The sequence below is a fragment of the Bufo bufo genome, chromosome 2 (genome assembly GCF_905171765.1).
Source record: "Bufo bufo chromosome 2, aBufBuf1.1, whole genome shotgun sequence".
Taxonomy (NCBI): Eukaryota; Metazoa; Chordata; class Amphibia; order Anura; family Bufonidae; genus Bufo; species Bufo bufo.
In genome coordinates, this window is record NC_053390.1 from 779,257,799 (window position 1) to 779,401,977 (window position 144,179).

At 43.8% G+C, this 144,179-nt stretch overlaps 1 protein-coding gene and 1 long non-coding RNA gene across 4 annotated transcripts; one reads left to right on the plus strand and one right to left on the minus strand.

The window, feature by feature from the left end:
- Positions 1–15,590: 15,590 nt before the first annotated feature.
- Positions 15,591–16,773, plus strand: LOC120991818. Its single transcript, XR_005776826.1, has 2 exons — positions 15,591–16,526; positions 16,573–16,773. It is a non-coding gene; the product is annotated as an uncharacterized LOC120991818 (long non-coding RNA).
- Positions 16,774–22,911: 6,138 nt separating this feature from the next.
- On the minus strand, positions 22,912–105,931 carry LOC120990374 (sp110 nuclear body protein-like). Of its 3 annotated transcripts, XM_040419141.1 has the most exons (24): positions 105,777–105,931; positions 85,026–85,177; positions 84,112–84,265; positions 82,835–83,004; positions 80,500–80,653; positions 69,548–69,670; positions 66,090–66,259; positions 65,339–65,489; positions 62,151–62,195; positions 60,676–60,711; positions 60,499–60,534; positions 57,309–57,368; positions 52,843–52,902; positions 51,424–51,459; positions 47,327–47,386; positions 46,659–46,706; positions 44,965–45,024; positions 44,385–44,498; positions 42,751–42,858; positions 39,772–39,879; positions 34,419–34,532; positions 25,936–26,078; positions 23,826–23,862; positions 22,912–23,725 (listed from the first exon to the last, which is right to left on the minus strand). In XM_040419141.1, exons 2-24 carry the CDS (start codon positions 85,146–85,148, stop codon positions 23,649–23,651), a joined length of 2,187 nt encoding a protein of 728 aa, XP_040275075.1. In that variant the 5' UTR covers positions 85,149–85,177; positions 105,777–105,931; the 3' UTR covers positions 22,912–23,648. The 3 variants fall into 3 exon arrangements, with proteins under 3 accessions (XP_040275075.1, XP_040275077.1, XP_040275076.1); XM_040419143.1 differs by lacking the exon at positions 60,499–60,534; XM_040419142.1 differs by lacking the exon at positions 60,499–60,534 and having other exon boundaries at positions 60,676–60,723.
- Between the last annotated feature and the right edge of the window lie 38,248 nt (positions 105,932–144,179).

Below are 144,179 nucleotides of genomic sequence, written 5' to 3' on the forward strand. Positions count from 1 at the left end.
TTAAAAAGGTTCGCCATCACTGGTCTAGGGGATCTCAACTTCGAGTCAGTATTGATATACCTGGGTGACATAGTAGTGTTTGGGGCCTCCTTTAAAGATCACCTCCAGAAGCTGGGACAGGTCCTAGGACCATGGGCTCAAGATCAAGCCCAAGAAGTGCCAACTGTTTAGACAGCAGAGTATTTAGGACATGTAGTCACCCCGGAGGGGGTAAAACCGCCCCCCAGCAAGGTGAAAGCCGTCCAGAAGTGGCCCCAGCCGAGTACACTGCGAGAGGTGTGGGCGTTCGTGGGACTAGCCGGCTACTACAGGAGGTTTATACCTAAATTTGCTCATTTAGTGGGCCCGTTAAATAAGTAATTGAGGGACACTGCGGGAGGCCCGAAGAATCGTCCCATCGACTGGGGTGTCCGGCAACAAGAGGCATTTGAGACAGTGAAGGAGGCGTTGACCAGTGCCCCGATTCTGGCTTATGCGCAGTTCGACACCCCATTACTGCTGTACACTGACGGAAGTCTACATGGTCTGGGGGCCGTGTTATCCCAAGTCCAGGATGGACGTGAAAGAGTCATTGCCTATGCCAGCCGGTCTCTGAAGGAGAACTATAGCTCCTTTAAATTGGAACTACTGGTCCCAGTGTGGGCCATAACTGAAAGGTTTGCGGAGTACCTGACAGGTGCAGAGGTGACCGTGATGACGGACAACAATCAGTTAGCACATATGGAGAATGCCAAGCTCGGTGCGCTTGAGCAGAGGCGGATGGCTCGCCTTTCTAAATATCCAATATCGCATCAAGTACCGGTCAGGAAGGGAGAACGGCAACGCTGATGCACTCTCCCGAGTCCCTGTAAGGGTGCCGATGAGGAGCTAGTGGATACTTAAACTCCTGACCTTGGTCGATTACCCATGTTCCAGCATGTGGCACATTCAAGTGGGGTGGCGTCCGGGATGTCCATGGTGTTGGGAAAGACGATGGATGATTGGGAGAAAGTCCAGAATGGCTGCCCAGACCTGTGAAAAGTGAAACAATGGGTCCAGACAAAGATCTGGCCTCGACCAGAAGAGCTGGCCCGTTTCACTCCAGAGGGCAAAAAGTTGTTAAGGCAGTGGGATCCCGGAGGCAGTGGATCCCTCCGCGGCTGCCGAATCAGCAGCTCAGATGTCTGCCAAGATGGTCGCCGCACTCAAACCCGCTCCCGTGGAAGACTGCCATGTCATCCAGACACTGGAAGTTTCTGCACCACCAAGTGCCCCATCGCCAGCGACAGACGTCCCAGCCCAGAAGCAAGCCACGACCCCTGCAGAGTCGACTTCAGCTTCGGAGACAGCCGCGACTACGCTACTTACTACAGAGACTGCCGCTGAGCACCAGCAGGAGGCACCGGAACCGGCCACCCGGCCGCAACATCAGGTGGAAGCAATCCCGCTTCCTGAGCCCGTAGCTGCCCCTGCACCATGCCCGGTGGTCCCCAACACTACTACTAGGCCCAGAGAAGCCCCGCTCCGCACACCCGCTGGCGCTGTGCAGGCGGCAGGAATTTCCACTCCGCCGCTTAGGAAAGACAGCCCCAGAAGACAAGCCACCTTAATCCCGAGGTCCCATTTGAAGTAACTGGTCACGCCCAAAGCCAATGGGAGTATAGGACCGCAGTGGAAGACTGGGTTAAGCAGGTCCTGGATGACCCCCGACCCGGCCATCCCAAATTCGTCCGGCGCATCGGAACGGTCCTATGGTTCTCTGTGGAGAGAATGGTCGGATTTCTGCAGGACAATCATAGTGGGGAGGAATTGTTTGTGGGCCGCCGCTCTGCTAAGCGGACCTACCTGCCTCAGGCCCGACACAACCTGTATGTGGGCGACCAGGTGGAATATACCCCAATGTGGTCCATTCAAAGTCCGTTTGCCGCAGGAGTCACCCTTTTGGCCAAACCATTATCCCCTGCATTTACCCCTGAGACCTGGCAGGAGGACCCAGGCTCTGCAGGGAGGGTCAGATGTTTAAATGAGACCCCGGATGGCAAGTTACAGTTCAGGGAACAAGCACAACCTGAGCCAAAGCCACTCATCCCTGACCTGGCTGCACCCCCAACACTACGGGTGGGCCATACATCCTGCCCTGGAAGCTCCCACAGGCACCCCCAGTTTGCCTTCCAGAGCCTCTCCAGCCAGAGGTTTTGCCCACCTCTGCACCGGCTAGGGATTCCGGCTTGCAGCATGTTGCAGCTGCATTCTCTTCTAAGTTAACTGCTCAGTCAGTACCTAAAAGTACCACAAGAGGGCAGTGGCGCACCACTACAGCTGCTAAGATGAGCTACTAAAGGCAAGAGCGCCCCTGATGAGCTTCAGTAGCTCCAGCAGTGATGAGGACCTCCAGGTCCTTCTCTAAATGTATTTTCAGCTTAAAATAAAGACTACTGGGAGCCACAACATGGACTACACTTGATGGGTGAAGATCTGTTGGCCATTTGTTCTGTGTGTTGCCCTTGTTTGTTCTTCACCAGGATGGACATGGTTTGTGAGGACTCCACCTATCTTCAATAACTGTTTATACCAAGTTTTGGACATTGTTTTACCTCCTTTCTCAGGTTACTTCAGAGCCTCATGGAACTATGGTTCTCATCATGTTGCTGTGTGATATGTGTTTTATCTAACACTAGCAGAAGGACCCGGCTTTGCACGGGTATATTTCATTTTATGTTTCCGTGTGTCGTAAAAAGATAGACAGTTTCCCCCATAACAGTGACCTCTACAGTATCCGCCCCTTTAACAATGACCTCCACAGTGGCTGCCCCTTTAACAGTGACCTCCACAGTGCCCACCCCTTTAACAGTGACCGCCCCTTTAGCATTGACCTTCATAGTGGCCGCCCCTTTAACCTCTTAAGGACACATGACATACCGGTACGGCATGTTGTCCTGGTACTTAAGGACACAGCCGTGTGACCCTAGACCCCCCAGGGGTGCTGCTGCTTGCCCCCCTGCCCCCCCCCAAACTTTTTTGGGGCGCAGGCAGTTTTGTTTTTTTGTGCGTACGCTGACTGTGGTCGGCACTCTTAGCTTCCGGCCACTTTTAGCGCATCGCACACCCCACCGCTGATCAACTTCGGACGGTTGATCAGCAGTTTTTAATTTTTTTTAAACTTTTTAAACTCCCTGGATCAACGACCCATCTCTAGTAGCTATAGCCTGTAATATTATTACGCTCCAGAAATACATCCAGACCCCTCTTGAATTCCTTTATTGTACTCACCATCACCACCTCCTCAGGCAGAGAGTTCCATAGTCTCACTGCTCTTACCGTATAGAATCCTCTTCTATGTTTGTGTACAAACCTTCTTTCCTCCAGACGCAGAGGATGTCCCCTCGTCACAGTCACAGTCCTGGGGATAAATAGATGATGGGAGAGATCTCTGTGATGACCCCTGATATATTTATAGATAGTAATTAGATCTCCCCTCAGTCGTCTTTTTTCTAAAGTGAATAACCCTAATTTTGATAATCTTTCAGGGTATTGTAGTTGCCCCATTCCAGTTATTACTTTAGTTGCCCTCCTCTGGACCCTCTCCAGCTCTGCTATGTCTGCCTTGTTCACAGGAGCCCAGAACTGTACACAGTATTCCATGTGTGGTCTGACTAATGATTTGTAAAGTGGTAGGACTATGTTCTTATCACGGGCATCTATGCCCCTTCTGATGCAACCCATTATCCTATTGGCCTTGGCAGCAGCTGCCTGACACTGGTTTTTGCAGCTTAGTTTGCTGTTTATTAAAATTCCTAGATCCTTTTCCATGTCAGTGACAGTGTTACCGAGTGTTTTACCATTTAGTATGTACGGGTGACTTGCATTATTCCTTCCCATGTGCATAACTTTACATTTGTCAGTGTTAAACCTCATCTTCCACTTATCTGCCCAAGCCTCCAATCTATCCAGATCCCTCTGTAGTAGTATACTGTCCTCTTCAGTAGAGATGGCCCGAATAGTTCGCCGGCGAATAGTTCCCGGCGAACATAGCTTGTTCGCGTTCGCCACGGTAGGCGAACATAAGCGATGTTCTGTCCGCCCCCTATACATCATCATTGAGTAAACTTTGACCCTGTACCTCACAGTCAGCAGACACATTCCAGCCAATCAGCAGCAGACCCTCCCTCCCACCCCCCGGACAGCATCCATTTTAGATTAATTCGGAATCTGCATTCTCAGTGAGAGGAGGGACAGTGCTGCTGCTGCTGATTCAATAGGGAAAGCGTTAGCTAGGGCAGTGTTCTGTGTCCACAGACTCATCTGCTGTAAGGACAGCATCCTGACAGCATCCCAAAAAGCCCTTTTCAGGGCTGGTACATCAGTCTGCTTTTTTTTATTTATATATATACATATATTGCAGTTGCCTGCCCGTGTGTGAGAGGAGGGACAGTGCTGCTTGCTGCTGCTGATTCAATAGGGAAAGCGTTAACTAGGGCAGTGTTCTGTGTCCACAGACTCATCTGCTGTAAGGACAGCGTCCTGATAGCATCCCAAAAAGCCCTTTTCAGGGCTGGTACATTATTCTGCTTTTTTTATTTTATTTTATATATACATATATTGCAGTTGCCTGCATGTGTGTGAGAGGCTGCAGGCTCAGTCACAGACAGTACTGTGTGCACACCATTCATACAGGGTGTGACAGAAAATACCTCGCAGATAAAAAAAATTATATTTAATATTTTTCTGTGATCTAATCCCATTTGCAAGCCCGTGTGTGTCAGGCCCACACAGACTGTATTGTGGCCACTGGCTAGTGGCTAGACCTCCACTTATACCGTTACAGGGTGTCATTTACTCACAAATACCTTGCAGATAAAAAGAAATTCTATTTAATAGGGATTAAACTGATGAGAAGAGAGAACTACAGAAAATATCACTCATATCCGGTGGGTTCAGTAAATTGCACGGCGCAGACGCAGTGACCGTGGCGTGGATTCAAACAAAGGGGAGGGAGCTAGCATTTTTTTAACCATCTCCCCGTTCGAAAAATATATTTAATAAATTGACCCCAGATTGGGGACGTAACAGGGATTAAACTGATGAGAAGAGAGAACTACAGAAAATACCACTCATATCGGGTGGGGCAGTAAATTGCACGGCACAGACGCAGTGACCGTGGATTCAAACAAAGGGGAGGGAGCCAGCGTTTTTTTTTTAACCATCTCCCCGTTCGAAAAATCTATTCAATTCACCTTTCGGGGACCCTTGGTGTTGTACGTGGCTGGGTGGAGGAAGAAACCTTCAAATGACATCAACGGGACATGGCTAGCTTGGTATCCAACCTTGAACAAATGGGGAGTTTGCGGTTGGGCAAATGAACTGTTTGCGGTTGTTTGCGGTGCATTAAAAGGGGAGTTTGGTCTGTCAATGTCTGTGAAGCGGGCGTAACCCTTACACTACCTGATTGATACAACATCATACCTGATCGTATACACACACTGGATGTTTTAAACCACGTTGTTCAAAAAAAAAAATTGGATTGTTAGGTGATTTATGCCCTTTATGGATTAAAATCCAACTCTGCGTCAACTACATAATTTTCCATGGGAGTTTTGCCATGGATCCCCCTCCGGCATGCCACAGTCCAGGTGTTAGTCCCCTTGAAACAACTTTCCATCACTACTGTGGCTAGAAAGAGTCCCTGTGGGTTTTAAAATTCGCCTGCCTATTGAAGTCTATGGCGGTTCGCCCGTTCGCGAACATTTGCAGAAATTCGCGTTCGCGAACGGAAAATTTTATGTTCGCGACATCACTACTCTTCAGTGGTAATTACTTTACACAGTTTAGTGTCATCTGCGAAAATTGATATTTTACTGTGCAAGCCTTCTACAAGATCATTAATAAATATATTGAAGAGAATAGGGCCCAATACAGACCCCTGAGGTACTCCACTAGTGACAGTGACCCAATCTGAGTGTGTACCGTTAATAACCACCCTCTGTTTTCTATCATTGAGCCAGTTACTTACCCACATACAGACGTTTTCTCCCAGTCCGAGCATTCTCATTTTATATACTAACCTTTTATGTGGTACAGTGTCAAATGCTTTGGAGAAGTCCAGATATACGACATCCATTGATTCGCCGCTGTCAAGTCTAGAACTTACCTCCTCATAGAAACTGATTAAATTAGTTTGGCATGACCGATCCCTCACGAAGCCATGCTGATATGGCGTTATTTGCTTATTTTCCTTGAGGTGCTTCAAGATAGCATCTCTCAGAAAACCTTCAAACTGTTTACCCACAACGGATGTTAAACTTACCGGCCTATAGTTTCCAGGCTCTGTTTTTGGAAACTTTTTGAATATTGGCATGACATTTGCCATGCACCAATCCTGTGTGACATTCCCTGTCAGTTTAGAGTCCGCAAATATCAGACATAAGGGTCTGGCTATGACATTACTTGATTCCCTTAAGATACGGGGGTGTATGCCATTTGGTCCTGGCGATTTGTCTATTTTAATCATTTTAAGTCGCTGATGTACTTCTTCCTGGGTCAGACAGGACTTCATCTGCTTTATACACCAATCAATGATTGTCTTTTAAAATACATTTAAAATTTTTATTTCCTTTACTTTTACAGCTCACAACAACATGATTAAAAAAATTTTAAAAAAAGTGCAGCGGGAGCAGCGCGAAAGAATGCAGAAGTTCAGGGCGCTGCAGATGAGAAAGATAAGGGTGATGAAGCTCCAATTATCCCACCAGCTCACCCTAATGGAGGAGGCAAACCAAAAGGCCCTTGATGAACTGCTCCAAGAGCAGAAAAGAATAAAAAGTTTACCATAATTTTGTTCATTTTTTTTGGGCTTCTGTTATTTATGTCAATTAATATTTTTCTTTATTTAAAAATTGTTTTATTAAACTTTATTGTTCTATAAAATTTGTTGTGTTTTGTTTTATTGTAACCAATGGGGTTACAGTACGGACAATTTAGTCTGGGCCAAAGTAATAATTCATTATCATTACATACAGCAGCCGTCGTTACATGGAAACAGGGTAATAGACATGGCACCGCTTATGTCGCACCACTTATTCACTATGACTATTTTCTTGTGCCGGTGGTCATGTGTGCGCCACAATTCAAACCGAATACTGCGGACTGTGGCGCTCTTAGCAGCACGCGTGACGGGACCAGGTCCAATCATAGACCTTGTACAACATGCATACATGTAATCCAAAACTATTAAAATACAAGTATTAGTAATTAATGTGATCATGTCAACAAAATAAAAAAATAATTATGGCTATAAATGGAAAATATTTGATTTTAGGTTACCGTTATAACATTACATGGTATTTAAATTGTATGTGAGTGGGGTATGAGCAATGGGGTATTGGCCAATGGCCATCTGAGGAGAGGTGTACCTGTGTAGTGAAGTGGCGGTACAGTATGGGGTGTACAGCTGGTTTGCCTCTACGTGGTGCACCCTGGGTTATGGTAAAAGAACCAGCGAATACTGAAATACTGGAGGTCAATCATTACTTCTCATAAACTGTGTGTGAGTGAGGAGGTGGGGGGGGACGTGAAGGATTTAAGGGGGGAGGGGAGGTTGGTGTGGGTTTTATAGCGTGGGATATACAGTGTGTAGCACGTAAATAGAGGTGCTATGTGCATATGAGAGATATTTGTCTGCTATCCATACATACATGTTACAGACATTGTAGTGTGATGTAACCACTATAATTTGCGCCATAATCATTTACCGCTTCACACCCAATGACGTAGCTATACTTCATCCAGCAGAATAATTAAACATGGATCAATCCTTATGCGGACACCATGGCCACCTGCTTTGTGTGGCTGCATACACCCACGGCTAATGTCCGTGACAGTCAGTAATACCGATGGTGGATATTTAACCCATAAGATGTAGTGGTCACTTGTTAACTATAACCATACAAGCAATATGAATCTTTTAGCAATAGTGTTGGATTCGAAATGCGACTAATATAATTGCATTGCAATCCCAGCTTTGGAGATTTTTCTATAGGTGGTATTGGTAGAATTAACTAATAAAACAAATATAGTACTGTATGTCAGAATAGTGCATTATAAAAGTTGGATTCGCAATGTGGTTAATAATAACAAATATCGCATTGTGATTACAAATTAGCACTGCTAGATTCAATATTAGTTAAGTTCGTTAATTCTAGAAAGCTGACCCATTCAATTAGAGACCCAGCAGCAGCCTCAAGTTGAAATCGCAATGCGATTAATATAACTTGAATTAATCGCATTGTGTTTAATTCACTATGCGATAATATTACTTTGCTTTTTTTTTATAAATAGAATTATAATACTTGATTATTATAATGATTCTATTTATTTTAAAAAAAAAAAGCTAAGTAATATAATTGCATAGCGAATTAAACACAGCCGTCTTTATAGTCAACCTTCCTATTTGATTGCTAGAATTAGCAAAGTTGACGAATATGGAGCTAAAACAAAGATGGAGAATATTTAGTTAACTTTGTTTTAAGGAATATGACGAATACATTCGTCATATTCGTCATCTTCGCAAATTCTACCAAGCCAACCATAGTAAACCAGGTCTAAAGTTGAAATCGTAATGCGATTACTTCAAGTTATATTAATCGCATTGCGATTTCAACTTAGCACTGCTATATTCCATATTCGCTCGTTAACTTCGTTAATTCTAGGCTAGAATTAACAAATATGGAATATAGCAGTGCTAAGTTGAAATCGCAATGCGATTACTTAGTTATATTAATCGCACTGCAATTTCAATGTAATTCTCAAATCCGACAGTACATTTTAGTATGGAGGCGTTCCCATGGTGATGGGGACGCTCCATGAGCACGGAAGTCGGCAGAAGCGGCAACGGGCACTGACTGGAGCAGCCAGGAAGCCAGGAATCCTAAGGACAGGTAAGAACTACTTTTGGGAAGTGGGAAAGAAAAAAATATAACAACAAAAAAAAAATATATATATTCGAAATAGCGAATTTATAGCACTATATTCGAAATATTCGCGAATTAGCAAAGTGCCGATATTCGCTAAATAAATTCGCTATTTGAATATTTGCGCTCAACACTACTCCTCAGCTAGTCTGTCCCCACAAAGCAGAAGCTACAGAAAAGCGCAGAAGTATTCATTCCTGCCAACCATTGCTAAAACCTGCTGGGACCAGAGACCAAAGCTGTATACTGCTTGGATACAAGTTATCTTCAGTAAAGAAACGTTTGAACCTCATCTAAAGGTCTGGACATCATATCTGCTACAAAATTCCTCCATTACTCCTACTATCACTACACAAATTTATTGCAAGTGAGCCAGGAGTCCAGCCGTACCCAGGTAGGAGACACCGTTGACACTATTATCACCACCCTACAGAGACATTATAGGCCATTACACCACTCTGGCATTCCTAATCTGGGACGTGCGTTATAACACCTTGGAAGGGCCCTGGGATAGTACCCTGCATACGCTGCAATTGGCGTCATGAACAAATATAGACTATTATCCACCTGACCCGGCCACTGCATTAAAGTGGCGTCAGCGTTACCCCATATCCTGCTCATTGAACGACAACCTCTAGTGGGGTGGCATGTAAGATGGAGAAACCGTCAGCATTGTATAAATACTGATTCATTAGCACTGTCATTCTGCGTTTTGGCCACTAGATGCCGCTGTTGCATAACACAGCTAACGACATGCAAGTATTTAAATATTCAATTGTATGTAGGGTCTCAGCCCCTAGCCCACCTATTACGGTGCTTTGATGCCATGCGGCGGATCATGCTGGTGGTGGTGAGGTTGTTAGTGTTCACGCCCCTGCTCATTTTTGTATGGCACAATTCTTTTGTCGTCCACACTTTCCTCAAAACAGCGCCAGACTGTGGAACACCTACCCCATGGCAAGGAAGATTTCCGCAAGGGTGTGCTCCGGGGAACAGTTGCGGGCCTGTTTGGTGTGGCCCGCCTTCTCCATTTTGCCACCCCACTGCCTCTTCCAGCCTGTTGCGGTGCTGCTGATCCCTCCCCCTCTGTACTACTGTCCTTGCTTGGCTTGCCACCTTCCCAGGTTGGATCAGTGACTTCATCGTCCTCCACCTACTCTTCCACTTCCTCACTCTGCTCATCCTCCTGACTTGTTGACCTAACAACAACCTCAGTTAGTTATTGACAACTGTGTCTCATCATCAACCTCTTGTGACACTAATTGTCGTTGACTTATTGGAAACTGTGTATCATCTACCTCGTGAATCACTAATTGCCGTTCCCCACCATCATCTTCTTGCGACTGTGGATGCTCAAGTGTTTGGGAATCAGGGCACAAGATCTCATGTCCCTCTTCAAGCGGGCTTGTCGAGAGACCCAAATGAAGGAATGGCGCTGAAAAGAGCTCCTCGGAATATCCGCGTGTGGGATCACTTGTTTGGAAAGACTCTCCGTGGGGGGAGGAAGGAGGATCGGGGTGAGGATTGTGTTGACCAGACTCTTGGCTACTGAGACTGGACTTAGTGGAAGACAGGGTGGTGCTTAACCGACTGAAAGCATTATCTGCTGCAATCCAACTGACCACCTGGTTGCACTGGTCTGTCCTGCGCCGCCCTCCAAACTGAGACATGAAACTAGGTATCGTGGATGATTGTTTTTCTTGTGCTCTGGCAGCAGGCACAGTTTCAACGCGCCCAGGGTCACGGCCTTTGCATGCACCATCAGCATCATGGCCACTTCCCTGTCCCTTACCGCTAGCCTTTTTCATATTAAATGTTATATATGGTTGAAAGTATGTCACACATACAGTATCATAGTATTTGTAAGTGTATGTGCAAAAAAAATTCAAAAAAGGTATTTAGGATATGGAAACGTCACACAGGAGATATACCGCAGATGTCGCTGATGTCACCAGCGGCTAATAAAAAATTACAGGGAATGTCACAGGTATTTAGGATGTGGAAATGTTACACAGGAGATGTACCCCAGGTAATGTCACTGTCCGCAGCGGACACAGTCTATGGAAAAAGTACACTGGATGTCACAGATTTTTTATTTATTTTTTGTTCACGATAATGTAAACGGATCCGTTTTGACTTGCATTGAAAGTCAATGGGAGGCAGATCTGTTTTCAATTGCACCATATTGTGTCAGTGAAAACGGATCCGTTGCCATTGACTTACATTGTAAGTCAGGACGGATCCGTTTGGCTCCGCATAGTCAGGCTGAACGGAGGCAAACTAATGCATTCTGAACGGATCCTTATCCATTCAGAATGCATTGGGGCTAAACTGATCCGTTTTGGGCCGCTTGTGAGAGCCTTGAAACGGATCTCACAGGCGGACCCAGAAACGCCAGTGTGAAAGTAGCCTAACACTGAGCCGAACATGTGTCATCGGGTGCTATATAGCACCCGATGATGCGTTCCGGCCAGCCAATCACTGTTATGCCAGTAACCAACTTGGCTACGGCATTACAGTGAAGGGCAGTACTTATCTGCATGTTTATTGGCTGCGTAGAGGAGGAGACTCGAGCACATGCGGTATTCGGCCGAATACCACCATGTGCCGAGCATCGAGATGCTCGAGCTGATCTGGTGTTCGGCCAAGCATGCTCGATCAACACTAGTAGAAACCAATTTTCCCCAATCAGAATAACTCCCCGGATCAATGATCCATCTCTAGTAACTACAACCTGTAATATTACACTCCAGAAATACATCCAGGCCCCTCTTGAACTCTTTTAGTTAATTCACCATCACCACCTCCTCAGGCAGAGAGTTCCATAGTCTCACTGCTCTTACCGTAAAGAATTCCTCTTCTATGTTTGTGTACAAACCTTCTTTCCTCCAGACGCAGAGAGAGTAGTGGATGCATGGAATAGCCTTCCTGCAGAAGTGGTAGCTGCAAATACAGTAACCATATTAGATAGGGCCAGGGGCTATTCATAGTATTCAGTATATTTGGCAGACTAGAAGGGCCAAATGGTTCTTTTCTGCCAACACATTCTATGTTTCTATGTCCCCTCATCAAAGTCCTGGGTCCCCTGTACTGCTCCCTGATGTATTTATACATCAGTATTAGATCTCCCCTGTATTTTTTTACTTTATTTTTACCATCCATAGGGGATTTGAACATGCAATCATTAGATTCCTTCTACCATAGTCTGAGAAAATTGCTGTGTTCCTATTAAACCCTGCCACAGTCCAGGGCTTAAGGGGGTTTTCCGACAAAATTAAAAAATCTAGGGCAAGCCCTGCAATGGTCTAAAATAAAAAAGTAATCTTACAATATTTCTCCAACGCTGTTCTCTTCAGTATATGGCATGTGACTGCTGAGGCCTGTAGGTGCAGTTCCCACAACAAAAAATGCTTGTTATTGTGTCAAAAAGCTGGGAGATTTGCCCCTCTGCACTCTTCTCATAGTTCTAGTTAATGGGCTGGAAATGCCTAATGTGCTGAATATGCACATATAGGTCTATATGTAATGGGTAAGTTTTAATATAGCTAGTATGTATGTCAGTGTAACTACATACACAAAGTGGCAATCCAGTTAAACATTCTATGCAGTGAAAAACATGGTATGGAAAGTTTATAGCATATTATCCCCATATGTTTCTAAATAATATCAACAACAACGATAAGAATTTAGTATTCAGCCCTACCACTAGCAAAGAAAAGGTTGAATTCCTTGACTTGGAAATATGGATTAAGGAAGATCAGTTGCAATGTAATACGTTCTTCAAGCCAGTGGCCAAGAATAGCTTCATCAGGTTTGCCAGTTGCCACCTTCCACGGTGGCTGATCAATATACCCACTAGTCAGTTCCGCAGACTCAAGCGGAACTGTACGAATAACAGCAAATTTGATGAAGAGGCCACTGTCTTGAAACGGCAACTGTTGGATAGAGATTATCCAATCCAAGTTGTTAACAAATCATTGGCAAAAGTAAAGGAGATGGAAAGAGAACAATTCTTTATGGCAAGTGAGCCACAAGCACAGGATGAAACAATAAGGATTATTCTCCCATTTAGTTCCCAATATAGAGTGGTAGAAAGGAGTATCCGAAAACATTGGGGACATCTGCTGAATGATAGGATAATTGGGCCCCTTTTGAGCGATACACCAAAAATAACATATACAAGGGCCAATAATTTAGCAGATAAAGTAGCCCCAACTGTTAAAGTGAACAAGGACAATCAGAAACAAAACAGCTGGCTGACAATAAATGGGTTTTTTAAGTGTGGCAGGTGTGCGAATTGCAAAATAACAAGTTTCCCCAAAAAAACCACTGCAGTAGTGTCCACAGTAAACTCCTTTAGTCTAGAAATACAAGAGTGCTTAACCTGTGATTCAACTGATGTTATCTATGTATTGGAATGTGGATGTAGGAAACAGTACATAGGTAGGACAAAAAGAACACTCAAAAAGAGGGTAGCGGAACATGTGGCAAATATTAAAAAAGGCCTAGAGACACACTCCCTATCAAAGCACTTCAAAGTTCAACATAATTGTGACCCAACCAGCCTTAGATTTACAGCCATAGAAAGGGTCAAAAAACTATGGAGAGGGGGTAACCACATTGCCCACATGTCTAGGCAAGAATCCCGCAGAATCTTTGAATTTGACACCATTGTTCCCAGAGGTCTCAATGCCGAGATGGAGGTATTTGGGTTTCTGTGAATAATGGGGGGTCGTCCGGTGGGGATGGGAAATCGCAGTACGCTGACTATCAGCGCTGTGATCTCCCCTCCTCACTGGAAGGCTCCTCTGAAACACAATCAACAAATTTGGCAAGAAAACTATTAATCAATGTATGCCAAAAGAATACACATGGATAGGCTCCATTCTAATACCCTGCAAAGCATTAAAATAGTGAAATCGCACGTATGGCGCAGTTCACACTGAATGCGGTTTGGATGCGTTTTAGGTGCGATTTTCTTCAAAATGTCATTCTGACCGTTGAGTCTTCTCCATGAACCTGTTTTTATTGTTAATAAATATATGGAATGTTATTTATGGTTATAAACTTCATTTAACTATGTTTTAGAATAAGTCATAGTGTGCTGTGAATAGTGATACAATCAAGCAACAATGTGATCCATCCCACCTATTAGGTGAAGCCCAGAAAAGTGGGATTGTGGGAAATGCGAAAACCCACATATAAGGAGTGAGAATCCACTCACTCAGTTGGCCACTGAGGAAGGGGTGTATGACCCTGAAACGCGTCTGGCATAGACAGAGTGAGCGTGGATTCCGGAAAAGAACAAGCAAGCTCTTCACCTTAAAGATATTGGCATATGTGATTTCTCTCCAGCACAGTATCGGAGGTTAAGTCGCACACCAGGGACGTCAGCGCAGCGTCCAGCCGGCACCCTAGAGAACCAGGTCACGTGGGACGCCACGTCTTGGCCGAGTGCACAACGCAGGACGCGGTGAGTGTACGGCCGCCTGGGATATCAGCGCTGCACAGAGCCAGCCAGGAAGGGTTAGACCGGAGCATTGCAAGCGACAAAGAGACTGTAAGTACTGGAGTTCAGTCTCCAAATCTGCCACCTACCTCTGTATGTCCTAAACGGATAAAGGGACATTAGCACTATCACCGCACCAACAGGCCGGTATCAATTGCATTACCATTGACTTTATCCCTGCACCTGGGTGGAACAGAACTCTTATTGGGACAATTACCGTGTTATTATATCACATTGTCGGCAATCCCTAATCCATCTCTAGAGTTTGGTGTCAGGAATATTGTCAGTGAATATTGTCAGTGCATATTTATTTTATATATGTTTTAGTGATTTTTAGGGGATGTTCTTAATACTATTAATAAATATCTGTACTACATCTATCTAGTGATCCCTTTTGTGAGTGCCCCCTCAATTCTCTATATAATTCTTTATCCTTTGAGTCCTGAGGGTAGGACCAGAGGGTGAGCACCTACCCATACGTAGCGAGGGTGAGCCGCTGTACGTTATACGCTTTTTCCAGCATATTATCCCTGCATACAATAGTATAGAGCCCAAATTAATATACAGTGTACATTACTTGGAATATAGAGTATGGTACTAAAGTAATATATATTTGAGGTTGGAATATTGTAGTTGTTATTTATTATTAGAATAGGAATAATTTTTGATCAAGTGCTATATCGCGGATATCCTGTCCGTATATCTGTGTTTTGAATCCCACCCATAGGTAGAGTCCCAAAGAAGTCTGGCGCTTTTGCTTAACTCACCATTTATTGTTTCCTAAGCAATGACGATACGGATTCTTCTTCTTTTGATGAAGCTTTAAAGCGCTTTAAAAAGGCAAGGATTTTATTCCTCTTGGGATTATTTTTTGATGGATTTACCTAAGTTATAAAGAGGCGCCAGCCACTACATAACTTTGGCGGATCCTGCGCCGGTTCCAAATGTAAGACAGCTTCCTAGCCGTCTTACATCTAGACTTTTTTTATGCCTGAAACAGGTGTGGTAAATGAGATGGACCTACCGGCCCGTCCCCTTCCCTTGTAAGCCGTGTACCGGGATGGGCTCCCCAGGATACAGCGAAGTCACGAACGAGGAAAGCAACTCCGACACCCGCATTTGCAAAAACAGAATTTTAATAACACATGGTACTGAACACAACTGCTAAAAACATAAAATAAATTTACATACACCCAGCCCAAAGGCTGAGACCCCTGTGTCGCACAGCACGGCACCCTCTGATAGATGCCGGAGGAAATTTTGCGGTAATTTACCTACTGGCGGGCACAACAAAAACTGCCTCGCCGTACCCATTATTACTCTGAAGCAAACACAAACAATTGTTTGGGTGCTTATAATGGGCTAGCCTGCGGTGCAACACAGCAGTTTACAATCTTACCGTGCTCTATAGTATTCCCCCTTCCCATAACTAGTCTGGTGGCATGTGCCCGATTATTATTCCTGAGAAAAACGCTGAACTGGATGGAGTTCGTGGGGGTGTTCATCATCTCTCAAATGTGCAATGTCCCTTTAAGTAATGGAGTCCTTGTAGTAACAGTAGCAACACTTTAGGCCCGACACAAAGCAGAGACCCTAACTAGCTAACTACAGGCCTTGTCTCAGTCTCCAGGTGCCAACTCTGCAATGAGGTGCATGCACAATCTTACTGTCCCGGGTCTGCTCTTTAGCCGCTGATGACTCTGAACCGAACAACCAGTCTCTCCAGCAAACATGAGGTCCTGCAGGGTATGTGTAACACCCCACAAGGGGGCATTACCACTCTTTTTACCCCTTTGCTATCCTAATGGTGTATCCTGTGTCATCATGTGTAACTATTTTCAGGTCCTTCATAATGTGTATGTATTTCCTATACATTTCTGGCCGAGCTGTGTTAGACCGAATGGAACCCTCGTTCCATTCTATCCCCCTCTCTAGAGGGAGGAGTTTTAGTTAGGGAGAGGCAGTCTAGCCTTCCTCTCCTTGGTGAGAGGTCGAGTTCCAGCTTGTCCCCTGCTGGGGAGGGAAGCAGGCCTTGTCCTGCCTCGATAGGCCCTGCCTGTGAGTTCTAAATGGTTGCATGTACCCTCCTGGGTTTGCATTGCCTAAAACCAAGTTAAGAAAGCTTGAAGTCAGGAAGAAAGATGCCCTGAATAAAGATAAAGACAAAGATACAGAGCAAGATAAAGAATCAGACTACAGAAAGCCAAGTTGCAGCCTACAGCAGAAAAAGGAAAAGTTCCTATTTCATCCAGCCAGCATAGCAGAGCTGAGAGAGTTCAGATGTAGCAGAGCTGAAATTGTTTGACTGCCAAAAGTTAAGCCAAAGTCTGATGAGGACCCGGAAGATTATCTCTGATGCAAGTTTATTCCAGTAAAGTTACTGTTCAACTACATACAAGGTCTGGACTAAGTTCTTTCAATCATCCCCTTCATCAACTACCCTTTTCACTGCAGTGGATGACCACGTCTGGGATCCAAGGATATCTAGGTAGGAGCACCATGACATGTGCAACACCACCAAGGGACATTAGGCCACCCTTACACCACTCTGGTAATCCTACATCTGGGTATCAACCTCACTATACTTAAAAGGGGACTCCATGTCCTCGTTGCTTCAATGCAACTGGCTTTACGACAACTTGCTCCATCAGAGGGATATATATTATAAAAACCTCTTAAAGTGTAAGGGATACCCCAGACACTGGCAACCACCTGCTGCATATGCAGCTTGTTCCTCAGCTCTTATCAGCCTTCCTGGAAACAGTCCTCATTTCCCTGGACAGGATCTGGGTCTTTGACAACGATCAGCTTCACTCAGTTGCAGCTGTGGTCACTGAAGGGTCTTTTAACTCCCCGATCCATCAGATTCTCTGCTCACACATCATTCCTCAGTCTCAGCCCTGCTTCTAAGATGGCTGCTGTGTCTCCTTCCTAGAAAGTTCTCAAAACCCCACCTCCTTTGAATATTCAAATATCTGCAATCTGTTAGCTGTGTTTAAAAAACAGCGGCATCTTGTGGCTAAAACAGCAGAGTGTCAGTCCATAACAATTTAATTCACACAGTGTTCAAACAATGAGAGCCGTTTCCCATCTCACACCCTACCCATGCCACGCCCACTTTTTTTAGGCATGAGCAGGGAGAAGTCGTAGATTTTGGAGCAATATCCGTTGCGCCGCAATCTGCGCCTGAAATACGCCTAATATAGGTGTATTTAAGTATCATGTGTCTTTATTCCATGTCCAGAAAAAGCGCTTTTAGGCCTCATGCACATGACCGTTGTGTGTTTTGTGGTCCGCAAATCGCGGATCCGCAAAACACGGATGGCGTCCATGTGCATTCCGCAATTTGCGGAACGGCATGGACAGCCATTGATATAACTGCCTATTCTTATCCGCAAAACGCGGACAAGAATAGGACAGGTTATATTTTTTTTGCGTACCACTGAACGGAGCAACGGATGCGGACAGCACACAGAGTTCTGGCTGCATCTTTTGCGGCCCCATTGAAGTAAATGGGTCCGCATCTGAGCCACCAAAACTGCGGCTCGGATGCGGACCAAAACAACGGCCGTGTGCATGAGGACTTAGGCCCCTTGCAGACAAGCGTGTCCGGATGCGTTGCGTCTGCGATCAGGGAATATCGTGTGAGTAGGTACGCAATTGCAGTCAGTTTTGACTGCGATTACGTTCCGATGTTCAGTTTTTATCGCGCGGGTGCAATGTGTTTTGCACGCGCGTGATAAAAATTGACTGTTGTACCCAGACCCAAACCCGGACTTCTTCACTGATTGGGATCGGTGTTCTGTATATTTTATTAGTTTCCATTATAACATGGTTATAATTGAAAATAATAGCATTCTTTAATTCAGAATACTAAGTAAAAGGTCCATTGTGGGGTTAAAAAAATAAAAATTTAACTTTCGTCATCCACTTGATTGCGCAGCCGGGCTGGTCTTCTTTCTTCTTCTTCTTCTTCTTCTTGCAGGACCTGGTTGGAAAAGGACCTTCGGTGACGTCATCTTCATTCAGCAGGACCTGCGCTGACGTCACCGCGCTCACCATGTGGTGAGCACAATGACGTCACCGAAGGTCCTTTTCCAGCCAGGTCCTGCAAGAAGAAGAAAAAAGAAGACCAGCCCGGCTGCGTGATCAAGTGGATGAGGTGAGTTACATTTGTTTTTATTTTTAACCCCACAATGGACCTTTTAGGCTACTTTCACACTAGCGTTGTTTTAATCCGGCGTTCAATTCAGACACCGGAACTGCCCGCCGGATCCGGAAAAACGTGTGAAAACGTATTACATTTGAATCCTGATCAGGATTTGGATCACAATGAAAAAATGCATTGGAAAAAACGGATCCGCCATTTATGGACTTTAACTTTTTTTTTCACATTTTTCTGGTTTAACATGCAAAAGCTGGATCCGGTTTGACTGAACACACAGCGCCGGATCCGGCGTTAATGCAAGTCGATGGGAAAAAGACCGGATCCGGCGTTCAAAGTGTTCAGGATTTTTGGCCGGAGGTAAAAATACAACATGCTATGTTTTTCTGAAAAGCCTGATCAGTCAAAAAGACTGAACTGAAGACATCCTGATGCATCCTGAACGGATTACTCTCCATTCAGAATGCATTAGGATCAAACTGATCAGTTCTTTTCCGGATTTGAGCCCCTAGGACGGAACTCCGCACCGGAAAAGAAAAACGCTAGTGTGAAAGTACCCTTAGCATTCTGAATTGAAGAATGCTATTATTTTCCATTATAACCATTTTATAATGGAAAATAATAAAGTAAATGGGGTCCCGGGTAACTCATCCCTAGTCTACTTAGCAACCATGCGTAAAAATCGCATTGCATCCGCACTTGCTTGCGATTTTCACGCATCCCCATTCATTTCTATGGGGCCTGCGTTGTGTGAAAAACGCAGAATATAGAACATGTTGCAATTTTCACGCAACGCACAAGTGATGCGTGAAAATCACCGCTCATCTGAACAGCCCCATTGAAGTGAATGGGTCCGGATTCAGTGCGGGTGCAACGCGTTCACCTCATGCATTGCACCCGCGCTGAATTCTCGCCCGTGTGAAAGGGGCCTTAGTCTGCTGAAAAACAGCTCCTAAGTACCCAGCTGGGTTGGCTTTGCTGTTTCAAGTGCCCAAAGCAAACCAGACTAAAGAAGAGGGGAGTGCTGTTTAGTTCCTCATATCTTGGGAGATTGGTAGCAGTTAGAGATATGGGCCTGGTCTTGTTTATATCCACTACATTGAAAGATATAGCTATTAATAATAGAGTCAGGAAGGAATGCAGTGAAACCTGCTTTTACTTTCACTTTCAGCTACATTCACTGCCATCCAGCTGTATCTTCAGATGTAAATCGATTCTGGTATTGTTTAGAAGCCCAAAATATGAACAGTTAATGTAGCCCTCTCCTGGTCTTGTTTGAAAGCAGACATTCCAAGCTTCCAAACAATACCAGAATCATAGCATTATATTAATTACAAAGAAAGATACAGCTTTTAGAAATTGGAAGACCAGGCCCATCTGTCTAGCTGCTACCAATCCCAAGATCTGAGCAGCTAAATTGCCCTCCCCATTCTTTTGTCTGGTTTGCTTTGGGCACTTGAAACAGTAAAGCCAACCCAGCTGGGCACTTAGCATCTAAAGCTTTAAATGTATGCAGTCAGCATTATTGACAGTCAAAGACTGTGAATAAACAGAGAACTGCTGGCCATGGCGCCTGCTCTGCTCACTTATGAGCACCATATTTAAAACCTCTAATTCCCCCATATATGTACGGTGGCGGTACTCAAGGGGTTTAAATAAGGTTGTGCTTTGCGTATAACAAATCTGCTTTCGGCAATGCTCCATCTATGCAGGCGCACATGCAATGTTTTTCTGCTGTTTCCGAAAACCTTTACAGCAGGTTCGAGGAGTTGAAAATCTTGCAAAAAGCCCAGACTCCAAAAGCAGTGTTCGGTACTGAAGCGGACTTTGGATTTCTGTTTTAAAATGTTTTTAAAGTTGTAGAACTTATGGCCGAAGTTCTTCACCGAAGTCTTGCGCGACTTCGGACTTAAAGAAGTTGGCTTCACCGAAGCCCATACATTTTAATGTTGTACGGAGATAAGTCTCCGTACAGCATTCAAACGTATTTGGGGAACAAATCTACTTCGGATCATGGACTCAATCACCCCTTATTGTGAACCACATGTCCATTGAGCGCACGCTGTAACCACTAGTTTTATGAAATGACATGGCACACACTGATATGTGATTTATAAAATCTTATATTACAAGACAACTTCAATAGTTAAAAAAAAAAAACATATAAAACTTTGATTAGACTCAATCTGAACTACAGATAAACACAATTTAATGTAACGCCCAGCATGATAGTGATGTCTGAAGTCATGTAATGACTAGTGTTGAGCAAATGGGGTTCGGACTGCTCTATCTGAACCAGACTTGTTTTCAAACTTTGTTTATAATATGTGCTCTGTACCACAGTAAAATGTATAGGCTCCACTGAGGCCTTCTTCTTGCCACAAGTAACGCGAGGCATGCTTAGTCTCGTGCCTGTGACGTTACAGTTCGGTTCTGCGCATACATTAGGGTTTCAAAATCCAAAGCTGAACTCAGCTTCGTTAATAAGGCGCAAAACCAGGTTTTGGCTTCGGATTTTAAAACAGTAATGTATGCGCAGAACCGAACTCGAGGCGGCTCTTACATTAGGCCACTTAGGCCGCCGCCTAAGGCTTCGCGCTGGTGGGAGCCTCGCTCTGGCTCCCACCCGACACCGCCGCAAGTACGTGCGGCGGTGTCGGATGGGAGCGTCCCTAGGTCAAAACATTCCAGGCTTGAGCCAGTGCCCCGAATGCTATTCCCCACCCCCCTTGTACCTCTGTCCACTAATCTGCTAGGCTGCTGCGCCGCACGGTCCTGAATTCAGTCACTTGAAAGCGCAACCCAGTTTTGCAGTGCGTAATCCCGCGAGACCCGCGGGAGGTCACGGGTCTCGCGGGATTATGCGCCGCAGGATGGGGTTGCGCTCTCAAGTGACTGAAGTTGAACTCATGCTCGTGCAGCAGCTTAGCAGATCAGTGGACAAGTATAAGGTGGGGGGGAAATGTCATAATATGAAGAAGTGTGTGGGCAAATTTGTGAGGCAGTGTGGCGGACAAATTACTTAATGGGGGCAGTGTGGTGGACAATGGAGGCAGTGTGGGGGGCAAATTACTTAATGGGGGCAGTGTAGGGGGCAAATTACTTAATGGGGGGCAGTGCGGCAGACAAATTACTTAATGGGGGGCAGTATTACTAATGAGAGCATTCTAGAAGGGAATTACTATTGCTGGGACTATGAGGAGCACTATTACTATGGGGGCACTATTATTTCTTCAGGATAGTATTTGGGGGTATTGGGGGGGCACAGCAAGCAGCAGGAGAGCACTGTGGGGACTCCAGGTTAGGGGATTATGATAGAAAAGTGAGGACACTAAGATGTCTGTGTGTCACACTCTGCAGAGACAAGGCGACTGAGAGAAGTTGTCTGGACCGAATTGAGAAGATCTACATCCGAGGAGACGTCACCTGGGGGCCCTGGATGTGACAGGTATGTGCTGCTGTATGGCAGTGTGTGGGGGGAGGGTCGATTTAGAGAACTGGGCCAGGGTTAATGCAAAGTGTTAATATGCACTGTGAATATAAGCCCTGTACTGTGTTGTCACTGTGCATATTAACCCTTTACTGTGATGTCACTGCATATTAAAGTGGTACTCCGGGATAGGAAAATAAATCCCCTATCCAAAGGATAGGAGATAAGTGTCTGATCAGGGGGGTCTGGCCGTTGGGATCCCCCAGGATCTCCTGTAAGGTACTCCGGATCTCCTTGTGCCCAGAGCGGTGGTCAACACTCCCCCTCCATGTATCTATGGGAGAGCCGCAGATACAGCACTTGTGTATCTCAGAGTCTTCCAAAGAGATACATGCGGTGGTTGACACAGCTTATTTCTTGAGGACTAAGCCGGGGCGCCGTATGGCATCCCAACAATCTTCGTGGGGTCTCATGTTCGAGTTTCGCCTAAGGCCTCACAAAGTCTAGAGCCGCCTCTGCCGAACTGTAATGTCGCAGGCACGAAACTAAGCAAGTCTCACGTGACTTGTGGCTAGAAGAAGACCTCCATACATTTTACCTCGGTAAAGAGCGCATATTATAATCAAAGGCTTGAAATGAATCGGGTTCAGATAGAGCAGCCCGAACCCTATTCGCTCAACACTAGTAATGACCATATATCTATGTATTACATGTTAGACATCAAGCAGTTCTGTAGGGTCACCATAGCAGATACTTAAAGGTTTCAGCTGATAAATGATACAAAAACTTGCTACACCACTTCTCTTACACTATTTACAGTATATATACACACACACACACACACACACACACACACACACAATTCTTTATTCCAACACATAATGGAAAAAAATATATATAAAAAATCTAATCTTCCTTTTGCTACCGCTAGAGGGCAATCTGTATGCATGAAAATAAGCTGTATACAGACCACCCACTAGTAATGGTTACAGGAAGCTGACATTTTTTAAACTTTTGTGGGGAACAGCAAACTAGTGCTTTGCACTGGAGAAACAGTGCTATAAAGATTTATCAAGTATACTTGGAAATATTCCAGATGATTAATGCTGCAGTATATTATATTTAAAGGAACACTCCATTTATGTTAAGCCTTTAGGTCACTAAACACTGGCTATGGTGTTTATAACATCAAATCATATAATTTACTGCAACATCTGTATTGTGGGGTTGCTGAGAACCCATCATGAAGACCTTTGAGAAGTCTTGTCACTTCCACCTTATCACTGTGCATTCTGGATCATAGCAAATTCTATTATATGCAATCAATATTATACAGTACTGCAAATAGGGTAAATGTCCTATGTGTGCTTAGCCTTGTTACCAGCAGGTGGCAGCAGCATATTACGTCTGCATTAAATGATGCTTTATGGCGTACCTCCAGGCGTATAACACTTATCAGAAGATCTATTTGGTGTGGGCCCAAGGGTGTAGTTCTTGTGAGTGCAGAGGTAGAAGTCGCACCTGGACCCTAGAGATCTTCCAGTGACATAAGGTAGTTGTGTGGTCCCATAGGCTTTACAGCTCCTTGTTTGGAGATCTTTAGACAAGTGCTTGGAAGAGCTCCAGGGAACCTTTATTATTGTAGATGGTGACAATCCAATCCGATGAGCCACCGACTATGACAAATTCTGATTTATTCTTTCAATTACTTTTAAATTCCGTTCAGTTCAGAAGATAGGGTTAGAACTGAAGCAGTCAATGCAGATGTTCACTTACGTCCTCTGGTCCACTTGGCAGTTTTCAGGATTCCAGCCTGTTGAGCAAAGTGAGAAGGAAATGATTAGCTTATAAACCCGGCACAGAAACCTTGGAGATCCATCACAAAAGATGTACATGTTTCTCTAACACTTGGTTATATGGGTATTATGGCAATGTATGGGATGGGATTTATTGAAAGGCCAAAGATACCCTCGTCAGTGGACATCTGCATTGTCCCCACTGAAAGTGTTCATGTTATTGTACTTTATGCAGTGTATGCCTCATAAGCTTTGTACGGAGAGAATGGGTCCCTGGTTACTATTGCTAGGTATAGGCTGGTACCACCCCTTGCTTTGAAGGCAGTAAAGTCAATCTAATGTAGACAGCGAGTGTGTACAGAGAACAACTGTACAGGAAATTCTCTTATCCTGTGGATTTCAAAAAGCCTTAAAGTGCCAGCTTCAGGGAAAGAGTCACTGGATTATACAAAGTGTGGCGATTCTACAAATGGGAGTGCAAGTCACATACTTACCAACGTTTATATTTGTAAATTTGGGGCATCTAAACTACACCCCCCCGAATGGCCAAATCCATTAGCAACACCCATTTTCAGCCTGGGACAGCCCAAAATTTGCCGGGAATAGGGGTTTAGCTATAGGGGGTGCAGAGGTAGAAGTCACTACCGGGCCCAGGAGCCTGAGGGGGCCCAAAGATCCTTGTGCCGCACAAGAAGACACCGGTATTGTAGAAAGTGCATGCTGGTCAAGTTACACCTCTGGCTGGAGGGAAGGGGTTAAGTCAAAAATTTGGCATGGGGCAGTTTCAATTTTTGCCTCAGGCAGCACAAAGGCTATGTGCTTCCCTGCCCTAGGCCACAAAGCACTGAGGGAAGGGGGCCCAAGCAGCACTCTTGCACCAGGGCCCATGAGCCTTTAGCTACACCCCTGGCTGGGACCATCTCTGAAAATCAGAGACAGTCCCGGCAAATTTGGTAATTATGCTGTCAGAGAAGGTAAATGCCTGCTCCTTGGCTACAGACTTCTGATATAGTAAAATAATTAAATTTTGGATATACCTAGGTTGCAATAGTTGGTATAAAAGCTAAATGGCTACAGGGACGTCATGTATCTAGACAAAGGAATTCCTCCATTTTCATGGAGTATTCTAATTGTATCCAGATGTATCCTATGAGGATAAATACTTTAATCTGTTAAACCACATGTTTTTTTAGGTTGTAAGGGTGACATCCAGGGCTTTGCTAATAAAGAAGGGCATGTCTTCTCATTCTTTTACCCCCTAGCCTAAAATTTGAAGATTTGGAGCATTGCATACAACATGGTTAGATCTTTTGTTTAGGATTCATACAAAAATTCTACCATGGCACTTCCCTGCATGCGGTGGGATCTAATAAGCTTCAAGTTCCCCATCATACTAAAAGAACACCCTGATCACCTGCTTAGAGGCTGTGCTATTCTGAAGATATACCAATATAGTGAGAGTGAGAGGAGCAAGTTGCATCCCTTCGTCGAGCTAAAAAAGACTGAACATATTATAAGAAATAGACAACGCACTGCTTTTGTAAGCTGCACATGGTAACTGTAAAGACTGTGCTTGACGTATTCAGTGCCTGTGTAAACGATCTGCAAAACTGCCTTGGTAAAGTACAGTGAACGAACGTGTTGCACTAAAATCCTGCCCCTCTGCAGGATCCCTGCCTTGCACCTACAACACTAGTTACACCAAGGGCACCTCCTCTACCAACAGGCTTCAAAGTCTGAGAAGGTGCACCCTCCTATTACTGCACGGGCCAGGGTGCACCTGAGTGAAGACTGCCACCATGAGTACAACCACTCCCATCCTCTCCACTACCTCTGCAGCTTGATGCACATCTAGTAATTACTGTGCTTATTAATCTGAGTTCTTCATTATACACATCTGTTTCTGGCTTTTTAGCTCTGATTAGTGCAAGATATAAAACCCATGGCTCTCTGGAGCAAGGCTTGACACTCTGAGTGGGGAGTAGTACTTAATAGTAGAGCTAGTAGTAGATGTAAAAGCTTATTGGAATGGTACCACATATGGTTTGACAGCATTACATCAGCTTTTCTCATAACAAAACCTTGCTTACCTCCATTAAATCATCCAATTTGATCTTCTCACAATGAATACTTTTCTTCCAGTTTTTGCTTGCTTCTTTTCCTCCATATTTCTCAAAGGTTATTACAGAAAATCTCTTGCCTTCAGAACAAATGCACAGGCTATTTCTCGAGTCTACAAATACAAAACACTGGATGAATAAAATCCTACTATGTCCAGAGATGGGGCTGTCGTTACATAAATCCACAACAATGCAAGCGGGTTTGGTGAAATAAATATGAATTCTATAGTTTAAAGGAGATGTTAAAAAAAATAAAAAAAATAAAAAAATGTTAGAGAATTACACTCCAACATTGAAATTGCAGGGCCAAGAAGGAAAAGTTGTGGAATTATAGAAACCATGGGGTCGATGGTCATATAAATGATATGCAAATAACAAAAAAATGGAAACAAAATATTTAAAACATCTGGATTTATTCGGTATCGAGTAGGTGCACCAAGTGCAGAAATACACGCACTTACACGGCTTAGCATACCATCTATGAGGTTATTAATAATTGTCTGAGGAATGTTCTGCCCCGCTGAATGCACTTGGGCACACAAATCATCAAGACCCGGTGCTGGCAGCTCCCTTTGCAATTGCCAACCAATGACGTCCCAGATGTGTTTAATGGGAGACAAGACCTTAGATGCTGCAGGCCATGGAAGCACATTCAGGCTATGCAGTCTGCTCACAGTAGAATAAGCAATTTGTGGCCTGGCATTTTCCTGTTAAAAAACTCACTCTGGGACACACTGGAGAAATGGCTGTACCACTGGTTCCACAACCAACTCAATGTAATGCCAAGCTGTACCTGAAATGAATAAAGGTCTGTCTACAGTCCATTAAGCCACCACAAATCATAATCCCAGGAATAAGACCAATGTGACGTTCCCTTCATAAGGCCTCTTCATGGTGTAGCCCACTTGGTCTACAGACTAATATCTGGCTATCATGATTGCCTCTAAGACAAGAGTGGGACTCATTGCTAAACATGACAGACCACCATTTTAGCCTCCATTTCCGTCTTGCTGTGCACCATGATAGCCTTTGAGAGCAGTGGTGAGAAGTCAATGGAACACCTAGTAACATAGTATATAAGGCCGAAAAAAGACATTTGTCCATCCAGTTCGGCCTGTTATCCTGCAAGTTGATCCAGAGGAAGGAAAAAAAAAAAAAAAAAAAAAACTGGGGTAGAAGCAAATTTTCCCCACTTAAGGGGAAAAAAATTCCTTCCCGACTCAGGCAATCAGAATAATTCCCTGGATCAACGACCCCTCTCTACTAGCTATAGCCTGTAATATTATTACGCTCCAGAAATACATCCAGGCCCCTCTTGAATTCCTTTATTGTACTCACCATCACCACCTCCTCAGGCAGAGAGTTCCATAGTCTCACTGCTCTTACCGTAAAGAATCCTCTTCTATGTTTGTGTACAAACCTTCTTTCCTCCAGACGCAGAGGATGTCCCCTCGTCACAGTCACAGTCCTGGGGATAAATAGATGATGGGATAGATCTCTGTACTGACCCCTGATATATTTATACATAGTAATTAGATCTCCCCTCAGTCGTCTTTTTTTCTAAAGTGAATAACCCTAATTTTGATAATCTTTCAGAGTACTGTAGTCCCCCCATTCCAGTTATTACTTTAGTGGCCCTCCTCTGAACCCTCTCCAGCTCTGCTATGCCTGCCTTGTTCACAGGAGCCCAGAACTGTACACAGTACTCCATGTGTGGTCTGACTAGTGATTTGTAAAGTGGCAGGACTATGTTCTCATCACGGGCATCTATGCCCCTTTTGATGCAACCCATTATCTTATTGGCCTTGGCAGCAGCTGCCTGACACTGGTTTCTACAGCTTAGTTTTCTGTTCACTAAAATTCCTAGATCCTTTTCCATGTCAATGTTACCCAGTGTTTTACCATTTAGTATGTACGGGTGACTTGCATTATTCCTTCCCATGTGTATAACCTTACATTTGTCAGTGTTAAACCTCATCTGCCAGTTCTCTGCCCAAGCCTGCAATCTATCCAGATCCATCTGTAGCTGTATAGTGTCCTCTTCAGTGTTAATTACTTTACACAGTTTAGTGCCATCTTCAAAAATTTATATTTTACTGTGCAAGCCTTCTACAAGATCATTAATAAATATATTGGAGAATAGGGCCCAATACTGACCCCTGAGGTACCCCACTAATGACAGTGACCCAATCTGAGTGTGTACCGTTAATAACCACCCTCTGTTTTCTATCATTGAGCCAGTTACTTACCCACATACAGACATTTTCTCCCAGTCCGAGCATTCTCATTTTACATACTAACCTTTTATGTGGTACAGTGTCAAATGCTTTGGAAAAAGTCCAGATATACGACATCCATTGATTCGCCGCTGTCAAGTCTAGAACTTACCTCCTCATAGAAACGGATTAAATTAGTTTGACATGACCGATCCCTCATGAAGCCATGCTGATATGGAGTTATTTGCTTATTTTCCTTGAGGTACTCCAAGATAGCATCTCTTAGAAAACCTTCAAATAGTTTACCCACAAAAGATGTTAAACTTACCGGCCTATAGTTTCCGAGCTCTGTTTTTTGGACCCTTTTTGAATATTAAATTCCTATGTTGACCGGGTATACTTGTTCCTTAAAATATAACTTTTACTAGATATGCCATAAAATATTTAAAGAGTTAAAAAACACCAAACGACAGTGAGCAGATGGACTGAACCACTACCAACACATCCAACTTAGTTATATACCGTCTAGTTGCCTAGGGATAGAACAAAGATAATATAGAGTACTACCGCCTCCAGACGTGTAGATTGCAGATGGATGTACGTCGTGTACTAGAAAAGGTATCCTTCAACGCAGTGGCCAAGGATATGGAGGACGGGTGCTTGGTTGCACATATGATAGGCAGCAACAACTAGTGACCCTAATAAAAGTTCCCTCAGTTATACTAAGGAGGGGGACTAGTCCATTTAACTGCCTAGCAGACACAGAGCACCCGCCCCGACAGTTGCGACCCCATACGGAACCTGTCCCTAGTAAGGGGCCTATGCTTGCCCTTTACTGAATCCCTACATGTCACGTTTCGTCCTTATCATAGGACTCATCAGGGGAATATAGTAGTGAAGTTCAACTGACAAACACAAGAGACAAACAACCATAATAACTACCAGTACTCCATTCTTAACAGGGTTCAGTCAATGAACACCACACACCTAGTGCCCATTAAGCAACCTCTTACTTACTAATGAAGTAACACATCAACTCCTTATTCATAGGAGGTACAGTCTGACAGTGGTCCTGCTGTGTTCAGATGCAGGGAAGTGTCCCATGCATCATGCCGCCTTACCGTTGTTGTAGCCGAGTGGGGAAAGTGCAGGCCTGCGTCTCATCCCTTTTCAAATGTGCCTCGCTCTTGAGCCCCTCCCCTACTTCCTGTAGTGTGTCTGTGGAACGCTCGGCGTGCGTTCCACAGACCAGAAGTCGGGGATCACGTGATCCTGGGGCCGTGGGTCACATGGCATCGCCTGACTACAGCGTCCCCAGTTGCTAGATACGCACAGGGTCGTCGTTTCATGCCTGCCTCCTCAAACAGATTGAGGGGATTCAACTTGAGGAAGACTGTATATTGTGGAGTATAGATGTTGAGGCCCTATACTCCTCAATCCCACATGAGTACGGCTTACAAGCTGTGGCATACTTTCTCTCCTCGCGAGGACGACAATTTGATGCCCACAATAACTTTATCTTTCAGCTGTTGGAATTTTCATTGAGAAGGAATTATTTCCTATTCAACGGCAGAATTTACCACCAGCTCAGGGGCACAGCGATGCGGAGCACATGTGCCCCATCGTACACTAATGTGTTCCTGGGCTGGTGGGAAAACACACTGGTCTTTGGTGATGATACCCCAAGGGAAGTAAACCAGATCCTGATGTGGGCTCGGTTTATAGACGACGTGTTTGTTGTTTGGAAAGGTGAACCAGAGTCATTAAGTGCATGGGCACACAGTTTAAAACAGGAATAACATAGGCCTAAGATTCACCTCTGAAAGCATCACCACACAATTGTTCTTTTTAGATATCTGTATCCTTAAAAAAAAAAAAAAAAAATAATAATAAAAAAGTCGAATGGCACATTAGAAACATCGATATTTCGTAAACCAACATCCACAAACTCCCTGCTACGGTGGGAGAGTAGCCACCCTTTCCCACTGCGTAAAGGCACCCCACGTGGTCAATACTTAAGATTGCGACGGAACTGCTCTCAACATTCTGACATTTTGGAAAAGTCGGCAGACCTGAGAGCCAGATTCCTTGAGCAGGGTTACCCCCTCAGTACACTTAAACCAGCGTTTCAAGCGGCTAAGGCTCGGGACCGCACATCTTTACTTAACCCTAAAAGTTCAACTGCGGTAGGGGCCCCCGAAGGAGAAACGGGAGATCTGTCTCATCAGTACATATGATGAGGCCTCCACAAGTGTGAGGGAAGTGATCCACAAGTTCTGGCATGCTTTGAGAATGGATTCAGATATCAGAGAGGCGATTAAAGAGCATCCGAGCATCACCTATAGAAGGGGACAGAGTGTGCGGGACCAACTGGTCAAAAGACTTTTGTGGCAGCACCAAAGCCAGGTACATGGCTGGACAGGAGGGTGCGTGGCAACTTTACATGTTCAGGATGTGTGGCATGTAAATACATGCAATGTAGTAAAACATTTGTGAGCAACAATACGGGGAGAAAATACGAGATCAAGGATTTCATTAACTGTAGATCCAAAGGGGTCATTTACAAAATAACTTGTTCATGTGGCAAAGAATATATTGGGAATACCATATGGGAGTTTAGGCGGAGAGTAGGGGAGCATCTGGGTGATGTAGCAAACTCAAGGGACACTGTGGTCGCACGGCATGTGAAGAATGACCATGAGGGGAGGCCTGAGTGCCTTTCATTCATGGGCATAGAGTTGATTAAAAAACCAATGAGAGGAGGCAATTGGGATCAGAAAATCCTCCAATGTGAGGTCAAGTGGATTTACTATCTTAGGACTATACAGCCTAACTGACTGAATGAGCAGCAGAATTTCAGCTGCTTTATCTAAGGCAGGTTTCAGTGACCATCGCCCGTTTAAAATTGTCCCAGATAATAACAATAAAATATTTCTCCCCCCTACTCCTCAAAACTTCCTCTGCCCCCAATAGGTGGTTCCTGCAATTGATCGATCTGGTGTGCAACGACGATAGTTTGGTCGCACGCGGAGTGGTTATAGATGATTGTTTAAACTAATTTCTGGTATCCCAAAAACATCATGGAGATACAAATTTGAATTTCCCCCAGTAAGAATTATTGATAGATGTGGTGATGTTAATAGCTCAGTGAGTGAAATCCAGGTGACCGTGTCCCTTTAAATATCAGAAATAAAGGTCTGGCTATGACATTACTTAATTCTCTTAGGATACAGGGGTGTATGCCATCTGGTCCTGGCGATTTGTCTATTTTAATCTTTTTAAGACGCCGCTGTACTTCTTACTCTGGGTCAGACAGGACACTTTTAATGGGGAATTAACTTTTACATTCTGCATTTCATCTGACAGTTTCTTCAGTGAAATTGGACATCTGGCTTGAAGCCCAGTATTCTACAAACTCCTTCTGATTGAGATGGAACGTCCAATTTAACTTGTAGTATAGAATAGACTACTAAGCACTATTCTTCTAATTAGATGATCTGTCTGTGCAGATGATCATCTCTGTGCACCTCTTGCTGTCAATACAGTTCATCGTTGCTCCCCCAACCACCTGGATATGCAATGTTAAACAATGCTGACATCTCGGCCTAGGCGCATAGCAATCTGCCAGTGATGAACCAAGGTCTTTCAGTTCATGGATTTTTTTTCCCTCTCAGTTTGCGACAAATGGCAATAACTGGCACATTGATGAACAGGAGCCATTGCACAATTATCCCACATAGATTTATCAGATTTTGGAGGTTTCAATCTGGCATTTATGCCCTTCCTACATGCCACATAATGGAGCTATGTGCTTGAAAATGTGGTTTGCAGATTTTAGCAACACATGACACTTCCTCGGTTTGCATAACTTTACAGCTTGTCCTTCCTGGTGTTGCAATTTTAATGTTAAGGACTGTGAGTTAGTAGAGAGGATGAGAAGCGCATGTTTCATATATAAAAAGGCAAAGGAGTTACAGCAGGACCTGCTATTTTGTTTTCAGTGGGTATTCTGTGTCATACTCTAAATTAGGGGTGGGGAACCTCCGGCCCGAGGGCCGTATGCGGCCCACGGTATCATTTCATGTGGCCCCCGGCCCCCTGCCAGAACATAATGTGAAAATGCTTATGACCCCTTCCATTATGGAAGCGGTCATTAGCATACGGGAGGCACAGGAAGGTGAGAACAGCACTGCACTGGCTGTCCTCACCTTCCCTGGTCTTCTTTCAGCCCCACACTGTGTCCTGACACATCCAGCGTCAGGACGCAGTGCACGTAGACGTGCACTATGACCTGACGCTGTGCGGTGTGAGGTGACAATATAGTGCGGCAGGAAGAAGAACAGGGAGGGTAAGTGAATCTGCCAAGAGGCAGCGCCGTACGGAGCTGGAGAGGTAAGTTTATTTGTTTATCTTAAATACAGTATCTGATCTGATGTCTGATTGGGGCTGATCTGAGGCTAAAGGAGGGTGGGGAGGGTCTGATGGGGGTCTGATCTGAGGCTTGGGAGGGTCTGATCTGAGGCTGGGGGTGTCTGATCTGAGGCTGGGGTTTGATAGGGGTCTGATCTGAGACTAGGGGAGCTGATGGGGGCTGATCTGAGGCTGGGGAGGGTCTGATGGGGGCTGATCTGAGGCTAGGGAGGGTATTATGAAGGTCTGATCTGAGGCTGGGGGGTCTTATAGGGGCTGATCTGACCCTGGGGGGTCTGATGGGGGCTGATCTGAGGCTGGGCGTCTGATCCGGGTCTGGTCTGAGGCTGGGGGTCTGATGGGAGTCTGATCTGAAGCTAGGAAGGGTCTGATTGGGGTCTAATCTGAGGCTTAGAGGTCTGATGGGAGTCTGATCTGAGGCTGATGTAGGCCTGGGGGGTCTGATAGGAGGCTGATTTCAGGCTGATGGAGGTGGGGGCAGATATTTTGCTGAGAAAGGGACAAAGGCAGGGACAGTTGCGAAGAAAGAGGCAGGGAGAGTGAAAGCTGGGTAAACCCCTCTCTGGACCCCCTGGGTTTAGCTTCCTGCCATTAATGTCAAATAAGTAACATTCTGAACTTAAAAATTAGACTGCTATGTGTGGTCAATATGGCGCCTGTATTGTATGTAATATACTGTATATATATAGTGCAGGCGCTATTTTGTGCTGCAAAAATACAGCCCTCTAGATTATTTTAATTGAAGTGCAATTTCTGTAACTTATCCCTAAGTCAATTATATGTTTGACCAAATACAGCAGTAAAAAATTTTTATTGAGAATTTTGTATGGCCCCCGAATGATGTTACAAATATCCAAATGGCCCTTGGCAGCAAAATGGTTCCCCACCGCTGCTCTAAATGAACACTGGCTGTTGGGTTACACAGATTACAGTTGATGGCTACCGATTCCAGCAGCATGACAACCTATAATCAGCTTATCAGCAGGTCCGTCCCACAAAAAGTGGACATGCCCTTTTAATATGAGACCTTAAAGGGGTTGTCCCATGAAAAATATTCTAAAGTTTTCAAACAAGCACCTGGATCTCAATACTTTTGTAATTGCATGTACTGTATTTAAAAGTTTAGTATAGTCTGAGTTATTCAATAACATGTATCCGTATTGTGCCACCTGCGGTTTGTTTTTTCCTCTTATTTCTTTGACCTGTTTACGGAGATGGCCGCACATGCTCAGTTTCATCCTTCAAGTGCCTCCTGAGCTGTGATAGGGAGAGCATGGACACGCCCCTTTAGCTGCAGCAGAAGAGACACTCCCCTGAGCTGTCAGCTTGATATAAATCTACCAGAGCAATTCATGAGGAGATGTCTATATCCACATGAGGTACAGGGCTGGTTCTAGCTTTGATCAAAAGAAATGGTCTTGTACTATATGATGTATGATTTTCAGTTTCTACATTAGTCATGGGATAACCCCTTTAACTGTGGTTAGCATTAATAAGATATTGCCTGGTCTACCAGGGTAACTAGATGGCATTACCATGAACCATACTTTTCTCACAAATTCTGATTTATGTCAGAGTCTGGATAGTTGGGAGGTACTGCATTTGTCTTCAAGACGGAATCGGGAGGAGTTTCAGTAATAATTAAACATTGATGGGCATCAATATTACAGTACTGGAAAACCTCTTCATATGGAGCTCTGGATCCCCATCTCCCCTGCACAGCCTGCTTCATCTCACCAATTTCTAGTGGTTCATGGTAAATAAAAAAATGGGATAAAAACATTTTGTGTCACCAAAAACACTTACCTCCAGTCCAGTGTGACTTCATGAATATACCAGTCTTGGTGCCACATCGCACTTTAAATTTGTCATTGAAAACTTGCTTGGGGAACTCCAGCATTACAGACACGGGTCTTGTCACTGGGGAACAAGAACATGTGTCATCGGTTATGAACCTATGCTAGAATCAAATGACCCACAGGCCACTCAAATGCTGTCAAATGGGGATGCATTATGGCTAAAAGAGTCCTAGGTCTGCACCTTTATTTCCTTAGCGCCCTTTAAGGCTACCCTCACACTAGCGGCAGCCTTCTCCGGCAGGCTGTTTCGGCGGGTGAACAGCCTGCCGGATCCATGCTGCCGCTAGTGCATGCGTGCCGCCAGAGGTCCGCTCCGGCCCCATTGACTATAATGGGGGCGGGCCGGAGTTTCGGCGGCAGCACGGCAAACATGCCGAGAGGCGGCCGGAATAAAACTAAGACATGTGCACTGGCGGCAGCACGGATCCGGCAGGCTGTTCACCCGCCGGAACAGCCTGCCGCTAGTGTTAAACTAGCCATACACTGGCCAATGATCGGACAGATGAGCAGTGATAAGAACGCTCGTTCCTGATCATCTCCATAGGAGCCTACCTGCAGCAGCCTCAGATCATTCAGGTGGACCGAGGTTGGCGCGCACTCTATCTGACTCCCCCGATCCCAGCTAGGGGGAGCTGTTGCACGCCTGGCAGCACGTGCTCCCTGGTTTTAGAGCTCCCAGATGCCGTGGTCACATTTGACCATGGCATCTGAGAGGTTAATGTCAAATCAGCATTATCGTTGATCACATATATTAGCCCCTTGTGTCTACTGTCTAAAACAGCAGGCACCCAGAGGCTATGACGACCGCTGAACTTGCGAGCGGGCACCATATTTAAATACTCAAATTCTGCCACAAATTTACGGTGGGTGGTCAGGAAGGGTTTGACCAAAGCTGAGCGTTGCTAGTAATTTAGAGGACCTTTTTTGTAGAAATCTGAATTTTGGTATCCCTCTGCTATTACTTCTGGAAATGTACAAATAAATTGACCACTGGGTGTTACTTTTTCCTATGTTTTTATAGACACTAGGATATTGCCCAATTAATGCAGACAGATTGATGATCTGAGCGGTAACACCCAGTTGTTAATTCAGTCAAATATTTCCATGAGAAATAAAAAAGAGGAATGGCATGGCACTCTCATCCAATCTGTTCTTTGTAAGGCCATGGCTGTTGGTTCTGTAGGCTTTTCTACTTCCATACTTGGGCCTTTCTGGGTTTTCTGGAGATAAGGACTAAGAAAGACGTTTTTGAAATATTTGCCTATAATCACACATTTGGGGAAGCTGTGATTTATAAGTGCTGACGCCCTGATATATTTCCCTATTTGGTGTAACAAGTAACCATGGGGGCCCATAGCAAAACTTATACCGAGTCCTCCCTCCACCAATACCACATTTTTGAGTTAGTAAGGTCTACGGATGATAAGCGTATTGTCTTCTCACTGTCTCATACATTTTCCGCCTTCTTTGATTACCTTTTAATTTTTCACTGCTCCCTTCCACAGCAATAGCCAACATATGTCATTGGTCACCAACCTGTGTTAGAAATGAATGACCCACAGGCTCCTCTTGAATGTTGTCAAATGAGGATCCATTATGGCTTAAAGAGTCATGGGTCTGCTCCTTTATTCACTTAAGGTCATCTTACACTTGCCAATGATCAGGCAGATGAGAAGTCATAAGAATGCTCGTTCCCGATCATTCCCCATTTTAAATATGAGGCACTTTCCCCTAAAACAAGTCATTTCATTGATATACCGCAGAGTGTCACTAATGTAATGAGATCCCTCACTCCCATGGCAGCCAATGGTAGGTAATATCTTGGTTGTACCCACAACCTGCTCAGCCTATCAGGGAACAGAAAAGCTGGGCCAATCACTCACTGCTCTTTATTCCCTGACATGATCTCCTGGCACTGACCTTGTTTGGTATTTGGCTTTGTGTTTGCATTCTGTGTTGGTTCTAACACATCTCTCTGGTTTAAACTATGGTCTGGTTTTGACTTAACGGGGTTGTCCGAGTTCAGAGATGAACCCAGACATACCTCCATTTTCACCCAGGCAGCCCCCCTTTCCCCCCCCCCCCCCGATGCTCTCCTTTGCCCTGCGCTAAATCACGCAGGGCAAAGGCATTTTTTGGAGATTCGGTGACGTACCGGGGCTCTCTATGGGGCTGCCAGGAAGCCCAGTGAAGTCACTGGCGCTGATGGGCGGGATTTAGCGCTGTTCTAGCCAGTAAAATGGCTAGGGAAGCGCTAGAGCCCGCCCATCAGAGCCAGTGACGTCACCGAACACACTGCCGGGCGGAAGTTTCTGCCCGGCATTGTGTTATTGAAAACAAGAGAGACCTTGCCCTGCGCGATTTAGCGCAGGGCAAGGGAGCGCATCGGAGCATGAGATGCTCAGATGCTAGCCTCAGTGGGGCTGCCTGGGTGAAAAGTAAGGGTATGTCCGGGTCCAGCTCTGAACCCCGACAACCCCTTTAACTCTTGTATTCTTATGTGGTGCTGGTTTTGCCGGTCTGCTAATGTCTGAATTTTTTTTCTCTAGGTTTAGACCCCTGCTCTTAGCTAAGAAGGGACTATCATCCAGTTGTGGGCCATCACTTAGGACAGATATTGCAAGTAGGTAGCGACAGCAGTATGGGTGGAGTTCAAAGCGTCGCTGTCCTCTCTTTACATTTGCAGGCCAGGTGATTGATTGTTATTGTCTTTTACTACTCTGTATGTGATTTGTTTGTATGTATTTACATATATATTTTTGACACGCTTAGTAAATATTTCAATTGACAGCCTTTGTAAGCCTATTGTATTCTCGAATCTTTGAATTCACATTAAAACAAATAGCATGACCGCTCCAATAGTTTTTTTTTTGTCATAGGGAATACAAGTATTTGGTAAAGTTGACAGGTTAGGAGAGGAAACAGGTCCTCTTATCAAAAAGGGGGTGTCTCCATGGCATGCAACAATTAAGATTTTTTTTTAAAGAGAGCAACTTTCCCTACAGAACAGAATATTCTTCATTCATAAACAGTGTACTGGATCAGGTATCTCATCCAATCTGCTCTAGGATATACAGTCAGGTCCATAAATATTGGGACATCGACACAATTCTAACATTTTTGGCTCTATACACCACCACAATGGATTTGAAATGAAACGAACAAGATGTGCTTTAACTGCAGACAGTCAGCTTTAATTTGAGGATATTTACATCCAAATCAGGTGAACAGTGTAGTAATTACAACAGTTTGCATATGTTCCTCCCACCTGTTAAGCCAAAAGTAATGGGACAATTGGCTTCTCAGCTGTTCCATGGCAAGTTGTGTGTTATTTCCTCATTATCCCAATTACAATGAGCAGATAAAAGGTCCAAAGCTCATTTCAAGTGTGCTATTTGCATTTGGAATCTGTTGCTGTCAATTTTCAAGATGAGATCCAAAGAGCTGTCACTATCAGTGAAGCAAGCCATCATTAGGCTGAAAAAACAAAAAACAAACCCATCAGAGAGATAGCAAAAACATTAGGCGTGGCCAAAACAACTGTTTGGAACATTCTTAAAAAGAAGGAACGCACCGGTGAGCTCAGCAACACCAAAAGACCCGGAAGACCACAGAAAACAACTGTGGTGGATGACCGAAGAATTCTTTCCTTGGTGAAGAAAACACCCTTCACAACAGTTGGCCAGATCAAGAACACTCTCCAGGAGGTAGGTGTATGTGTGTCAAAGTCAACAATTAAGAGAAGACTTCACCAGAGTGAATACAGAGGGTTCACCACAAGATGTAAACCATTGGTGAGCCTCAAAAACAGGAAGGCCAGATTAGAGTTTGCCAAACTACATCTAAAAAAGCCTTCACAGTTCTGGAACAACATCCTATGGACAGATGAGACCAAGATCAACTTGTACCAGAATGATGGGAAGAGAAGAGTATGGAGAAGGAAAGGAACTGCTCATGATCCTAAGCATACCACCTCATCGGTGAGGCATGGTGGTGGTAGTGTCATGGCTTGGGCATGTATGGCTGCCAATGGAACTGGTTCTCTTGTATTTATTGATGATGTGACTGCTGACAAAAACAGCAGGATGAATTCTGAAGTGTTTCGGGCAATATTATCTCCTCATATTCAGCCAAATGCTTCAGAACTCATTGGACGGCGCTTCACAGTGCAGATGGACAATGACCCAAAGCATACTGCAAAAGCAACCAAAGAGTTTAAGGGAAAGAAGTGAAATGTTATGCAATGGCCAAGTCAATCACCTGACCTGAATCCGATTGAGCATGCATTTCACTTGCTGAAGACAAAACTGAAGGGAAAATGCAACAAGAACAAGCAGGAACTGAGGACAGTTGCAGTAGAGGCCGGGCAGAGCATCACCAGGGATGAAACCCAGCGTCTGGTGATGTCTATGCGTTCCAGACTTCAGGCTGTAATTGACTGCAAAGGATTTGCAACCAAGTATTAAAAAGTGAAAGTTTGATTTAGGATTATTATTCTGTCCCATTACTTTTGGTCCCTTATCAAGTGGGAGGCACATATGCAAACTGTTGTAATTCCTACACCGTTCACCTGATTTGGATGTAAATACCCTCAAAGCTGACAGTCTGCAGTTAAAGCACATCTTGTTCGTTTCATTTCAAATCCATTGTGGTGGTGTATAGAGCCAAAAATGTTACAATTGTGTTGATGTCCCAATATTTATGGACCTGACTGTAGCTTTTGCTTTTGTGGAGTTTTCTTCTTTCATACTTGTGGTGTTTTAGGTTTTCTGGAGCTTGCAGATTAAGACCAAGAAGGAAGTTTTTGAATATACCTTGGTTATAGTCACATAATCAGACGCCACCATTAACCACCATGGATGTGCAGGGTTCGGATGCATTTGACAAAAGGAACATGTAAACCTGGCCTAAATGAACAGCTTAGACGGTTATTTCTGTTGTTCTACTCAGTCTGACGGGAAGATAGGAAAAAAAAAAAAAAAGAAGAAGTGCAACATTTGGCACATAACTGACTCAAACACATCCTACTCACTATAATTAAGAACAACAGTGGAAAGGCATGACACCAAGTTCTAAAAACAGATCCTCTACAAATGATTTTATTTTTTTCATGGGGAATACAAGTATTTACTAAATTAGGAAAGGCAACAGACCCTTAAAAAAAAAAAAAAAAAAAAAAAAAGTGTCGATGCAATAATGCAATAATTATTGCATCAATAATAATAATGCAATAATTAATAACATTTTTTGAAAGCGTATAACTTTCACCACAAAACATTTTCTGTTCTATAGTCACAAACCTTGTGCTGGATCGGGCCTCTCTTCCAATCTGCTCTTTATAAAGGCATGGCTGTTGGTTTTGTGGAATTTTCTTTTTCTATGCTTGTGCCATTTTGGGTTTTCTGGAGCTTTCAGATTAGGACAAACAAAGGAAGTTTTTGAAAAGTTACCGAAAATTAACCAAGGAATCCCCATTTGGGGAGGCTATGATTTACAAGTGCTCAAGCATGATACATTTCCCTATGTGGTTCTTACTACAGTATCTAAAAAAACTGGTGTAACAAGTAACCATGGGGCCCATACCAAAGTTTAGACTGAGGCCTCACTCCACCATGACCACCTTTTGAGCAAGTAAGGTCTACAGATGATAAGCGTATTTTGGTCTTCTCTCTGTCGTCTATATTTTCCTCCGTTGATCTCCTTTAAATCCAACTTTACCTTTCCACTGCTCCTTCCGCAGCAATAACCAACTGCTCCTCCCTTGTTCCCCATGAGAGCTTCTATGCATGCTACCCTGGTAGCTATGCTGATAAATGGAGCATAATCACGTTGCCAGCACACCATTCCATTCAGGTCTACCATTGTGCCCACCCTCCTGTCTTTCAAGAGATTGTCTAGCTGATTACATTGCTCTAATAAATCCAGTTGTGGGCCATCGCTTAGGACAGATATTGCAAGTAGGTAGGGACAGCAGTATGGGTGGAGTTCAGAGTTTCGCTGTCCCCCATCTTTACAGTTGCAGGCCATGTGATTGATTGTTATTGTCTTTTACAATATATACATACACATACACACACACATATATATATATATATATATATATATATATATATATATATATATATATATATATATATATATATATATATATACATATATACACACACACACACACACATACACATACATACACACACATATACACATATACTGCTCAAAAAAATAAAGGGAACACAAAAATAACATCCTAGATCTGAATTAATTATTCTTCTGAAATACTTTGTTCTTTACATAGTTGAATGTGCTGACAACAAAATCACACAAAAAAAAAATATATGGAAATCAAATTTTTCAACCCATGGAGGTCTGGATTTGGAGTCACACTCAAAATTAAAGTGGAAAAACACACTACAGGCTGATCCAACTTTGATGTAATGTCCTTAAAACAAGTCAAAATGAGGCTCAGTAGTGTGTGTGGCCTCCACGTGCCTGTATGACCTCCCAACAATGCCTGTGCATGCTCCTGATGAGGTGGCGGACGGTCTCCTGAGGGATCTCCTCCCAGACCTTGACTAAAGCATCTGCCAACTCCTGGACAGTCTGTGGTGCAACGTGACGTTGGTGGATAGAGCGAGACATGATGTCCCAGATGTGCTCAATTGGATTCAGGTCTGGGGAACGGGCGGGCCAGTCCATAGCATCAATGCCTTCGTCTTGCAGGAACTGCTGACACACTCCAGCCACATGAGGTCTAGCATTGTCTTGCATTAGGAGGAACCCAGGGCCAACCGCACCAGCATATGGTCTCACAAGGGGTCTGAGGATCTCATCTCGGTACCTAATGGCAGTCAGGCTACCTCTGGCTAGCACATGGAGGGCTGTGCGGCCCTCCAAAGAAATGCCACCCCACACCATTACTGACCCAATGCCAAACCGGTCATGCTGGAGGATGTTGCAGGCAGCAGAACGTTCTCCACGGCGTCTCAAGACTCTGTCACATGTGCTCAGTGTGAACCTGCTTTCATCTGTGAAGAGCACAGGGCGCCAGTGGCGAATTTGCCAATCTTGGTGTTCTCTGGCAAATGCCAAACGTCCTGCACGGTGTTGGGCTGTAAGCACAACCCCCACCTGTGGACGTCGGGCCCTCATATCACCCTCATGGAGTCTGTTTCTGACCGTTTGAGCAGACACATGCACATTTGTGGCCTGCTGGAGGTCATTTTGCAGGGCTCTGGCAGTGCTCCTCCTGTTCCTCCTTGCACAAAGGCGGAGGTAGCGGTCCTGCTGCTGGGTTGTTGCCCTCCTACGGCCTCCTCCACGTCTCCTGATGTACTGGCCTGTCTCCTGGTAGCGCCTCCATGCTCTGGACACTACGCTGACAGACATAGCAAACCTTCTTGCCACAGCTCGCATTGATGTGCCATCCTGGATAAGCTGCACTACCTGAGCCACTTGTGTGGGTTGTAGACTCCGTCTCATGCTACCACTAGTGTGAAAGCACTGCCAGCATTCAAAAGTGACCAAAACATCAGCCAGGAAGCATAGGAACTGAGAAGTGGTCTGTGGTCACCACCTGCAGAACCACTCCTTTATTGGGGGTGTCTTGCTAATTGCCTATAATTTCCACCTGTTATTTTTTTGAGCAGTGTATATATATATATATATATATCTATATCTATATCTATCTCTGACCCAAACACATTCTACTCACTATAGTGCAGTCCATTTAGTTTCTATTTTGTAGTCTGCTTTTTTAGGCAAGAAAAAAGTTCTGTATTCATCATAAACATCATAATGAGGGTCTCCTGCTACACAATTAAAGCTGTGAGCTGCTAACAATTTAGAGAATCTTTTTGTCAAAATCTGCATTTTGGCATCCCTCTGCTATTCTTCCTGGAAATTTACAAATAAATTTACCACTGGGAGTCACTATTTCCTATGTTTTTAGACACTAAAACAATGCCCAATTATTGCTGACACAGTCAGACTGTGTAGGGATATACTCTATTGATAACACCCAGTTGTCAATTCACTGAAATATTTCCATTAAGAAGAACAGTGGAATGGCATGACAACAAGTTCTAAAAAAAGATCCTCCACAAATGTTTTTTTTTCATGGGGAATAGAAGTATTTACTAAATAAGACAGATCAGGAAAGGCAACAGACCCGGTTTTATAAAAAAAAAAGGGGGCGTCTTGATGGCATGCAATAATTAATAACATTTTTTGAAAGTGTATAACTTTCACCACAAAACATTTTCTGTTCTATAGTCACAAACCTTGTGCTGGATCAGGCCTCTCTTCCAATCTGCTCTTTATAAAAGAATGGCTGTTGATTTTGTGGAATTTTCTTTTTCTGTGCTTGTGGCATTTTGGGTTTTCTGGAGCTTTCAGATTAGGACAAACAAAGGAAGTTTTTGAAAAGTTACCGAAAATTAACCAAGGAATCCTCATTTGGGGAGGCTATGATTTACAAGTGCTCAAGCATGATGCATTTCCCTATGTGGTTCTTACTACAGTATCTAAAAAACTGGTGTAACAAGTAACCATGGGGCCCATACCAAAGTTTAGACTGAGGCCTCACTCCACCATGACCACCTTTTGAGCAAGTAAGGTCTACAGATAAGCGTATTTTGGTCCTCTGTCGTCTACATTTTCCTTCGTTGATCTCCTTGAAATTCACCTTTGCCAGCCCACTATTCCAAGTCAGGTCTACCATTGTGCCCACCCTCCTGTCTTTTAAGAGGTTGTCTGGCTGATTACATTGTTCTAATTAAAAAACCTCTGAATTATGTAAAATTCAGTTAGTGACTCGCTCAGCAGTAACTTCCCGTGTGTCGCGAGGGACCAGGAAGTAAAGACCGGTGGGGAACAGGTATATTTTCGAACAGGATCAGTGAGGTACTTTTTTTTTTTACACCATTATGAACTTTTGTCACACAATTTTAAATCAGGCGACCATCCCTTTACTCCTCCTGTGGTGGAGCATTGGGAAACTGGAAACTTGTAATTCCCACAGATAACAGATGATCATTATGATCAAAGGACCCTTCTAACAAGTAGGGATTGCCCATGCGGACAACCCCTTCAGCCTCTTATTATAATTGGAAACCCTCCCGAAAATGTAACTTTTTTTGTCTATTTTTAATATGTATCTGAAGTAAATATTGTTGGTTGGCACACAACTCATGGGACACAATTGTATTTTTCCCACTCTGTTCCAGCAGTTATAACTTTAATTTTTTCTTCTAAATTTCTACCAATTTTTAATAACTTGTGTTTTTTGTTATTAGGGGGAATATAATTTTTTTTCCTCTCCTGCTGCAGGCTGTCAGCTCCATACCTATCCCCCCCCCCCCCCCCCCCTTCGAGACCGAAGATGGGGGCTGAATTAGCTGCTCATATCTCTGGTTTAGTAGTAGCTTGAGGTACGGGCATTCCCAGCTTTCAAACAAGACCAAAAACAAAGCATTATCTCCACTACATCGGAAGATACAGCTGTTAGACATCTTGATGTCAATAAATACAGCAGAAAGTGAAATGTGAAGCAGGTTTTAGCACTTTCACTCCTGGCTTGATTTCTAACAGCTATATCTCCTCAAGTTGTGGAGATAATGCTGTTGTTCTGGTCTTGTTTGAAAACTTGGAATGCTGGAGATATGAGCAGCTAAAGCAGCCCTCCCTACCTTATCTTGCTGTGGGCAAAACTGTTATTTGGTTAAAGGGAAAAAAGTGCCAGACTTGCTCAAAGGTTGTGTCTGATATTGCAGATAACTGAAGAGATCAATGTGAACAGAGAAAATAACTAATAGTATGATGATATAGTAGTAATAATCATTGGAATAGAGGATTTCAAGAAAACATGTCTTATTTTGCAGGTTACATTTATATCTACAGGTTACAAAATACAAACCTTTGTGCTTCTGTATTCTGTTAATAACTTCCCAGTCGAGATCTGGTGGTTCAGAATAACTAATAGGCTGCATTCTGCATTTTCTGACAGACGGTGGCAAGGTGTGGTCTGAATCTGTGTAATACCATAGTGTAGGTTAATAAGGGTTTTGAAAATGAAGGATGGAATTTGAAGCCAGTTTGCCTTTACACCAGTTTTGATAAATCTCCCCCCTACGACTGCAGAAAAATCAAGTTATGGTATATGTGAAGATACAAGACAAACAATTGATACGTAAACGATCAAAGGAGTTTTCCTGGCGTACTCAGGAGAAGTCATCAATATCAGATTGCTGGGGATCTGTCTCCCCACACCCATGCCTATCAGCTGTTCTGCAATAACTCCAGTGCAGGAAGCAGACAGCTCCAGCTACTTTGTACCAGAGCTACTGCCGAACAGCTGATTGTTGGGGGTGCAGGGTGTCAGGTCCCCACTCATGAGCTATAGTGATGGCCTATCCTGAGGAGAAGGCCTTCCCCTAATAAAAAGGTGGACAATCCCTGTAAAGGAACAGATGCAGAAAAAGGATAAAATAACTTGCCTGATGAAGATTCCCTCGAATCCTGCTCCTGGACTTCTCTGGTTTCATCTTTATATGACTCTGAAAACAAAAGTATCAGAAATTTGGGGACAAAATGCATGAATCAGCATTCTTATATAGTTCCATTGCACTCAGTTAAAAATAAAGAACTAATGATTTGTAATAACTTTGGGGTCACTTATTTGTGTTAATAGGAAGAGGTCCTGAAGGTTAGACCTCCACCGATTTTCCTGGATTTCTATGTATTAGACCATTTACATGAGCTGGATAGGAAGGGATCATGGAATGACCACTTGTCTTTCATGAGTTACAGAGGTTTTACAACCAAAGTAATTACCTTCTCACTCAGCTGGAACCGTCAAGGAAAGCATCATTTCCTGCTCCCCAACACTCAGTTTGACTCTATAGGTCCTGGTCTGTTTTCTCCAGACATCAGGTAAACTTCCGGCGTGGAAAAGGCTGCAGTGGTGACGTGTCCCCAAGTGGTCAAATTTGTCTCATTCAAGTGAACGGGCCTGGGTTGCAATATCAAGCACAGCCACTATACAATGTACAGAGCTGTGCTTGGTATGCTGTAAGGAGCCAGTAGTAGTCAACGGACCGCCACAGCCTCTTCAAACAGCTACCGGGAGTCAGACTACCACCGATCAGATATTGATAACCTATCCTGAAAATAGGGAAAACCCTTTAACCTAAAAAAACAAACAAAGAAAAAAAACACCTTACCCAATTCTAGCCTAAATTTCTTTTCTAACTTGCAAATACCACCTGATATGTAGAATCCTTCACTCTTCCAACGAAGTCTCTTATCCACCACTCTAAACACCCCCTTACACTCTGGCTTCTAGCACATCCCTGTCTCCTAAGCCTAGATTGTAAACTATAAGTATGTAAGGGTTGTTCCGAAAGTATCTTGTGAATACTGTTTCACTTGTCTGCCTGTTGTCATCGTTACAATGTGACTTTGCAAAATCCGATAATGGTTATTATTATTATAATAATATATATATATATATATATATATATAATTTCAATCTTTTTTTTTCATATGGAACTATTTAAATGTGTTTTTTGTTTCAAAGTTTTTTTTAGAGATTTGGAGCCGCTACCACATATCCTGGATTGGAAGAGTCAATTCTCTCAAAATGTCCTTCTTGCCAAAAATGCTTTATATCTTTTTACAGCTCTCCATTTTCTTTGGCAAAACTGTATCCCTACAGTAGCGCTCTCCACCTTATATAAGGCTAGAAGTGCCAATGTTTTCTTAATACTATCAGGCCGCCCAGATAGCCCAGGTGACCCTGCTCCACTCATCCTGGGACTTGTTCGTCTTATCTGTGTTTCAATAAACTAACTATCTAAATGGCCCCCCATGGAGGATTCCATGGTCATGTACAGTTTTTTAAGACTGTTTTATGAACCATTTTTAGTGCTATTTATGTCTCATACAGCAGGCCTGGCCAACCTGCAGCTCTCCAGCTGTTGTAAAACTACAACTCCCACCATGTCCTGCTGTAGGCAGTCTGAGCATGCTGGGAGTTGTAGTTTTGCAACAGCTGGAGAGCCTAAGGTTGGCCATCCCTGTCATATGGCATCTTTTTGTTCCTATTTCTGTTTGAAGAAATCGAAATGATAAAATCTTACTAAAAGATTATTGTAAACAAAGAACCAAAAACAAATGCTAATATAACTACCATTGAGATCCTGCTCTTGGGCATCTCTGGTTTCATCTTCATACAATACTGCAAGCACAAAATCAATGAGAGCAAATGAAAACAAAGAACTAGTGTATGGGCTTCGTAAGAAAAAGGTCTTGAAGGTAGTGGACAGATGGGACTTCACATGAAGAATAAGTAGGAAAACAAGTCGTTACGACTAAGGGTGGTTACCCGAAACGCGTTAACGCTATGTCATGTGGAATGTGGTGATGTCTGTGAATTGATCAACTATTAAAGCAAAGCTGAAAGAGGAACCGCATATGTCTCCAGAACCGTTTTCTTTTACTTACCTGTAGGAAAACAAGGATCTGACAACTTGAACATGGAAGCAGTCAAGAAATAGGACGCCAAGAGCTAAAGTCAACTTGAGATTTGTTTGTTCTACATTGTTTATAGCTGGCCACCGGGACATATATACGTCTTTATGGGGTTTTGGAGAAATGAGGGTGCGTCATGGTGCGGTCGTGTCACAGTTACGCTGCAGTTGTACTGCAGTCAAACACCACATGGTTTAGTTAGTTTGCATTGTTAATTGTCATAAGCACCTTCAATACCATGAAACAACCACGCCGTGTGGCAATGCCAAGGCCTCTGTCTGATTTGAAGAAAGATTATTGATGTGATGTTAATGAGAACATGACTACCTGGGGAAGGTTCACTGGAGTTCTGCTCAGGTAGTTCTGTCATTTCATTTTTTACGGCCACTGTGAACAGAGGATTAGGATCATTAATGCTAAACATTACAATAAAAACACAATGCAGATATGTAAAAATATGCAGTGGTAGGTCCTCAAAAATACAAAAGTTATTCAGTTTTTTTTTTTTTATAAGTAATGAGTTAATTTTCTGCTTCTAGGCTTGATTGAATGGCTGTCCTTGTAATCCATGGATGTAAAGAGTCTACCAAATCCGGATCTTTTTTTTCAAGTGAGGCTCTCTATTCTGGTATATGGTGGGGGAGGGCAGAGTTCTTGAGCAGTGGGGGCGTCTTCTGTGAATGCTTTCATAGGACAGGGGTTGTCAGCTTGTCACGAGACAATCAAGCCCTTGCATCTCCCAGGATAGAAACATAGAATGTGTCGGCAGATAAGAACCATTTGGCCCATCTAGTCTGCCCAATATACTGAATACTATGGATAGCCCCTGGCCCTATCTTATATGAAGGATGGCCTTATGCCTATCCTATGCATGCTTAAACTCCTTCACTGTATTTGCAGCCACCACTTCTGCAGGAAGGCTATTCCATGCATCCACTACTCTCTCAGTAAAGTAATACTTCCTGATATTACTTTTAAACCTTTGCCCCTCTAATTTAAAACGATGTCCTCTTGTAGCAGTTTTTCTTCTTTTAAATATTCTCTCCTCTTTTACCTTGTTGATTCCCTTTATGTATTTAAAAGTTTCTATCATATCCCATCTGTCTCTTCTTTCTTCCAAGCTATACATGTTAGGATGCACTGCAATTAGCTCTCGTTAATCCCTTATTCCCCTGCATAGAAAGTAGCGCCTCACATATAGCACTAGAGATACGTATAGTATGTATTTGCCACAGAATTCCCTTCTCCGCTGTCTAGAGAGATCCAGCTATATATTTCTATGAATTTAGAAGTAGGGATGAATGAATGAAAGTTGTCTGGGCCGCTTTATCTGCTTCTCTATGAGATCCCTACAACAGTGATCTAAAGCTGCATTCACACAAGCCAATAATCGTCCAGATTATCGGGAAAGACCGTTCCCGACAATCTGTCTGCGTAAATGTGCTGCCGATCACCCGATGAATGAGCGAAACGCTCCTTCATCAGGTGATCCTGTCCTTCACGAAGGCATCATAGTTTCTGGGCAGCAGATCGTGTGGTCTAAACAGCGATCTGCTGCTCGGAAACCAAGAATGTGTATGAGGATGAAGGATCTAATGCAGCACTACTTCACTGAGCAAGCAGCCGACTTTCGGGAAGGAACGCTTCCTTCCCAGCAATCGGTCCCACCTAAATCCACCCTAATGAGCATGTTAGTCCACCTTTGAATGCAGGAGATGGAGGACCAGAAGGATTAAACAGCAGGGGGCGCTACTAGAGAGGACTGTAATGTACATAAAAACCTAACTTATATGCAATAACTGCAACATGCATGCAAGTTGCAGTAATACTTAATCTGAAATACACAATTCATTGGAAACTAATGCTTTTTTGTTGGATAACCCCTTTAAAAAGAACCTCTCCAAGACTGAAAGGACTTGTATCATAAATGTATCAGTCTATAGAAGCATTTAGAAGTACAGTTGTGGCCAAAAGTTTTGAGAATGACACAAATATTAGTTTTCACAAAGTTTGCTGCTAAACTGCTTTTAGATCTTTGTTTCAGTTGTTTCTGTGATGTAGTGAAATATAATTACACGCACTTCATACGTGTCAAAGGCTTTTATCGACAATTACATGACATTTATGCAAAGAGTCAGTATTTGCAGTGTTGGCCCTTCTTTTTCAGGACCTCTGCAATTCGACTGGGCATGCTCTCAATCAACTTCTGGGCCAATTCCTGACTGATAGAAACCCATTCTTTCATAATCACTTCTTGGAGTTTGTCAGAATTAGTGGGTTTTTGTTTGTCCACCCGCCTCTTGGAGGCTTGACCACAAGTTCTCAATGGGATTAAGATCTGGGGAGTTTCCAGGCCATGGACCCAAAATGTCAAAGTTTTGGTCCCCGAGCCACTTAGTTATCACTTTTGCCTTATGGCACAGTGCTCCATCGTGCTGGAAAATGCATTGTTCTTCACCAAACTGTTGTTGGATTGTTGGAAGAAGTTGCTGTTGGAGGGTGTTTTGGTACCATTCTTTATTCATGGCTGTGTTTTTGGGCAAAATTGTGAGTGAGCCCACTCCCTTGGATGAGAAGCAACACCACACATGAATGGTCTCAGGATGCTTTACTGTTGGCATGACACAGGACTCACTGTGCGTGCAGATACGCTCACACCTGCCTGCTGCCATTCCTGAGCAAGCTCTGCACTGGTGGCACTCCGATCCCGCAGCTGAATCCTGTTTAGGAGACTATCCTGGCGCTTGCTGGACTTTCTTGGACGCCCTGAAGCCTTCTTAAGAATTGAACCTCTTTCCTTGAAGTTCTTGATTATCCTATAAATTGTTGATTGAGGTGCAATCTTAGTAGCCACAATATCCTTGCCTGTGAAGCCATTTTTATGCAACGCAATGATGGCTGCACGCGTTTCTTTGCAGGTCACCATGGTTAACAATGGAAGAACAATGATTTCAAGCATCACCCTCCTTTTAACATGTAAAGTCTTCCATTTTAACCCAATCAGCCTGACATAATGATCTCCAGCCTTGTGCTCGTCAACATTCTCACCTGAGTTAACAAGACGATTACTGAAATGATCTCAGCAGGTCCTTTAACGACAGCAATGAAATGCAGTGGAAAGTTTTTTTTGGGATTAAGTTAATTTTCATGGCAAAGAAGGACTATGCAATTCATCTGATCACTCTTCATAACATTCTGGAGTATATGCAAATTGCTATTATAAAAACTTAAGCAGCAACTTTTCCAATTTCCAATATTTATGCAATTCTCAAAACTTTTGGCCACGAGTTATACCGTATTCACACAGGGATATTCATATACAAATAAGATCTAGCAGGAACATTGGCTACATCGGTTGTATAAGCCTTTTAAATTCGCCTGCGCCGAATACTCAACGGGACGGCGCAGGCGCCAGATTTACACGGCAGACGGGGCCAACAGGAGAACCAACGCTGGCCTGGCCCTGTCAATCAAGACAGAAGGGCGTGGAAATGAGGTGGGCGAACGGAGCCTCAAGGAGGCTCATTTGCATATAATAAAAGTTAAAATTACACGAAAATGGTGGCATACTTAAATAAAAGAAAAGCAGAGTTAAATTCAGGTGACATTTTCACATCTATAATGTCAGCCTGTTTAATGGCGAAAATTGGGGTGACAGAAACCCTTTTAGAGAAGATGCAATGGAATTTATGTTTTCTTTGGAAGACCAAGTCTACATACAGGACTGATCTCTTTAAGGAGATTCAGCAGCCGGCCTAAACCGCGTGAAAGGGCAGAAATAAAACAAAGACATGGAACAACATTGTGTCGTTAAAGACAATCACAGACACCATGATTACATCATTGAGAAGCCTGAAGACCCAAAGATTAGACATCATGGAGAAATAATATTCATATGGTGGCCAATAATCAAATACAACTTGATTTTTGATAAGTTGATGGCAACTTCCATAAAAAGCAACTGTCACCTCTGCCGACGTAAAAACTACTTGCATTCCCCATGCAATAACAATTCGGAGCATCTTTTTGTACCACCTTTGGGTTATCCCTATGGTATTCCGAATCCTGCTAGAAGTTTATATGGGATCTGCGCCTGCACAATCTCACAAAGAGAGCACTGACTGGACAATGCTAGACTAGGCCGGGACACACACCCAACTGGTAACATCAAGTTGGTAATTAATTCAGAAACTTCTAAGAAGGAATAATAAAGGAATGGCACAAGACAGCCATAAGAATAGATGCTCCAAAGTTTTTTTTCAGTGTTGAATACCTTTACTTAAACAGGCATTTCAGGAGAGGCGACAGGTCCTCTTTAAAGAAGGCCATGAGATATCTGGCTTTTGGAGAAATAACAGAGCTGCAGACTTTGTCCGATTTGTAGAAACAATTTACTGATGTAGTGTTGATGTGAATATAAATACCTAGGATAGGTTCACTGGAGTTCTCCTTTATGGCCACTGTAAACAGAGGATTAGAATCATTAGTTCTAAACATTAAAGAGTTTTTGCTTTTAAAGTGAAAATGAAAAAATAAAAAATAAAAAAAAGATAAATCTTTTATAATTCAGCAAGTGCAGACCCACCATGCCACTGAACAGATTTGGCTTGTTGCTACTCCTGAGGGTGTTGTCTAGGTGGTCCCCTTGTATTTACCCTTTAATCCCTACATAGGGGGGCTGATTGGAGTAGTCTCCATTCAGTAAAGGGTTGACCTAGGTAGGTCAAGAGACAACAGTGTGGAGAACAAATGGGAAAGGCAGAGACATGGTCAGAGGGCAAGCTGAGGACAGGACAGGCAGAGTTCGTCCAATACAGTAAAATAGGCAATAGGTCAGAACAGGTGCAGCGACCCTCAGGGGGAGAGTTGGGAGGAGGTGAGTGGCACTGATAGGAGTCATGGTTATTCACAGTGGCTGTCCTCATTCCAGTGCTCCCAGAGGCTGTGTGGTGAATGGAGCGCTCACCCTGGATTTTCTGGTGTTAGGTGGGGTGCCCTTGATGTGAGGCAGATGGGTGCAAGGCAGGAGGGCAGAGGTAAGAGCCAGGCAATGGATGATTGAGTTAGTTAATGACCAGGCCCATTTGGTTACAATAAATAAAGTCTCTTTACTCTTTTCTGTTCTGTTCTGTTCTATGGCAGCTTTCAGTCTCGGAAATGGTGTTTCCTGGACCAGGCTTCTCTTCAGGCCTACTTCACAGGAGCTCACGCATTAATGAGAAATAGCTGTATATTTCTATGACGTTAGTAGTAGCCTAAGCTCTGATGACCAGACACACCAGGGAGAGGCAGGTCCAGCTCGTCTCTCACCAACTTAACTAGGACTGCCAGTGTTAACTATTTGTTGCCCATACATAACCTTTAAGGATACATAGTACATAGGGAAATAAGTGCTTTTAACACTATATCACAAGATTTACCTCTTGAAAACAATTAACTTTAAGCAGTGATCCTCTGTGTCACTGCGCAGGCAGCACAGGATCTATACAGATAACATGCAGAGGTCAGAAAGCACAGGAACAGAATACCTTTGTAGGAACTAGAAAAGCCAGGAACCTTATTGCTCAGGCACCTTCTCATACAGAAAGGTGCCATATATGTCCAAGGGAACAGTCATAGGCTGGGAATAGCTTAGCCAGTCTACATTGGTCCTTTAAGAGCACATGATGTATGGGAACACACAAGGAAGGACAGGACAAAAGAGGGATTGGCGGCTATGAGGGGCAGGGATTGTAACACAGCAGGGAGAGTGAGTACCCTTTAAATGAATGGATGTTCATATAAATGCATGGATGTGCTGGGTTAGCCATCTATAGAGTTAAAATAAATAATTATATACCTACCTGTTGCAGATTCACTGGAATCCTTCTCCTGGACGTCTCTGGTGTCATCTTCATACAACACTGCAAGCACAGTATTGAAAATTTGGGAAACAGATTGAAGAAGTAATGTTGACAAGAAAAGTTCAACTTTATAAACAAATGGAACTTCATGGAAATATGTAGCAAACTAAGGAATATGAGAACTTTAGAGTTGAAGGTGAAGACATAGCGAGAGTTTTTTATTAAGGTAAATTATTGTCTTTGTGTGGCGCAAAGGTAGGTCCTAATTACCTGACATATAATGAAAAACCTATAGGATTGCGGGGGGATGGCAGGTATGCCGTTTTTTTTTTTTTTTAATGGAGGGTATCCTTTCTCCCTCTTAAATATAACTAACAGGTTTGGGACTGGGTTTTGTGCTAGTATGATGACCCCCCCACCACCACCACCATGATGCCTATACTCCTCTTTGGTTTAATGATCAATTACCTGAACTACTCTCCCTTCCTGCTGACCCTGGTATAAATTTCCTGGTGGGCCGATGTCCATTGGGGCCGCCTGAACCCTCCTCTCTGCCGCTGCCAAGTACATAATGAGCTCTTAGCAGTTATTAACGCTGTGAGAATCAGGTGCTCATGTAACTGGCCAGTGACCGCACATGCCCTCCTGAATTCAACTGTGGACGACAGAAAATGGCAGCTACTGATGGCCACCACAGAGGGACAGCTTATGGGGAAGTATATTGTGCTGCACTGTGGTATATGGGTCTGCTGTCATGGTATTGATTGCCCCGCCCAGGGGCGTAACTATAGGGGAAGCAGGTGAAGCGGCTGCTTTGGGGCCCTGACCCAGAAGGGGCCCATCCAGGAGGAGGACTAAAAGATTTCGTCAGGGCCCCCTCAACAGTATTACACAATGAAATTATATACAGTGGCAGTATAGACAATGTATAAAACGGATGGAACAGCTGCCGGCCCTGGTCTGAGAGAGCGATCTTTACTAGTCACAAGAATGGGGGCAGCATGAAAGGAAGGGGTCGCTAAAAAATTACTGGGGGAGGGGGGCCCCATTCAAAAAATTTCTGAGGGACCCAGTCATTTGTAGGTACGCCACTGGCCCAGCCTACTTGAGTTGCCCCGCCTTCTGTCAACATGGGGCCACTTTTAGGTTGTTTTTTTTTCCAGGGTCACTAACTTTCTAGTCCACTGTGCTGAAACTACAGAGAGTAATAACCCCAGGTATTCTGCAGCCAAGCCAATACACACTGCTTTATATACAGTATATTGGAATACTAACTATAACCGGGTTCCATCAACAGGGCAACACAGCAGCTATTTAACTTACTGGTTTAATATGATTTAATAACAGTGCCTATAACTTACAGACAGACAATACAAAAGGAAAAAGAAAAAAGAATTACATAAAAATTAAACTCACGGTTCAAGTATTCCTGCTAGTCGAGTTTGCCATTCGTTTCTTATAGTCCTTTACCCAGGGAGCCATGTTTGTTATATCATGGCCCCCCCCCCACACACACACACTCTGCCCACACATAACCAGGTGGGTTTTTAAAACTTTGACTTGGCAAACACACCATATATTTCCTTGGTCCACTCATACAATTAAGGCTACTTTCACACTGCCAGTAGGCTGTTCCGGCAGAGCTCTCTGGATCCAGTGTTGCCGGACTGTACTGGAATGCCCGCCGGCCCACAACAATAATTGTGAGGCCAAATCCTGGCATATTTGCTTAGATTGTCTTGCATTTGTTTGAGGAGGCTGAAAATCAGCCAGAAACAGAGGCTAAAAATCCCATAGTCCTTCACTTCACTTGCCCAGTCTGAGAAAGAATGAGAAGACAAACAGCAGGAGAGAGAGAGATAAGGCGGCTCAACTGCTCAATAGAATGGCTGAGGTGCTGAACTGCTGGTTTGACTCACCCAGTCAAAGAAAGAGAGTTTAAAATAAGGAGATAGCAGGCACACTCATAAGTGGGATTAATAATGGTAGTTTTATTTAAAATACTAGTTTAAAAATAAGGTAGGGATTTTTATAGCATAGGTGAGTGACTGGGGGAATCTGGACACTGGTGGTGGGTGCCAGATAAGGGGTGGCTGGTACCAGTTTTTTAGGATGGATCCGTGTGGGAAAATTAGTGGTGTCTAGTCCATTAGGATAAATGGTGTATAGAGTAGTGGAAAAAAGATGATAAAAAAATGTTAGGACATAGAAATAAGGAATAAAAATCTGTGAAAAATAATAATATACTTTTCCAGGATGAATATATTATAAATAGATAGATGTATAAGTTGCGATAAAAAGAAGTTGTCAAGTCTTGTAAAATATAAATCATACACAGTATGGTCCCTTGTGGGACTTTAGCTTATATAAGGTAGCGCTAAAAGAAAAAATGGATGAAAAAAGCACGATCCTGTATAGTATACTGTGTGAAGCTTATGCTTATGGAGGAAAGAAACAACAACCTGTGGGGGAATTGGTGTTCTGGACCTCGGTACGGCGTCCCGTACTGTCTTGGGTTCAGAGATCACGTGCTCACCAACACTAGATCACGTGCACACCTAACAGACGCGCGCGCTTGGATACCACGCGGGACGCCGACAGCCGTAGAACAGAGCTGCAAGCAACATCTGGTTGGAACACTGACGGAAGACCTCACCGCGTGGTGGGTAAGTGATCTCTGAACCCAAGACAGTACGGGACGCCGTACCGAGGTCCAGAACACCAATTCCCCCACAGGTTGTTGTTTCTTTCCTCCATAAGCATAAGCTTCACACTGTATACTATACAGGATCGTGCTTTTTTCATCCATTTTTTCTTTTAGCGCTACCTTATATAAGCTAAAGTCCCACAAGGGACCATACTGTGTATGATTATATTTTACAAGACTTGACAACTTCTTTTTATCGCAACTTATACATCTATCTATTTATAAAGGGACATAGACTGATCACCAACTGCTGGGATAGGATAATATATCCATAGAAGCCCACCAAAAAAAGATCCAACACATGGTCAATAGCACCAGTAGTACATCTTATTGACTTTTACAACTTTTTTCATCCTGGAAAAGTATATTATTATTTTTCACAGATTTTTATTCCTTATTTCTATGTCCTAACATTTTTTTATCACCTTTTTTTATCACCTTTTTTCCACCACTCTATATACCATTTATCCTAACGGACTAGACACCACTAATTTTCCCACACGGATCCATCCTAAAAAACTGGTACCAGCCACCCCTTATCTGGCACCCACCACAAGTGTCCAGATTCCCCCACTCATTTACCTATGCTATAAAAATCCCTACCTTATTTTTAAACTAGTATTTTAAATAAAACTACCATTATTAATCCCATTTACGAGTGTGCCTGCTATCTCCTTATTATAAACAGCAGGGGGTCATCAATGGCCAACACCCTGCGATTTAGCCATCAACTCTTTGAAACAGTAAGGAAACAGAGTCAAATACAAATGCCTTATGTTCATCACACATATCTTGGTCAAATCACAGTTAATGGTGAACTTTTCAGGGGGCATTTTTTTCTGATTGCATCTTACTCATTTATGTCTACACATCATTTTTTCAATCGGCCTTTATTAAAAATGTTTAGCCATTGCTGAGACACAAGAGTAAAAAAAAAAAAATTTCATTGTTTGCAAGCTGTTACTTTGTGTTTTCTTTGAATCTCATCAGCTGATGGCTCATGTGTAGTCTTTATGTTTGATCTCCTGACCTCATAAACACTCATTATAGCTCAATTATCAAAACTGATAAAAATATGGCTTAAATATGTGTTTATGAGGTCATTAGGTCACAGATAACAGCTCTACATGACCTGTCGGCTGACAGGTAAAGAAAACACAAAGTGACAGCTTGCAAACAGACTGCAAAAAAGGTGAAAAGATTTGAAGGATATGAACAGCTCCGGAGGCATTTTTTCAATGATTGCATTTTATTTTGAAAGATTTCATTTCATTTTGGGCTACATTTTACTCATTTTTCTGAGTTTATGGATGTGACGAAGAGAGACAAGAAAATACTTTAAGTCACCGAACACTAATGTTGATCCACTGAAAACAAACCAAGCCAAATGCTCAAAAGACCAAAAAAGTCAAGAATTAATAATCATTCTGAAAAGATCCAATTCAATGGGAAAACTGATGGTTAGAACAGTTTAAAAAAAATGAAGAAGAAGCAACAAGATGGATGGAGACATTCACAGACATCATGAAAAATTCATTGAGAAGCCTGAAGATCCCAACAGAAGACCGAACATCATGGAAAAACACTATTTATGTGGTCATGAAGAGTCAAATTCAACTTGACAATTGTACATTGTTCCATGGAATATCCTGTAGGTCATTAAAGCTATAGAGGACTTTAGTGTTGGAGAGATAACAGAGCTTTGTCCTCTGTCTGTTTTGAAGGCCCCTTTACTGATGTGATGTTGATGTAAATATACCTGTTGAAAGCATCATGGAGGGCTCCTCAGATATTTTAATATTTTCATCATTTACTATCACTGTAAACAGTAAAAAAAAATCAAGAATTAATATATATTATAAAAGATCTAATTCAGTAGAGAAAACAATGATGCCTGGACCAGAAGAAGGAAAATGAGGAAGACAATACATTGAGATGTCTATTGTAGGTCAAAAACATGAGGTGATGTATTTAACTAAATGTATAGTTATTAAAGGGCTTCTGTCACCCCCCTACAGTCATTTTTCATTTTTGGGCTACTTAAAATCCTTATACTGCGATTTATCAATATATAATGCTCTTACTTTTTTTCGTTCAGTAGTTTCTTAAAAAAACTGACTTTTATAAAATGTAAATTACCTCTCTACCAGCAAGTAGGGCGGCTACTTGCTGGTAGCAGCCGCATCCTCCTTTCATAAAGACGCCCCCTCCTCATGTTGATTGACAGGGCCAGCGAGCGCTCTCCTCCTCTGGCTGGCCCTGTCTGCGTTCTAAATCTCACGCCTGCGCCGTACCGGTCTTCAGTCGGTGCAGGCGCATTGATAGGAGGACGCCCGCTTGGCCGCTCTTTCCTCAGTGCGCCTGGTGTAGATGTGACATGATCGGTGCAGGCGCATTGAGGAAGGAGCGGCCGAGCGAGCGTCCTCCTCTCAGTGCGCCTGCGCCGACTGAAGACCGGTACGGCGCAGGTGCGAGATTTAGAACGCAGACAGGGCCAGCCAGAGGACGAGCGCGCTCGCTGGCCCTGTCAATCAACATGAGGAGGGGGCGTCTTTATGAAAGGAGGATGCGGCTGCTACCTACCCAAATCAATTGAGAGTGCCATCCACATGGATGAGTGGCCCAATGAACGCCATGAAAACATTCCCCAGACCATAACGCTTCAACTACCAGCTTGTGTTCTTCCAACAATGGTTGCAGGATGTTTGTTCTCTGAGGTTTCTCACCTGACAGGGCAATGTTAATCTGTTTGATGAAACAGAAAAACGTGACTCATCAGACAGGGCAACCCGTTACCAATCAGCAGAGGTCGAATACTGCCGCAAAAATTTAAGTATTTTTCTGTCGTTAAAACTTCATTAGCAGGAGGTGCAGTGACCATACATCTGCTTTTAAACCCCATACGCAGTAGGGTTCCCTGAACTGTTCTTTTAGACACATGGCTGGTAGCCTGCTGGATCATTTTCACTGTGAGCTGCTCCACTGTACCATGTCACGCTACCTTTGCATACCTTCGTAGCAGACGTTCACCTCTCTTGTCCACTCATGATACACTTTCACCACAGCAGCAGCGAACAGTTCACAAAATACTGCCACCCTTGTCCCGAATAATCATCTCTTATTGCAACTCTGATAAATCAACCATTTTACCAATGACAACGAAGGATATATGTGCAGACAGCCTATTCCCCCCCTTATATGCCCACCTTTCAGATAACCACACATGACTTCCTTCATGAGCTACTTGCTAACAATGTTGAAAGTAGGAAGTCATAATAATGTGACTCAACTGTGTATTACTGTCATTTAGTGCAAAATGCAGAAAAGTGATTTATCCATAAATAATTATCTAAATAGATTACACAGATACTATAATATACTGCCGTGTTTATATGCAGTACATTAGCCAATCACTAAATGGTTAGGACATATTTAGGTATGCCCTCAAACGCAAAAATGTCGGCAGACAGACCAAGGGGTCATTGCAAAGGGCACATGGTTGCCTTCCCATATACTTGACCTGACAATAAACAACTAAATCAAGTTCCCCTTTGGTTTACACCTATATTTGACCATTACACTGGAAGAATGGCTTTCTTTATAAAATGGTTTTCCGAGACCCACTGGGTCCCACAAAACTACCTTGATTACACATAACACACCTGGAAGAGATAGTTTCTAATACACTTAACGTTTTGAAGTTGCGTGGATCAGCCCTTCTGAAATCCAGTCACTGTATGCTCCCCTCTCTCAGACTCCAGCTTCCACCGACGTCACATCCTTTACCAGGTTTCAGGTCTGCGCTATGGAGGAGTTGTTACTTCTGTTGTGGACCGGGCCAGAACTATTCCCCTCTCTCTAGTGCATGCACAGATAAGGTGGATTCAGGAGTTTGCACATGCGCCAGGGAGTGAAAAGTTCTGCCCCTTACCACAGACGAAATGACGACCCTTCCATAGTGATAGAGATGTGTGAATTTTATTCTATATTTTGTATCACTAGGACTGTAATTAGTTAACTTTTTCTGCCTTACAAGTGCCTCCCACCCCCCTCTTTGTTTCAAGACTGGAGAAGAGAGGTGGGGGGGGGGATGACGACAAAGAGCTGTGCTGTGGGAAGTGTCTGTTTTCTCATCTTTGTACAGGTGTCCCAAGGGAGGTGTATAGACTGTGGAGGAATGAATGAATAAGCCAATGATATGGCTTGATGATATATACATATTATTCACTGCCTATAGAGAGGCACCTCCTTGAATTGTCACACATGACGTATGCAGTATTATTGTTAGAATAGACGCCATTAGAATATGGCGTCTACTAGATGTTTACATTAGTTCACATTCCAAAGTGGTGCACAATGCGCAGGTGTTAGAGTGTTCTCTGTTTCTCTTATCTCTTTTTCCTTTGTGACCAATGAAACAATGTTTAAGCCTCAGAGAGGACTGCCCTCTTCTGAAGATGTATATAACGCTTACTTTTTGTAATAAAAAGGTAGAGATTGCTTTGACCAGCTTCTGTGTCCAGTCTCTCAACCACGCGTGGATATTAACCCCTGGGGGGGGTACATTGATTTGGAGCACCAGAGTGCATCTCAAATGCTCTAATTTAGGGCGACTTTAATAATAGCCCAGACCAGAAACCTGGTAAAAGATGTAACACAAGAGGAAGCTGGATTTTCAGAGAGAAGCATCCCATGCCCAGTGGACGTTGACCCATGCAACTATGGAACTATAAGTATATGAAAAACTTTCTCCTACAGGTGTTTGTGTAAGCAAGCTCACTGGGTCCTGAAAGACCCATTTATCTTGCTCGTTACAAAGGTTAGGGAAATCACTAAGAATTATACGAAGCCTAAGTGAGGGAACTTTAATGGGAATGTATAGATATATAAAGTACTGCTCCTGCAGAAGGACACAAGTGAAGAAAATTTAGCAATACATATACGAGTACCTGCAAGAGTTAAATTGGGGATTTCAGGGCTTTTCTCTGTACAGGATAATAAAAACAGATTATTAAATAAAAATACACATATATATGAGTCCCTGCAAGAGTTAAATTAGGGATTTCAGTTCTTTTCTCTGTACAGTATAATAAAAACAGATAATTAAATAATACACATACGAGTACCTGCAAGAGTTAAATTGGGTATTTCAGTGCTTTTCTCTGTACAGGATAATAAAAACAGATTATTAAAGGGTTAAAGTCACAACACAGTATAATAGCTATGGGATTAAAATGGTTAACCAGCTTTTACTAAGTGATGGCCTATTCCCAGTAAACACCATCACTAGCTGATTATTGGGGGTCCAACAGAACCTCCCGCCGATCAGCTGTCTGAGCATAGCCCTGATGCAGGAAGTCGGCACCGGAACTACAAAGCACCATCAACCTTGTAGTGGATGGAGCTCATTGCTACAGTGCTACTCCTATTGACTTCAATGGACCCTACCGATTAGCTAATGATGGCCTATCCAGAGGATAGTCCATCAATTAGTAAAGGCTGGACAACCCCTTTAAATCAGAAGTATCATAGGGTAAAACTGTGAGAAGGTAGGATTAAGCATTCACTGGGTTACACTTGCCATACCCTTAGATGTTAACTGACCAAATCAGGTGTGGCTGGGTGTGTATTTTGGCCTCCTGACTCTCCCTTGATGGCAGATAAGGATTGGGCATGTTAGATTTCAACTGTTCAATCCTTTTGTTAGCTGGGGAGATAAGCTGCTGCCAGAGGAATCTGCTTTGTCCACTCTTCTATTCACTACATATGCAAACTCAAGCTCGCATATGTATGGGAGGATCGAGAGGGATGGCTCTCATGTGTGTAGCTGGCCTTAATGGTTACTGGTGATGTCATAGAAGTGCCTACATTTCGACCAGTGGTGCACCTGCCACAGAAGACTTCATTTCCTCCACTATGGAAGAGAAGAAGGGTGGAGGCCAACCCAACAATAAGTGCCATTTATTGTACATATATCAAATATTATTAGTATGGAGATGAAGGGTTGTTAATGTTTTTTGTCCCCATATAGTTTTATTTGTTGGTAACCTCATAGCTCTTTACACAGAGCGCTGTGCTGTCAACAAACGATGGTCTTTAATGCCACATAAAAGACCCAATCGCCCATTAAACAAGAAGGGGTTACCGGGAAGTGTGAAGTCAGTAAATCACTTAAATGTATTAAAGTTAGGCCACTTCTTTTATTTTATTTAACTTTTTATTTTATTCTACTGTATGCAGATTATATATAGATATGTATCAGTGGCATAACTAGAAATGACTGGGCCCCACAGCAAATTTTTGAATGGGCCCCCTTCCGCCAGCAATTTTTTCGCAAATCTCTCGACTCCTGTGCAACCCCCACTCCTAAGGCTAGTCATGATCCCCCTCTCAGACAAGACCCGGCGGCCGCTCAATCAGTTTCCTACAGTGTCAGTGTATAATACTGTTGAGGGGGTCCAGACAAAATCTTTTAGTTTAGACAGTTTGGGCCCCAAAGCAGTTGCTTTTCCTATAGCTACTCCCCTGATATGTACATATGTGTTCAGAAATAAACCTACAGCAGTATATATTGGTAGGAGTGTGATCTATAGGTAAATACCTGGATAAGGTGGACAGATGTCTAGTGTCAATGCTGCATTTATACCTACAAAAAAAAAAAAAAAAAAAGATTAATAAAACATGTGACTTTCATTGTTGACATTTTATTGTCTTTTTCTACTATGAATTATGAATCTATGAGTTATATGAATCTATCATGTGACCACTTACAAAAACGTATTTGTCGATACTGGAAAACCCCTCTAACTACTTCTACTTTATTAATAAATGGGTTGTCCAGCAGGATAGCAAAATCATTACCCCCACAAGATTTTTTGGACCAACCGCCACATACATAATAATCAACACAATGTTACTGTGTATGGTCTGCTTTAAAAGGTATGTATATTTTTGCAATCGTGTTTGTGTTGCTACAATGCATCTAAAATAAAAATTGAAGACTTAAAAATAAAAATCTACAATTTGGTGTATACAGCTCTTTCTGCAAACCTAGGTGTGTCCATGGTTACAGTCTGCAAACATACCCCTGGTGTTATGTTTCACTCTGCTTCACTTACCTCCGGCCCTACTGTCTGTAAGTGATCAAGAAGAGGGGATAGAGGAAGTGAAGAAACACTTAGCATAGCTTTGAATAGCAACTATGTCTGACTACACAGGGTTTGTATTCTGTAACCATGGACACAAAGATCTGCATAAGAGCTGATTGTTCATAATCAGAGCTAAAGTTGCAAGAAAAAGTATGTAAACCCTTTGGAATGATATGGATTTCTGCACAAATTGGTCATAAAATGTGATCTGACCTTCATCTAAGTCACAACAATAGACAATCACAGTCTGCTTAAACTAATAAACACACAAAGAATTAAATGTTACCATGTTTTTATTGAACACACCATGTAAACATTCACAGTGCAGGTGGAAAAAGTTTGTGAACCCCTAGACTAATGACATCTCCAAGAGCTAATTGGAGTGAGGTGTCAGCCAACTGGAGTCCAATCAATGAGATGAGATTGGAGGTGTTGGTTACAGCTGCCCTGCCCTATAAAAAACACACACCAGTTCTGGGTTTGCTTTTCACAAGAAGCATTGCCTGATGTGAATGATGCCTCGCACAAATGAGCTCTCAGAAGACCTACGATTAAGAATTGTTGACTTTCATAGAGCTGGAAAGGGTTATAAAAGTATCTCCAAAAGCCTTGCTGTTCATCAGTCCACGGAAAGACAAATTGTCTATAAATGGAGAAAGTTCAGCCCTGCTGCTACTCTTCCTAGGAGTGGCCGTCATGACTGCAAGAGCACAGCGCAGACTGCTCAATTAGGTGAAGAAGAATCCTAGAGTGTCAGCTAAAGACTTACAAAAGTCTCTGGCATATGCGAACATCCCTGTTAGCGAATCTACGATACGTAAAACACTAAACAAGAATGGATTTCATGGGAGGATACCACAGAGAAAGCCACTGCTATCCAAAAAAAACATTGCTGCACGTTTACAGTTTGCACAAGAGCACCTGGATGTTCCACAGCAGTACTGGCAAAATATTCTGTGGACAGATGAAACCAAAGTGGAGTTGTTTGGAAGAAACACACAACACTATGTGTGGAGAAAAAGAGGCACAGCACACCAACATCAACATCAAAACCTCATCCCAACTGTGAAGTATGGTGGTGGGGGCATCATGGTTTGGGGCCGTTTTGCTGCGTCAGGGCCTGACGGATTGCCATCAAAGTTAAAATTAATTCCCAAGTTTATCAAAACATTTTCTGTCTACCAGCTGAAGCTCAACAGAAGATGGGTGTTGCAACAGGACAACGACCCAAAGAATAGAAGTAAATCAACAGAATGTCTTAAACCGAAGAAAATACACCTTCTGGAGTGGCCCAGTCAGAGTCCTGACCTCAACCCGATTGAGATGCTGTGGCATGACCTCAAGAAAGCGATTCACACCAGACATCCCAAGAATATTGCTGAACTGAAACAGTTCTGTAAAGAGGAATGGTCAAGAATTACTCCTGACCGTTGTGCACATCTGATCTGCAACTACAGGAAACGTTTGGTTGAAGTTATTGCTGCCAAAGGAGGTTCAACCAGTTATTAAATCCAAGGGTTCACATACTTTTTCCACCTGCACTGTGAATGTTTACATGGTGTGTTCAATAAAAACATGGTAACATTTAATTCGTGTGTTATTAGTTTAAGCAGACTGTGAGTGTCTATTGTTGTGACTTAGATGAAGATCAGATCACATTTTATGACCAATTTGTGCAGAAATCCATAATCATTCCAAAGGGTTCACATACTTTTTAATGCAAATGTATATGCAAAGTTTTTGTATTGTACATGCATAAGAACAATAACAAATGGTTGCTACATGTCAATGGTTGCACACATCCTTTAACCGCTTGCCGACCACCAGTTGACTATATACATCCAGGTGGCGGTAGGCACATACAGGAGTGGGTATCTCTGCATGGATATTTCAAAATATCCTGGCAGATATGCATGATTAGCATGCAACTGTGGGAGTGGGGAACATGCCATCATTGAAAGCCGGGTACCTATAGAGAAGGCAGAGACATTTTTTATTTTTTTAAGGGTCCATTCACACATCCGTGTGTGTTTTGCGGATCCACAAAACACAGACGGCGGCAATGTGCGTTGTTCTATTTTTTTCAGGATCGGAACTGCGGACCCGGAAGTGCGGGTCCGCAATTCCGATCGGGGCCGCACGTCGTGCGGCCCCATAGAAATGTATGGGTCCGCAATTCCGTTCCGTGGAATGGAATTGCGGATGTGTGAATGGACCCTTACTGTCCCCTGCCTTCCCCATTGCTCCATACACAGGGCTCAATGAGCACTGTGTATACAGATCAGAAAGCGCCAATACCACTTCCTGCTCGGATACAGTTTGTCAAGTGATCGCCGGCTGCTGGGAGTCTGCATGAGCTGCTGGGTCTTAGCAGACCCAGATCAGCACTGCAGGGAGGTTGTATAGCCTTGTACAACCTCTCTGAGGATGGTACTTCTGCTGTAACTGGGGCTACAATGTCAGCTTGTTTAATGTCCTCCTAAGGTCTTGTATAGAGGGCAAAAATTGTAAAATAAAATGGTAATAATAATACTAATACTACTACTAATACTAATACTAATAATACTAATAATAATAATACTAATAATATACACCTCTGGCATTATACAGTACATAATCTTTTTTCATTGACATGACCTACATCTCAAGATTATATGGAGTCCAGGGTAGCGTTTGAGGTAGAATTCTTGAAACACATAGGCAAATAAGCTTTCAAGGTCATGTATTGTCCGGATTTGACTCAGAGCTTCATATAGCACCTCTATGGTGGACCTCTTGTCAGCTTGCAGCTTCTGTAAAGCAACAGGTTATTCCATAGTAAGCATACCAAAACACCAGTTCAAATCAGGAAAAACATGTAAAAAATAATTTCCAGACCATGCAACTAACCCGGTATGTCCCTCCACAAGAGGGTGTCAAAGAATGACAAAAGTGTCATATCTATAGTTGACCGCCACTTGAGACTCCCTTCAAGAGCGATGAGCTGCTAAGTAGTAGCGTTTCCTCATCTGACAGGCCCAGTCTACCCATGCATTACATATTTCTACATTTATCTGAATGGGTGCATATAATCCTACCGTACATTTCCTGCATTGGCTGGCTTGTGCTACAGCTGGTAATAACAGCTGGCAGCAGCGGAATTATAAAATGAAATTCATACTACACTCACCATACCCAACTATTTTCAATAAGTAGACATTGTGCAGACGCTTTCAAGCACTTTAAACTCATGGATGCCTTCATGCAATTTTGTATCAAATGGTAATATTTTCTAAAGGTCGTAGGAACTAAAGGAACTGAGAAAACAAAGGGGTTGCCTTAAAGTATCAGTTCTGCCTGAAGAATTCCTATAAATCAGCTTAGTCAGTCCTAAGGAAAGAGCACCAACTTACCAACAGCTGTAGGTAAGAAAGAAGTTTAAAATCATGTAATCCTTGTAGAAAAGGAAACCGCTCATTTACAGCTTCACATATATAGGTTTTATTGTGATCAAAAACATCAACTATATCAGTGGCAATGCTGAACATTGGGTATAGTCCTCCATTGAATAGCGTGCTTGATTCTGTAGGGAAAGATAAAATTAGCATCATTTATGTTTCAAGGTTAACCTGACCAATCCTACCAGAGAGAATTAGCCATTTCTCTAGATTATCAACCTTTTTGAGATGTAGCACCTTCCAGATGACATGTGGTTAGTTGTCCATTTGGTACTCATTTAAAATCTTGGTTTAATTCCTAACGTTTGGGCACCCCTGGTCAAAATTACTGTTAGTGTGAACAGTTAAGCAAGTTGAAGAAATTGCATAAAGTTAAGACGACACATTCCCTTTGTATTGTAAGCAAAAACAAATTTTTTTCATTTTTAAAATAACAAAAAAGGAAAAGGGCTCGAAGCAAAACTTTGGGCACCCTGCATGGTTAATATCTAGTAGCACCCTCTTTGGCAAGGATCACAGCCAAGAGTTTTTTAATTCTTGTTTTAGGGATTTTCATCCATACTTCATTGCAAAAGTCCAGTTCTGCGAGATTCCTGGGTCATCTGGCATGCACTGCTCTTTTAAGGTCTATTCATAGATTTTCAATGATGTTCAGATCAGGGGATTGTGAGGTCCATGCTAAAACCTTCAAATTGCACCTTTTGGAGGTAGTCCATTGTGGATTTTGAGGTGTTTAGGATCATTATTAATTTGTAGAAGTGTATCCTCTTTTCAACTTAAAGGGGTTGTCTCACGTCAGCAAGTGGCATTTTTCATATGGACAAAGTTAATACAAGGCACTTACTAATGTGTTCTTATTGTCCATTTTGTTTTCTTTGTTGGCTGGATTCCTTTTTTAAATCACATTATATACTACTAGTTTCCATGGTTACGACCACCATGCAATCCAGCATCGGTGGTCATACTTTCATATTATAAGAAAAATCACCAGCCTATGTGCACTCAGAGGCTGACGCTTTTTCCTATGGTGTGCAAACACGACCACTAATGCTGGATTGCAGGGTGGTCGTAACCATGGAAATGAGCAGTATATGATGTAATGGAAGAATGAATCCAGCCAGTAAAGGAGGCATTATGGGTAATGATACATTAGTAAGTGCCTTGTATTAACTTTCTCTACATGATAAATGTCATTTGCTGAAGTGAAAACCCTTTTAAGCTTTTTTTTTTTTTTTTTTTTTTTTTTTTTTTACAGTTGCTTGTTATGCCTCTACCCGTGAAATGTTCCCTGTGCCATTGGCTGCAACACAACCCCAAAGCATGATTGATTCACCCCATGCTTTATGGTTGGAGAGGTGTTCTTTTTATAAAATTCTGTGCCCTTTTTGTTCTCCAGACATACCTTTGCTCATTGTGGTCAGAGTTCCATTTTAAACTCTAATCCACAGGACTTGTTTCCAAAATGCCTTAGACTTGTTTCAATGTTCGTTTGGAAACTTCTGTTGCGGAATTTTGTGGTGAGGACGCACATGGTGTTTTCTTCCAATGACTCTTTTATGAAGTCTCGCTGAACAGTAGAACAATGTAGCACAACTCCAGAGCCTGGTAAATCTTCCTGAACGTCTTTTGCATGCAAGCGGGGGGGTTCCGATTGACCTTTTTAGAAAATCAAACAAGCAGCTGTATTTCTTGGTCTTCCTGTTAACTGTCCTTTCTGAATTACATTTTGAACTGAGTAAATGGCAAACTGAAAAAGCTTTGCTATCTTCATATAGCCTTCTCCTGATTTGTGGGACTCAACAATTTTCATTTTCAGAGGGTTAGGCAGCTGCTTAGAAGAACTCAGAGATACTCTTTTTTTGAGACAGGGTTAGAGGAGTTTGGGTATTTATAAAGCTTTAAAATTTGTATCACCTGGCCTTTGCTAACGATGATTGTGGCCTTAACCCTAACAGGCTATTTAAAGCGAACCTTTCACCAGGATTTCACCTAATAAACTATTACCAGTACCTTATAGATTATGCTCATTCTGTTTAAATGCATTCTTGTCTCGCTTTCCTGGGATGTATATTGATGAAAAAAATGACTTATAAAGTCCTTGTCTCCAGCTCCTGCAGTCACGGTGGAAGTCAAGGGGGTAGCCCTTCCCTCACTCCAGGCTTTAACTCCCCTGCCCTAACCCCTCCTCTAACTAGTGTAACTGATGTTTGTACTGGCGGCGCATGCGCCGTTGGTCTCAGTAGCAGCGCGATCCCGTCTATCGCGCGGACTGAAGCGCGATCCTGTAAGTGAATTGCGCATGCACCGTCCGTCCCCGATGCCTCCCTGTCTTCTATTCAGGCGAGCGCCTGAAGAACAGAAGACAGGGAGGCATCGGGGATGGACGGCGCATGCGCAATTCACTTACAGGATCGCGCTTCAGTCCGCGCGATAGACGGGATCGCGCTGCTACGGAGACCAACGGCGCATGCGCCGCCAGTACAAGCGCGGTCCCGGCGACTGAGCCGGGTGTCAGTTACACTAGTTAGGGGAGGGGAGTTACAGCCCGGAGTGAGGGAAGGGCTACCCCCTTGACTTCCACCGTGACTGCAGGAACTGGAGACAAGGACTTTATAAGTCGTTTTTTTCATCAATATACATCCCAGGAAAGCGGGACAAGAATGCATTTAAACAGAATGAGCATAATCTATAAAAAGGTACTGGTAATAGATTATTAGGTGAAATCCTGGTGAAAGGTTCGCTTTAAGGTCTGAGACCTCAGTCAAAATTATCAGAGCACTAAAATCTCCTTGGGTTCCCATATTTTTGCAAGGTACTCCTTTCCTTTTTTTTCAATCTAAAATAGCACAAAACCAAGATAATACACTGATATTGCTTAAAAAGTTGAAAATTGTGTTTGATCTTTACCTTTATGCCTTTTGGAGATCATCTCATTTTCAACCTGCTTAACTATTCACAGCAACAGTCATTTTGGCCAGGGGCGCCCAAACTTTAGCATGTCACTGTATGTAAACCCTGTTGGAGAAGCATTGTGTGCAATGGATTCTGCACACAATGCCAAATAAGTATTTACAACAGCAAGCATCAGCACCTCTTCTTCTGGAGTGCACTACAATCCCCAGCACCTCTTTATTTCCCTATAATCTTACCACCTAATGGAGAAGTTGACAAGAAGAGACAGAATGAGCTGAGCAGGGGGAGCAGCCCAAACAGGAGAAAGAGAGAGAAAGCACATGGCTAATGATGGTCCCAGGCTTCTGGAATGCAGGGAGAGAGGTCATCAGTGACCGCAACATGCAAAAAGCAGAGAAAGAGTCCTAACACCCTTGGAGTTCCACAGAAGCACCACTGAGGCCCACAGAGTTTCGAGAACTGTCCACAGTAACTTGGACTGCTTCAGAGGAGGATCTTACCAAGCACTCCATTTTCATCCAGGGTACTACTGAATGCTGTGGCCCCAAACTGGATCCTGGTGTAACTACAGTTTTGCTGCTGAATGGAGTGTGTAGACATTGCTCGGACTCTGGCTTGGTAGTCTGTTATTGAAAAGTGAAAGAACTGTTGCTTACAGCAGTGTTCCTCAATTCCAGTCCTAGGGGCCTGTCATACATTTTCATAAGTGTACAATCTTATCTGAAGATATTATAGTCTAAACATCAATGCTCATTGCCTTTAAGTGTAATCACAGACTGAACCAAAGTCTAAAATATTTCTGTAGGATTGAAATAGGCCTAAATGAGGTTATGCTGAGTTCAGTTTGGGTAACCTGTTTGTAACGGACATAGAATGTATTGTCTCTTAAAAATTATTGTGAGCAGATGTAGTGTATCTGTTAATACTATAATGGGTCCTACAGACATGTATCTGTGAGAGACAACCATTTTAATAGCAATGTATTATTTTACTTCATTACAAAGTCATTAAGGAAGTCTGCCTTATAGGAAGCATTGGGTGTGTGAATGTCCCATTCATGTCTTCATAATTATATTCTATATATTCCTGTGTGGTGCATTTATATTTGCAACATATTTTAACCAATGAATTATATAATAGGTCATCTATGTAATATATATATATATATATATATATATATATATATATATATATATATATATATATTTTTCACCGATTGAATATAGCCTTTTTAAAGGTCTAGAAAGTATTGAAGTTGTCTTCCTATTAACTGGATTTCATGAGGAGAGCTGAATGTTATTAGCAAGCCATGTGGACAAGTTAAATAAGGTCCATTGTCCCTTGTCCATTATCATGAATTTAAAAAGCCTGGAGGATAGTGACTCCAAAATTGTCTAGATGGATAAGTAAAATGTCAGGAAGAAACCCTTAATACTGATGTATATAGGAGAGGATAAAAAGGTCATGTGAACGTATTATAAAGGTATTTAGAATTAAGGTTTGAAATTATGTGGTACAACAGTGCCATCTAGAGGTAGATGGACGATATTCTATTATTTTATAACTTGTTTTCTCCAGCATATCAAGGGTTAAGATTACATCATAGTAGTATTAACATACGTTACACCCTCCTCAGTTGATTGGCCACCAATGTGTTAAATACAAGGGTGGGAGGGGGGGCTGGCCGCACTGGCCGCCAATGTGTTAAATACGGGGGGAGGGGGGGGGTCTGCCCCCTGTTGCCTAGCAGCACCTGCCAGGCAGCAGGGGGCAGTCATGTACACAGTTCTTTTAGTATATTCTAACCTGAAGCGTCCCCGTCACCATGGGAACGCCTCTGTGTTAGGATATACTGTCGGATCTGAGTTTTCATGAAGTGAAAAATCAGATCTAAAAAGCTTTTATGCAGACGGGTCAGTCTGTGTGAAAGTAGCCTACGGACAAGGATGACAATCTTGTGTGCATCCGTGTTTTTTTCACGGACCCATTGACTTGAATGGGTCCGTGAACCGTTGTCCGTCCAAAAAATAGGACAGGTCATATTTTTTTGACGGACAGGAAACACGGATCACGGATGCAGCTGCAAAACAGTGCATTTTCCGATTTTTCCATGGACCCATTGAAAGTCAATAGGTCCGCGAAAAAAAAAACGGAAAACGGAACAACGGCCGCGGATGCACACAGCAGTCGTGTGCATGAGGCCTTAGAGGACTTTGTTGTGCTCATAATATTAACATGCACCATTGGTTCCTGGAGGCATGCCAAAGATTAGACTATGTCTCAGCATTGCTGGAGCTAGAGTAGATTATGCATTATTAGGAGTTAGCTAGGAAGGGCATGCTAGCTAGCGGTTATCTGCAGTATACAGTAAGTGTATGTGATCATCATCAACAGCAGGTCACAGTTATGAGTTCATTAGCAGCTGAGTGGTAAGCTTCATCTTCTCATATTTGCTAGAATTGTTCTACTGTTGTATTTTGTTAGCCTAACCAGGCCTGGGATATATATACCTCACTCTCTACCACTATAGTGGTGGTATTTGTGTTGGGGCATGGTTTGGTCACCAAGCAGTATGGCCGCGTGAACACAGCTCCTCAACAGTTCGGCTCAAAGGAAAGTTCTTGTGTCTGCCAGTGACTTATACAGCTCTGAATTGGAACCACACATGTCACAGATGGGCAGGAAGAGAACATTGAGGGCTCCTACTCCCTCTAACTTGAGGTACATATCATTATCTGAGGTGGAAGCTATGACTAAAAGATGGCACTAGCTCTCAGTCGGATGACTCATCAAGATCTCCAGGACCTGCTGTAAAAAAAAAAAAAAAAAAAAAAAAGACAAAAAAAAAAAAAGAAAGAGATCGTGGAGAAGATTTTAGAAAGCAGAGAGCTACAACAACAAGATGATTAATCTAAAATGGCGGATGTTCCCGAACTTGCTAAACAACAGCTTTCTGATGTTTGGCCTCCCGATAAGCGCTACACTAAAAGCAATAAAATGCTCCTGCCCATTAGCTCAGAGAAGGATACCACACCGACTGCAAGCCATGCAAAGTAGAAAGCAAAGCTCCAAGACCACGCTGCAGATATACAGTTGTGGCCAAAAGTTTTGAGAATTAGATAAAATATTGGAAATGGGAAAAGTTGCTGCTTAAATTTTTATAATAGCAATTTGCATATACTCCAGAATGTTATGAAGAGTGATCAGATGAATTGCATAGTCCTTCTTTGCCATGAAAATTAACTTAATCCCAAAAAAAACTTTCCACTGCATTTCATTACTGTCATTAAAGGACCTGCTGAGATCATTTCAGTAATCGTCTTGTTAACTCAGGTGAGAATGTTGACGAGCACAAGGCTGGAGATCATTATGTCAGGCTGATTGGGTTAAAATGGCAGACTTGACATGTTAAAGGAGGGTGATGCTTGAAATCATTGTTCTTCCATTGTTAACCATGGTGACCTGCAAAGAAACGCGTGCAGCCATCATTGCGTTGCAAAAAAATGGCTTCACAGGCAAGGATATTGTGGCTACTAAGATTGCACCTCAATCAACAATTTTTTAGGATCATCAAGAACTTCAAGGAAAGAGGTTCAATTCTTGTTAAGAAGGCTTCAGGGCGTCCAAGAAAGTCCAGCAAGCGCCAGGATCGTCTCCTAAAGAGGATTCAGCTGCGGGATCGGAGTGCCACCAGTGCAGAGCTTGCTCAGGAATGGCAGCAGGCAGGTGTGAGCGCATCTGCACGCACAGTGAGGCGAAGACTTTTGGAAAATGGCCTGGTGTCAAGAAGGCCAGCAAAGAAGCCACTTCTCTCCAAAAAAACATCAGGGACAGATTGATCTTCTGCAGAAAGTATGGTGAATGGACTGCTGAGGACTGGGGCAAAGTCATATTCTCCGATGAAGCCTCTTTCCGATTGTTTGGGGCATCTGGAAAAAGGCTTGTCCGGAGAAGAAGTTGAGCGCTACCATCAGTTCTGTGACAGTAAAGCATCCTGAGACCATTCATGTGTGGGGTTGCTTCTCATCCAAGGGAGTGGGCTCACTCACAATTTTGCCCAAAAACACAGCCATGAATAAAGAATGGTACCAAAACACCCTCCAACAGCAACTTCTTCCAACAATCCAACAACAGTTTGGTGAAGAACAATGCATTTTCCAGCACGATGGAGCACCGTGCCATAAGGCAAAAGTGATAACTAAGTGGCTCGGGGACCAAAACGTTGACATTTTGGGTCCACGGCCTGGAAACTCCCCAGATCTTAATCCCATTGAGAACTTGTGGTCAATCCTCAAGAGGCGGGTGGACAAACAAAAACCCACTAATTCTGACAAACTCCAAGAAGTGATTATGAAAGAATGGGTTGCTATCAGTCAGGAATTGGCCCAGAAGTTGATTGAGAGCATGCCCAGTCGAATTGCAGAGGTCCTGAAAAAGAAGGGCCAACACTGCAAATACTGACTCTTTGCATAAATGTCATGTAATTGTCAATAAAAGCCTTTGAAACGTATGAAGTGCGTGTAATTATATTTCACTACATCACAGAAACAACTGAAACAAAGATCTAAAAGCAGTTTAGCAGCAAACTTTGTGAAAACTAATATTTGTGTCATTCTCAAAACTTTTGGCCACGACTGTAGAAGTGCTGATGCATGCAACATTATCTACAGACATTTCACTGGAAACCCTTGCCGACTTTCAGACTAAAAATAAAGAGCTTTCTGTGTAGCTACTGAAAGACATGCTCTTGCGCAATTCTACAGTCAGGTCCATAAATATTGGGACATCGACACAATTCTAACATTTTTGGCTCTATACACCACCACAATGGATTTGAAATGAAACAAACAAGATGTGCTTTAACTGCAGACTTTCAGCTTTAATTTGAGGGTATTTACATCCAAATCAGGTGAACGGTGTAGGAATTCCAACAGTTTGCATATGTGCCTCCTACTTGTTAAGGAACCAAAAGTAATGGGACAGAATAATAATCATAAAATCAAACTTTCACTTTTTAATACTTGGTTGCAAATCCTTTGCAGTCAATTACAGCCTGAAGTCTGGAACGCATAGACATCACCAGATGCTGGGTTTCATCCCTGGTGATGCTCTGCCAGGCCTCTACTGCAACTGTCTTCAGTTCCTGCTTGTTCTTGGGGCATTTTCCCTTCAGTTTTGTCTTCAGCAAGTGAAATGCATGCTCAATCGGATTCAGCTCAGGTGATTGATTTGGCCATTGCAGAACATTCCACTTCTTTCCCTTAAAAAACTCTTTGGTTGCTTTTGCAGTATGCTTTGGGTCATTGTCCATCTGCACTGTGAAGCGCCTTCCAATGAGTTCTGAAGCATTTGGCTGAATATGAGCAGATAGTATTGCCCGAAACACTTCAGAATTCATCCTGCTGCTTTTGTCAGCAGTCACATCATCAATAAATACAAGAGAACCAGTTCCATTGGCAGCCATACATGCCCACGCCATGACACTACCACCACCATGCTTCACTGATGAGGTGGTATGCTTAGGATCATGAGCAGTTCCTTTCCTTTTCCATACTCTTCTCTTCCCATCACTCTGGTACAAGTTGATCTTGGTCTCATCTGTCCATAGGATGTTGTTCCAGAACTGTGAAGGCTTTTTTAGATGTCGTTTGGCAAACTCTAATCTGGCCTTCCTGTTTTGAGGCTCACCATCTTGTGGTGAACCCTCTGTATTAACTCTGGTGAAGTCTTCTCTTGGTTGTAGACTTTGACACACATACACCTACCTCCTGGAGAGTGTTCTTGATCTGGCCAACTGTTGTGAAGGGTGGTTTCTTCACCAGGGAAAGAATTCTTCGGTCATCCACCACAGTTGTTTTCCGTGGTCTTTTGCTGTTGCTGAGCTCACCGGTGCGTTCCTTCTTTTTAAGAATGTTCCAAACTGTTGTTTTGGCCACGCCTAATGTTTTTGCTATCTCTGATGGGTTTGTTTTGTTTTTTAAGCCTAATGATTGCTTGCTTCACTGACAGTGACAGCTCTTTGGATCTTATCTTGAGAGTTGACAGCAACAGATTCCAAATGCAAATACCACACTTGAAATGAACTCTGGACCTTTTATCTGTTCATTGTAATTAGGATAATGAGGGAATAACACACACCTGGCCATGGAACAGCAGAGAAGCCAACTGTCCCATTACTTTTGGTGCCTTAACAAGTGGGAGGCACATATACAAACTGTTGTAATTCCTACACCGTTCACCTGATTTGGATGTAAATACCCTCAAAATAAAGCTGACAGTCTGCAGTTAAAGCACATCTTGTTCATTTCATTTCAAATCCATTGTGGTGGTGTATAGAGCCAAAAATGTTAGAATTGTGTTGATGTCCCAATATTTATGGACCTGACTGTATATACAAAAGGACTTAAACAAGCTGTATCTCCATTCCAGCAGTCTCTACATGAACCTGGGGGAAGGGTCTCTTTCCTACTGAATCTAAAATGACCTTTTCCTCCTCTTACAATGAGCTTGTGGATTCACATCATTCTATGGAAGATACTACTGATGTATGACAAGCGAAAATTGTAGACCTAGAAGACTGGAGTAGAAGGAATAACATCATATTAAGGGGAATCTCAAAATCGATTTCTAGCTCTTCTCTGGTACCAAATATCACTACTTTCATATAAAGGAGCAATTGCTTAACAAAAACAAGGAAAGCCCAGAAATTGTCTATACCCTATACTGAAATTAAACTTTTTACCGACCAGTTGCAACCTTGCAAGCGAGAATTACATTTCTCTCGTAAACCCGGATTTTACACCAAAGCAACATTCCATACAGATGGGGATTTCCGGTCAAGATTCTTCTATCTCGCAACGGTTCCACCCATACCATCAAAACTCCTGAGACGCGATTTGACCTACTGAAGTCATTGAAAGGGATTTTGGAAATCCTGTCCCTTAGAGGAAGCAAGCCGGCACCACCGCATATCGCTGAGGAATGGTCTACAGTTCACCCAACTAGATCCTGAGTAACTCTTATAAGTGAGCAGTTCTGTAGATTACACTTGCTGTGCCTCACATTTGCCGATATATTTAGACCCCATATATACACCAGTAGCATACTGTACCATTATAATAGTTTTGATTGTTATGTACACTGTTTTGCTTCTTGTCCTATCTGCAGTCTATGGTAACACATATCACCTAGTGGTGGCTATTGATTTAGAGTTAGCTGCTTTCGGGTTGTGGGCTTGGTAGAGTCTCCCACAGGCATCCTCATATCGATGTGTTCTTAACGCAACCTGCATTATTGACCCTATATCTTGTCCATGATTATCAGGGGATTAAATTTCCCATTTAAAAGAAACCTCCTCTGGATTGAAGAAAGAGCAAAAATGTGAAAGGATATGTGTTCAAGAGACGCATATTTCTCATTCTAACCACCAAAACTTTTCAAATATTATATTTTCTTCCTTCTGAAAGATAAAAATAGGGGAGTCTTGGTGGCCTTGGGAGACACTATTACCTCCTGTATACATGAGCAATGTGTCGACCCAGGAAGTGGATACATACGGTAATTCTTCCCCTACCACAACACAACTGGCTCTACTTCTGTTGGACATCGACAAATTTCCTCCAGAACATAGATTGATTATTGCACATATACTAATGGTGACCATACTGGTCATTACCAGAAATTGGAAGAAGCAGACTACCCCACACATACAGGAAGTCCCAAACCGGGTGAATATTACATGGTCCTATGAAAGAATGTTTGCTTACATACACAGTAGAGTTTCTCAATTTCAATTAGCATGGAGCATTTAGGGAAACTGAAGATTCTACTCTGAGCGATGTATGAAGACTTATAATAATATAGACCGCAGTTACCGTTTTCTTTTTATGTTTGTCAATGCCTTTTGTCAAAGTCATAATTATTTCATTTATCATCACTTCTGAATTGTCAGATATACATTGTGGATATTTTTTGTCTGATTTATAATGGAGGTCATTGACATTTTGCTATATAATTTACGTCATTAGAATGTCATTGCTTATTGTATTGTAAGCTTGTTCTTATAACTGACAAAAAAAAAATCAATAAAAATATTATCACACAGAATGCATTTGTGTTGTGCCATGTGATTTCACCTTGCACTTGATCTACAGTATAATTGTATTTGTTCTTCTTGGTCCTCTATGGTTTTTAAACAGTTGTTTTTATCATTTTACCTTGTGAATGTGTACGGAGCTGTGGCAGAGGTCAACAGAGGAAGGTCCTCCTAAGATCCCTAAAGAGCTGCCAATTGGGTGGAGGCACTGTGCCACAGTGAGATGACACCCTGCTTACAGAAACTGGTACTAAAGGGGTGTTATACTACAAATATGTAAGTTTTGCAGTTTGTGTTCTGTTACAGAAGCCAAGTACAAGTTGGGATTTGTAGGACTTATTGGTGGCTCATCTAGAATACAAACATTTCAGATTGCAGTTGCAGTCCTTCTGGTCTTGAATAGACACTGACAAGTCGAGAAAAAAAATAAAAAATGTAGGTAGAGGTAAGCGTATGGCCATATGTTTACATTTTATGATGCAGTTTTGAATGAATTAAAACTCCTGATTTTGGCATCTAAAATCACATCAGTAAACCCGAGCCACTGGCAGTGGCCTTAGGGTAAAGTCACAGATGGCAGATTTGTTGCAGAAATTTCTGCGACAGTCCCATTAATATGAATGGGGCTGTAACAGATGTAAGAAGAGTAGCAGAGGAGAGGTGTTCCTGTTCAGGCGCGGAAAAGTAGTAATGAACCGCAGCACTCCCAGGTCTTCAAGCAATGTGTTGTTTATTCACCAAAACGTGCAACGTTTCGACCTAACATGGTCTTTCTCAAGAGACAGGTAGAGATAGAAAGACAGCAAATTAGCCCCACCAGATGTTGCAGTCAATATGAATATTCCAGGGATATAGAGGCAGAGCCCTGAGAAAGAGCACCTGGTATACAGAGCCACTAAGAAAGCAGGAAATATACCGTATTTTTCGCCCTACAAGATGCACCAGCCCATAAGATGTAGGTTTTAGAGGAGGACAATAAGAAAAAAATATTTTTCGTCAGACCATTAATCAGACCCCCAATGTTAATAAGACCCTCAATCAGACCCCCAATGTTAAGACCTCAGCTCAGACCCCAATGTGAATTACCCACAATCATAAATCAGATAAGAACCACAATATAAATAAGACCCCCCCCCCCATTCAGACCTGAGATCAGCCCCCAGCCTCTTATTCAGGGCCTAGCCACTTTTATTCAGCCCCCTGCCTCAGATCACATAAAATAAAATACGCCAGCGCGCTTGCTCTTTCTGCCGCGGCTGTGCTGTGATCTGATGCGCACAGCGTGAGGTCACAGAGCACCCTCACACTGTGCACAGCCACAGCACACACCGAACAGCCAAGGACCACAAAGGTGAGTACAGAGCCTTCACCGCTTCCCGATCCTCCGGTACTAATGAGCGCTTCCATAATGAAAGCGCTCATTAGTATTCACCAAATAAGACACAGTGACATTTTTCCGCCACTTTGAGGGGGGAAAAAAGTGCGTCTTCTGAGGCTAAAAGTACGCTAGATGTCAGCTATTACAGAATTTCATCCAAGAAACCTTAACATACAGATGGACTGTTCCAGTAAGCCCAGCAATAATCTGGTGCTGCCATTATTTCAAGTACCCCATGTGGAGTTAAAAGCTATTGCTTTGGGGGCAATGTTACTCATTTTGGGTTAAAAATTTTTTTTTCAATTAGTCTTTATTAAAAATATTGAGCAGTTCTGTTTAAGGCTGGGTTCAGACCTGAGCGTCTTTGATATGCGCGTTTAACGCGCGTTTTTGACGCACGTTTTTTGCAATAGTAAACGCGCGTTTGACGCGCGTTTGTGTGATTGACTGCAATGTCCTATGGCCACAAACGCGCGTCAAAACGCCCCAAAGAAGCTCAAGTACTTGTTTGAGCGTAGGGCGTTTTACAGCGCGTTTTTCAGCGCTGTAAAACGCTCAAGTGAGAACCAGGGCCATAGGGAAGCATTGGTTTTCATGTGTTGAGCGTTTTACAGCGCGTTTGAACGCGCTGTAAAACGCTCAAGTGTGAACCCAGCCTTAAAGAGTTAACCGTTTTACTAGCTGGATGAATTGTACTAATTTCTGACCAATCATTGGTAAGATGGCCAATTACACACAGAGATCTTTTGTTATACATCTGTTAGACAGATATATATATATATATATATATATAATCTTTATATCTCTGTTGGACAGATAATCTGTTGGTATAATACAGGCCCAAGATAAGGATTGAGCGTTTACAAGGTCTGAGAGCAGAAATAAGGAGCCCCTCCGCTCCCTGCCTGACTGAGCAGAGATAAAATTTAGATCCTGCTAATAGAGCATCTCAGCTCTGTACAGAAAAAAGGACTCCATATTTTAAATAAAGACCAATTGAAAAAAAAATATTTTGACATAATAATGAATACAAACAAGACTTAAAAGGGGTATTCCCATCTTAATGATCACTGTTAAATCTGTTAATGATTTAACAGTGATCATTTTTCTAAATATATTTAATTAACCAATTCCCACCCCTTAGAAGAAAATAAACATATACTTACCTGACTGTCTTCAGTCTTCCCTGGTTACGGCCACCGCTCTTCTCAGGAATCGCGGTGGCCACGCTTGCGCAGACGACTTCTTCTCTTCTCCCGGCCGGCCGCGCGCAGTCCCAAAAGCGTACGCCGAGGCCGCGCATGCGCTATGGTGATTTCTTCCTGCCAGTATAGTATACTTGCCAGGAAGAAGTCACCAGGGCGCATGCGCGGCCTCGGCGTGCACGTTCAGTCCAGCGCCCGGCCGGGAGAAGACTTCAATCAAGATGGAGCCCGCCCCCTGCCAAGTGCCAATTTGCCATCTGTTATTACAAACTTATGATGCAAAGCCAAAATGGACCAGAGGGTTTGGTGCTGTTGACTATATAGAAGAGAATCCTTTACATCTACCCAGCAGCAAGGGAGATGGGATCACCCTAGACTTGGTCCTTTGTCTTATGGCTTTGTATGATATGTACATTCCTGGGTCTGAACAAAAAAAAAAAAATAATATAAAACACAAAATCTTAAGAATTCAATCCCTGATTTTGGGGACATGTGAAATTTTACATTTTGGATTAAGGCACACTTTAAGGTTGTGGATCAGAGGGTATCTAAAAGGAATGACTATCCATCCAACAGCTATTTGTAGAATGAGGTTGGTGGGGCTTATTCTTAAATCCCCCTCTTGCACAAGATCTTCTCCTGCCACAGATTACACCTGAATGATCCAGTATTACAGTATATAGGTGCTGTCAAAGGTGCAACAAGTCAATGAGATTAACCCTCCATATCCCCTCATCATTGTAAGGAATATGTAGTAGATGAAAGTCAATGTACCTTGTAATATGTCCTGTAGGCCAGGATACAGCTTCAGGTAACACTGCTGGAATATGTATTCAAACACTATATTTAATTTCATGTCCTTCTTCTCTATTAATGACAAAGATTCATATATGACACGAGAGACAGGCCTCTCATCTGCCTGCAGTTTCTGTAAAAGATAGAAAGTGCATTGTTTAAGGGTTAGAATAATCTCTCCATTAAAGCCATCAGTTCTGGATATTGTCATGGATCCGGCTTTAGTTATGACGAGTTCACACACGGCAACTGTAGCCTTCAACTTGTTCATTCTTGTTATGGCCAACACCATTACATTAATACATCCCCTACTTGGCATCTTCTTCCAACTGTATGTTGTACATATCCTGACCAGATGCCTCTCAGCATCATATTGCTAGGCAGATGTCCAGGACAGACACAGCCCAGGGTGCCAATGGGTTTACAAATGGAGCCTCCACCTTCTGTAAAACCATTTAGATACTATGGTCAGCATTGGCTGATCCATCTAAGGGATTAAACAGCCAGGATCGGAGTTAACACGATCTTGATCATTGTAGCAGGTTGTCAGCTGTAACATAAAGCCCACACTGTAATATTAAATGGGTTGTTCATTTTTATATTGACAGCCTGTCCTCAGGATAGGCAACCAAAATCTGATCCAGGGGAAGGTGGTTCCGACACCCTCCACCCCTGCCGATCCGGTTTTCCTGAGTAGCTTTGGTGCTGTAACCACACAGCTCTGTCCATTAGGAGGACATTTCAGGAGATATGGCAAGTATAGCCCTGTAAACGAGTCCCAGGCCAATTTAGAGTGAGTACCCATTTGTCTAATGAGAGCTGAGCTCTTGCTGTAATGTACAGGACTAGAAGAACCACCAGTTCTGACCATTTAACCATTTGATCTCTGTGGTCACTTGTGATATTCTTTTTGACTGGATCACCAGTGACACAATCGTGGACCGGTTTATCCCAGTATAAGAAAGATTTCAGCACTTCTATAAAACCATCTTCTTCTTTATTGAATTTTCATAAGAGCAGTACAATGTGGGTTCACTCTACGCGTTTCAAGCTCCTTCTGAGCTCTTGTTCACGTTACAAGAGCTTAGAGGTAGCTCAAAACGCGTAGGTGAAAAATAATAAAGATCACATTGTACCACTTTTATCAAAATGGAATAAAGAAGAAGATGGTTTCAGAGAAGCACTTTTGTATCGTAATTGCCACTGGTCGATGTTTCTCAAGTGCGAAAGGCGGCCGGTATATGAAGTGGAGCAAAGATGGTGAGGAACCATTACTGTTTTGTAATGCAAGTTTGTTGTATCCCAGTATAGGGAACCTAGAAAGGCGGTCTATTCAGTTAGCCTGTTAGGGTGCACTAAATGTTGCCCTAACCACAGCCACCATGGTGATGGATCATGTGACGGTCCATGTGATGAGCGTAGTGATGTCATCAAAGGTCCTATTCCTCACAGAACAAGACAGAAGAGATGCCGGCTGCACGAACAAGTGGATTAAGCGGAGTTAAAATTTTTTTTATTTCTTTTTAACCCCTCCAGCCCTATTTTACTTGCCATTCTGTATTCAGAATGCTATTATTTTCCCTTATAACCATGTTATAAGGGAAAATAAAAATGATCGGGTCCCCATCCCGATTGTCTCCTAGCAACAGTGCGTGAAAATCGCACTGCATCCGCACTTGCTTGCGATTTTCACGCAGCCCCATTCATTTCTATGGGGCCTGCGTTGCGTGAAAAACGCACAAAGAGGAGCATGCTGCGATCTTCACACAACGCACAAGTGATGCGTGAAAATCACCGCTCGTGTGCACAGCCCCATAGAAATGAATGGGTCCGGATTCAGTGCGGGTGCAATGCGTTCAACTCACGCATTGCACCCGAGCGGAAAACTCGCCCGTGTGAAAGGGGCCTTAGGAGTAACAGCAACACCCCTATTGCTCCTAGAGGCTAATTTGCATATATAAAAATAAAATAAAAAATTCTCACCAATGCGGGCACATATGAACATGGGACCAACACAGATGTCTTCAGCTGCCAAGTGCACATGTAACAGGTCAGCCAGTGTCATAGGTACAAAACTGATGACAGAGGCCCTTTAAGGGTGGGCTCACCTAATGTTTTTGCTATTTTTTTTTTTTTTTTTACAATAGAATTCTATGGTGAACGGATGCCACTGTATGCCATCAGTCTGAGGCATCCGTTAGCATATACGTTTTTTTTTTTACACGTAAAATGGACGGCAAAAACGTGATGTGAACCCACGCTTAGGGGTTAAAATCAATCCCAAAAAGAATACTGTAGCAATAGAATTTCTTACTAGAGACTCGGATTCTGAGAGAATTGTTAGATCTTGCAATCCATGCAGGAACGGAAAACGATTTGTAATCGTTAAACAGATCCGAACTTTGTCCTGAGCAAATATCAGCGGGTCTTTGTCCTCGTCCCCCGTACTGTGAATGCCATGGCGGTATCTTTCCGCTTTGTATTCTGTGCAGAAAATTTATGAAAGGAGTATTTACTAATAATAAATAACAATAACAACAACAATAATAATAATAATAATATGTACAGCGTCCATGTTAGGACATCCCTACCCCCCGGCCACCACCGCTCACTAGGGAGTATGGGGTATTGCATTCACTGCCAGCAAGCAGAGCTGTTAGAACATGTCTTTATACAATAGTTAAAGGGGTACGCCAAAGAAAAACATTTACTGTAGGTGCATCTGTATGAGAATGACATGGATAAGCCAGTGCAGGTCTCCCATATGGCATCAAAAAGTTGCAGAAGCCCCATTTTACTCTTTGTGAACAGACCGATTTAAAACTATTAATGACAGAATTTAAATTTTTCTTGGGTCAACCCCTTTATAATTTGACCACCCAGTGGTCATGAAGCAGGGATATGTAATCACATCCTATGATGAGAATACCCCTTTAAATAGGTTGCCCGGGTGTTTAATATTGATGACCTATCCTCAGGATAGGGCACATAGTATAGTGGCTGTGCTCGGTATTGCAGTCCAGGCCATGTCATTTAAAGAATGTGACGTCACACCTAGATAGAGGACGAGGTGCTCTCTGGAGCATGGGGCTCTTCAAAACAGCTGATTGGCGAGTGCCGAGAGTCAGACCTCTACTGATCAGGTACTGATTAGGGCTGAGCGAATCGCATAAAACTTAGTTTCAATACTGTACGGAGCAAGCGCTGTATTGGCTCTGATGAGACGAAGCTATTACTTTGCGAAAAGTCTCGCGAGACATCGCATAATAGCTTCAGAAATAGATTTATACTGTAAAATTTTTTACCAAATTCGGGTTTGGTTCCAAGGTACCTTTTGGAACCGAACCAGAGTTCGGGAAATGTTTTTTTACAGTACAAATTAAATAGTCTTGCGAGACTTTGCAAAGCAATAACTTCGGCTCATCGGAGCCAATACATTCTAATACTGTACGGAGCTCCTGCTCTGTACAGCATTAGAACAAAGTTTTATGCGAATCGACTTCGGATGTTTCATCCAAAGTAGATTCGCTCATCCCTAGTACTGATGACCTATCCTGAGGAAACACCCAGACAATGGATGACGTAACTTACCTGCATGAACAGGCTTTAGATCTGGATACTTTTTAAGGAATGATTTTTGGAACAAGAACTCGAGGAAATGTTGTGCACTGATGTCCTTCTCCTCTATCCAGCACAGACATTCGTACACCACGCGATGGTCTTTCCTAGTGTCTCCTTGCAACTCCTGTGACAGAAGCAGATTATTCACCTGGTTGGGTCATACTTCCAATATAATACAAGTCCCAAATGGGCATCCCACTGAAAACAATGTAAGCTGTTGCAGTGATCAGCAGGTATCATGTAGCAAAGCAGTGGACAGCCATCTACTGGGGAAATGTAGTATTACAAGGAAAAAAAGCAGCCAATGTGTAATCGGGTATTTTATGGTCATGCATTTCTTCAGAGAACCTCTTCAACTTTGTCCAGTCTGTATGCAAACTGTATGGAAATGTCAATTTAGCGTTTTTATACATCACCATTTTCAAGATCTCTACTTGCTGTCAGCAAAAGGAACAACGCGACAACATATTTACAGATGGAGATGGAAAACCAAGCTGATGGATTGCATTAGTTTACACAGTGACCTAGGAGCTAAACACAGCAGCATAATTATTTCTTCTCTGGAGAGAGTTTGCTACAATGTATCATTGTGGACAAAATGTGTGTTTGCCCATAGACTAGGAAAGGCGAGAGAGATGTCCTATTGTTTTGCTAGGCTCAGAAGGGACTGACTAGACTGATACACTGTAACAATCTCATTTTTTGAGCAGGACAAGGTAAGGCGAGTTTTCAATCCAAGAACATAAACAAGAATTTCTATTCACTGACAATAAGCAGAGATCTTGAAAATGGTGAGAAGTATGGGAGGCTACAAAAAAACTGAAAGGTCACTTTAACCAGGGTTTATAAATCTCCCCCCCCCCCCCCCAAGTGGTCATCCTTACCAAAGCCTCTTCTTCAGACAGGATGCCGCCATCCTTCAGTTTGTTCAGAAAGTGACAGCTGTCAGTTATTGCTAGACAAATCGGGACCTTTGACTTGGCATAAAACCACTCGATGCCCGCCATGGTTACGCTGTCCTCATCCTTGGTGCATTCTGCGAAGAGAACAATGTTAGTGTAGGAGCTGCAGACGCAGATGTAAAGTATTTTATACTAAAAATATTTAAAAAGGGAATCTGTGAGCAGTTTTGACCATGCTAAACTGCTGATCGCACTAGTCCTGCACTGCAGTACAGTCAACAATTCACTACTTAAAAAATAAATCAAACGTTTTAAAATGTTTACCACAACTCTTTGTAGACTGAAACATGGCCGTCGGGTTGTCTCAAGGAGACCACATACTTTAGAAAACATTCTGTCACCTAGTCTGTTACCTTCCGTCTCACATGCCGTACACCAACCCAGCTCCACCATACGGGTTTCTACACGGTAGATGGGGGTCACAACTATGCAAAGGTGCAAATAGTGTGGGGGGAAGCGGACGCAGTATAGAGGCACCAACCAGTTTTAAAAACCAAAAGTTCAGTATTTATTCACACGTTAGAAAGTTCACAGAACAAAAAAAAAACAAAAAAAAACACTTTCAAGCAAAAAAGTCACCTTGCAGTATTGGTGTCAGTTCACACCATGCGGCCTGTTCTGCCAACAAGAGTCCATCAGCAGGCTTTAGTTGGCCCGTTTCCCCTCACATGGGTCTCAGCCCTCCTCCCCGGCACAAGCCTCAGATCCCAATACAGAGATCCCCTGACCTTACCTGACTGCTAATTAGTCCAGCAGCACATACTGGGAGGAAAATACCTGCCTCCACATACAACTCCCTTTAGGCCTCTTGCACACGACCGTTTGCATTCCGTTTTTTTGCGGAACATCTGGCCCCTAATAGAACAGTCCTATCCGTGTCCGTTATGCGGACAATAATAGGACATGTTCTAGGTTTGAACAGAACGGAAATAGAAGGCATACGGAGTACCATATGTTTTTTTTGCGGATCCATTGAAATCAATGAATAAAGGAGATACTCCAGCTCAGCTCGGGTGAAGTTATAATGACTTTATTCCAGCGATTTAAAATTTCCATATAACAAGAAGTGTAAAGTAACGTGTTTCAGACCTCCAAGACCTTCCTCATGACAAACACAAAAGTGAAATGGGAGCACCCTCAGATATATCCCCTGCTAACCCCAGGTTAATGAATATCACCTGGGAGAGGGAGATATCGGAGGGCGGTCCTGCAATAGCTTTGATTAAAATACCTACAAGCCAAAAAACGAAAAGAGACCGCCGGGGTATAAATTCTAACATTAAAATAATATGTAGAACCAAGTGTTCACCAGTCATCAGGGTAGATGTATATACAAATAGAGAACAGCAGTATATTATCATATTCCATATTGCAAAATAAGATCGTGCCGTTTATTTAATCCCTCTGGTTGGCGAGATCCAAGTTGGACGATCCAGAAGGCTTCTCGATTGAGAAGTTTTCTTCGGTGATTTTAGCAGAAAATTCTTGACTGTATTGTGTGACAAAGTAGGTGGCACGTGTTTTACAAGCAGTACTATCAGGATGTCCATGTTCCAAAGAGGACTTAGGGAAAACTAAGGAGTGTCTATGCCAGAGACCATTTTTTTATGGTCCTTATCAATGGTTCTGTATACGGGGAGCAAAAAACAGAATGTAAACGGAAAAACGTGTGCAAGAGGCCTTACCGTGTCACAATAGTTACAACATTAATGATTACATTCATTGTAATTCAGAATACGTAGTAGGAATCATCCAGTGTGCTCACTCAAAGTAACAACATCTACCCAGGACACATCCAGGAGACTCCAGGTTCGAGCATTTAAAAAAGGTCCCATGTTCATATTATTTTATACAATATATGCAAATGAGTCTCTAGGAGCAACGGGGGTGTTGTCGTTACACCTAGAGGATTTCTCAGCAATTGCCACGCCCTCTACTTTGATTGACAGGGCTCTGCGTTATGAGGTTTTCACTGACTAGCCCTGTCAAAGTGGAGCAAGTTGCAGAGATAGCTGAGCCGGCGGGCGGTGATCGGAACAAGGTGCCTGCTCAAATCATTGAGCAGGCACCTCGGCTAAATGCTCGGGGGGGGGAATCCCGTGACACCCCCGTGTCGGCGATCAATTCAGACCTGCGGTTTGCGGCTTTTACCTGGTGCGGCGGCGCCATCGGGTCCCCATGGGGCTGTGGGGGGGACCAGATGGCATGGAAGGCAGCGCGATGCCTTCCTGAGGCATCTGCGCTGCCTTCCGGTGACTAGCCTGTGAGATCCTGCCCCCTGGATCTCACAGGCCGGAAGCTGTAGGAGTAATACTCACTGTATTACTCATACAGCCAATGCATTCCAATACAGAAGTATTGTAATGCATTGTAAAGGATTAGACCCCCCAAAAGTTCAAGTCCTAAAGTGGGACAAAAAATAAATAAAAAAAGTTGAAAAAAAATAAAAGGTTTTCCCCCCAAAAATTTAAAGTTTCAAGTAAAAATAAACAAAAACATCATTTTCCCCAAATAAAGTAAAAAAAAATAAATAAAAAAAATAAGTATACATATTAGGTATCGCCGCGTCCGTATCGACCGGATCTATAAACATATCACATGACCTAACCCCTCAGATGAACACCGTAAAAAATAAAAACTGTGCTAAATAAACCATTTTTTTGTCATCTTACCGCACAAAAAGTACAACAGCAAGCGATCAAAAAGGCGTTTGCCCACCAAAATAGTATCAATCTAACAGTCACCTCATCCCACAAAAAATGAGCCCCTGAGACAATCGCCCAAAAAAAAAAAAAAAAAAAAAACTATGGCTCAGAATATGGAGACACTAAAACATAATTTTTTTTGTTTTAAAAAAGCGGTTATTGTGTAAAACTTACATAAATAAAAAATTAAAAAAGTATACATAATTGGTATCGCCGCGTTCGTATCGACCGGCTCTATAAAAATATCACATGACCTAACCCCTCAGATTAACAGATAAAAACTGCTAAATAAACAATTTTTTGTCATCTTACATCACAAAAAGGCCTCTTTCACACTACAGTATGTCCATTTCAGTGTTTCGCGTTCCGTTTTTAACGGATCCGTAGTTCCGTTTTTTTGGTTCCGTTGTGTTTCCGTTCCGTTTTTCCGTATGGCATATACAGTAATTACATTGAAAAAATTGGGCTGGCCATAACATTTTCAATAGATGGTTCAGAAAAAACGGAACGGAAACGGAAACGGAACGGAAACGGAAGACATATGGATGCATTTCCGTATGTGTTCCGTTTTTTTTTGCGGACCCATTGACTTTAATAGAGCCACGGAACGTGATTTGCGGCTAAATATAGGACATGTTCTATCTTTCAACGGAACGGAATGCATACGGAACACATTCCGGTTTTTTTGCGGAACCATTGAAATGAATGGTTCCGTATACGGACCGCAAAACGGAAAAAAAAAAAAAACGGTAGTGTGAAAGAGGCCAAAGTGTAATAGCAAGCGATCAAAAAGTCACACGCACTCCAAAATAGTGCCAATAAAACAGTCAGCTCATCCCGCAAATATCATACCCTACCCAAGGTAATCGCCCAAAAACTGAAAAAATTATGGCTCTCAGACACTAAAACATGATTTTTTTTGTTTCAAAAATGAAATCAGTGTAAAACTTGCATAAATAAAAAAGGTATACATATTAGTTATCGCCGCATCCGTGACAACCTGGTCTATAAAAATATCACATGATCTAACCTGTCAGATGAATGTTGTAAATAACAAAAAATAAAAAAAAACGGTGCCAAAACAGCTATTTCTTGTTATCTTGCCTCACAAAAAGTGTAATAGAGCAACCAAAAATCATATGTACCCTAAACTAGTACCAACAATACTGCCACCCTATCCCGTAGTTTCTAAAATGGGGCCACTTTTTTGGAGTTTCTACTCTAGGGGTGCATCAAGGGGGGCTTCAAATGGGACATGGTGTCAAAAAAAAAAAAAAAAAGTCCAGCAAAACCTGCCTTCCAAAAACCGTATGGCATTCCTTTCCTTCTGCGCCCTGCCGTGTGCCCGTACAGCGGTTTACGACCACATATGTGGTGTTTCTGTAAACTACAGAATCAGGGCCATAAATAATGAGTTTTGTTTGGCTGTTAACCCTTGCTTTGTAACTGGAAAGAAAATTATTAAAATGGAAAATCTGCCAAAAAAGTGAAATTTGGAAATTGTATCTCTATTTTCCATTAATTCTTGTGGAACACCTAAAGGGTTAACAAAGTTTGTAAAATCAGTTTTGAATACCTTGAGGGGTGTAGTTTATAGAATGGGGTCATTTTTGGGTGGTTTCTATTATGCAAGCCTCGCAAAGTGAATTCAGACCTGAACTGGTCCCTAAAAATTGGGTTTTTGAAAATGTATGAAAAATTTCAAGATTTGTTTCTAAACTTCTAAGCCTTGTAACATCCCCAAAAAATAAAATATTCCCAAAATGATCCAAACATGAAGTAGACATATGGGGAATGTAAAGTAATAACTATTTTTGGAGGTATTACTATGTATTATAGAAGTAGAGAAATTGAAACTTGGAAATTTGCAATTTTTTTACAAATTTTTGGTAAATTTAGTATTTTTTTTTTAATACTTCATTGTACCAGTGTCATGAAGTACATACAATATGTGACGGAAAAAAACAACTCTCAGAATAGCCTGGATAAGTCAAAAGGAGTCCCAGGCTATGAGCTGTGCGCTATGATTGGCCAGCGCTGCAGCAAGGGACAACCCTAATACAAAAACTCCGCCCAGTACAACAGAGGGAGCTGCAGACACCGGAGCCTATACCGGGCAAACGGAGCAGCGCCTAGACATACTAGTAAGTGCAGGGGGACCCCTGGGCGCCGCTCTACCCACTGATATAGTTAGGTTTTTAGTGTTTAAACTAGTGAAAGGTCCTCTTTAAAGTGACTCTGGTCAGATTTGCAAAAAATGGCCAAGTCCAGAAGGTGAAATAGGGCAGAGCCCTTAAGGGGTTAAAACATAATTTTTCTCAGAAATGCGGGCACATATGAACATGGGACCAACACAGACGCCTTCAGATTCCAAGCGCACATGTAACAGGTCAGCCAGTGTCATAGTTATAAATCTGCTGACAGATGCTCTTTAAGCCCATGGGCATCTATGGGGGGCAATTTTTTTAAAATTATTTTTGTAATCATTTTTGATTTGGTGTTTATTAAAGATTTTCAACAGTTTTTCCTCTATAGCTCTCACTTTCAGTTAATTTGCAGCCTAGCAGGCTCTATGCTGTTATAAGGGTTACAGATCCAGCTCTTAGTACCCTGACAGCTCATAAACACTCATTATAGGTAAAACCCTTATCAATTTGATAAGAATTTAGCTTAAAGGGCTTTTGCCATCACATACAATGGGGGCATATTGCTAGGATATGCCCCCATTGTCTGATAGGTGCAGGTCCCACCTCTGGGACCCGCACCTAAAACGAGAACGAAGCAAAGGAAATTAATGGAGGGTGCACTGTGCATGCGCAGCCGCCCTCCATTCATTTCAATGGGGACGCCGAAAATAGCCGAGCGCTGGCTCGGTTATTTCTATCTGCCCCTTAGAAATGAATGGGAGCAAGGGCAGTGTGTGCGCCGTGGGCCCCCATTCACTTGTATGGGAGCAGCGCTTGGTGGTGGATGGACCCTGGGAAACCCGGGTCCTCCAGCCACAGCTCTCCCCGCTCCGTTCTACTTGGGACCCGAACCCATCAGACCATGGGGGCATATCTTAGCGATATTCCCCCATTGTATGTGATAGGAATATCCCTTTAAATAAGTGTTTATGAGCTGTCAGGAGTTCAGAAATAATGGCTACAGATCCAGCCGACAGAGCAGCTCCCTGATAGATTCAGTGTGAACAGAGCCTGCAAAGGCCCTGAAAGTGAGAGTTTTACAGGAGAATCTGTTGAAATTATTTAATAAAGAACAATTGAAAAAATAGGTTTTAGCCCAAAATGAGTAAAATGCAATCATTTTGAAAAAAAATTGCCCCAAAGCCTTTAAATTTGGTTTTCGGGAGGGACAAAATATTTCAAGCGTAGCTCGGCATTTCATTCAGTATTTTCATTTCCCTTTAAGTAAGAGGCAGAGCGACAGATCCAGCTAACAGATTTAGCGTGAAGCACAGCGCCTGCTAGTCTGCAGAGGCACCGAAAGTGAATATGTAGAAGAACGGGTTGAAAATCTTTAATAAAGTCCAACTGAAAAATTGCCACTGCCCTGATACCCATCTATTGCAGTTCCACCGCTCCAGCAGCATGCCCGGGTGCCGGTGTCCTGTGTGTCTGTTGGTGATATTCTTCATTAAACCTCACCTCATTTCTGAAGTATTGCAAGGGTGAAATCCTCCTTTGGTTCTGTATGCCCCCTGGATCTCACAGGCAGGAAGCTGTAAGTGTATTACACAGTTTAATACACTTACAGCCAAGGCATTACAATACAGATGTATTGTAATACATTGGAGAGGGGGGGGGGGGGGGGGAAATCAGACCCCCAAGAGTTGTGGAAAAGAAAAAAAAGTTTAATAATAAAGTTAATAAAGTTTTGCATAACAAAAAAAAATAAAAATAAAAATACGCCAAAACAGCCACTTTCTGGTCACCTTCCCTCACAAAAAGTGTAACACCGAGTAATCAAAAAGGCTTATTTACCTCAAAATGGTACCAATCAAATTGCCATCTCCTCCCGCAAAAAATGAGCCACCACATAAGACAATCACTCAAAATAAAAACCAATGGCACCTGCAAACCAATCCATCAAAATCTGCACTGCAAAAGCCATATGGCGCTCCTTCCATTCTGAATCCTGCCATGTACCCCCACAGCAGTTTACCACCACATACTGTATGTTTACCGCCAATCTTGTGTGCATCCGTGTTCTTTCACGGACCCATTGACTTGAATGGTCCGTGAACCGTTGTCCGTCAAAAAAAATAGGACAGGTCATATTTTTTTGACGGACAGGAAACACGGATTACGGATGCGGCTGCAAAGCGGTGCATTTTCAGATTTTTCCATGGACCCATTGAAAGTCAATGGGTCCGCGAAAAAAAAAAAACAACGGAAAACGGCACAACGGCCACGGATGCACACAACGGTCGTGTGCATGAGGCCTTATGAAGTACAATGTGCCACGAGAAAACAGTCCCAGAATGGCTTAGATAAGTAAAAGTGTTCCAAAGTTATTACCACATAAAGTGACATGTCAGATTTGCAAAGAAATGGCCTGGGCAGGAAGGTGAAAACTGGCCCGGGGTAGAAGGGGTAAATTATGCATCAAGTCGGGAGAGGCAGAATATTTCAAGTCTAGCTCAGCATTTTATTACATGTCTCAACAGATCAGTAACTTACTTCAAGTGTTAGGCCTCTTGCACACGACCATATGTATTTTGCGGTCCGCAAAAAACGGATCCGCAAATACGGATTACATCCGTGTGCATTCCATATTTTGCAGAACGGAACAGCTGGCTCCTAATAGAACAGTACTATCCTTGTCCATAATGCGGACAATAATAGAACATGTTCTATTTTTTTGCAGAACAGACATGCAGAAACAAAATGCAAACGGAGTACCGGAGTAAAAAATGAAACTGTCATGTAAAGAAAATACGTTCGTGTGCAAGAGGCCTATGAAAGTCAATTCATAGGAGCAAATCTAATATCAAGAACGGAGCCCCGCAAGTGAAGGAGGGCGCACTGCGCATCCGCATCCGCCCCCCATTCATTTTCTATGGGGCTGGCGAAAATAGCCGAGCACTGGCTCGGCCATTTCCGTCGGCCCCATAGAAATGAATGGGAACGGGGGCCACGCATGTGCGGATGTTCCCATTTACTTCTATGGGGAGCCGGCTTGGTGGTGGCCGGACCAGAGTCCTCCAGCCACCACCTTGCGGGGCTCTGTTCTCGATATAGGTGTGGCTCCCAGGGGTGGGACCCACACCTATAAAACAATGGGGCATATCCTAGCTATATGCCCCCATTGTCCATGATGAGACAACCCCTTTAATAGATGCCAGTAACGGACAACGTATCCTTCATATCTGTTACATGCGGACATTTTTTTACTGCCATGACTAGGAACACATACCTGGTTCAAAATGCGTAAGTCGGATTTACACTTCACTATGTATTTGTTATTGTGGATTTTTAAGAGACGCAAATAAAATTAAAAACTGCCTTTTATCAGGTACCGAATTGCATTGCACTTTTTGCAGTGGTGGCTTGGAGTTGAGGAGGAACCGTGTATTGGATACAAGGACTCAATGGGAAGTAGGCCCTCTTTTGCCCATTGTGCTGACAGCACTAGGTAGGTGCTGTAAAGAGCAGGACAAACATACATTTAGTGAGGCTTTTACGATCAGGATTTGTGTGAATATGAACTTTCAGGATACATTAACACGACGGACTACGGAGACAATGTGAGTTTTTCATGACCATTTTGCATCAGTGTGGGAATCCATTTCCTGATTTGACACCCTATCATATGGTACATAAAACTTAAAGGCTATGGACACTTTTGGGGGCATTTTTTATTATTGCATTGTACTCATTTTGAGCTAAAATAATTTTTTGCAATTGGTCTTTATTAAAACTTTTGAGCACTTTTCCCTGTACAGCCTTGAGATTCTCTAGTACTCCAGGCTCTGTATTTTAAATGTTTCCCGTCAGGCAGCTCAGCTGACGGCTCCTTATCTCGGACCTTATAAACACTCATTATAGCTCAATCCTTATCTTACCGATAACAATGTGGCTTAAATAAGTGCTTATGACGTCTTAGTGAAAGTAAAAGTAGGATTCAGTTAACACTTTGACAGAATTGGTCTTTATTAAAAAAAAAAAAAAATTGAACCAATGATTTTTAGCCCAAAATGAGTAAAATGCAACCATTAAAAAAAAAAAGCCTCCAAAAAGGTGTACATAGCCTTTAACTTTTAATAAAAACAAGAAATAATAACTTTCATCAGCATGGGGGTCACAAACACAAAGGGGGTCATTATTAGGAGTACTTCTGGCACAGATTTTAGCGCAATCTGCGACTTTTCCCCACTAACGCCAGGTGTAAAAAAGTAGGAGGGGAAGGGGACATGACAGGCATAGAAAATGGTCTAAATGTAAGACAGCAAGGGAACCCCAAAGACATACTGGTAGAAAACTTAGATTAGAAGGCAAAAGTCGCCCCACTCGTGATGGGGCCACTTGCACCACCCACCTGCCAAGAAGATGAGGAGGCAGCCATGACACTTACTACCTCCTGGCTCCGGCGGGTTATTTGCCTCATCATCATACTTTGTGTGTTTATGGCCGCCATGCTGATGAACATCATCACTTCTTTTTATTATACGCTGAAAAACTCCCTTTAAGGCCTCATGCACTCGACAGTATTTTTTCACGGTCCGCAAAACGGGGTTCCGTTTCAGTTTTTTGGATGATCACCAGACATGAAGTGAAAAAAAAATAAAAAAAAAATCGAAAAAGTCAAGTTTGCCTTGCAAATGATAGGAAAAAACGAACGCGGATGACAATCTTGTATGCCTCCGTGTTTTTTCACGGACCCATTGACTTGAATGGGTCCGCGAACCGTTGTCCGTGAAAAAAAACTGAAGAAAAAGAAAGAAAAAGAAAGAAAAAAAAAGAAAGAAAAAGAAAGAAAAAAAAAGAAAGAAAAAGAAAGAAAGAAAAAGAAAGAAAGAAAGAAAAAGAAAGAAAGAAAGAAAGAAAGAAAAAGAAAGAAAGAAAGAAAGAAAGAAAGAAAGAAAAAATTATTTTAGCATTTATCAAACTGGTGTAAAAGTAGAACTAGCTCAGTTGCCCATAGCAACCAGATTCCAACTTTCATTTTTCACAGCTCCTTTGGAAAATGAAAGGTGGAATCTGATTGGTTGCTATGGGCAACTGAGCTAGTTCCACTTTACACCAGTTTGTTAAATGGCCACATACAGTTAGGTCCATATATATTTGGACAGAGACAACATTTTTCTAATTTTTGGTCTGTACATTACCAGAATGGATTTTGAACAGAACAATTCAGATGCAGTTGAAGTTCAGACTTTCAGCTTTAATTCAGTGGGTTGAACAAAATTATTGCATAAAAATGCAAGGAACTAAAGCATTTTTTTAAACTCAATCCCTTCATATCAGGGGCTCAAAAGTAATTGGACAAATTAAATAATTGTAAATAAAAGGTTACATTTCTAATACTTGGTTGAAAACCCTTTGTTGGCAATGACAGCCTGAAGTCTTGAACTCATGGACATCACCAGACGCTGTGTTTCCTCCTCTTTAATGCTCCGTCAGGCCTTTACTGCAGCAGTTTTCAGTTGCTGTTTGTGGGCCTTTCTGTCTGAAGTTTAGTCTTTAACAAGTGAATGCTCTATTGGGTTCAGATCCGGTGACTGACTTGGCCATTCAAGAATATTCTACTTCTTTGCTTTAATAAACTCCTGGGTTGCTTTGGCTTTATGTTTTGGGTCATTGTCCATCTGTATTATGAATCGCCGACCAATCAGTTTAGCTTAGCTCAGACCTAAGTTAGGCTGTGCAGTCATGTGTCCTGTGCAGAGTTGTTCAGTTCCTGGTTTAGGTGAATCCAGACCACTGCAGATGAGCTCAGGTAAATCCAAGTGGGAGTTCAGTTGAATGCAGTTCTCTCATGAGCCTTCAAGAAAGCAACAGCCATGTAGCTGAATATCTGGAGGGAGGCCCCTTCCTAGCCTCTCAACTCTGTCCCCGTCGGTTCCATAACCCAGGGTTAAGGTCTGCAAGTATTCTTCCTAGAGGTGAGCAATCCACTCCTATAGATCGCTCTTCCAGGGTGACCAATGTCTAAACTATTATCACGTTTATGCAAGACAAAGGATTAGCGAGATGGTCATAACCTGAGGACTTATTAAGCACCTTTGTAGTAGGTGTAGGAGATAGCATCTACATCTCCAGTTTAAATCCTGAGGACAGTCAGGCCAACTGTCAGAACAACATTGGAATAGAAGTGTCAGGATTCAGAAAAGCACCTTTTTATTCAAGGATTAGGATCAGGCCGGAGTTGTTACCAGTGAAGGACTTTTCATTATTACCAGCCTAGTCTGAGCAGTAGCCTTCTTATGTATTACAAGAGCCTGTACTTCATTGAGGATTTGCATTTCCCTTTCCCCATATGTATGGGAGATTGTGCTTAATGCCGGATTATATCAAGAGACTGTTTAATGCCTATGGATGTTTTGCTATCAAGAGTCATCATCAGTAAAGTGCCATTTGGAGTTTCACCCCGTTTGCCTCAGACTCAATTCCTCTATTAACACTATAGTAAATGGTTGTACCTCCATCCAAAAGGTACTGGTGTCATGATTACAAGGGACCTTGCCACTGGCACATTAATACAGACCACCATGGGGCACCTCAAACCACCATCTGGCCAGTGTCCCTTACACCAGAGCGTGCCCCAGAGAATCTTTGTGCTGTTCTCCTTTTCACTTACGCAAGCCTGCCCAGGGACGACATAACCGTGAGTAACCAGAACTGTATTTACCTCGGCCCACCTATTGCTCACACCGTGACCTCACACATAATTCCCCTGCTAGGTCTGGCATACCGCAAATGTTCTTCCAGAAGATGTTTTTTTGGAAAAGTCCAATCTAGCCTTCTTATTCTTGAGGCTTATGAGTGGCTTCCACCGTGCAGTGAACCCTCTGTATTTATTTACATGCAGTCTTCCTTTATGGTAGATTTGGATATTGATACGCCTATATCCTGGAGAGCGTTGTTCACTTAGTTGGCTGTTGTGAAGCGGTTTCTCTTCACCATGGTGATTATTCTGCGATCTTCCACCACTGTTGTCTTCCGTGGGCGTCCAGGTCTTTTTGCATTGTTGTCACCAGTGCTTTCTTTCTTAGGATGTACCAAACTGTAGATTTTGCCGCTCCTAATAGTGTAGCAATTCTCGATGGGTTTTTTCTGTTTTCGCAGATGAAGGATGGCTTGTTTCACCTGCATGTAGAGCTCCTTTGACCGCATGTTTACTTCTCAGCAAAATCTTCAAAATGCAAGCACCACACCTCAAATCAACTCCAGGCCTTTTATGTGCTTAATTCAGAATAAAATAATGAAGGAATTGCCCACACCTGCCCATGAAACAGCCTTTAAGTCAATTGTCCAATTACTTTTGGTCTCTTTAAAAACAGGGTGTCACATGTAAAGGAGCTAAAACTCCTAAACTCTTCATCCAATTTTAATGTGGATACCCTCAAATGAAAGCTAAAAGTCTGGACTTTATGTCCATTATATAACTATAACTTGAATATTTTATAGTAAACAGGTAATACAAATGTTTGTGTCAGTGTCCAAATATATATGGACCTAACTGTGTATATATTGCCCCTCCTGTCTATAACTGTACAGTATATTGTGACACAGTGAGAGGTTTTGTCTGGCAAGGCAGGTATTTTCCTCGCAGCATGTGCTGCTGGGCTGATTTACAGCCAGGTGAGGTCAAATACCGGACCGGATTTTAAGTGCCGGTCCGGGTTTTGGCAGCACCTGGTTGTCCTTAAATAGGCAGGTGGGCTCAGAAGCGAGGTCTCCGTGTTGGGATCTGGGAGCCTTGTGTCTGGATGAAGGCTTGCTACTAGTGTTGAGCGAACTTGTGTTAAGTTCGGCGTCTAAAGTTCGAGTTCAGGTTATCGAAGTATCCCGTTATGGATTCTAAATTCCGTTATGGTCCATGGTAGCGGAATCCATAATGGGATACCTCGATAACCCGAACCTTAGACGCCAAACTTAAAACACAAGTTCGCTCAACACTACTTGCTACCTGTTTGGCATGAAAACAGGTTGGTGCTGCTATCAGCAAGGACTCTGAGGCAGAATTGCCACATGGTGTGAATTAACACCAACACCGCAAGGTGACTTTGTTTGATTATGACTGCTTGTTTTGTCACTTGCCTAAAGTGTGAATAAAACACTGAACTGTTTGATCTAAAGAACTTGTTGTTGCCTCTATACTGCGTCCGCTAATCCTGTGTACCAGAGCGAAACCCCACAATTTGTGGAGGACGCGGGCACGAGCAGTGAGGCAGGCGTGAACGCCAACTTTTTGGGTATCTGCATTTTTTCAGGCACAGTTGTATGTCGTACATTAAACCAGAGAAAAGCTACCCCGTGACCAGTGGGCTGAGGTCATCGCTCTGTTCCTGGCATCAGATTCCCAGCAGGTGTATTTCGACTTGCCGGACGATCAAGCGGCCGACTACCAGAAAGTCAAGGGTGAGATTCTGGCAAGACTGGGGGTGAATGTGTTGGTCCGGGCCCAGCGGGGGCATCAGTGGGCGTTCAACCCGGCTGAGCCTGCAAGACCCCAGTATTATAACTTACTTTACCTCTTGCAAAAATGGCTACAGCCTGACATGCAGAGTCCCACTGCTATGCTGGATCGTATGTTAGTTCACTTAAATATGATGATCCAGTAGACGTACTGCTCAAAATTATGTTTAACTGCCTATCTAAAGTACGTTAAAAACACTTTATTCAATAATGTTAAAATAAAAATCTCCACACGAATAGGCTTGATAGGGTGAATTGGAATATGTCAGACTATTATTATGCCGATTAGTAAAAAACACCCTACCACAAAAACTCCTTTATGTTTAGGAGTATGTAAATATTAGGTATAAATCCTCTATTAATCGAAAAGGATGTTTCTCACACTGCACATTACAGGGCTGTGTGGACCCTTAAAACAGTGTTGTGTTGGATCCCGCACAGGGATGGTTGATCCCTAGTGAGTTCAAATCAAAGAGACTCCTTTATATTTAGGAGTATATGATTAGGTTGAACAAATCATACAATGATCCTAAAGGGATATCAATAGCACTGTATATACGGGGCTGTAGACCCCTTAAACAGTTACTATACAGGAACCTACACTTGGAGGATTTGTCACTATTAGGCCTCATGCACACGACCGTATTTTTTCACGGTCCGCAAAACGGGGTTCCGTTGGTCCGTGACCGTTTTTTCGTCCGTGGGTCTTCCTTGATTTTTTATTGTAATATCATTGGTGGCCAGTGTGCGGCCTCCCCTCTCCCCCCCCCTTCCGATCATTGGTGGCAGCGGAGAGTTCCGATCGGAGTCCCAGTTTAATCGCTGGGGCTCCGATCGGTAACCATGGCAACCAGGACGCTACTGCAGGCCTGGTTGCCATGGTTACTTAGCAATATTACAATATTAGAAGCATCATACTTACCTGCTGCGCTGTCTGTGACCGGCCGGGAGCTCCTCCTACTATAAAGTGACAGGTCTGTGCTGCGCATTGCTTAATGATCTGTCACTTACCAGTAGGAGGAGCTCCCGGCCGGTCACAGACAGCGCAGCAGGTAAGTATGATGCTTCTACTATTGTAATATTGCTAAGTAACCATGGCAACCAGGCCTGCAGTAGCGTCCTGGTTGCCATGGTTACCGATCGGAGCCCCAGAGCGATTAAACTGGACTCTGATCGGAACTCTACGCTGCCACCAATGATTGGGGGGGGGGGGGGGCGCACACTGGCCTCCCCCAATGATATTAATACAATAGAGGGGGGGGCGCACACTGGCCACCAATGATCGGGGGGGGGGGGGGGGGGGGGGGGAGGCCGCACACTGGCCACCAATGTTATTAATACAATAGAGGGAGGGAGGGGGGCCGGGGGAGGCCGCACACTGGCCACCAATGATATTACAATAGAGGGAAGGGGGCCGGGGGTGCCCGCACTGGCCACCAATGATATTACAATAGAGGGAGGGGGGCCGGGGGTGCCCGCACTGGCCACAAATGAAATTAAAACTGGGGAGGGAGGGGGTCTGCCCCCTGCTGCCTGGCAGCCCCTGATCTCTTACAGGGGGCTATGATATGCACAATTACCCCTCAGGTGCAGCACCTGAGGGGTTAATTGTGCGGATCACAGCCCCCTGTAAGAGATCGGGTGCTGCCAGGCAGCAGTCATGTACACAGTTCGTAGTATATTCTAACTAAAAGCGTCCCCATCACTATGGGAACGCCTCTGTGTTAGAATATACTGTCGGATACGAGTTTTCACGAAGTGAAAACTCATCTCTGAAAAAGCTTTTATGCAGACGGATCTTCGGAAAACTCTAACCCTATGTGCGATAGGGTTAGAGGAGACTAAGTACCTGGGGTATGTCATTGGGCGCGGAGTCATCAAACCCCAAGTGAACAAAATAGAGGCGATATTGGCTCCGACCTGTTACCACTAGGCAAATAAAGTCATTCCTGGGAATGGTGGTGGGCTATTACATGAGGTTTGTTCCCCACTTTGCTACTCTATTAGCACCCTTGACAGGACTCATTCGCTGGGATGATCTGGCAGAAGAGACTTTCTCCGCTTTGAAGTCGGCCCTCTGCGGGTCCCCGGTTTTGGTGATGCCCGACTTCAAAAGGGAGTTTATAGTACAGACCAATGCCTCCAAAGTAGACCTCGGTGCTGTACTGTCTCAGGAAGTCAACGGGGAGGAGCATCCCGTTGTCTTCCTCAGCGTAAGCTCACCCCAGTCGAGACCCGGTATAGTATAGTGGAGAGAGAGTGCCTGGCTATTAAGTGGGCACTAGAATCCCTTCACTATTATTTATTGGGGAGAAAATTCCCGCCTGGTGACTGACCACTCCCTTCTCAAGTGGATAAGCAAGGCCAAGGACAGAAATGCCAGGGTCACCCGATGGTTTCTTTCCCTACAAAACTTTAAGTTTTCGGTGGAACACAGGGCAGGCCGGTTACAAGGAAACGCGTATGCCCTGTCCCGGGTACACTGTCTGGCGTGTGTTCACCCCCTCAGGGTTGAACAAAGGGGGGGAATATGTGACACAGTGAGAGGTTTGGTCTGGCCAGGCAGGTATTTTCCTCCCAGCATGTGCTGCTGGGCTGATTCACAGCCAGGTGAGGTCAAATACCGGACCGGAGTTTAAGTACCGGTCTGGGTTTTGGCAGCACCTGGCTGTCCTTAAATAGGCAGCTAGGCTCAAAAGCAAGGTCTCTGTGTTGGGATCTGGGAGCCTGGATGAAGGCTTGCTACCTGTTTGGCATGAAAACAGGTTGGTGCTGCTATCAGCAAGGACTCTTTGAGGCAGAATGTGCCGCATGGTGTGAATTAACACCAACACTGCAAGGTGACTTTGTTTGATTATGACTGCTTGTTTTGTCACTTGCCTAAAGTGTGAATAAAAACACCGAACTGTTAGATCTAAAGAACTTATTGCTGCCTCTATACTGCGTCCACTAATCCTGTCTTACAGAGCGAAACCTCACAATATATATCACCTTTCATGTTTATAACTGTACAGTGTGTGTAATTATATTATGGTCCCATGTTCATATGTGTCCACATTGCTGAGAAAAATGATGTTTTAATATATGCAAATGAGCCTCTAGGAACAACGGGGGCGTTACCGTTACTCCTAGAGGTTCTGTTCTCTCTGCAACTGTATAGTACAACTGCAATATGGTGGTATTATTTGAGCCCTTTATACGAGTATTATTTGAGCACTGTGTATGGTGGTATTTAAAGAGGATATTTCATGGGTTTAGACATTATAAAAATAACTTGCAGGTTATGTAGGGCATAGTGCAGGGATGTAATATTGCTTACTAGTTTGTCTGGGCGCCACCCGTTCACTTTTCCTGCCTGGTATGCTAATGAATAGCATCGGTACAGGGAGGAGTGGACTGCCCTGTTTCTCAGTGGGCGTCTCCTTCTCCCTGGCTGTAGCGCTGTCCAATCACTGCGCAGAGTGTCACAGCCAGGGAGGAGTTTGTGCACTGTATGGTGTTGAACGCTGTGTGGGGGTGGGGGAAGGTGATTTGAGCACTTAACAATGGTATAATTTGATCACTGTTTTGCCGATCAGCTGTTTGAGAAGGCATCAGCGCTTACAGTAGCCCCATGTTTCCAGCAGGCCACCTGACATAGCCGTGACGTCACTGGGCCTGCGGGAAGCAGCGAGAAAGCCACCGTGCTACTGTGAGCGCCGCTGCCTCCTCAAACAGCTGATCAGCGGGGGTCCTGGGTGTCAGACCCCTGTTGATCAGATGCTAATGACCTATGCAGTAAGAAGCGGCACCATGTGAGCACTGTATGGCGGCACCATGTGAGCACTGTATGGCGGCACCATGTGAGCACTGTATGGCGGCACCATGTGAGCACTGTATGGCGGCACCATGTGAGCACTGTATCCTGTTACATTGTGGCTGTGACATTTTCAATTGCAAAATTTTACTGCTTAGCAGGTCTCTATTTTGAGCTATTTTTCCTAAATGGGGTCCTTAGAGTCATTTTGCCAGTGGGCTCTCTGGAGAGCTTGAATGCAAATGTTTAGTCACAGAAGACGCGGCCGTCGCATGACAGACTCCATAGTCATCTGGAGATCAAGTTCAGTCCAAGCAAGCAGCAGGGTTCCCGGATGGCACTGGAGTATTATTTTTACATTTTCCTTTGGAGACCCCAAATCCTGAGACAGGTGTTACCCAGCCCTCATTGTTTGCCTGCTCTCCATCGGTATGAGAAAGGAGCGGAATGCATTCTGGCGCACTCCGTTCTGTTCAGTTATGTTTTGTCTCCATTGACAATGAATGGGGACAAAACGGAAGTGTTTTTTTTTTCCCGGTATTGAGACCCTATGACGGATCTCAATACCGGAAAATATAAACGCTAGTGTGAAAGTAGCCTTATGCCAAGTTCACACCTGCGTTTTCCTCTGCATGCACAACTTTTTTGTCAGGTTGAAGGCCGGCATGCCATAAAGCTGCTGGATCCCCGCCAGATCCCATTATAGTCAAAAGGAACCAGAAGTGAACGTCATTATCCGGCTAGGCTGGATCCGGTGAACTTCACGGGCTGTTCCTGTGCCGGAACAGACTGACGGATTTGTAAACGTAGATGACACAACATCTGCATGGAGCTTGTATGTTCTCCCTGTGTTTGCGTGGGTTTCCTCCCACACTCCAAAGACATAGGCTACATGCACACGAACGGCTTGCGGATAGGATGCAGACCCATTCATTCCAATGGGTCCACAAAAAAATGCGGACAGCACACCGTGTGCTGTCCGCATCAGTATGCCTGTTCCATAGCCCCTCAAAATTTTTTTAATAGAACATGTCCTATTCTTGTCAGTTTTAGGCATGGTTACAATGGATCCGCAAAAAAACCAAACAAAAAAAAACAATGGCATACGGATGTCATCCAGGCAGTGGCGTAGCTATAGGGGTCGCAGCGGTCGCAATTGCGCCCGGGCCCCTAAGTCAGGGGGGCCCATAGAACCCCCCAGAAGAGATGGAGTAAAGCGGGCCCCGCAAGTGGTTTTCTATTAAGTGCGGCGGCCCGCCTATATTTTGGGTGGCTGCGCTTGTCAGCGCGAGACCCGTGACCTCTGCGGCGAGTCTCGCGGGATCACAGCAGCCAGGAATGACGAGCCCGCCGGCCGCCTCAGCCCTCAAGTGAAGAGAGCAGAACAAACAAGAGTAGGAAGTTTTTGTTTTTTTAATGTAAAAAATGGCAATACAACTGCGTCCGGCTTCATACGGAGGGGGGACATGAATGGTGATCAGTGGTGCCGTGCGGCAGTGTGTCTGAATTCAGAAGGGCCCGGACCGGCCATAATAGGGCAGCAAATAATGAGGGGCAAATATCGAAATGTATAGAGGGAGTGGGCGGGGGCAACATGAAATATAGTAAGAGTCTCACTATATTGAATTTTGCCCCCATTCCCTCTATACATTTTAAATTTTTTGCCCACAGAGTATTTCATTTTGCCCCCTCATTATTTGCTGCCCCTGGCTGCCCTCATATGGCCGGCGCGGGCCCCCCCTTTCTGAATTCAGACACACTGCCGCACGGCACCACTGATCACCATTCATCCCCCCCCCCCCCATCCCTCATATGAAGCCAGTGTGTGCCATACATTCAAAAATAAATAAAGAATACTCTAGTGACTTCATACAGAGGGGCAGAGGATGGCGGGGGGGGGGGGGGGGGCGCTGGTGGCGGAGGCCCCAATTCAAAGTTTGCCCTGGGGCCCATAGAACTCTAGTTACGCCCCTGCATCCAGTTTTTTTTTTTTTGCGGATCGCAAAACACATACGATCGTGTGCATGTAGGCATACTGATAGGGACCTTAGACTGTGAGCCCCACTGGGGACAGTGTGATGCGGAATATATAAGCGAGTAAAGTAAATTTACTAGGCGAATAGCAGTACATCAGATTTAACAAATGTAACTCTTTCAAAATGTTGCACTCTCACTCTAATTGGGGTGGTGTAAAAACCAGAGTAACAAATCTAGACAAATGTGTTCTACTAAGAGGCTTCTGGTTTATCAACATTTGATACATTTGGCTCAAGTTACGGCAAAGTTGACTCAAGCAGGCGGGAAGTGGGCGGTTAGCTAGGGCAATTAGTGCCACTGTAAAAAGTTCACTCTAGGACAGGTGGTGTAAAGGAAAAGGTGTAAAAAAGTTTGAGTGGTAATGTATTAGGCCTTTTGCACAACAACGTTGTGTGCCCGCGGCCGTATTGCGGCCCGCATACGGCTGGTCCGCAATACACGGGCTCCGGCCCATGTGCACACCACATCACGGATGTGGACCTATTCACTTGAATGGGTCCGCAATCACGGACATGCAGAACGGGAGCATGGATCGGAACCCCACAGAAGCACTACGGCGTGCTTCCGTGGTGTTTCTGTCCGTGCCTCCGCACCGCAAAATAGAACTTGTTCTATTTATTTTTTTTTGTTGCGTACGGAGCACGGACCCATTCAAGTTGAACGGCTCTCAATCCGTACCGGACGTTGCCCGTGCATTGGGGACCGATGGAACGGACGGATGCACAAGGTTCGTGTGCAAAAGGCCTTAGGCTACATGGTGACATGTGTCACAGAAAAGCTACGCAACATTTTTTATAAAGCTAGTCAATGGTGTCTCACCGTGACACGACTTTCGCAAAAAAAAAAAAATCCATCCAATTTGCGTCGCAGTGCGACACCATTGACTGTCATCATAAAAAAAACATTGCGCGACATTACATAGACGCATGTACAACAATGTACTTGTACCCTTTTGTCGCGTGATACATATTGCCATGTAGCCCCGCAACTTTTTGAAGACTTCTTTCTGTGACAAAGTTGCAAAACGTCACATGCCATTTGTTACACAAAATCCCTATTGATTTTTCAGTCTAAACTCTAATCCTATTTATTACAAAAGGTTCCGTCAATTTGCACTTTTTGCAAAAAATAAATAAACAAACAGTCGCAATGATAAATCTGGCTAAACATTTTTAGCTCCGCTAACAAAACATCTGTCCGCCTCTTATAAAATGCCAACTCCCGGGCTCGGTGCAAACCCACCCTCAACATGGCGCATTGGATACATTACCCCACCGCAGGAGCATTTATAGACAAAAGTGCTAGGTCGAAACGTGCAACATTTACTAAATTTGACAAAAAGTTCGTCAACAAGCAAAACTGACTTCAAACTTCACGTTTCATTTCTTCACTGTTTTTAAGAGATTCCCTTGCTGTCAGTGAATGGGAACACTCGTGCATACAGATATATCCAGGCTTGTAAAGCAGAGCAGTGTATACAGCGTATACTTACCTCCAGGGACCAGAGAGCCTTCATGTGTCTGCAGGAGGAAGTGGAATGCAGTCCTGTGACCTCCGGAACCAGTCTCTGCTTGTTCTTCCGGCTGCTTTCAGCTTTCTTGTTTCTCTCTGTGTCTGGCTTTAGCCCATGTGCACACAGTAAGACGGCCTCCTGTATATGAATAGAGAGGGACAGGAAGGGTGTGAACACTGATGAGCAGCTGCACACGGTAGAGCACGCCCTCCTTGCCTCTCTGGGAAGTCCCTTCCGTACGGCCACACGTTCACTGGTTTGGCTTCCATAACCGCCTGCAGAAGCCCGACTGTGTAGCCGTACCCTTAGGCTAAATGCGCCTGATCAGGATTGTGTGCGGATTTTAGACGACGATTTGCATGCAGAGCACCATAACTCATGTACATTGTATTCTATGAGAATTTGAAAATTCTCATGCACACAATGCAGATTTTTTTCAACATGTGGTGCGGATTTAAAATCCGCAGACAGTCAATTTTTTCTTTTCTTTTTCCTGACCGGATTTTCTCCATTCACTTCAATGGGGAGAGTAAAATCTGCCTGCGGAAAATCCGTACCAAATCCGCATGTAAATACGCACCAATTATTACGGATTTCCCTGCGAACACCTGTGGATTTAAATGCGGATTGCCCGCATATATAAATACTGAACGTGTGCATTTACCCTTAGGATATGGCTACATGGCGACATTTCATGTAATGGCGTCGCAATGCAAATCCAAGTCGGATTTTTTTTTGCGACTATCGCATGATGATACCATTGCAATACATTATATGAAATCTTGCACAACAAATGTCGCCATACCCTTTGGTGTCGCACAACTGTTCTGTGACCTGCTGTTGTACGACACGTCACCATGTAGCCTTACCCTTAGGGCGCGTTCACACAAACGTTTTTTTTTACGTTCCGTATACGGAACCATTCATTTCAAAGGTTCCGCAAAAAAAAACGGAATGTACTCCGTATGCATTCTGTTTCCGTACTTCAGTTTTTCCGTTCCGTTGAAAGATAGAACATGTCCTATTATTGCCCGCAAATCACGTTCCGTGGCTCCATTCAAGTCAATGGGTCTGCAAAAAAACGGAACATATACGGAATGTACTCGGTATGTCTTTCGTATCCGTTCCGTTTTTGCAGAACCATCTATTGAAAATTTTATGCCCAGTACAATTTTTTCTATGTAATTACTGTATACTGTATATGCCATACGGAAAAACGGAACGGAAAATTGGAATGTAACCCAGAAACACTACTGAAAAGGGCCCGTGAACACAGCCGTTGTCATTTTTGCAGTCTGCAAATTGCGAATCTGAAAAACACGAATACCGGCAGCGTGCATTCCGCATTTTGTGGATTGGTACGCCCTGCCCTCTATAGAACTGTCCTACTGACAAGAATATGACGTACTATTTTTTGCGGGGCCGCGGAACAGACATACGGATCCAGGATCCCCGCCGATCAGCTGTTTGAATAGAATACTACAGAGCCATCCTATAGAAGTGAATGGGGAAGCCATACTTGTAATTAAATCTGCTCAATTGCAATTACTGAGGCGAGCAGGTAAAAAGAGCAGAAAAGGCACGCCGTGGCGTGCTATGCGTGCAGCTGCTAATGTCCACGCTTGGTCTTTTCAGAAGTTGGGAGGTATGTATTGATTTTCCAGGTAATGTCCAATACTGAAAAAACTGACAACATATTCCATATTCTGTACAATGCTGCCATCTGCTGGCCAAACATAATAATTACAGCCCTATGCCAGCCACTATATGGAGTAGATTTGTTTCTGGTGCATGGGGGGGCCAGGCCAGAGATGAGGGGTCTCTTCATAAATTAGATGCATCCCACTCAGCACACAGAAGAGACAGACTGACACGGGGGGGGGGGGGGCTATACTTCTTCATTATTTGTAAATGACTCACTTTCAGGGGTTACTCAGGATGTATGGGGAAGGCCTACAGTCTTACACGTGGGAATCATTTAACCACTTCATTACCGGAGTGTTTATCCCCCTTTCCTACCAGGCCAATTTTTCAGTTGTAGCAATGGGCCTATCTAACTGATTCATTTCTGAGCCACCCTACATGTGTTTGATATTATTTTTCACTGGACACTTTACACCTTTCTTTTGTGCCATTAGATGATGGATGTAGTATTAAAAAATATATATTTAAAGGGGTTGTCCGAGTTATTTTTTTATTCTTTCAATGTTTCTAACTAGGCAAGTGTAACAGCTTTCCAATTAACTCACTTTATCTGCACTGCCTGGTTTCTCAGATTTCACTGAGGGTCACATGACCTGTGATGTCAGCTTCTCTCCCTGCTCTGATAATGTTGAGCCTGAGAGATCTGTACACTAGAGGTCACTGTGCTGGCCACGCCCCCCTGCACTGCAGGCTGCTGCTTATTGCTCTCTCCCAGGATTCTTAATCCCTTCAGCTGCACAGACTCAGGGCTGAAGTGTTTACTGTGTAGCTGCAGGGAGTGAGGAGACAAATGCTGGGCACAGGAGCTCACAGTCTAGAGGAGTTCTGCACAAGAACAGGCAGGGGGAAGATCCTGTGTGTATCAGCAATGTCATTATACTGCTGGGACTTGTAGTCCTACACATACAACATGCTGCAGAGTCTCCCAGCAGGCAGACATGTCACTCAGGGCAGCTCTTGTATTCACTCCCTTAGCAGTGTCATTATACAGCTGGGACTTGTAGTCCTACACATACAACAAGCTGCAGAGTCTCCCAGCAGGCAGACATGTCACTGAGGGCAGCTCTTGTATCCACTCCCTTAGCAGTGTCATTATACAGCTGGGACTTGTAGTCCTACACATACAACAAGCTGCAGCGTCTCCCAGCAGGCAGACATGTCCCTCAGGGCAGTACTTATATTCACTCCCTTAGCAGTGTCATTATACAGCTGGGACTTGTAGTCCTACACATACAACAAGCTGCAGAGTCTCCCAGCAGGCAGACATGTCCCTCAGGGCAGTACTTATATTCACTCCCTTAGCAGTGTCATTATACAGCTGGGACTTGTAGTCCTACACATACAACAAGCTGCAGAGTCTCCCAGCAGGCAGACATGTCCCTCAGGGCAGTACTTATATTCACTCCCTTAGCAGTGTCATTATACAGCTGGGACTTGTAGTCCTACACATACAACATGCTGCTTAGTCTCCCAGCAGGCAGACATGTCACTCAGGGCAGCTCTTGTATCCACTCCCTTAGCAGTGTCATTATACAGCTGGGACTTGTAGTTCTACACATACAACATGCTGCAGAGTCTCCCAGCAGGCAGACATGTCACTCAGGGCAGCTCTTGTATCCACTCCCTTTGCAGAGCAGGGGGAGGGGCACAGATTGTTTTTATTGCAGGTAAACAAAGGGCCAGAAGAGAACCAGGGAAATGAGGAAATAGATTTTTTTTTTGCCTAAAACTTGCTTAGCTCAGTTATATATCGCTGACCATCAGATTTACAGTGCTATTTCTTTTTTTTTCCCATAACTCGGACAACCCCTTTAAGGAAAAACTGAAAATTATGAAAAAAATCGAATATTTTTCCTTTCTTATAAAAAAAAAAATTCTACTACAAAAGGTTTCCAGGCAAAACATTTCTAAAACCATTACCTTATGCTTGTACCCTGAACATGGACGCTATTTCTGTAAGTTATCTAATGGCTGGGCCCGCCACAAGACCTCAAAAGACTGGAGCGCATTTTGGATTTTGGCGGCTTATTTTTCTATTGCTGGTTCTATGGCACACTGCTGCCAGAAATATCTTGTACAGCGCCAAAACATTACAAGCCCCTTCAAAGTGACTTTTTATGTTGTTCCCCTAAGGGCTTGTTCACACGACCGTGGTTTTGTTCCGCATCCAAGCCCCAATTTTTGCGGCTCGGATGCGGACACATTCACTTAAATGGGGCCGCAAAAGATGCGGTGTGCTGTCCGCATCTGTTGCTCCGTTCTGTGGCCCCGCAAAAATTATGAGTCATGTCCTATGAGTCAAGGCCTCTTTCACACTACCGTATGGCTATTTCAGTGTTTTGTGGTCCGTTTTTCACGGATCTGTTGTTCCATTTTTTGTTTCCGTTCCGTTTTTCCGTTCCGTTTTTCCGTATGGCATATACAGTAATTACAGATAAAAAATTGGGCTGGGCATAACATTTTCAATAGATGGTTCCGCAAAAACGGAACGTATACGGAAGACATTCGGATGCATTTCCGTATGTGTTCCGTTTTTTTTGCGGACCCATTGACTTGAATGGATCCACGGAACGTGATTTGCGGGCAATAATAGGACATGTTCTATCTTTCAACGGAACAGAAAAACTGAAATATGGAAACGGAATGCATACGGAGTACATTCCGTTTTTTTTGCGGAACCATTGAAATGAATGGTTCCGTATACAGACCGTATACAGAACGCAAAAAACGGCCTGAAAAACGGTAGTGTGAAAGAGGCCTAAGGCTATATGCACACGACCGTTGTGTGTTTTGCAGTCCGCAAATTGCGGATCCGCAAAACACTGATGGCGTCCATGTGTGTTCCGCAATTCGCAAAACGGACAAGAATAGGACAGGTTATATTTTTTTTGCAGACCACGGAACGGAGCAACGGATGCGGACAGCACACAGAGTGCTGTCTGCATCTTTTGCGGCCCCATTGAAGTGAATGGGTCCTCATCCAAGCCGCAAAAACTGTGGCTCAGATGCGGACCAAAACAACGGTCGTGTGCATGAGGCCTAAGGGTACTTTCACACTAGCGTTATTCTTTTCCGGTATTGAAATCCGATAAAGGGTCTCAATACCGGTAAAAAACTTGTCTATTTTGTCCTAATGCATTCTGAATGGAAAGCAATCCATTCAGGATGCATCAGGATGTCTTCGGTTCCATCACTTTTACGGTATTTGACCGGACAAAATACTGCAGCATGCTGCGGTATTTTTTCCGGCCAAAATCCCAAAACATTAATTTCCATAGAGATCTATTGATGCCGGATCCGGTACCAAGTGTTTTTGAAATTGCCAGATTCGGTTTTCCGGTCTGCGCCGGAACATTGGAGGAGCTGGCTTTGCCTTTGAAAAAAATTTAAATACCGGATCTGTTATTCCGGATGATACCCGATGAGATGGATCTGCTATTTCACTAACTGATCTGGAAAACAAGGGTATCCGCTTGTATACGGTTTGCCGGATGCGGCAGGCAGTTCTGTTGCAGAAACTGCCTGCCGGATTCTAATAACGCTAGTGTGAAAGTACCCTTAGTTATCTGCTTATTTTTCATAAATCTTAATTTTCTCCTATCTTGGATTACTTTTTAGGGTTTTGGAACCGATTACTTAACTTACAATGGTTTCAACATACAATGGTCGTCCTGCAACCAATTAATATTGTAACTTGAGGGACCGCTGTATCCCATAAATAGGAATGCCATATGTACACACACAGATACTGCATATACATACACACATAGTGTATAAATACACACACACACTGCATATTAATACACAGAGTACTGTGCATGCATACACTGCATATACATACACACATATATGTACATAAACATACATACTGTGCATATATACAAGGCATACTGCATATACATACAGATATACTGCACACACAGTACCTATACACAGTGTACATATATACACACACACATGCAGTACTGTGCATACACATATACACTGTACATATACTGCATACACACATATTGTGCATATACATACAGATATACTGCATATTAATACACAGAGTACTGTGCATACACACACATTATATATATATATATATATATATATATATATAGAACATACACATACTGTGCATATATACAAGGCATACTGCATATACATACACATATACTGCACACACACAGTACATATATACACACACATGCAGTACTGTGCATACACATATACACTGTACATATACTGTATGCACACATTTGCACATACCTTGCTGGTAGCATTTCAGGTGGGTCTGGAATTGTCCCCCAGGGGAGGGCAGTTGAGCAGGAGGGGCTGCCCCAAGAGAACAGCAGTGGCAAAGCTAGCAGATTGAGAGGGAGGGAAAAGCAGAGACAGCTGAGTTCCTCACAGGCCTGTAGGTAGGAGTAACAGCGCCCTCTTGAGGCTGGCCCTGTAAATGAGCTTGTGGAGGACTTGCATCTGCAGGTGACCAGAAGTTCTGGTGGAGGCCCCTACCCCCTCCCTTTTGGTGAAGGCTGGTGGGGCGCCAGCCTTGGGTACCCTCCCTTTAATCTGGTCTTGCTGGCACCATTAAAGGGAATCTTTCACCATCATGCTGGACTATGGTCTGAGGTAATACATGAGTAGTACTGCAGATAGGGAGTCCAGAGGGATCTGCCGGGGTGTATTTCCACCCTGCTTTAAACACTGACAGCTGGAGGTGGGGGGCAGTAGGGAAATAAAAAAAGAGTGATCTGCACTTCTTATCTGCAGTACTAGAGAGAAGATGAGGGAGCGCCGTCCATATCGGTGGAGGAAAGAGAAGGGCAAGTATGTTCGTTTTATTATTCTTTATTGGTCAACGATGCGTTTCTTGGCCGTACTGACCCATTCATCAGATTACAACCAAAGTTATGAAGGACATAAAACACACTTATTTAAACTACAAATTTTCACACCCAATTGGTACCGGGGCGTGTCCAGTGACTTTTTCATAAAAATGGTAGTAAAACAAATGATATAGAAACATAGAATGTGTCGGCAGATAAGAACCATTTGGCCCATCTAGTCTGCCCAATATACTGAATACTATGGATAGCCCCTGGCCCTATCTTATATGAAGGATGGCCTTATGCCTATCCCATGCATGCTTAAACCCCTTCACTGTATTTGCAGCTACCACTTCTGCAGGAAGGCTATTCCATGCATCCACTACTCTCTCAGTAAAGTAATACTTCCTGATATTACTTTTAAACCTTTAATTTAAAACTATGTCCTGTTGTAGCAGTTTTTCTTCTTTTAAATATTCTCTCCTCTTTTACCTTGTTGATTCCATAGTATAAGAATATATAGTTATATCTAAAAACCTAAAAAATAGGAAATATTAAATAATAAATGTGCACCAAAACGTGGATAGGGTATTATAATTAAAACTCATGTACAATATATAAGAGAAAGGATATCAGCCTTGAATGTTGAGGATATCCTTATTATGGCCACTAGGTGGAGCAAGAGTCCTGGGAATCAAATGGAAACATTAAATTACCAGTGATGTAACTCTGACCATAGTTATAAATATTCCTGTTACAAAATACTTTCCGTGACCTCAGTAACCATGGAAATCACTGACCAAATACTGACTGTGTGAATGAGGCATTATAGGTGTTTTGGGGGAGATGGTCAACAGGTGTGATTTTTATCAGATCATTATCTCCTTCTCCAGTGTCTGCTCCCACATGGCACCTTAACTTCCAGCACTGCCGGGGTCACAGAGCATTATATTGATTTATGATGCTACAGTTCTGGAATGTATTAGATAAGAGTGACAGCATTAGGTTAGTGTCATCTAATACATTCCAGAACTCTAAGGCCCCTTTCACCTCATGCATTGCACCCGTCCGGAACGCATTGCACCCGCACTGAATCCGGACCCATTCACTTCAATAGGGCTGTGCAGATGAGCGGTGATTTTCACTCATCACTTGTGCGTGAGATTGCGGGGTGCCGATGTCATGTGTGTATAGGTTAGACTGTTACCTCGTGTAGGCCCCAAGCCAGCCTTGAGTGTTCCCCAGCAGGCTATGCCTCTCTGGCACAGCCTGCTGGTCAAGGTTGGTATAGCATTCACATTAAAATGCAATGCACAATAGGGACAGTGCATTGTATTTTAGAAGCAATCAAAAGATTGCCTGTTATAGTCCCCTTTTGGGACTATTAAGTGGTTAATAAAGATTTAAAAAAATATATTAAATAAAATAAATCCAATAAAAAATATGCTTTTTTCCATTGAAAATATGCTTTTCAATATAAAAATGGCAAAAATAAAATCTCCCCCACATGTTTGGTATTGCTGCGTTCATAAGGACCTGCACTACACAAAAATAATGTAAATTATCCCCTACGATGAACGCCGTAAAAAAAAAAAAAAAAGTCAAAATTGCTAATTTGTTCTTAGTCAGCACTGAAAAAACATAATAACCAATCAAAAAGTGTTATTTACCCCAAAATTATACCAATGATAACCTACAATTCGTCCTGCAAAAATCAAGCCCCCATACAACTCCATAGAAAGAAAAATAAAAAAGTTATGGATCTTGGGATGCGGCGATGCATAAAGATCTTCTCTTCCAAAAAGAGGCGGTTTATTGCACAAAAGTAGTAAAACGTAAAAAAAAATATGTATTTGGTATTGCTGTAATTATACTGACCCAGAGACTAAAGATATTGTGTTATTTATGCAAAAAAAAAACAATATTTAAATTTATAACACAAAAAATGCAGTGGCAGTATTGCTGTTTTTTCCCATCTGCCTCCTAGAAAGAGTTAATAAAAGTTAATCAGAAAGTCATGTGTACCCAAAAATGGCACCATTAAAAACTATAACTTGTCCCGCAAAAAACAATCCCTTATACAGCTACATAGATGGAAAAATAAAAAAGTTATAGCTCTTGGAATGAGACGAAAAAAGACAGAAAACTGCTTGGTCAGTAAGGCCCAAAACAGGCTGGTCACTAAGGGGTTAATAATGAAGACCGCACTGTATAGTCTTTCTTCATTGTTAATGGCCGTGCAGCACCTTTAAATAGTGGCTGTTACTGGTATAAGGTTTGGCTGGTTAGCTGGGGGGATAATATCCATATTACTGATGTTCTGGCCTGCAATCTCCTGTAAACACAGAATATTAATCAGCTCTGGCATACCCACATCTCCAACCCCAGTGCTCTCCTGCCCTACAGTTGGGAGCCCTTCTTATGCCATCTGCTTTTCCTCCTTTTCCACATCATCTAATATCGATGAGAATATGCCTTCAGGAACCATCCAGCTCTTCCTCTCTCGGCATCTTGCTGACTTTTCTAGGATATAGAGACCAAGAATGATGACTTGGAAGCAGTAAAGCCAGCAAAAGATGAGGATGGTTATCATTAAGACCTGGCCCCCTCCTAAGGGGGTGCAGACAGGGGTGCACCACCAATGAGGCGCTGTTCCAGTTTTAGCCTCAGGCAGCAGAAAGGCTAGGTGCACCCCTGGGTGCTGACTGGATGGTATTGGTTGGCACGCTGGCACTGGAAAAATAAAGGCTTCTATCTTATTGGTATTGAATTACATTTATGGTAGAGGTAGGCATAAGTAAATGTAGGAATAAATAAAACTGATGCAGAATAAGTCTCCTTGCACTCTCCCTGCAGTCTCCCCGCACTCTCCCTGCAGTCTCCCCGCACTCTCCCTGCAGTCTCCCCGCACTCTCCCTGCAGTCTCCTTGCACTCTCCCTGCAGTCTCCTTGCACTCTCCCCGCACTCTCTCTGCAGTCTCCCCGCACTCTCTCTGCAGTCTCCCCGCACTCTCTCTGCAGTCTCCCCGCACTCTCTCTGCAGTCTCCCCGCACTCTCCCCGCACTCTCCCCGCAGTCTCCCCGCACTCTCCCTGCAGTCTCCCCGCACTCTCTCTGCAGTCTCCCCGCACTCTCCCTGCAGTCTCCCCGCACTCTCTCTGAAGTCTCCCCGCACTCTCCCTGCAGTCTCCCCGCACTCTCTCTGCAGTCTCCCCGCACTCTCCCCGCACTCTCCCTGCAGTCTCCCCGCACTCTCCCTGCAGTCTCCCCGCACTCTCTCTGCAGTCTCCCCGCACTCTCTCTGCAGTCTCCCCGCACTCTCTCTGCAGTCTCCCCGCACTCTCTCTGAAGTCTCCCCGCACTCTCCCTGCAGTCTCCCCGCACTCTCTCTGCAGTCTCCCCGCACTCTCCCCGCACTCTCTCTGCAGTCTCCCCGCACTCTCCCCGCACTCTCCCTGCAGTCTCCCCGCACTCTCCCTGCAGTCTCCCCACACTCTCTCTCTCTCCAATATTCCTCTATTAGTCATTTTCAGCACCACTGTCTCTAGCACATGAGCGTTTGCCACGTCTTTCCTTATGTTCAGTTCTCAGGACACTGGCGGAGACTGCGTGGGATGAGGTTTTTATAGGGCTGTGACATCACAGGGGATGGCTATCTGCGGATTAGCTGGCTGCACAGCATTATGGGTGATCTCGTGTTCCCGAGCTTCTTACAATCACTTTGTAACACGTGCAGCCGCCATTTTAGTAATAACTGATTTGTTACCACGAAGCGCGAGGAAAACTAGATTAGTTGTGAATCGACGTTTTTCTAAACTTCGGACTGAATTTCACTTCGAATGCTTCGCTCAACTCTATTCGCTATGTAGCACTAAATGAATAGACAAAATTGCAAGCAGGTAATATCATGCCTATTTTACCCTTATCATGTACAACAGAAAATACTGATCAAAAGTCTCCCGTCCCATCATCAAAGTGTGGTGAAGCGAGTTATTACAGAGCTCGGGAGCCTTTCTTGTGTGATGGCTTGGATGGCGGAGGATGATTGAAATGCTAAACTGAGGCACAGATTATTTCCTCTACATTCCCATCTTCTCTTATATGTCTAATCCATTCTTGATGATTATTTCTTCAAACACAACCATAAAGTGAATGGAAGATGCAAATTAATCTCCGTAACGTTTCAGTGGTGATAATGGAAAACGTTATTTTATCCGACGCATTTTTCATCCCATACTGTTCAGAATATCTACGTCAGAGCAGATTTGTTGCACCCTTGTCAGAAGTGATAGGTACACGACTGATGTACGCTGACGTCACTTGCCTAGGAAGAGGCCTAAGTGCACACGGAGCACTGCAGCCTCTTCCAACAGCTGATTGGACGAGGGTCCCAGGAGTTGGACCTTGGGCAATCAATATCAAATTCCCAGATAACCCTTTGAGTTGCACGGCACGATTTAACACGGTCCCCAACTTTTACTCCCAACATGTACTTACAAGGATGATGTGTAATGGCCCAGAGTGCCGTTACCACCTTTGCGCCTTGCTACTGTTTCCTATGGTTACCAAATGCGTGCTGAGACACCGTGACGTGGTACATGAGGGGCTCCGATATGTTTCTGACTGGAAGATATTGGGCAAAGTTCTCAGCTTTTAACATCGGCCTGAGGAATTAGCTAGTACTGTCAGTTGCGTATCATTTTGGTGAAAAATGCACCAAATGTGCAGTGATTTTTGTATGTATATTTTTTCATCTGCCCAATGTATCATTTTGTGTAAGATGTACTTGTGGTGCATGCGGTCCGCCCTGGCATCCTCCATTGTACGCATTTTTTGCTGGGGATTGCCGTTGTCTGCGGACCGCATGCGGAGGAATTGCTCCCCCGGTTATAGACACGCTACAGTGTCTGGGTTTGGAGCATTTTCACCTGTTTAGGCCACTTTTTTCAGTGAGTTTTTTTTGTCCTTATGTGTATGGAATGTGCCACTTTATTTTGCTGGTAACGTTCTTTTGCACCTGGTAGCTTCTGTGTCACATGGTCTGTTGTGGGTGCGGCTTCTGTGTCACATGGTCTGTTGTGGATGCGGCTTCTGTGTCACATGGTCTGTTGTGGGTGCGGCTTCTGTGTCACATGGTCTGTTGTGGGTGCGGCTTGTGTCACATGGTCTGTTGTGGGTGCGGCTTCTGTGTCACATGGTCTGTCGTGGGTGCAGCTTCTGTGTCACATGGTCTGTTGTGGGTGCGGCTTCTGTGTCACATGGTCTGTTGTGGGTGCGGCTCACAGCTTTATCCTACCTCACAGTGCATTGGTGATACCACTATGGAGGCATGTGAGAGTCTGGCTGTGAGTTGGCTTCTAGCACTGTTCAGACCCTGTTCACACACCACGGGCACAGGGCCGGACTGGCCTGCCGGGATACCGGGAAATTTCCTGTTAGGCCGGCAGGCCTGAGTGCCGCAAGGCCGCGGCCCTGGTGACAAGTGGGGGCGGCCGGCGGCAGGGCACAGCAGTAGGAGATGAGCGCTTCCATTGTGGAAGCCTCAGGACGGCAATACAGATGTCTATGCTGCGGCAGATTTAATTTTTTTTTTGCAGCATATGGGTGAGATTTTATAAATAATGTTCCATGCAACAATCATTAAATAGGTGGCCAACAAAAAAGGGGCGGGTCAAAGGGCGTGGTAAAACAATGTCTGAGCATGCTGAGAGTTGTAGTTTTGCAACAGTTGGAGGCATCCTGGTTGGGAAAACACTGTGATAATATGAACAATGGGGGTTCAGCAAAAGAGCTATCGTGGGGCAAAGTTCATATTCGTGTTTTAAAATGACTGGAAGATATTGGGCAAAGTTCTCAGCTTTTAACATCGGCCTGAGGAATTCGCTAGTATTATCAGTTGCGTATCATTTTGGTGCATTTTTTGCAGTGATTTTTGTATGTATATTTTTTCATCTGCACAATGTATCATTTTGTGTAAAATGTACTTGTGGTGCATGCGGTCCGCAACGGCCTCCTCCATTGTACGCATTTTTTGCTAGGGATTGCCGTTGTCTGCGGACCGCATGCGGAGGAATTGCTCCCCCAGTTATAGACACGCCACAGTGTCTGGGTTTGGAGCATTTCCACCCAATTAGGCCACTTTTTTCAGTGAGTTTTTTAGTCTTTGTTTCCTATGGTTAACCAAATGTCATTTATTGCATTTATCTCTTTCCATGTGTAATGTGCCTGGTTCACCAGAAGATGGCGGCAACAATGGCAGAACTATTTTACTTAGAATGGAACCTTCTTTCCATTCTAGCTCCCGCTAGGGAGGAGTTTAGTCTAGTTAGGAGTCAGTCTAGCTTACCCCCTGCCAAGGGAGGGTATGCAGCAGGAGCTCGTCCCCTCTGGACGAGCGTTGCCTAGGACAGCTGAAGCACCTTCAGCTCAGCTGCATCTGGAGGTCAGAGTATAAATCCTCAGAAACCAGGAGTAAAAGTTTTCCCTGAACAAAGCTAGAGACAGACCAGATTACAGAACAAAGTACAGCATAAAGTAGAAGCTGAGTTCCATAGTCAGCCTGTTAGCACAGCAGAGCCAGAGAGCAACAGACTTAGCAGAGCCAGAGAGCAACAGACTTAGCAGAGAGGAGTTTGCCTGCCACTGTTAAAGCCAAAGCATGCTGGAAACCAAGACAAAGTCTGTAAATCGTTTAGAGAATAGTTTATTCAAATAAAGCCATTTTTCAACTACATCACAAAGTTTGGACTCTATTTATTTCTTCATCCCCTTTACCAACTACGCCTTTGCTCTGCTGCGGATGACACCGCCTGGGCTCCAGCGTATCCAGGTAGGAGCACCGTGACAAGTGCAACACCATTAAGGGACAGTTGGGCCACCCTACACCACTCTGGCATTCCTACACCTGGGTACCATCCATATCACTAAAAAGGGGCCCTGTGCCCGTTGTTGCTTCGCTGCAACTGGCATCATGACAAAATAGCTATTCCGTTACTAAAAGAGGACCCCTGGCCGCGTTCGTAGCCCACCACAGATGTACACAGTGATGTCACCTTTAGGCCTCATGCACACTACAGTATTTTTTCACGGTCCGCAAAACGGGGTTCCGTTGTTCCGTGATCCGTTTTTGTTTCCATGTGTCTTCCTTGATCTTTCGAGGATCACCAGACATGAAGGAAAGTGAAAAATGCAAATGATAGGAAAAAAACGTACGCAGATGACAATCTTGTGTGCCTCCGTGTTTTTTCACGGACCCATTGACTTGAATGGGTCCGCGAACCATTGTCCGTGAAAAAAATAGGACAGGTCATATTTTTTTTACGGACTGGAAACACGGATCACGGACGCGGATGACTAACGGTGCATTATCCGAGTTTTCAACTGACCCATTAAAAGTCAATGGGTCCGCAGAAAATCACGAAAATGGAACAACGGACACGGAAAACAACAACGGTCGTGTGCATGAGGCCTTACTGTGTAATAAACACAGTCATATCACTGTACAGGGATAATAAACACAGTGATGTCACAGTACAGGGATAATAAACACTGTGATGTCACAGTACAGAGATAATAAACACAGTGATGTCACAGTACAGAGATAATAAACACTGTGATGTCACTGTACAGGTATAATAAATACAGTGATGTCACAGTACAAGGATAATATATGGAACTGGTTGCTGAGGCAGCAAAATAAAAAAAAAGTGCGCTGCACAGAAAGGCTTCCAATAAAAGCCATTTATTAAAAAACATATTAAAGGGTTTCTACCACCACATTTTGACCTAATTAGCTGTCTGACACTAGCGATCTGCTAGTGTCTGCTCTACCTAACCATGCTATTGTAATACTTTTCTCTGCAGCGGTTACCCTAAAAAATGAACTTTTATTGCCATGCAAATGAGCCTCTAGGTGCTATGGGGGCGTCTTTTCAGCACCTAGAGGCTCCGTCTACTCACCATGTCTGCCGCCCAGCTCGTCCCTCCAGCCCGCCCATCTTCTCTAGATTGACAGCTTCCATCGCGATGGATGCGATGGAGGCTGTCAATCTAGAGGAGATGGGCGGGCTGGAGGGACGAGCTGGGCGGCAGACATGGTGAGTAGACGGAGCCTCTAGGTGCTGAAAAGACGCCCCCATAGCACCTAGAGGCTCATTTGCATGGCAATAAAAGTTCATTTTTTAGGGTAACCGCTGCAGAGAAAAGTATTACAATAGCATAGTTAGGTACAGCTGAAACAAACAAACAAAGAAGGCAGAATCCAAATGAGGTAGAGTTATTTGTAATCCACATGGGTAAGAATAACAGCACAGGTCATGAGAACTGTTAGCAAAGGCTCGCACATAACCTGAAAAGGGGGAAAAAGGAAAATTGGCACTGTCTAGTGCAACTGAGATTTAACACTGATGGGGGGAGTCCTAACTAAAACGTGACCATCAGGGTGAAGGCAAAACGGAGGGGCAACCTGAAACAAGAAAACACACGAAATATGCCAACAGGCCCTCACCCATCATGAGTAGTCCACGAAGTGGCTCCCAAATTCTCTGTTCTTTAGTTAGAGATGATGAGGCTCCTTAGAAGAAGGGCCTCAACTCCTCCTCTCTGCTGGAACTTGAGAAGGACATGAGAGGCCGGTCCTGCCTCCTGTAGTCCAGTTGAGCTTGTGTAGTAGAGCGCCACAGGATGGCATAGATCGGGTGGTCACGCTTTTAACCTGTGCCGCGTTTTTATTTTATTTTAATGGAGCGGACGCTCCTGCCATGTTGAATAAATCCAGCACCTCCGGCTGCAATGGTTCAGGGAGGCAGTCCTCTGGGGTTGCGCTCATTTTCCAGGGGAGCTGATATTGTTTTTGGCTTGAAAGAGCCGACATAAGTGGAGACACAACCCACCTGGCATGTGGGTGGTGGCGGCAGTCTCGGTAAAAGAGGCTCCAGCTCCGGCTGAGGTCGCTCCCGGTAGCGGAACACTCCTCCCGCAGTCTCCTGTAATGATCCGACCCTTCCCCACAGCAGATGGGTCCTCCTGCCATACCTCCGGGGCAGACGCTGGAACCACCGACTTCTCCAGGAGCGTCACTCCGGTGGCAAAGGGGCCCTTTGTAGACTTCATGGGGGTATATTCCACCGGCTTTGCCGGGCCTACGGTAGGTACAGCCGTTTAACTGATCGCCGATTGAAGAACAGCTCGGTCCCGGACTGGTCATCCTGGATGAACCCCGCACCTCGCTCCACAGAAAACCAGATGACCGTCCCAGTCCTCCTCTCTAGAGTGGGGTCATTAGGCAGAGGGCGGTCTAATAAACGGACGACCCAGTCCTCGATGGCCTTGCGGTAGTTCCAGGTGTTGGTGAAATAGGCCGTGACTCCCATGGGCACCATCAGGTTCAGAGAGTCGTAGGCCGCAGCCTTGCTGGGCGGTGGAGTGGAAGATCTGACCGCCTCCGCTGCGCCGGCGCAGAAAACGCCCGCGGCACCTCAGGAGGGGGTCGTATAGTCCACGACAAGTAGAACTCCTCGGGTTCCATCTCTCTGTAAGGATCCTCGCCTCCCCAGCACATACCGCCCCAGTTTGGTTGGCGGGGTCTCCTATGCACCATCTTGTCTTTACCAGTACTAGCAGGCACAGGAAATGAAGGAAGGACTTCTAGGGAGGAGCTTCCTCTCTCCCTGGACATGCAGGCACACATTTTAGCATTATTCTTATCCTGTTCTTAATGGCACACAGTTTAGCAATGTTCAAATCCTGTTCATGACGCCAATTGATTGCAGCGGCCTACGGTATCCCTTGCCCCTTAGGAGGTTTCTACGAAATATGTCCCTCTTATAGAGCAAGTAATCGTGACGCCAGTTGCAGTTAAGCAACGAGGACACGGAGTCCCCTTTGTAGATTTCAGCTCTACTATGCGGTAGCTCTCTCATCGTTGCTATGCTAGCTGGGTTAAATAGGAACTCTTCTCTTCTGCAGGAACTTAAGTTAGCTGTAGTCTGTCTCTTACTTTATCTTTAAAGGGACACTGACAGGCCCAAAAAGCATATTTAGGTATATATATGACAGTACAGGTTTTATAAAGTGTATTAGAATCATCTAAGTATCCCCCCTGTCCACCTTATAAATACAGTAAAATGAAGTTTTACAACCTGGTTGAATCGTGTTCAATCTGCCCAAGGGGCGGCGTTTCATCTCAACTTGCGCCCAGCCAGCCTCCCACAACTGCCGTTTGAAGCGCCTCCCAGCTCATCAATATTCACTTCGCTGGGCGGCTACACTGAAGCGCTGCTCTGAACTGTGCCCGGCGCATGCGCATAAAGCAGAGGTTGCATCGGCCTCTGAGAATCAGACTGTGCGCAGGCGCGATGCGATCCCGGCCAGTGAGGGTGCCGGGCGCATGCACTGAAGATGGCTGGGGACACTAGTAGCCGCCCAGCGAAGTGAATATTGATGAGCTGGGCGGCGCTTCAAACGGCAGTTGTGGCGAGGCTGGCTGGGCGCAAGTGGAGATGAAACGCCGCCCCTTGGGCAGATTGAACACGATTCAAGCAGGTTATAAAACTTCATTTTACTGTATTTATAAGGTGGACAGGGGGGATACTTAGATGATTCTAATACACTTTATAAGACCTGTACTGTCATATATATACCTAAATATGCTTTTTGGGCCTGTCAGTGTCCCTTTAATCCTAGGAACTTATTGTCCTGGCTTTAAGTACCTCAAGCTCTAGCTTCAGCTTGGATGAAGGCAATGCCAGCCCAGGAGGGGACAGGCAGCCATAAAGACTTCAGAGGCTGGGCCTCTGGGCCTAGCAGAGCTGGCAGTGCTCTGCTAGCCGACACACAACCTCTCCCTAAGGAGGGTGGACTAGACTAATCCACTGACTAACTAAGCTCCTCCCTCTCTAGAGAGGGCTGGAAGGAACTAGATGGTTCCTCTCCAGGAGACTATCTCTGCCAATGTTGCTGCCACCTGCTGGTGAACCAGGCACCTTACACATAATACTGTTTTTGGAAGGAAATACATACACACATTGCAGGCAATGGCAATAAATATGAATGATGACACAGGATCACACAATACAGATAGTGGGGGTACAAAAGGAGGTGGTAATGCCACTCTGGGGCGTTACATTCCCCGGCACTTAAGAGGCAAATCGCCCTCGGCTTGTGCTTAGGGTATGCGAAATATAGATACCAATATATATATGCTCTCAGGGTACCAATACCATTCAAGGTGCTGCATGAAAATACTGACTATATCCAGAGAACCAAACATTGTGCATAAGACGCTCAATACTCCATGACGTGGCCACAGTCATATACGGAGTGTGGGGAGTGTCAGGTACTGTAATCAGTCCACATTCTTTGATGTGACCGCAAATAGAAGGGTAGCTTTATCCTGTAATCCCTTCCCAACACCAAGGCCCTATAATGCTTTACGCTTTATCGCCATGATGAATACCTGGGTAGGTAAATACTTTTCCTAAGCCGGTGCACTAGACCTTAGGACATAAATTAACCTTGGCTCAATACAAGGCATTAATAAGAAGTGGGAGGCACAGACTTCTCCCCAAAACTCTCAGTAGGCTTAATAACTCCCTTGGAATACATGCATATTAGCAACGTGTTACCCTTAACGGTGTCAGATTTGCTTGGAACATAACCACTTGGTCTAAAATGATTAGTTTTACATATACTCGACTTAGCACACAACCACTTGGTTTAGAACCGTTTTGTCATGGGTGTATGTGAGCAACAATAGTAATACACAGTACAGAGCTACTGACTGGACCCAGAACTAGGGAGGATAAAGGGTGACCCCTGTCCGACCCTCAACGCTCTCCCTATTCTGCTAAAGCACATGCCCGGATCTAAATGGCGGAACGAGGCATGCCCACGTGCCTAAGACTAATGACCCCTGTAACCCCTACAATAGTGGAAGGGGCACGGCCACCAGTGCCCTACTCAGTATATGGAGGGAACCGTGGCCACCTCAGATCCAGTCAGAAAATAAACAGGAACACAACAATGTCTGCACACTTAGCTGAAGATGTTGCAGCCGCAGAGAAGACGGATCCAAGGACAGGCTGGCAATATCCGGAGTGCTAGCTGCAGCAGAACACAGGTCCAGTGAACTGATAGCTACAAGTGAAGAAACTAAAGCAAGAGCTACAACTGAAGTGAGAACTATAATCCACATCCTATCATAGGAGGAGGGGTGATATAAAGAGAGGGAAATCAAACACATGAAGGACAGCTGTGGTGAAAGAAACCAAAAGTAAACAGAGTAGTGAGAACTCCTCCCAGCTCTAGTAGTGACATCATCACAGGGGTGGAGAAACAGAGCTGTGAGAACGTCCCAAAGCTCTGGTAGTGACAGTACCCCCCCCTCTACGGGTGGACTCCGGCCACCCAGGACCCACCTTCTCAGGATGAGCCCTATGAAATGCCCTGATGAGGCGAGTGGCTTTAATGTCCGACACCGTAACCCACATCCTCTCCTCAGGACCATAACCCTTCCAATGAACGAGGTACTGAAGAGAACCGCGGACCATGCGAGAGTCCACAATTCTGGAAACCTCAAACTCCAGATTGCCATCAACCAAAATCGGAGGAGGAGGCAAAGAGGAGGGTACCGTGGGCTGGACATATGGTTTTAAGAGAGATCTGTGAAATACATTATGTATCTTCCAAACCCGTGGAAGATCAAGACGGAAGGCAACAGGATTGATGACTGACAAGATTTTATAAGGCCCAATAAACTTGGGACCCAATTTCCAGGAGGGAACCTTCAACTTAATGTTTCTAGTAGACAACCACACCAGATCACCCACATTCAGGTCCGGACCAGGCACACGTCTCTTATCAGCCACACGCTTATACCTCTCACTCATCTTTTTAAGATTACTCTGAATCTTTTGCCAAATGGTAGACAAAGACGAGGAAAATCTCTCCTCCTCAGGTAAACCAGAAAGAGCCCCTCCCGAGAATGTCCCAAACTGCGGATGGAACCCATATGCACCAAAGAATGGTGACTTATCAGAAGATTCCTGACGATGGTTGTTCAGAGCAAACTCAGCAAGAGGGAGAAATGAACACCAATCCTCCTGGTTCTCTGCCACAAAACAGCGCAAATATGTCTCCAGATTCTGATTGAGGCGCTCAGTCTGACCATTCGACTGCGGATGAAAAGCAGAAGAGAAGGACAGCCGAACCCCCAGGCGAGAACAGAAAGCCTTCCAGAACCTGGACACAAACTGCGTGCCTCTATCGGAAACAATATCAGAGGGAATGCCGTGCAATTTAACAATATGGTCGACAAAAGCTTGCGCCAACGTTTTAGCATTGGGTAAACCAGGGAAAGGTACGAAATGAGCCATCTTGCTAAAACGGTCCACCACCACCAGGATAACCGACTTCCCCGAGGAACGAGGAAGATCCGTGATAAAGTCCATGGACAGGTGTGTCCAAGGACGGGAAGGAATGGGTAACGGGAGAAGGGAACCTGAAGGCCGTGAACGAGGGACCTTAGCGCGAGCGCACGTCTCACAAGCAGCCACAAAACCCTCCACCGACTTACGAAGAGCCGGCCACCAAAATCTCTGAGCAATGAGATCCACCGTGGCTCTACTCCCGGGGTGACCAGCAAGAACCGTATCGTGATGCTCCTTAAAGAGTTTGGGACGTAGCTCAGGAGGCACGAACAACTTCCCAGAAGGACAACGGGCAGGTGTCTCAGTCTGGGCAGCCTGGACCTCGGCCTCCAAATCGGAATATAGAGCAGAAACAACTACCCCCTCCGCCAAAATGGGACCCGGGTCCTCGGAGTTTCCTCCTCCCGGAAAACAGCGAGAGAGAGCATCAGCCTTCACATTTTTTATCCCAGGTCGGAATGTAACAACAAAATTGAATCTGGAGAAGAACAGAGACCATCTGGCCTGTCTCGGATTCATACGCCTGGCCGACTCCAAGTATGCCAGATTCTTATGGTCGGTAAAAACGGTGATAGGGTGCCTGGCCCCCTCCAACCAATGGCGCCATTCCTCGAAAGCCAACTTGATGGCCAACAACTCCCTATCTCCCACATCATAGTTTCTCTCTGCCGGGGAGAGTTTTTTAGAGAAAAAGGCACAGGGTCGCCACTTGGCAGGGGAAGGGCCCTGGGACAAAACCGCACCCACACCCACCTCGGAAGCATCCACCTCAACAATAAAAGGTAAGGAAACATCGGGATGCACCAAGACGGGAGCAGACGCAAAATTCTCTTTAATCTTAGAAAAGGCTGCAAGCGCCTCCTCCGACCAAGAGGAAAAATCCGCCCCCTTTTTTGTCATGTCAGTGAGGGGTTTGACAACAGAGGAATAATTCAAAATGAACTTTCTGTAATAGTTCGCAAAACCCAGAAAGCGCATCAATGCCTTCTGATTCTCAGGACCTTCTCGGGATCCATGCGAAAACCAGAAGCAGAGAGGAGAAAACCCAGAAATTGAATCTCCGATACCATAAAAAGACATTTCTCCAGCTTGGCGTACAATTTATTTTCCCGCAGAATCTGCAGAACCTGAAAAAGATGATCCTGATGGGTCTGAACATCAGGGGAAAAAATCAAAATATCATCAAGATACACCAATACAAATTTCCCCATTAAATGATAGAAAATACTATTAACAAAATGCTGAAAGACGGCCGGAGCATTCATCAGGCCGAAAGGCATAACGAGATTCTCGAAATGCCCGTCAGGGGTATTAAAGGCCGTTTTCCATTCATCCCCCTCTCTGACCCTGACCAGGTTGTACGCGCCTCTCAAATCCAATTTGGAAAACACCTTGGCCCCAACAATTTGATTGAAGAGGTCCGGGATCAGAGGAAGGGGATAGGGATCGCGAATCGTGATACGGTTCAGCTCCCTAAAATCTAGGCAAGGTCTCAGAGAGCCATCTTTCTTTTTAACAAAAAAAAAACCCGCGGCCACAGGTGACTTTGAGGGACGAATATGCCGCTTTTCGAGACTCTCGGAGATGTAAGTTCGCATAGCGATTCTTTCCGGTTGTGAGAGATTGTAGAGGCGTGCTTTTGGCAGCTTGGCGCCGGGAATGAGGTTAATGGGACAGTCAAACTCCCGGTGAGGAGGTAGCTCCTGAACACCGCTCTCGGAAAACACGTCCGAGAAATCAGAGAGAAATGATGGCACCGTTTTAGTAGACACCTCTGCAAAAGTCGCTGTGAGACAATTCTCTCTACAAAAATCACTCCACTCATTTATTTGCCTTCCTTGCCAATCAATAGTGGGGTTATGTCTAGTGAGCCAGGGTAACCCCAAAACTAGAGGAGACGGCAATCCATTAAGGACAAAACAAGATATATCCTCCACATGAGTGTCACCTACAGCTAGCCGGATATTGTGAACAATGCCCTTCAGAGATCTCTGTGAGAGTGGAGCAGAGTCAATAGCAAAAACAGGTAAATCTTTATCTAATGTGCAAACCTGAAAACCATGCATGGCTACAAATTGAGTGTCAATAAGATTGACGGCCGCTCCACTATCGACAAAAATCTCACAAGAAATGACTTTGCTCTCTAGCGCCACCCTGGCAGACAGGAGAAAACAGGAACTGCAGGTCAGAGGAAAAGCATCAAATCCTACATCTACTTTGCCCAAAGTAGCAGATGAAGCAGAACTTGATGATTTACCTTTTGGGATTTTTCTCTTATTATCGCTCTTAGTACGGTTCAAGAATCTCCTAGACGGACAAACATTTGCCAAATGACCTATGCCCCCACAACAAAAACAGACCATACTCTGAGGACTAAATCCTCCTTTATCAGGGGCAAGTCGAGCTAGCTGCATGGGCTCCTCCTCAGAGGGGAGCGAGACAGGATGAGGCCCCTGCACACTGAATGAGTCCGCACCACTGCCCCTAGACTGACAATGGCTGGACAGAGAGGTCTCGTTTCTTTCTCTTAGACGCCTGTCAAGGCGTACCGCCAATGACATGGCAGACTCTAAGGACGTTGGTCTCTCATGGAAAGCAAACGCATCTTTTAATCTCTCCGAGAGACCATGACAGAACTGACTCCGGAGTGCAGCATCATTCCAACCCGAATCAGCTGCCCATCTCCGAAATTCAGAACAATAAAGCTCCGCAGACCGTTTGTTCTGGCATAAAACACGTAGGTTAGATTCGGCCAGAGCAACACGATCCGGGTCATCATAAATCTGCCCCAGGGCCACAAAAAATCCCTCCACGGATCGAAGGGAGGGATCCCCTGATGGCAGCGAAAAAGCCCAAGTCTGAGCATTACCCCTGAGCAGGGAGATGACAATCCTCACCCTCTAATCTTGATTACCAGAAGAGTGAGGACACAAGCAAAAATGGAGTTTGCATGCCTCTCTGAAACGAACAAAATTCTCACTGCCCCCGGAGAACGTCTCCGGAAGTGAGACCTTTGGCTCGCAACAGACTCCATGAGCCGGAGCAGGGCCCAATGCTTGAAGCTGGGTCATAGATTGACGGAGATCCGCTACTTCCAAAGAAAGACCCTGCATGCGGTCAACCAGGTCAGAAAGCGGATCCATGTAAAAAAAGGACGGTTTTGGTGGATTATAATGTCACGGGTGTATGTGAGCAACAATAGTAATACACAGTACAGAGCTACTGACTGGACCCAGAACTAGGGAGGATAAAGGGTGACCCCTGTCCGACCCTCAACGCTCTCCCTATTCTGCTAAAGCACATGCCCGGATCCAAATGGCGGAACGAGGCATGCCCACGTGCCTAAGACTAATGACCCCTGTAACCCCTACAATAGTGGAAGGGGCACGGCCACCAGTGCCCTACTCAGTATATGGAGGGAACCGTGGCCACCTCAGATCCAGTCAGAAAATAAACAGGAACACAACAATGTCTGCACACTTAGCTGAAGATGTTGCAGCCGCAGAGAAGACGGATCCAAGGACAGGCTGGCAATATCCGGAGTGCTAGCTGCAGCAGAACACAGGTCCAGTGAACTGATAGCTACAAGTGAAGAAACTAAAGCAAGAGCTACAACTGAAGTGAGAACTATAATCCACATCCTATCATAGGAGGAGGGGTGATATAAAGAGAGGGAAATCAAACACATGAAGGACAGCTGTGGTGAAAGAAACCAAAAGTAAACAGAGTAGTGAGAACTCCTCCCAGCTCTAGTAGTGACATCATCACAGGGGTGGAGAAACAGAGCTGTGAGAACGTCCCAAAGCTCTGGTAGTGACACGTTTTAGTTGTACTCAGAGTCAATCCAAAATGAGCAAGGCAATGTTAGAACTGCTTGGAACGTACCAGACGTCCTCAGGGGCAGTCCATAATACTAAGCAATACAATGCTAACTATCTGGTGACCTGAAAATAAAATGCAAACATAGTCCATACAATAGTGCATATAAAATATCACATTGCGGCACCTGCAAGAGAAACACACAATGGGCACAATTCTTGAACGTTGCTGAAAATGTAAAACGTTAGTGCAAAATAGATAAGGCGCATTTTTTATGTAATAGAATAGTGCAATAAGGCAATAGAGTCACTTTAGAGTCTCTTTCTTCTGTCCCTGAAGGCAAAGTGCATTACACTTTAAGTGCAATAAAAGTTTCTTTTTATGTAATCCAAGGTGATAAGTAATTGTAATCCACATAGGGCACAAAGTTATTTGTAATCCACATGGGTATTAAAGTAGCAGCACAGGTCATGAGAACCATTAGCAACAGGCTCCCATATAACCAGAAAAGAGGGAAAAAGTAAATTTGGCACTGTCCAGTGCAACTGGGATTTAAAGAGGACCTTTCATCAATATAATTTTAATAAACTAATAACCCTACCTAATAGTGCGGCTTCCACTAATGTTCCCCCTTTTTTTTTTTTTTTTAAATCGACCACCGAATGTTGAAATAATAGCCCCGTTTGTTCTGGTGCAGCACCTGTCACTCAAGCGCTTTTTTGTATGGGGCGTTGCTAAACTTTTTTCTTTGCTATGGGCCTTGGCTGAGAGCGCAGCCAATCAGAGCGCTCCTCCTATTGCCAGCGTCTGGGGGATACCTTGCCCCTCGAGAGGTATCTACGATTATATGTCCCTCTATTTAAGAAAGTAGTCGTGACGCCAGTTGCAGTTAACCACCTCACGTCTGCCCGTTGACTATAAACGTCCGGGTAGTGGATCTCTATCTCTGAATGGACGTTTCTGAACGTCCATTCAGAGATGGCAGCTGTGCGCTAATCGTGCAGCTGCAGAGCGGGGGGCCCAGTGACAGCAGGGCACCCCAGAGAGAAGGCAAGGACAGTTTCCAGGTGTCCCTGCCTTCTAGATCGCTGTATACATTTGACCGCCGGGTCCAGGGGAATACAGGAGCTGTCGGGTCTTCCATAGACCTCGATCAGCCCTGCACTGAGGCTGTACAGCGCAGTATTATGCTGTACAGCCTCTCTGGGGGGGTGTATTTCCCCTGTAACTGGGGTTACTATGTCAGCCCCAGTTACAGGTGAAATCAATACAGTAGTGAAAAAAAAAAAAACATTGAAGTTAAATGTCCACAAGAGGTCTTGTATGACCTTATGGGGGACCCAAAGTGTAAAATAAAAAAAATAAAAAATTGTGTTTTATAAAATTAAATAAATAAAAGGTTTCTCATGTAAAAAAATAAAAATTCCCCAAGTAAGTAATTAAAATTAAATTTAAAAATAGAATTTTTTTTATAAAATAGACATATTTGGTACTGCCACGTCCGTGACGGTCGTCTATAAATATATCACATGATCCACCCAGTCCTATAAACAACATAAACAAATTAATTAAAACGGTGTCAAAAAAAGCCATTTTTGTCACCTTACATCACAAAAAGTGCAACACGAAGCGATCAAAAAGGTGTATGTCCCACAAAATGGTACCAAAAAAAGGTCACCTCATCCTGCACAAAATGAGACCCTACATAAGAAAATAGCTCAAAAAATAAAAAAAAATATAGCTCTCAGAACATGGAGACATTAAAACATCATTGTTTTGTTTAAAAAATGATGAAATAAAAAAAAAAAGTATACATGTTAGGTATTGGCGCATCCATAACCACGTGCTCTATAAAAATATCACATGACCTAACCCCTCAGGTGAACACCGTAAAAAATAAAAACAGTCCAAAAAAAGCCATTTTTTGTCACCTAACATCACATAAAGTGCAACACCAAGCGATCAAAAAAGCATATGCCCCCCAAAATAGTACTAATCAAACCGTCACTTGATCCCGCAAAAAATGAGATCCTAACTAAGACAATCGGTCAAAAAATAAAAAAGCTATGGCTCTCAGAATATGGAGACACTAAAACATCATTTTTTGGGTTTTAAAAATGCTATTATTGTGTAAAAATTAAATAAATAAGAAAAAGTATACATATTAGGTATTGCCACGTCCGTAACGATCTTCTCTATAAAAATGTCACATGAACTAACCCCTCAGATAGACTCTGTAAAAATAAATAAATAAAAACTGTGCTAAAACAACCAATTTTTTTGTCATCTTGCCCCATAAAGTGTAATAATGAATAATAAAAAAAATCATATGTACCCAAAAATGATACCAATAAAAATGTCAACTCTTCCTGCAAAAAACTAGCCCCTGCACAAGACGATCGCCAGAAAAATAAAAAAAATATGGCATTCAGAAAATAGAGACACAAAAACATAATTTTTTTTCCAAAAATGTTTCATTATGTAAAACTAAAACAAACAAACAAAGAAAGTAGACATATTTGATATCATCGCGTCCGAAACAACCTGCTCTATAAAAATAGCACATGATCCACCCTGTCAGATGAATGTTTTAAAAGGTAAAAAATAAAAACGTGCCAAAACAGAAATTTTTTGGTTACCTTGCCACTCAAAAAACATAATATAGAGCAATAAAAAATCATATGTACCCCAAAATAGTACCAATAAAACTGGCACCTTATCCCCTAGTTTCCAAAATGGGTTCACTTTTTGGAGTTTCTACTGTAAGGGTGCATCAGGGGGGCTTCAAATGGGACATGGCATCTAAAAACCAGTTTAGCAAAATCTGCCTTCCAAAAACCGTATGGCGCTCCTTTTCTTCTGTGCCCTTCCATATGCCCTTCCATCAGTTTACGACCACATGTGGGGTGTTTATGTAAACTCCAGAATAAGGGTAAAAAATATAAAGTTTTGTTTGACTGTTAACCCTCGATGTGTTAAAGAAAAAAAATGGATTAAAATGGAAAATCTGCCAAAAAAGTTAAATTTAGAAATTTCGTCTCCATTTTCCTTTAATTCTTGTGGAACATCTAAAGGGTTAATAAAGTTTATAAAATCATTTTTGAGTAACTTGAGGGTTGTAATTTCTACAATGGGGTCATTTATGGGGGGTTTCCACTATGTAAGTCCCACAAAGTGACTTCAGAACTGACTTTGGAAATTTTCTTAAAAATTTCAAAAATTGCTTCAAAAATTCTAAACTTTCTAACGTACAAAAAAAAAAATATACATTACTAAAATGATGCCCACATAAGGTAGATATATGGGGAATGTTAATTAATGAATATTTTATGAGGCATCACTATCTGTCTTAGGGCTCTTTCACACCTGCGTTCTTTTCTTCCGGCATAGAGTTCCGTCATCGGGGCTCTATGCCGGAAGAATCCTGATCAGTTTTATCCTAATGCATTCTGAATGGAGAGAAATCCGTTCAGGATGCATCAGGATGTCTTCAGTTCCGGAACGGAATGTTTTTTGGCCAGAGAAAATACCGCAGCATGCTGCGCTTTTTGCTCCGGCCAAAAATCCTGAAGACTTGCCGCAAGGCCGGATCCGGAATTAATGCCCATTGAAAGGCATTGATCCGGATCCGGCCTTAAGCTAAACGTCGTTTCGGCGCATTGCCGGACCCGACTTTTAGCTTTTTCTGAATGGTTACCATGGTTGCCGTGACGCTAAAGTCCTGGCAGCCATGTTAAAGTGTAGCGGGGAGCGGAGGAGCAGCATACTTACCGTCCGTGCGGCTCCCCGGGCGCTCCAGAGTGACCTCAGGGCGCCCCAAGCGCATGGATCACGTGATCGCATGGATCACGTCATCCATGCGCATGGGGCGCTCTGACGTCATTCTGGAGCGGCCCGGGAGCCGCACGGACTGTAAGTATACCGCTCCCCCGCTCCCCGCTCCTACTATGGCAACCAGGACTTTACAGGGAGTGCAGAATTATTAGGCAAGTTGTATTTTTGAGGATTAATTTTATTATTGAACAACAACCATGTTCTCAATGAACCCAGAAAACTAATTAATATCAAAGGTGATTATTTTTGGAAGTAGTTTTTAGTTTGTTTTTAGTTTTAGCTATTTTAGGGGGATATCTGTGTGTGCAGGTGACTATTACTGTGCATAATTATTAGGCAACTTAACAAAAAACAAATATATACCCATTTAAATTATTTATTTTTACCAGTGAAACCAATATAACATCTCAACATTCACAAATATACATTTCTGACATTCAAAAACAAAACAAAAACAAATCAGTGACCAATATAGCCACCTTTCTTTGCAAGGACACTCAAAAGCCTGCCATCCATGGATTCTGTCAGTGTTTTGATCTGTTCATCATCAACATTGCGTGCAGCAGCAACCACAGCCTCCCAGACACTGTTCAGAGAGGTGTACTGTTTTCCCTCCTTGTAAATCTCACATTTGATGATGGACCACAGGTTCTCAATGGGGTTCAGATCAGGTGAACAAGGAGGCCATGTCATTAGATTTTCTTCTTTTATACCCTTTCTTGCCAGCCACGCTGTGGAGTACTTGGACGCATGTGATGGAGCATTGTCCTGCATGAAAATCATGTTTTTCTTGAAGGATGCAGACTTCTTCCTGTACCACTGCTTGAAGAAGGTGTCTTCCAGAAACTGGCAGTAGGACTGGGAGTTGAGCTTGACTCCATACTCAACCCGAAAAGGCCCCACAAGCTCATCTTTGATGATACCAGCCCAAACCAGTACTCCACCTCCACCTTGCTGGCGTCTGAGTCGGACTGGAGCTCTCTGCCCTTTACCAATCCAGCCACAGGCCCATCCATCTGGCCCATCAAGACTCACTCTCATTTCATCAGTCCATAAAACCTTAGAAAAATCAGTCTTGAGATATTTCTTGGCCCAGTCTTGACGTTTCAGCTTGTGTGTCTTGTTCAGTGGTGGTCGTCTTTCAGCCTTTCTTACCTTGGCCATGTCTCTGAGTATTGCACACCTTGTGCTTTTGGGCACTCCAGTGATGTTGCAGCTCTGAAATATGGCCAAACTGGTGGCAAGTGGCATCTTGGCAGCTGCACGCTTGACTTTTCTCAGTTCATGGGCAGTTATTTTGCGCCTTGGTTTTTCCACACACTTCTTGCGACCCTGTTGACTATTTTGAATGAAACGCTTGATTGTTCGATGATCACGCTTCAGAAGCTTTGCAATTTTAAGAGTGCTGCATCCCTCTGCAAGATATCTCACTATTTTTGACTTTTCTGAGCCTGTCAAGTCCTTCTTTTGACCCATTTTGCCAAAGGAAAGGAAGTTGCCTAATAATTATGCACACCTAATATAGGGTGTTGATGTCATTAGACCACACCCCTTCTCATTACAGAGATGCACATCACCTAATATGCTTAATTGGTAGTAGGCTTTCGAGCCTATACAGCTTGGAGTAAGACAACATGCATAAAGAGGATGATGTGGTCAAAATACTCATTTGCCTAATAATTCTGCACGCAGTGTAATAGCGTCCTGGCTGCCATAGTAACACTGAACGCATTTCGAAGACGGATCCGTCTTCAAATGCTTTCAGTACACTTGCGTTTTTCCGGATCCGGGGTGTAATTCCGGCAAGTGGAGTACACGCCGGATCCGGACAACGCAAGTGTGAAAGAGGCCTTAAAAGCAGAGAGATATAGAAAACTGTGAATTTTTTCAAATTTTTGTTAACTTTTAAATTTTTTTTTTATAAATAAAGGTCAATTATATTGACCCAAATTTACCATTAACATGAAGTACAATGTGTCACGAGAAAACAATCTCTGAATGGCTTGGATAAGTAAAAGCATTCCAAAGTTATTACCACATGAAGTGATACATGTCAGATTTCCTGGTCAGGAAGGGGGTAAATGGCCCGGATGTGAAGTGGTTAAGCAACGAGGACTTGGAGTCCCCTTTGTAGATTGGTATTGGTGGAACCCAGGGTAGAGTGTCCTACAATGTCTCTGTTGATGTTATAGGCATGTGTCACGGTACTTCTACCTGGATATTCGTGGATCCCAGACGTGGTGTAGTCCAAAGCAATTGCAAAAGTGGGTTGATGAACTTGGGTGATGAATAGGTAGAATAAATGGAGTCCAGACTTGGTAGTAACGTTGAACACAGCTTTACTTGGCATAAACAGTATTCCAAACAGTTTCCAAACTGTATCTTGGTCATCAGCAGGTAGAGAGCAGTCCTCGGCGGTGGGGAAGCGCACCTACCTGAAAAGTACCACCTCTGTCAGCAAAGTGACACAGATGCTCCAGGAGAAGAAAGTGTCAGCTCTGCTCATTATAATGTATGTGGACTAGGGCTGCACGATATATCGAAAAAAATAATCGAATCGCGATAATCGCCAAATGCGATATGGCGATTTGGCCGACCCGAAAATGCTGCGATTATATATGAAGGGGCCCCGCGCACATAACTGGCTTTGTGTGTAAAGTATTTTACTACTGTCTGAAACAATCTCTCTCCTATTGATAAAATGGCCAGCCTCTGTACTCACTTTCACTATGAATGCACTGCAGCGAGCGGGCCGGGCGGCGCGTGACTGACGTCACTTAGTAACGGTCCTGCTTCCTGAATTAAGTGGGAGGAGTGTTACTAAGTGACGTCAGTCACGCGCCGGCTGGCCCGCTCGCTGCAGTGCATTCATAGTAAAAGTGAGTACAGAGGCTGGCCATTTTATCAATAGGAGAGAGATTGTTTCAGACAGTAGTAAAATACTTTACACACAAAGCCAGTTATGTGCACAGTTTAGGACACACGAGGGGACACATAGGGCCATGAGGGGGACCAGCATAAGATGCTATATGTGTGTCTTATGCTGGCCCCCCTCATGGCCCTATGTGTCATAGCACACATCCCCTATAACAGTGCCATCCACAGATCCACCCCATAACAGCGTCATCCACAGGTCCCCCATAACAGTGTCCTCCACAGATCCCCCATAACAGTGTCCTCCACAGATCCCCCATAACAGTGTCCTCCACAGATCCCCCATAACAGTGTCCTCCACAGATCCCCCATAACAGTATCCTCCACAGATCCCCATAACAGTGTCCTCCACAGATCCCCCACATAACAGCGTCCTCCACAGATCCCCCACATAACAGCGTCATCCACAGATCCCCCACATAACAGCGTCATCCACAGATCCCCCACATAACAGCGTCATCCACAGATCCCCCACATAACAGCGTCATCCACAGATCCCCCACATAACAGCGTCATCCACAGATCCCCCACATAACAGCGTCATCCACAGATCCCCATAACAGTGTATCATCCACAGATCCCCCATAACAGTGTCCTCCACAGATCCCCCATAACAGTGTCCTCCACAGATCCCCCATAACAGTGTCCTCCACAGATCCCCCATAACAGTGTCCTCCGCAGATCCCCCATAACAGTGTCCTCCACAGATCCCCCATAACAGTGTCCTCCACAGATCCCCCATAACAGTGTCATCCACAGATCCCCCATAACAGTGTCCTCCACAGATCCCCCATAACAGTGTCATCCACAGATCCCCCATAACAGTGTCCTCCACAGATCCCCCATAACAGTGTCATCCACAGATCCCCCATAACAGTGTCCTCCACAGATCCCCCATAACAGCGTCATCCACAGATCCCCCACATAACAGCGTCATCCACAGATCCCCCACATAACAGCGTCATCCACAGATCCCCCACATAACAGCGTCATCCACAGATCCCCCACATAACAGCGTCATCCACAGATCCCCCATATAACAGCGTCATCCACAGATCCCCCACATAACAGCGTCATCCACAGATCCCCCATAACAGTGCATCATCCACAGATCCCCCATAACAGTGCATCATCCACAGATCCCCCATAACAGTGCATCATCCACAGATCCCCCATAACAGTGCCATCCACAGATCCCCCATAACTATGTCATACCCAGCCGCGTCAGCGGCTTATATGTGTCACTACCAGAGCTTTGAGACGTTCTCACAGCTCTGTTTCTCCACCCCTGTGATGATGTCACTACTAGAGCTTGGAGGAGTTCTCACTGCTCTGTTTCTCCGCCCCTGTGATGAGGTTTTTACTTTCTGTTTCCTTCCTCCCAGCTGTTCCTCCTGCGTTTGATTTCCATGCCTTTAAATCACCCCTCCTCCTTTGTAGGGTGTGGATTATATTTCTCATTTGAGTTGTAGCTCTTGCTTGAGTATCTTCACTTGTAAGCTATCATTTCACTGGACCTGTGTTCTGCTGCAGCAAGTACTCCGGATATTGCCAGCTGTCTTTGGATCCGTCTTCTCTGCTGCTGCAGCTCCTTCAGCTAAGTGTGCAGACATTGTAGTGTATCTGTTTATTTTCTGACTGGATCTGAGGCGACCCCGGTTCCCTCCATATACTGAGCAGGGCACCCGTGGCCGTGCCCCTTCCACTATTGTAGGGGTTACAGTGGTCATCAGTCTTAGGTACGCGGGCATGCCTCGTTCCACCATTTGGATCCGGGCATGTGCTTTAGCAGCATAGGGAGAGCTTTGAGGGTCTGACAGGGGTCACCCTTTATCCTCCCTAGTTTGGGTCCGGTCAGTAGCTCTATTTACTGTGTATGCTCTTGTTGCTCACATACAGCCGTGACAATATGGGAAAATCCAAGCAAATAGACCTCTAGCACAATTCCCTTTAAAATATTGCATCGCATATCGTTATCGCAATTTTTAGGGCCCTAATTGCAATTGCACAAAATTCCCATATCGTGCAGCCCTAATGTGGACTGTAGTGGTGAGATCTGGCCACTAGATGGTGCAGTTGCACAACAAATGGAGACACTGCACTGCTCTATGGCGGAAGCAGAGCGGAAAATGCCTTAGGCCTCTTTCACACGACCGTTTTATTTTTCTGTTTACGGGCCGTTTTTTGCGTTCTGTATACGGAACCATTCATTTCAATAGTTCCGCAAAAAAAACGAAATGTACTCCGTATGCATTCCGTTTCCATTTCGTTGAAAGATAGAACATGTCCTATTATTGCCAGCAAATCACGTTATGTGGCTCAATTCAAGTCAATGGATCCGCAAAAAAACGGAACACATACGGAAATGCATCCGTATGTCTTCCGTATCCGTTCCATTTTTGCGGAACCATCTATTGAAAATGTTATGCCCAGCCCAATTTTTTCTATGTAATTACTGTACACTGTATATGCCATACGGAAAAACGGAACGGAAAAACGGAACAGAAACGGAAACAAAAAACGGAGCAACGGATCAGTGAAAAACGGACCGCAAAACACTGAAAAAGCCATACGGTCGTGTGAAAAAGGCCTTAGGATAGGTCATCAAAATCAGATCGGCAGGGGTCTGACTCCTGGCACCCCCACCAATCAACTATTTGAAGAGACGGTGGCCTCCTTGCAGCATACCAAGCACAGCGCCGTTCATTGTATAGTGGCCGTGTTTGGTATTGCAGTCCAGGCCCATTCACTTGAATAGGACTGAGCTGCACATAGGCCATGTGACCAATTAACGTGATGCTACAGAATGTACTGGGGGACATTTATAAAGACTGTCGTTCCCATACACTAGTGCGATGTGCGCTGAAGTAAGACGCAACTAATTTATCAAGAGGCAGATGCCTGTAATAAATTAGGCTCATATAAGGCACTCCGTGCGCCAAAGACTCAAATGTCCACCATCCAAGGGCTGGCGTAGAATTCAGCTGTAACTGACGCCAGTTCTTGTTGTGACGGGCCCCACCCCTCCTCCTAAGCCCCACCCCTTTCTTGACACCAGAAAAATGGCGAGAACCTTAAAAAGTTGCAAATTATGGCATGCGCCATAATGTGTCCCCCACGGTATTTGCTATGCCCAGTAAAATTTGGCAATTAAAGGGCTTCTGTCACCCCCCATTGTGCAATTTTCATTAACCGACATTAGCTATTTGCTGTCAGCGGAGTGCAATCATACATGTCCTACCTTTGTCTGTGGCTTATTTCTTCTAAAAATCGTACTTTTATAATATGCAAATTTCTTCACTACCAGTAAGTTGGGCGTGTACTTGCTGGTAGCCGCCGCATCTGCCGCTTCTAGACACGCCCCATCTCCTTTTGATAGACAGGGTCAGCGAGCGCTCTCCTCCTCCCGCTGGCCCCGTCTTCTGCTGAATTCCCGCGCCTGCGCCGCAACGTTCCTCGATCGGTGCAGGCGTACTGAGTGACGGACGCTCGCTTGCCAGCTCCTTCCTCAGTGCGCCTGCGCCGATTACGTCACACTACACCCATTAGAGAAGACTGCCGATTATCGCTGATGCCGGGGCAGTCTTCTCTTCCGGGTGTAGTGTGACGTAATCGGTGCAGGCGCACTGAGGAAGGAGCTGGCAAGCGAGCGTCCGTCACTCAGTACGCCTGCGCCGAATGAGGACCGGTACGGTGCAGGCGCGGGATTTCATGGGCAGACAGGGCCAGCGGGAGGAGGAGAGCGCTCACTGGCCCTGTCTATCAAGTGGAGGAGGGGGCGTGTTTATAGTCCGAGGATGCGGCGGCTACCAGCAAGTATCCGCCCAACTTGCTGGTAGTGAAGTAATTAGCATATTATAAAAGTACGATTTTTAGAGAGATTACAGCACAGAGAGAGGTAAGAGTGATATATATGGACTCAGCTGACATTAGCAAATAGCTAATGTCCGATACTGAAAATTGCTAAATGGGGGGTGACAGAAGCCCTTTAATTTCTGCGCAAATATAAATTCCCTAAAAAAACTACCTTAACCACCTCCCGTCCGCCCATAGACTATAAACGTCCGGGAGGTGGTTCTCTATTTCTGAATGGACGTTCCAGAACGTCCGTTCAGAAACTGCAGCTGCACGCCAATCGTGCAGCTGCTGATTGGGTTGCCCGCTGTCAGTGACAACAGGGCAACCCAGAGAGAAGGCAGGGACAGTGCCCAGATGTCCCTGCCTTCTGGAGCGCTGCATACGCAGAGCAGGAAGCGCTATGCGCTTCCTGTTCCGGCCCGGCGGTCATGTGACCGTCGGGACCGGAGAGTGCAGGAGCTGTGTGAGGTCTCTCAGAGACCTCGATCAGCCCTGCTCTGAGGCTGTACAGCGCTGTATTGCTGCTGTACAGCCTCTATAGGGGTGTATTTCTCCTGTAACTGGGGCTACTATGTCAGCCCCAGTTACAGGAGAAATCAACAGTGAAAAAAAAAAAGAAAAAGTGAAGTAAATGTCCCCCAGAGGTCTTGTATGACCTTATGGGGGACGAAAAGTGTAAATTGCTTAACACGACCAATATGGAAGGTTTGATCAAACCGATGCTATTATAGTGGGCTAAACCCTTTATCCAATAGAAATTTCACAGTAGTGGGTTGCTGAATTAATACTTAACATTTATTAGTATCAAAAATTAAAATAATGGGCCCTTAGTATATAGAAAAAATCTGTAGACTGAGTGCATAAGATGCTACATACAAATCTCCGCTGGCGAATGCCAATCCGGAGAGAGGGGTATGGACCAAAAAATTAGAAAGGATAGATATAAAGATAGTTTGAGAAGAAAGGATGCGTAGTAAGAGGGACACACTGCTGGGTCAATAACCCTAGGGGTCCCTTAACCTAACTTCTCAACACTCCACATAGTCTACCACAGACCCTAAATGGCCCTGCCTAAACATGGACTGCCCAGCTTTGTCCGAAAGATAGAGTGTGGTCCCTAACTAGGGGAAAAACAGTCAATTATGAGAGAAAGGAGGGCAGTAAGGACTGACAAACAAAACATATAGCGACCTATAATTGAACAACTTTACTGTAATTATAGGTAAAAATGCTCAGGAATAGATGATAAGTCCCAAGTCAATGAGAAAATGTCCCGACGCGTTTCCTTGAAGGTTAGCAAATCTTCAGGGGACTAAAACCTTAAATTGTATCGGTCACTGAGTTGGCTGAAATATAGATGTCACAATCAGTCAACCATATCAAGTTCTGCAAAGAGGTAGCTCTCAAGTATCAAAAATATAGCTACACAGGTAGTGTACAGAGATCTTGTTTTTTACCCAAGAAGACTCAAGGGACCCCCTGTGTATCCACCTATTGCAAAATCACAGATTTAAAAGACATATAAGTGAAGGGGTCTCGAGTCACTCCGGTTCAAATGACTAAAGCAAGTTAGTGACCACCTGTTCCAGGATCACTAGTTCAGTTCATCAATCATAAGCAGTATATCAAGTGACTAACTGTTCAAAAGTCACTTGAAATGTACAGTGTACACGAAAAGTGTAAAATAAAAAAATAAAGTGTTAAAAAATAAAAAAAAAGGTTTCACATGTAAAAAAATAAATTCCCCAAGTAAGGAATAAAAAAAAAAAATTTAAAGTAGAAAAAATAAAATAGACATATTTGGTATTGCCGCGTCCGTGACGGTCGGCTCTATAAATATATCACATAATCGACCCAGTCCGATAAACACCATAAAAAAATATATAATAACTGTCAAAAAAAGCCATTTTTGTCACCTTACATCACAAAAAGTGCAACACCAAGTGATCAAAAACGTGTATGTCCCACAAAAAGATACCAATAAAACCGTCACCTCATCCCGCAAAAAATGAGCCCCTACATAAGAAAATCTCTCAAAAAATAAAAAAAATATAGCTCTCAGAACATGGACACATTAAAACATAATTTTTTGTTTCAGAAATGCTATTATTGTGTAAAACTTTAATAAATAAGAAAAAGTATACATATTAGGTATCGCCACGTCCGTAACTATCTGCTCTATAAAAATATCACTTGACCGAACCCATCAGGTGAACGCTGTAAAAATAAATAAATAAAAACTGTGCTAAAACAACCAATTTTTTGGTCACCTTGCCCCATAAAGTGTTATAATGAATGATCAAAAAATCATATGTACCCAAAAATAGTACCAATAAAACTGGCACCTTATCCCCTAGTTTCCAAAATGGGGTCACTTCTTGGGGGTTTCTACTGTAAGGGTGCATCAGGGGGGCTTGAAATGGGACATGGCGTTCTTTTTCTTCTGCGCCCTGCCGTGTGCCCATACAGCACTTTATGACCACATGTGGGGTGTTTCTGTAAACCGCAGAATCTGGGTAATAAATATTGAGTTTTGTTTGGCTGTTAACCATCGATGTGTTAAAGAAAAAATTGAATTAAAATGGAAAATCTGCCAAAAAAGTGAAATTTAAAAATGTGATCTCCATTTTCCTTTAATTCTTGTGGAACGCCTAAAGGGTTAACAAAGTTTGTAAAATCTGTTTTAAGTAACTTGAGGGGTGTTGTTTCTACAATGGGGTCATTTATGGGGGTATCCACTATGTAGGCCCCACAAAGTGACTTCAGACCTGAACTGGTCCTTAAAAAGTGGGTTTTGGCACTTAGTGAGCACTTCCTTTCAGTCCGGCCGGGTACAGGAAACAAAAGCTCCTGTACCGCGGACCGAACAGAGCTCGGCCACGCTACATTAGAGGTGAGGGGGGGGGGGGGGGAATGAGAGTGACAAGGGAGGGAGAAGAGAGTGAGAAGGGGGAAGGGGGGAGAAGAGAGTGACAAGGGGGGAGGGGGGAGTGTTTTGTGGATACACGGAGCCGCGGATCCGCAAAACACGGAAAGTGGCAATGTGCGTTCCGTATTTTGCGGATCGCACATTGCCGGCACTAATAGAATATGCCTGTTCTTGTCCGCAATTGCGGACAAGAATAGGACATGTTCTATTTTTTTGCGGAACGGAAGTGTGGACCTGGAAGTGCGGATCCGCAATTCCGTGTCCGGGCAGCACATCATGCTGCCCCATAGGAATGAATGGTTCCGCAATTCTGTTCCGCAAAATGCAGAACGAAATTGCGGACGTGTGAATGAAGCCTAAAAGGACATATAGTCCCAGAACCAGTACAGTTTAATGTAGTGGTACTGGTGTCTATAGCCTGTTCCTGTGCAGTACTGGTGGTAAAGGAGCACTATAGTGCCAGGGAAACTAGCTCATATTCCTGGCACTATATAGTTGTTAGGAGTGGGGCACCCTCGTGTCCCCCTCCCACTGGGCTGAAGGGGTTAAAACCCCTCACTGGGAACTCTTCTCCCCGATCCTCCTCTCTGCTGCGAATGCGCATGCGCACGCATTCAAAACTATGTTCCGCGTCTTCCCACTGTAATTTTCTCTGTGAGAATCGCGGAAGCACCTCTAGCGGCTGTCAGGGAGACAGCTACAAGAAGCTGGATTAACCCTTAGGGAAACATAGCAGTTCTTTTAATTTAAATGCTGAGAAAGGGGTGGAACATGATATGGGCAGATCATCTGATAAGGAGGGGGGGGGCAATTTTTATCTTGCCTGGGGCGGCAAAAATCCTTGCACCGGCCCTGGCTGAAGACATCTGTGTTGGTCCCATGTTCCTATGTGCCCGGATTGCTGAGAAAAGTGATGTTTTATTAATGGCAAATGAGCCTCTAGGAGCAACGGGGGCGTTACCATTACACCTAGAGGCTCCGCTCTCTCCGCAACTGCCACATCCCTGCACTTTGAATGACAGGGCCAGGCATGGTCACCTTTACACTGCCTGGTCCTGCC

Bases quoted from the DNA above. Each gene is read 5' to 3' on its own strand.
- LOC120990374 (XM_040419141.1), bottom strand. From the start codon at position 85,148: ATGGCGGGCATCGAGTGGTTTTATGCCAAGTCAAAGGTCCCGATTTGT. The intron at 80,654-82,834 runs GTAAGAAATTCT...TATCTTTTACAG, and splicing joins TCTCAGAATCCGAGTCTCTA to AAACTGCAGGCAGATGAGAG. The intron at 34,533-39,771 runs GTTTGTGACTAT...CTTGTTCCCCAG, and splicing joins GAGGCCCGATCCAGCACAAG to TGACAAGACCCGTGTCTGTA.